Source organism: Nothobranchius furzeri, chromosome 6 (genome assembly GCF_043380555.1).
Source record: "Nothobranchius furzeri strain GRZ-AD chromosome 6, NfurGRZ-RIMD1, whole genome shotgun sequence".
Classification (NCBI taxonomy): Eukaryota; Metazoa; Chordata; class Actinopteri; order Cyprinodontiformes; family Nothobranchiidae; genus Nothobranchius; species Nothobranchius furzeri.
Genome location: NC_091746.1, coordinates 80,362,153 through 80,506,331, shown reverse-complemented (window position 1 = coordinate 80,506,331; position 144,179 = coordinate 80,362,153). Strand labels below are relative to the sequence as shown.

The following is a 144,179-nucleotide window of genomic DNA, read 5'->3' as shown; positions in this document are numbered from 1 at the left end:
TAAGAATCGTAATAAAAGCATTTAAAATAAACACCATACACAGTTGAGGAAACGTTGGTTTAAGTACCTGATATGAAGCGGTCGCTGCATAAGTGAAAACCTTTACTCTCTGGGTCCCACAGTTTCATTTTAGCCTGGTCACTAGCGCGTTTTATTACAATGATCCAACGTTTGCGGCGCTCCGGATCTTGGGGAATCCTGTAGAAGGCTCATTCCTTATGTCGTCCGTGTCTGTTCTGCATCCTGGGGCACAACAGCAATCTACCATATTTCTCGTTTGATTGAGTTTTCTGACAATAACAAATATTCCAGCTGCGGGCTTCTGCCTGCCAATATGGCGCTGTTTAGATTTGAACTGTTGCACGCCGGGAGAAGTGACGTCAACTCCCGGAGCTCTATAGATGGACTTCTGTCACAAACACATCTGGCACAGATGTACGACGGCACATTAGTACCACTCAGAAGAAAAAAGGTGTGTCAAGGTTAATGTTTGAAGATAATTGTTTTTTTTTTTTTATTATAAAATCCAGGTCTTAACTAATGAAGTTTGGGAGAAATACCGATCTCGGTTAGATTTATGAATTCATGTTTAAAATTTACAAAACTATAATTTACCCTTTTCATGTTCACTTAATAAAAATATTAATTTAAAAGAAAGATTTTAATTTTTTTGTCCACTGGTGCTGTTTTCCCCACAGTGAGAAACTGGTTGGTGTAGGGTGAGGTGCAAATGCTCTGTTGTGAATTAGACAGAGATGCTAACGTTTTAATGGTGCTGCTAACTGATCAGACGTTTATCGAATTGGGGTTTTTTGACTGAAGAAAGGAAGAATGAGAAACTGTGGGTTCATTTCAGCTGATATCAGCGTCACATTTTTCACTAACAGTGCAGCTGCATGTTTTCCCAGCTTCATGCAGTTATTGTTTAATCCTCCTCCTACAGGTGTTATATCCTGAAATGTTTCTGCGCCAAAAAAACAATCAAACGGAAAGCCATAAATGTTTTTTTTAAGGAAAAAGATAAGAAACAAGCAGCTCTTTCATTATTTTGCTTGCTTCAAATCTGATTACAAAAACCCTAAAATCACACCAGTCCTCACGTGTCGAGTGAGATGCAACAGCTATTACACAAATACGAGGTTAGATATTATGGTTCCTCCTGATCCTGCCAGATGGCAACTCATAATTAGAAAAAAAAGAGGGGGAGAGAAGATTGCATTAACACCTGTCTGCGCTACGTGAGGGAGACATCAGTCTAATAGTTTGCACCCCAAAAGAGAAGCTCCTGAAACCAGAGCTTCCTGAAGATGCTCTGAAGAAAAAGAAAAGATGGCGAGCGAAGAATCCGATTTCACAGAGTAATTATTCAAACAATTAGTCAGAAATGGGATCTCTCTCTTTGAGCAGGTCAGCTTGCTTTCTTCATGAGAGGAGCATCTGGGAGTAAAATGATGAATCCATTATCCTTTTTTTTTTTTTTTAGAAAAGCTAAAGCAAAGACTTTACATCTGTTCGTCTTTTTCCTGTTTAGTTTTTAATTTGACCTTTTCATCCCTCTTCTGACATCTTTCTGGTTTTCTTCCTCTTCTTGCTGCAGTTTGTTGATGCAGACCATGGACGTAATTTTGGGGGGGGGACAGGGGGGACATGTCCCCCCCACTTTTTCCAAAGTCAAGTTTTGACCCCTGCACTTTTTACCATCCAAAAACAACATTACGCTATATTAAATTGACACTGGTTGAGCTCTAGGACCAAGTGGAAAACAACCATTTGTGTTGAAGCCTGTTTCCCATTAGAGCATACTGTAAAGATACCCCCCCTCCATGTCCCCCCCACTTCTAAAGTGAAAATTACGTCCATGATGCAGACACAAAATTAATGTCAAAGCTCGCATCAAGTCAGCAAGAAAGCAAAACCAGCATATTTCCCAAAAGCAATCCCTTTAAAAGGGTGTACGTTCCCTGCAGGATGAGGAAATCTTCAATCCTCCGAGACAATTAAAAGCTTTCCAACACACCCTCTGGATTCTCTGAGAAAATAATCTACATTAAGCGAAAAGAGGAAGAGTTTTATTGGAACTCGTAAAAGCTGTCATTTGGAGACTCGAGCTTTTTCACCTGAAGGCTGAATTTGTTTGCTCCACCCTTTTCTTAGCAACTCTCACAAATCCCAGATGTCTGGATGGAATACATTTTTTAAGTCGAGTGTAAAATTGGACAACATTCAGCTTAGCTATCCTAAATGCACCGGAAGTGGTTTTATTGAATTTATTTTATTCTATTTTTTTCTGTCAGCTGAATTTCCACCTCTGACCCTAGCTTTGGCATTGGTGTACATTTTTTTAAATTTCACCGAGCTAATTGGGATTAATAAGACCTTGGGTGACGGTGTCTCAGAGGTTAGGAGTTTGCCCTGTAATCAGTGGGTTGCTGGTTCAAATCCCGGCTCCCGCAGTCATATTAGTCATTGCGTCCCTTGCAAGACACCTGACCCTCCTTAACAGCTGGTGGCAGTCTGAGCTGCTGGGGTCGGTGTTCCGCAGGGCAGCTGTGGCTACGTTGTAGCTCATCACCACCAGGGTGTGAATGACTGTAGTGTAAGAAAGGAGCTATACAAGAATGACGCGTTGCTTATATTTCGAGTTCGTTTTTCATGTGATACGCTTCCAGAAAACGTCAAACTCCGGAATTCAAATTGGGTCAGACAGGAAGTCAGGCACATAGCAGTGTAAAACATTCAAAGACTTTCAAAATAAAACTCACTTGCAGATTTTCTGTTATTTAACAAGTAAAAAAAAGGAAGTAATGTCCTGCAAAATCTCCGCAGCCGAGGTAACTGGAACAGAAAATAAACCACAGACCTTTTTAGATACATGCTGCAACCTATCACAGTTCAATTCAGTTTATTTATTTAGCACCAAATCACAACAAAAGGTGCCTCAAAGTACTTCACTAAGTAAACATTCAAATTGAGTTTAGTTCATTATGCCAGTTAGTTAAACATTTCCTATATAAGGAACCCAGCAGATTGCACTGAGTCACTGACTTGTGTCTGTGACTTTACAGCAATCCTCATTCTAAGAATGCATGTAGCGACAGTGGAGAGGAAAACTACACTTAGCCCTCTCAGGCTCAAAATAAGTTTGATAAAAGGACGAACAACTAAGTCCTTCAGGGGTACTTCTGCGTTAAAAAATGCTCATGAAATACGCATGTGGAGCAAATCTGCAACGCCTGCCCCCAGAGGGTTAAACAGGAAGAAACCTCCACCAGAACCTGGCTCAGTATGAGCAGCTATCTACCACGAGTCAGTGGGAGTTTGAGGAAAGATGGGGGTTTGCTTGTGGGAGCTTCCTAAATCACACGTGGTGTTTTCTGTGATTTTGTGACCTCGATGGACCAGCTGTGTGGAAAATCACTCCCATTTCACGTCTAAAACTCTCAGTTGGAAAAAGCTCGTGAGTTACACTCGTCTATTTCACACGTTGCTTACATGTCAGGTCAGTTGCATTCTGTGTGTACATGCACGCATGTTTGTTAATTTATACGTGGCCATGCGATGGACTGATTATGTGTTCAGGTGGAACAAAAATGGCTGAAGAGACTGAATGGATGAAAAATAGAATGAAACATGCAGCTATACAGACTTCCTCTGTGTTTGTTAGAAATGAATGAATGGTGAACATGAGCAGGACTTTTACAGGGTGGGAATAGATCCAGACACAAACACAGACACACACAGAGGAACCTGGATGCCGTGAATTGCTGGAGAGCCTGCTATGTGTTGCGTGACCTTTCCTGCTCTCAGATTCCTCCGACTGCAAGGCTGCTGCACTCTGCCCAGTGGTCAGGCGGGGGGTGGACTGGGTGACTGCAGAGGGCTCATGTTAGGAAATCTCTGGGTTGGCATTTCAAGTAGGTTACAGTTCATTCATTAAGGGAAGTTAGCACAGAAATGCTCAGAGCAAGGTCATCAACAAACAGTTTGAAGTAACTTCACTGAGAAACTGGAAACAGGAAGTACTTTTTATGATTATCTTTATGGAAAAAGTGTTATTTAATTAACCAAGGAGGATCAGTCAGCATTGGACAGAACAAAATGATTTTCTGTATTAAAATTTTAAAGAAAAACTTTCTAAACAATTGAACGCAGACCCACGTTGGCTCAGAGGCAGCAGCACGTTCTCTAAAGGGAGGGATGTAGGTTATTTTAGGCCTGGCTTTGCACCATATCTTCATGTGCACATCCTGGTCTACTGGGTGCAAAGTTGCATCATTTACCCAGACCTTGCATCAGATCAACCGTCGCCCTTGTAATGTTTAAACGTTTGTGTGTTTTGTTTTTCTCTCAAGCATTCTGATTGTTTCAGTAATCCACGTTCTGCCACTGTGTGTCTAATCCTGGTTTTGCAGCAGCTAAACCCTGACATTGATTCCTCCCTGTGAAGTCCTTTATTGAGCCATAAAACAAAGTCATACAACAGCTCCATGAGATAACAGTGAATAAATATGACACACCAGTTAATCCTTAATCCAAACCTCTCTCTCTATCTCTCCTTAGTCCCTCGAAACCACGGCCACAACACCGTTCTCGACTCCGACTTTGACATTGAGCTCGGCAACACGGCGGATGAACTCAACGATGATCCAGGTAAACGTGACTCTCTTTTCTGACACAGTTAGCAAAACATGGCAGACTTAATCACATGAGCGATGGACAAGCTGGTGACCACCTCCTGCAGCGCTATTGTGACGAGACTGGTAAAGTTTCTCACCACGAGGTGACGTGTCACATCTGGACGTGTCAGTTTAAATGATGACTCAGAAAGCACTGCCAAAACGTCTTGCTTCTCTCATTGTGTCTGCCCGACTGCTTTCGTGATGAATCGATTGGAGGCGCATTGGTTTTCTGCTCAACACTTAATGCAGAATTCCTCTCAATAACTACAGCAAGCTTTTGTGAAGAAAAAGGATTCTCCGACACGTTCGCTCGATACGACTTATTAATGCCAATTGAGCTAAAACAACAATGAAATGGCTTGCGTTTGGTTTCGTTTTGTTTATTGAACATACTTTACATAGAGAGCCAGGAGAAAATACACAGAAAATGAACAAAAAGTCGATTAGCTTTTGCTGGAAAGTCTTGTTTTAGGGAACAAAATGATGGATGCTACTCTTATCTGTGGAACTATTCATGCTGCAGTGCATATTTTAATGCCCCATTTGTTGTCTCAGCATCGCATTCAGGAGAAACAGTCACTCAAATAGGTAGTGACTGAATAATGACTTGATTGAAAACTTAGATACTTAATCATAGTGAATGGCAGATGTTATCAGTATTTCATTACAACTTTATCCAGTTTTAATATGTGAACTGAGAACCAACAGGAGAATATTCCAGGAGATTTTCACACATTTTGAGGCACTTCTCACTAGGCATGAGTACCTTTGACATTCGAATCGATACGGTACCAATTCTCGGTACCTACGAATCGATACCTGTACTTAACTGTACCAATGTTCTATACTTTTAAGTGTTTAATAATTGGTTAAATCACTTTTTAAATTAAATATGTATTATTTTCCCAATATATAACCATATTTGATAAATATCATGATAAATAACATACAACTGTTTGTATTTTATCATTGTAGTGTTGTACAAAAATCTTCAATATGAAAACCTTTAACAACAACTGTTGACGCATAAACAAACCCTGCTCATGTACTCCTAATCCTCTTCTATTCCCTCTGGAATAACTATGATGAGGAGAACGTGTATTATAAACTACAAATGAATCTAAAGCAAACTTCGATACCTTACAACAGTTTGTATTTTAATATTGTGGTGTTTCACAAACTAAACCCAGCTCCGTGTACTTCTTTTCCTCTCCTTTCCCCTCTGGACAAACTGTGTGATGGTGGGTCCTTGTAGTTTTATAAACTGTTAATTACACTGAAGCAACCATCTTTGCTGTAAACTAAATTTACTGTGTATCTTCATTCCTTTTGCTGTTCTTTTTCAAACTGTTCATTTTTCCTACTCGGAAGTTGGAATTTCCGAGAAGAAAGCGAACACACAAAAACTAAGCTATCAAGCTAGCGTTACCTTAAACAGTTTATTTGACTGCTGGAGCAGATTAAGATGCCTCATATTCAGGTCGTTGTCGCTGGTTTCATCGTCACCCAACAGCCCCTTAGTAAAGTGAAGCCAAACTTTAGAGCGCGTTCGCTTTCTTCTAGTCGGAATTTTGGCGTTCCGAGGAGAAAGCAAATGCACCATTAGCTGAATGGAAGCTAACATATCAGGCTAACGTTATCTTAATCATTTTATTGATCTACCGGCGCAGAGTTTACAGCTCGCCCACAGTGACTGACGACTTTACGCTCTTGCGCTGGAACGCAGCATGGGTACCGAAACAAGGCACAGTTTCGTGTGATGTGAATCGGTACTATGGAATTTGATCGGTGCCTTAAAAAGTACCAAGTTCTGTACTCATCCATACCTCTAGCATGTTTAGCTATGTTGTTGGTTTCCTAGAATAAAAAACATACAAGTTGTACCTTTTTGTAAAGGTGATAAATCAGGCCTTCCAATGATGTTAAACACTAAAACAGCTGATGTTTTTAAAGAGCAAGTCACCCCCTACCAGAACCTTAAGCCTAATTTATACTCCTCCGTTTACACACACTCAGCTTGAACAGAGAATTAGCAGCAAGCTTTCTAGTCTGGAGGATTTCTCCGCTTCTCCTTCACCAGAGGAAAGAAAGGAACAGAAGGAAAGTATTTTAGAGGAGGCGAGCGGCTCTGAGCCTTATCATTTTCTATCGGCTTGTGAGTTACCAAGGCTACCAGTATCTAGCAAGCTTAGATATCTAGTGGAGGTGTGGCCAAGATTCAGCTGCAGTGCAGTGTAGCCACGTGACATGGTACCGCTAACGCCACAAGGTACCACCCAGCCAATAGCAATGGCTGTTTCAAACTCAAATGTAGTGCAGAGTTTTAATGTGAAGAGAGCGGTTTTAGGCAGAATTTAAATTGTGCATAAGATGCACCAAAATGCCAAAAGAAACCACTAGACATGTCTGCAGCACTAAAAGACACTCTTTTATAGTTTACCAGCAACAAAAAGTTGATTTGGAGGTGACTTGTTCTTTAAAGAGTAGAAGTAATTGATTAAAATAACCCTTGTAAATTGTGGCAGGAGAATCTCGTCTCTGCTTTTTGCGGATGATGTGGTCCTCCTAGCTTCATCCAGCTCTGACCTTCAGCTCTTCCTGGGTAGGTTCGTGGCCGAGTGTGAAGCGGCTGGGATGAGGATCAGCACCTCCAATTCTGAGACCATGGTTCTTGACCGGAAAAGGGTGGCTTGCCAACTCCTGGTCGGGGGAGAGGTCCTACCTCAAGTGGAGGAGTTTAAATATCTCGGGGTCTTGTTCACGAGTGAGGGTAGGAGGGATCGGGAGATCGACAGGCAGATTGGTGCGGCGTCTGCAGTGATGCGGACGCTGAGCCGATCTGTCGTGGTGAAGAGGGAGCTGAGCCAGAAAGCCAGGCTCTCGATTTACCGGTCGATCTACGTCCTAATCCTCACCTATGGTCATGAGCTTTGGGTGATGACCGAAAGAACGAGATCGCGGATACAAGCGGCCGAAATGAGTTTCCTCCGTAGGGTGGCCGGGCTCAGCCTTAGAGATAGGGTGAGGAGCTCGGACATTCGGGAGGGACTCTGAGTAGAACGGCTGCTCCTCCGGATTGAAAGGAGCCAGTTGAGGTGGTTTGGGCATCTGGTCAGGATGCCTCCTGGACGCCTCCCTGGGGAGGTGTTTCGGGCATGTCCTGCCGGCAGGAGTCCCCCGGGTCGACCCAGGACACGTTGGAGAGGTTACATCTCCAATCTGATCCGGGAACGCCTTGGGGTCCTGCCGGAGGAGCTGGTGGAGGTGGCCGGGGAGAGGACGGTCTGGAGCTCCCTAGTTTGGATGCTGCCCCCGCGACCCGGATAAGCGGAGGAAGACGACGACGACGACCTTGTAAACTTTTTTAAGGCGTGTATTATAACAGGCTGGTTGTAAACAGAATATAACCCATTAAAACTATACATCTTATAAATCCTGCATGATCAGTGCTTCCTGCTGTACTGTTAATCCTCTCTGTGCACTGAAAACGGGAATCTGAGTACCGCTCAAAGTTTAGCTTGAAGTAAGAATCCCTTAGATGAAAACAATAAGAACTTCATTCTAACACAGCTGATTAAACCCAGAGTATTTCTGATTACGTCTGTAATTACTGATACACTTGCAGCAAAGAAATGTGAGTGCTGTTACTCTGGGTGATAGCAGACCCACATTACAGGGGTCAGAACTTACTTTTTAGATAAACTAAATGTTTGTTTTTTCTTATATTTTTAATTGTGGACTATTTGCAGCTTGATAAATGATTGAGGGACAATTATTGAAGAATATTTTCTATGTAGAGTCACACAGTGATAGTTTTATTATGTCACTTTTATTGCATCTTTAAAATATGAATTCAGATTTTAGATTAAATTTTTCCATGAAAGCATGAAATGTTTTCCTGAATTAAAAAGTTAATTTAATTAGAAAAACTTAAAATCTCTCATTTGATGTTGAAAGCGTACACATGCAGCTCGACAGCAGCTGCTGTATGTGTGTGTGCACACGCGTGTGTGTGTGTGAGTGTGTGCATGTGAGACCCTGCCACTTCACCTATAATATGTTGTTATTTTCAGATTCGGGGTACCTGAGCTGTTCCTTTGACTACGGACTGTGTGGGTGGATCAGAGACAAAGATGGAGACCTGCACTGGGAGACGACTCCTGATCCAACAGGTAAACAAAGAGAATATAGCAGCGGCATTATTTTATTAGAGTTTTAATGAATTCAATTTGGATATGCTCATTTATAGGTCACCATGAAAATTACATAAAGTAATTTGTCATCCTTTGCTCAACAAAGCAGTTCACTTGAGATGTGGATTACATGGCATATTATTTAAGCCTGTGGCTGATGTGCATTTTTTCTTTAGCTTCAGACAAGGAGGTGACATGGTGAATTATTGTTGAGAGGATACAAAAACTCGAATCAATGCTGTTTAAATGTTACTTGCTTTTATTCACGTGCAAGTTTCCAGACTTTAAAGGGACATTATGGAAGTTTGACAGCTAAAACATGTATAGAAATAATACATTTCTTCTTCATACATTCTCCTGCAATGCCCTGGTCCTGTAGAATGAGCCCTGGCATTTTTACTGTGATCGCCTGTTTTTCTGTAAAATCACAGAAAAGGAGAGTTGCTCGGGTCGAGCAGGCTGCTTCATGCGCGTTCACGCTCAGGCATCGCCCGTAGCATTTGCTATCAGTAGCTTTAGCAGCAGAGAGAGAGGTAGTGCCAACTCAGCGACTTTGTCGCTGTTCCTAACGCCTAGTGATGCACCTAGCTACATTTCTGAGGACCCTTAACTACTTTCTTCTAGATATTTCCTGCAGATTAGCAACACAATTGCCATTTTCGCTCTGAACCGTTCTTTGGTTTGACGTTGTTTCAGGTGTCATCAAGGATACAAAAGTTAAAGATACTTTGAATGTTACTGGTGTGTAGCTCACCTTGTAAGATGCCGGACTCTCATGCAGAAGATCTGGGTTTGATTCTGGGTGTGAACATAGTTTATTTAGAGATTCTTTTTTACATTAATGGTATATTTTTTTTTACAGTAAGATGCCCAAATTTTTATTTGACACTCGCCGAACGGCATTGAATTCACAGATAAAAAAGATGTGGGTTCAACTTTCATTTTGGAACAATGTTTCAAGCAAGGGAAGGGAATGATCTGAGCATGCAGGAGGACTGACCCATCATAAACCTTTGTCGGCTGTGCTGAAGAGAAAGGTGCAGAGCCTAATTATTTAATTAATTAGCTGCGTGTTCTCCTGTCCTCTGTCCTCCGGGTCACACACACACACAGAACTGTCTCAGCAGTTATTTTCGTCAAGGAGTGTGCACGTACAGCATGCGCGCCTCGTGCACGAGCCTACTATTGAAGCTGCCGTTACACTTTTGGCCTGAGGGGGCAATCGCGATCATAAAAATCCATAAGTCCGAAAAGTCCCTTTAAAAGTGCATTAGATGAGAATTAGATAAGACACCCTGTGGACAAAGTTTGGTACTGCAGTCCATTTTCAAACCACACAAGTCACTTTCTCATTCCCGTTCTGTGAGTTTCATGACTGTGTCTAGTTACAGATCAGCACCAGAGGACTAGATGACAAAGACGAGTCATACACAGTTGAAAGTGTATAACGTTGTACTGTAATATCAAGTTTTTGGTTATTGTAATAGTAGCATCAGATATTTGTAGAGTAGACTGTTTGTAATTCACCATTAGCATTGTTAGCTCAACGTTAGCCTGTAGCTTATTTTACCTGAAGTTAAAGTAAAACAAAAACACGTTGAGGCTTCTAAAGGTTGGTTTATGCTTGATGCGTCCGCGAGGTCCGCACGGCTCCGCGCGGAAAAGTTGCGTCATTGTGCATCATTTTAACAACCACGCCCCTCCACCGCGCCTCCGCACGGCCCAGAATTTCCGTGACGCGCACCTCGGAAAATTTCTAACCACGCGGACGGACGGACGCGGAAAAACATGGCGGACCGGCAAGAACTAGTATTGCAGAGGTTCTTAAATACAGACATTTGTATGATTCAGCTCTCAGAGATCACCGTGATCAACATGTTGTTAATAATTCTTGGAGAGAAATAGCTCGCACTGTCGGAAAAGACGAGAATGCTGTTAAAAATGCTGAAATGCCATGTTGTAAACAGTAATTTCTACTTCTACTATGGTGTAGTGTTGGATGCGTGCCGTAGAGCTCCATGCTGCCCCGTTCAGTTTGGGAGAATATTGGCTCACCGCAGAGACGAGCCGCATGAACCATAAACGCTGCGATTTGTGAAGCGCGTTCCATCCGCGAGCCACATCACCGCGCGGAAAGTGAATGCGTCAAGCATAAACCAAGCTTTAGGGGGTACAAGAAATAACTTCTGGGTCGCTCCTGTTTATTGGCTTCAGTTCTTCAAACAACTCTGGAGCTTTTTGTCTGCCGGTTTCGAATTACAAATGCCGGCGCAGCAGCTTCAGCTCAGCACAGACTCTGCAACCTCACAAACTCACAGACTGTAAACAGTAACAACGTTTAGCTTTTTTAAAAGGAGAAAAACTGACAACCCCCCTAGCCGGTTAAAAAGGAAAGCTGTTTCACTCTAACCCTAACAAGTGAATTTCCCCACTGTGGGATTAATAAAGTCTATTCTATTCTTCCTTCCAATGTGATGGACATATTAGACTGTTTTGTGACTATTTCACTGTAAAAATCTTAAGTATTGTACCTTTAATTGTTTTATGAAGAGCCAAACCATGCCCTTTTATTTGGAAATTAACGTGTGTTTTACCACACGATTTCTTTAGTTTGTTTTCTGAGAAATAATTTAAAATAAAATATAACTTGAAATTCCTAGCACAATTCCTGGATAGTTCAAATAGCAGCAGCTTGTTGAACGTCTGAGCCCATCCATGCATACGTTTTTTTGTGTAGTTGTTAATGTTTATCATCTCTTTGATAGACTGCCTGGGGCAAACATGTCCTTTAAAGGAATGTGCGAGAGCTCATGATTTATGCAAAAAGCCCCAGCGGCCCTCTGATTCTTAATGCAACCTCTGTAATTAACACCAGCCATAAATGACTGCCACATAAGCAAAATACGCACATCAGCATTAATCAGTTATCACCCTCAAGCTCTTTCACATTACATTTTAAAACGATGCCTCTGCTATTACTAATGCATAAATTAATAAAATAAATCCTTGTTTGCTCTGCCAGCTGGATAGTAAAGTTTAGGACAGTGTGGAATGAGTGTTTGTCAGCACAGGGGCAATAAATGCAGTTTAATTTTAAGGTGCCGACTAATTTTTCAAACAACACTCTAAAAGTCACCGATCAGTAGAAAATAAAAATACTTTATTTGAGCCAAAGGAGCATCTTATTGAGATCTAACCAAAGAAATGGAAATAAAAAGTAAGGCAAACAAAAATACAACTAAAACGTTTTGTTCATGGTGATGTTCTTGTTCTGTCTGTCAACTTTAGAAGACAGATTCCTTCTGACTGGTCAAAATATGTGAAGTTTATTTCCTTTCTTTTATGAGCAGATTTATGTCGGTGTGTGTGTTTGTGTGTGTGTGTGTGTGCGTGTGTGTGTGTGTGTGTGTGTGCGTGTGTGTGTGTGTGTGTGTGTGTGTGTGTGTGTGTGTGTGTGTGTGTGTGTGTGTGTGTGTGTGTGAGAGAGAGAGAGAGAGAGAGAGAGAGAGAAAGAAAGGTTGACCTTTTTCACGGTTTTGCTCCTTCTGTTTTTCCTCCCAATCTGTTAAATTGAATTATTTGGTTTTGCACAGATGACAACCCCTGCTTTCACACAAAACCTCAGCTAGCCTGTGGATAGTCTTTGCAGGGTTCTAGAGAGATCTTCAGGTGTGCGTTTAAGAATGCATTGAGCTCCCTATGCTCTTGATGCGCTTAGGTTGGTTTCACGCATGCACACAATTCTGGTATCAAGGTCCTGGTGGCTTATTATAGTGCAGTTTGGTACATTGCATTCTGCAAGTGTTAAGCTACAAACATCTGTCATCAACAGCTGCCACAGAGAAGATGCATTTCCCAAGAGAAGATTTGATATGGAGAGCAGGATTTATTATGACAAGTTATCAAACGGGGACCAAGACTTTCCCACTCATCATCTGGAAAATATTTTCAAGCAGTAGATTTAAAGAACACAGGCAAAGCTCCAACAGATTGATGACCTCGCCCGGCTTTCTAGGTCAGATTTTCACAGCATATGTCTGCATTCCTTCGTGGGGTTTTTTAGTTGCTTGCAGCTCAAGGCTACCAGGGCGTCAGATTCGGATAACAAGACTTTGTTTGGGTCAGGCTGAGATAATTTTCCTCTCTGCCTTCAGTCTTTAAACTGATCATTCCAGTCCTTCAGTGAAGCCAATTTTAGGTTTTTTAACCTATCCATACCGTCCGGTGACCCTCTCCGAGATGACATCCATTTTGCGCACTAATACCGGTATCGCAGCTAGAACATTGTCCAGCTTACGATTCACCTCGAGTAACGTCCCAGTCTGTGAGGTCTCCACACGGACGGTGCTTTCCGTGGGTGCGGGTCGCCCTCCAATCGCTCCCGTCTTCCCAAATTTCCAGAAAACCAGATATCCTCTCACTCCAATCAGGAGAAATCCAGTGATCATCAGACCAAATATCCACACGTCTTCGATGTCCTCAATGGACAGCTGGGAGAGGCACATGATCTTCCATTCCTTCCAGGAATCCAAAATATATTCCACCGGGTGTGTCCCCTGTGGACATGTGGGAGCCCCCTGCTCCATTCTCATTGTTGAAAAAATCTTATCAATCGCATTGAATGACCAGTTTATCAAATCCATAGTTAGTAAAAATAGATTTATTTCAGAAGAAATGCAGAGAAGCGCTCTGTGGGCAGACAGGACAAAGAGCCTTGGGAAAAAAAGATAAGGGAGTGAAAGAGGGAAGCGTCTGTTCTCCTCGAGTGCTGGAGGTGGCCAAATGGCTCCTTGGTTTGAAAATCAATACTCAATCACTGACAATTAGCTGCCTTTCATTTGTAAATGTAGCCATTATCTGTGCAGAGCACACAGACAATGGTCCATTGGAATGTGGAGGAATGTTGGGGAACTTGAAAATTTTCAGTCATTTAGGTTGACCTCATTTTGTTTGCCTCTTTAGCCCTGGTAGAAAATGACTCACAAGCCCTTTTTACAAGACACACTGTGCCGGCAAATCAGCGTAACATTACTGCAACAGTGTGTTTTATAAACACGGCGTTGTGCGAAGTTTGGTGGATTTGTTGCGCCTCGCTTGGTAGTAATATTGCAGTAATTGTCTGTCCTATAAACAGCGATTGTGCCTTGGCACAACAGAGGATGTCAAGTGACGTAGTAAACGTGTGGCGACCCCCGACCGGAAAGAGTATATAAGCCACGTAAACATGGGAAAGTTAGTAAACAACCAGCGGTCATGGCTAATTGGAGTGACAACGGGATCGGTGAACTTCTGTCTTTACGAGCAGAAGCAGAAGTAGCCAGACAATTCTCAGGAACTGTGACGGACAGCCACCTCTTTTGTTTGTCTAAAAATCTCAAGGAGCGTGGCTTCAGCAGAGACAGATAACAGATCACGTCAAAACTCAAAGGATTGAAGAAGTTTCACCTTTCAGTGTTTCTTTTTACATGCAATTGCAGCCAGGTAACCTGAAAAATACATTCTGTTCAGATTTAGCTGATCACCTGAAGCCTTTTCAAGAGTCTGGCTTGTTTTCAACACCTGAAAAGCAGCTTCAGCACAGCTGTTATGAACCTTCTTTTGGAACCTGGACAATCGAAGCCGGCATTGCATAACCTGCATTATTCCCCCAAAATTGTTCGAGTTGCAATACAAAACATTCACAAAAGGCTTGTGCATTTGAAGGTTTATTGTTCTAATAAAACCATAATGCTTTCTTGGATTGCCTGAGCATTTTGTGGCTCTTTTGTAAAAAGGGCTTCGGTTGAATCTGGTCAACTGAACTTGCCCACCCAAAATAATTTATGACTGACTTTGTGAAGACTTCAGATAAGCACACAAGTTGTGAATGCAACATAAGCTATAAAGGCTACAAACATAGTAACTGACAAAATAAAATCACGTTTTACAGATGCCTGTATGCTCTGTCATTATATCCTGCATGTAGCCTCTGACTGAAGACACTCTTGTTGAGCAGTCGAGTGTCTCTGGTTTTTCTCTAGCTGCCTCTTTACCTGACTGCTAGAAAAAAAAACAGGCAAGAGGGGGATGTGAGGGGAGCACCAGCATCTCCTGAAGGGATTTACAGAACAAAGGCGAATGTTCACAAGTGATTAAGAATGCTAGGTGAAAACAACGGTGCCAAATGGCGGCTCTCTGGTTGATCGAGGGGTGATGGAGCCAATTGGCAACTCTCTGGGCCCTGCATGTTACTGTGAAGCAGCCATTTATGCTGACTTCTGTTAATTGGATCCTCTTCTGCTTCTTTTCTGTTGTGGAGTTAAAAAAATTGGGCGTCCAAATAGCATCTCCTCTTTGTGCATGTGTCGGTTTCCTCTGAATTCCTCTTACAGTCCCTCAAGTTGATTGAAGAATCTAAATTGTCCCGTTAATGTGAGTGAGTGAGTGAGTGAGTGAGTGAGTGAGTGAGTGAGTGAGTGAGTGAGTTTAAGGATGTTTTTTTGTCTCTCTGTGTCCCTGTGATGGAGTGGCGACCTGTCCAGTGTCCTCCGCCTCTCACTCGATGAGTGCCGAAGTAAGGCCTGGTTCACACCAAAGGATAATCGTGCCTCCTTTTGACCCGATCCTCCCATCCAAATATTTTAAGGACACACTTGATTTCTGTAATTGCTTTGAAGGAGTGGTTCACAGAAAAATCATCTTTAAATTAATATTTCTAATAATTCGTCACTCTTTAGTTTTTCATGCAGGCTGAACATGAAATATTCTCCTACACCTATCTCCTGCATTAGCTTCTGATAGAAAATAGACGGTGAAACTCTAGGATTTACCATACCATACCACCTTTATTTATATAGCACTTTAAAAACACAGCCATACGGCCGACCAAAGTGCTGGGGAACTTGAAAAATTTCAGTCATTTAGGTTGACCTAATTTTGTTTGCCTCTTTAGCCCTGGTAGAGAAGCCTGACAGATCTACGTCACACTGTCACTTAACACTAATGGACCCACCCATCTTGACTTGCACTTGGGGAAGTTTGCTGTTGGTTTAGCATCCAGGAAACAGCAGAGAATGTCTCAACTAGTATAAGCTAGTATTAGCAACCCCACGATGTGGCAGAACGTCTTCAGGCTTGTGTCCTTTGTGGAGATAAAACATCAACGTTACAAGTCAAACTGAGTCAGTGGTAGTCTGGGGCGAGTTGTCCAAGTATCAGGAATTAAGACTCGAAATGCTGCTGTCCGAAGCTCTCCTCTGCTGTGGCTCATTCCTAGTTCCTGATAATGGTGCACCAGAGCTTTTTTCCCTTCCAGGTACGACTTAGAAGGCATTAATTTCTGTTAGAGACCACTGCAATTGTATCAAAACTAATGTAAGTAAGCGGGTAGGTTTTATCTTGGACACAGGCAACTGGTTCCTCAAATAAAAAAAGGTTGAGACCAGCTGATCTAGAGTCCAAATTATCCAAACAACATTTCACGTATGAAAAAATATTTTTGTTTGTTGTGCAATAACGTATGTTTTGAATGTAAGTCACAACAGGTTCATCTTTGCATTTTTATGATGAATTTTGTCTCCATAGGTGGACGATATCTAACGATTCCAGAGACAGGAAACAAGAGGACTGGTCGAGGGGCCCGACTTGTCCTCCCACTCACCCCACCCTGGAATGATGGCAACATGTGCCTGTCATTCAGACACAAGCTGGCTGGTCACCATGTGGGAATGCTTCAAGTGTTTGTGAAAAAGGGAAAGCAGTACAGTCCGGCGGTGTGGGGCCGAACAGGTGGGAACGGCTGGAGACACACTCAGATCACTCTGTGGGGCACAGGCCTGGAAAGCGTAAGTTCAAGTTGTGCTTTTATTTGTTAAAACTGATTGAATTATCATTTTAAAGGGGCATTATGGAAGTTTGACAGTCAAAACATGTATAGAAATAATAAATGTCTTCTTCATACATTCTCCTGCAATGCCCTGGTCCTGTAGAATGAGCCCTGGCATTTTTACTGTGATTGCCTGTTTTTCTGTAAAATCACAGGAAAAGAGAGATGCTCGGGTCGAGCAGGCTGCTTCATGCGCGTTCACGCTCAGGCATCGCCCATAGCATTTGCTATCCGTAGCTTTAGCAGCAGAGAGAGAGGCAGTGCCAACTCAGCGACTTTGTCGCTGTTCCTAACGCCTAGTGATGCACCTAGCTACATTTCTGAGGACCCTTCGCTACTTTCTGTAGAACTTTCTTCTAGATATTTCCTGCAAATTAGCAACAAAATAGCCATTTTCACTCCGAACCGTTCTTTGGTTTGACGTTGTTTCAGCTGTCATCAAGGATATAAAAGTTACAGTTACTGTGAATGCTACTATAGCTCACCTTGTAAGATGTCTGACTCTCGTGCAGAAGACCTGGGTTTGATTCTGGGTGGGAATATAGTTTATTTAGAGTTTCTTATTTACATTAATGATATATATTTATTACAGTAAGATGCCCAAATTTTCATTTGAGACTCGCCGAACGGCATTGAATTCACAGATAAAAAAGATGTGGGTTCAACTTTTATTTTGGAACAATTTTTCAAGCAAGGGAAGGGAATGATCTGAGCATGCAGGAGGACTGACCCATCATAAACCTTTGTCGGCTGTGCTGAAGAGAAAGGTACTGAACCACATTATTTAATTAATTAGCTGCGCGTTCTCCTGTCCTCTGTCCTCCGGGCCAAACACACACACAAGGGACTGTCTCAGCTGTTATTTTCGTTAAGGAGTGTGCACGTACAGCATGCGCGCCTCGTGCACGAGCCTACTATTGAAGCTGCCGTTACACTTTTGGCCTGAGGGGGCAATCGCGAGCATAAAAATTCAAAAGTCCATAAAGTCCCTTTAAGAAACAAATTCAGACACAATCTGTAAATTACCTTTGATTGTATACAAGCATGCAGCGGCGTTCCTACAGTGAAAACATCTCTTGCTGTTCCTCAGGTGATCCTGAAGGGGGAACGTGGGCGAGGCAGAAGTGGAGAGATGGTTGTGGACGACATGACCTTGAGAAAAGGCTCCTGCACAGAGGAGCACAATCTGAGGAGACTCTGACTGACTCAACAGAGATAGGCTGTAAAAAGGAAAAAAGATCCTAAAGAGAACTAACTCTGTCGTTAAACTCCCTTACTCTGCCTGGATCCTCACTCGTCCCTCATTCATCCCTCCGGCTTTCCTGTGAATGGTTTCCCAAAAACAGTGGATTTTTCTTTTTTAGACTTTCCACAAACAAGGAAAACTGAACCCCATCTGATGGGTGGACCCTGGCAGTGCATCCCGGTCCTCTCACCCCACTTGTCTTGATATTCTGCATGTACCAATTTGTCATGTAAACGTCTCTCACTTCACACAGACCATGCAGCCACACCGCTGAGAGGTCTTCATTCACTATTTTCTTTCTGGAGAAAGCACCATTCCTTCATGTCAGATTCAGTTTGTGCTTTAATTTGATCTTTCAGATAAAAGCTAATCACTTTGAAGAGCTAAATGTTGAAACATGTGGCCAAAGGCGGCATCAAGTGAATGTCTGAATAGAAACAACTTGTCAAATGTTTCTTTGTGGATTACAGATAAAGTAGAAGACAAGTCATATTTGTGAGGTTTGTCAAACTGGGTGTCGACAAGAGACCTGAACTATGAAGCAGGTTATCTTTACAAAACCTTAGTTTTACTAATAACGAAGATCTATTTCTGCAAACCTGGTTATCAACTTTGTAAGCCAATCCAGGTGTGCATATCTGAATGTGCATGAAAAGAAAAACAGTGGCATTAGCATCAAATGACCTATCGCAGCTAAAGAATAAAAAGAAACGTTGTAAAATACACAAATGGGACATCCGCACTAGCATCAGCTCCGCATGGTCTGGATAGCATAGAGAGTGTCCACATTAGCAAAGCCTGTCTTTTTTCAGGGTGCAACCGGACTGTTTTTCAGCCCTCTTCCCAAGGTGGTCTGCTTCAGGATGACCAGGGCCAACACACCCACAGCTGACTAATAGGCCGGCTCAAATTCACACCTCCCACTAGGGGAAGCCTCCGACTGGTGGGTAGAAACAGCCCACGTGGGCTTACAGCATGCACAATTCATTATCATGCTGATTACCTAGAGAGAACATCTCTGACTACTTTCCTTGCATTCCTAAGCAAGGACGTGTGTAAATAACTGGGCCAGGCAGGGGCTGGCTGGGGCTATAGGGAGCCTGAAGCCCCCTTCAGACAGGCCATGAAAAACGGAAATGTTCCGGACTCTGTCCGTAAGACCTTTGTGTCTGAATACAAACATCCGGATAACGTGTTCCGGAATTTTACCGGACGAAGCCCCTAGTAACAGGTCCGGACTTGTTACGGACAGGGTGGCTGCTTCAGACTGGTGAGGTAAAGTTCCGGACAATGGGGAGGGGGATGAGGAGGGGACCGGGGGACGCTGTGCGCAGCCCGCTGCTGTAGCATGCGGCGAACCACGGCAGCTCGCCTCCTATGGTACCGCCTAGACGTGCGACGGAGCGCTTCACACCGCTTCAGTGATTCCTTTAACCATTGAGCTTCATCATCCAGGTCTCTTATGCGTCTTCGTGTGCGCAGAATTATGCTTAAGCGCCTCGTGATTTTTATCTTGAGAGGCGCTGTAGAAACGATATTTTCTTCTTCTTCTTCTTAACATAAGTCCGATTCTCCCCCACCCCCATCCCACCCCCCGCCGCCGTCAGACATCTGGAACTTTTCCCTGCTGTGTGAACGCAGCCGAAAGGACAAGTTCCGGTACAAAAGTGTGTCTGAAAACACAGTTCCGGTTAAAAACCGGATTGAATTGTCCACAAATGTTCCAGAATGTCTGTCTGAAAAGGGCTTAAGTCACGCCCATCTACTTCCGGACCATGGGTCCCCAGAAGAACAAAAAAATTAATGCAAGTCAATGGGGCTAAAAACGCTAATTTCTAATTCTGCTTGTTTTGTGCCTTGGACACATTTTGATACCAAGAACACGCTTATTTTTGAATGGGGGAAAATGCTATTTTAGGTTTTGTGTGAAAATAAGTCCAGGACTACAAATGCGCTTCACAAAAGTGACGTTATCGAACCAGACACGGAGAAAACTGAGGGAAAAGGGCTGTAAGTTCAGCGATCTTCCCACAGGAGGAAAGAACCACCATAAATCTGGTCATTTGGTAAGGAGCAGCTACATTAGGGGAGAGGAGATTATGCGGTAACATCACATATGCAACTTGCCAATTTCTGGTGTGTAGACATGCTTATTATGAACTTTTAGAAGCTGATGAATCTCAAAGAATGTGAGTGGCGAGGTTGAAACACCCATCATTACTTTTCATTTAAATTGCTGTCCAGGACGTAAGGCAAAGCGGATGAGAAAATAGCGTTTTTAGCCCAGATGACTTGCATTCATTATTTTTGTTCTTCCGGGGTCAGGCTACCTATCCGGGCGGTGTGGAGCCAATCCTAATGGGGAAGGCCCAAAACAAAAGAAGAAGGTATTGTTTTAAAGTGGCACACTAAAAGGCCATGACTCATCTGCAAATAGCTAAGACATCAGGCTGTGATCTTTAGTATACACCAGGGTAGTTTCCAGCCAAAGGTGAAGCAACCACAACGAGAGCTGAATCTGAGGATATATTGTAGGTCTCAGATGGGAAAAAGTTGGAAGGATCTCTCAGGGTTGGGATTGAGTCCTTGTCCTAAGCAACACAAATCAAGTACTTAGGTGTTTTGTTTGTGACTGATAGGATGGAGCAAGACATGGGCTGATGGATCGGGGCTTTGTAGTAATGAGGGCTTTACTTCAGTAAATTTAAGCCTAATTTTAACTCCTCCATCTGCGTGGGTACAGAGACATGCAACGGAATTATGCGTCGGCGCAAGGGCCCTCCGATTGGCTCGCAGAGACACGCCCACATTTTTAAATATCCATCAAACATAATGGAGACTGCCAGCTTTTGATTGGTCAGGATGCCGCTTTCTTTAAATTTGTCAACAGCACTGCCGTTGTTCCCTCCAAAAAAAAAAAAACAATGTTTAACGGCAGACACAGAACAGACTGAAGAATGCCTCACGGAAAAAGTCTGAAAATATGTTTTCAACCGTGACTGAAGGAGTACAAAGATATGCAGCAAGCAATTTTATTCGTGGACGGAAAAGTCGGAAAACTTGGGTTTAGAGATGCCAGTCGCATTAAGAGTTGGAAGAGAATGAGATATGAAATCATCGTGCTTAAATTGCTCTGAAATACAACAAAGCAATGTAAACTAGAGTAAATATCCTATCATGGACCGGATACGTAACTGTAATGGTACGTGGCAGGAATAGCGCTATGCACGCTGTTGTCCTAGCGGGGAATTGTTTTTTAACACTGTCCAGGAGACGAAGAAGTCCAAAGTAAAATGTCTCGTGAATGAGTGTGTCTCTCCCTCGCGTAGCTCATGGAGAAGTAAAAATTAGGGTTTAAGGTCAAATATCCTGCATCGGTGAAGTCAGAGGACTCCAAAGCGCCTAAAGCTTGGTTTATGCTTGATGCATTCACTTTCCGCTTGGTGTTGCAGCTCGCGGGTGGAACGCGCTTCACAACTTGCAGCGTTTATGGTTCATGCGGCTTGTCTCTGCGGTGAGCCAATATTCTCCCAAACTGTAGGGGGCAGCATGGAGCTCTACGGCATGCATCCAACACTACACCATAGTAGAAGTAAAAATTACTGTTGTTTACAACATGGCATTCCAGCATTTTTTAACAGTGTCCTCGTCTTTTCCGACAGTGCGAGCTATTTCTCTCCAAGAATTACTCACAACATGCTGATCACGGTGATCTTTGAGAGCTGAATCATACAAATGTCTGTATTTACTAACCTCTGCCATACTAGTTCTTGCCGGTCCGCCATGTTTTTCCACGTCCGACCATCCGCGTGGTTAGAAAATTTCCTAGGTGCGCGATGCGGAAAGTTTGGGCCGTGTGGAGGCGCGGTGGAGGGGCACGATTGTTAAAATGACGCAATTTTTCCGCGCGGAGCCGTGCGGACTTCGCGAACGCGTCAAGCATAAACCAACCTTAACGCTGCAATCATTCTTTGAGCAGGTTAGCTTTAGTGTGAATGATGTTGGTGACACAAAGCTCGGGACGCTGAAAATTGCTGAATTACCTCACTAATACTATTCCTGCTTCGTAGTACAGGCCTCTATCTACTGCATAGACATCAGTGTATTTTCTAACATACATCTTTTTATGTGTTTTAGGTCAGATTGTGATTTTAAATAAAGTGCAAGCTGCATTCTCATGTTTTCAGATAAACCGCCTCATAGGTGACTGCACTCACATCTACATCACAGTCCAAGTTGTGTGTGCGTGTGTGTGTGTGTGTGTGTGCAAATATATCCAGCCAAAGGAGTCCATATCAGTAATCTGGAGGGAATTTTCCAAATGTTTATTTTTCCAGTGGCTGAAAACCCAATCAGAGTGGACTGAAAGCCAATGACAAAAGCATCATTTTTATAAACACTTGCATATGTAAGCAAACAGCCTACATTGTGTCGTGTACAACACAGGTTCTCTTTTTATTTGTTCCCCAAAAGCAAATGGCAATGATTTATTTCCCTAAGATGACTCAACTCTCTTCAGATACTCGAAGTGCGTAAAAAAAAAATGTTTGACCCACGTAAATCAACAGTTACTTTTTATTGTGCTTTGTTATATTAAGTGCATTTGTTACAGACAATACCAAGAACTTTATAAGCTGAATGGTATAAGTGTAAATGTAGTGGTGTGTACATACTCTATACAATGCCATATGGTGTGATTTCCATGTTATGTAAATTCATATCAGAATTTGAATTGGCTTTTTTAGTGGTTGGTGTTTGAACATTTAATTAAATAACAGATGGAAACCTTGTGTTGAAAGTGCAGAAAAAGTGTGTGTTCATGTGCATTATGCTCTTTCTCTTTATTTTTGCACAGCACATAGTTGCAAAGCGTGTATTAGTGCAATAAAAGGCACTGGTAAGAGCTTATTGTCATAATCTGTACTGTGTGCATTGACTCATTCAAGGTTTACCTCACCTCTTGACCAGTCAGTATGGGCTCTAGCCTCTTTTCATCTCACAAATGTTCAAGTAGGTACAGAAAATAGATGGTAGATATGTTTGGCTTGGATTATCAAGGACCAAATTCGTGCTTCATACAGCCCTCATGAATGACAGAAATATCATAGCATAATAAAATATATTTCCACCTTTATTGAATGTAAAGCATGTGGTTATGTGTGCCAATGCATTATAAAAGTTCTAGGGTTTTATTAATTATGTGAAATGAAGGGATTACTTCCTGAAAGTTTCATTAAAATCTGCTCAGTGGGATTGTGACAAACAGTTGATTTGATATGTGGAGCATTAGACCTGTACACAGTCACACCCTTTCTAAACCATCAAATAACTTGTGATGGCTGCAGGATGTGAAACAGCAGTACTTAGAACTAAATGTCATTTATAATAAGAATAGTGGAACATGCAGCAGTGAGGTCACATTTATATAGAATAGAATGGCCCTTTGTCATTTTAGTCCAAGATATAAACAAATTAATGGTGCTCTTACAGAGTCAAACATGAAACACCAGCAGTCAACACATTTAAAATATATATATTTCATTACAACTTTTAGTCATGAAAATAGTTGAAGGAGAAGACTTAAATTTTAAATAGCAGCCAGCCACTAGAGGGCGTTTTGATGCGTTTTGGCTTCAGTTTGTGCAATTCCCTCTCACCCAAGCCCCCACAATGCGGCTCAAAAATTGAGTCCAACCCGGAAGTACCAAAAATTGCAGTTCCACCCTCATCCACTAGGGGCTGGTGTCAGAAGCGAGCAAATCCTCATTGACTCCCATGTTAAAAATACCAATTTCACAGCAGAAATAAACATGTTTACAGCCTGGTACCAAAACATGTTTTTGGTTTAAATGATCTAGTTTACACTCATGACAACTCTGAGGGGGGTGAATTTTTTCTCACTCTTCTGTTTAAGTGTATTAAACGCCTAAAATTCTGTATAATTAATGAGCATCAGACCCACGTGACTGTAGAGCTAGCTCCGGGGAAAGGCCTCAGTAGAGCCTCGGTCTGGCCTGGAAACTGTTCCGGGATTTTGAGTCTCTGTGTGTGTGTATTCTTGTTTGGATATTATTTGTGCAATTGTTGGACAAAAGGACTTGCTGTGGCATTAATTGCACTAATAGAGCGTCCAAGGAGTCTCCACTTCATTTTTTTCGGTAAGTAAAATTGTATTTATGTATTTTAGGTCACTGCCGAGCTGAGCTTAGATTTTAACATGTACTGTTTAACCATGAAATTATATAAATATAACATGTTGATGGAGCTGGGTTCTGACAATCGGCTTGTGAAGCTCTCAGGAAACCGATGTTTTCCACTCGTTTCTCCTCTCCCCGCAGCTCGGCGCATCTCTGTCTGATCGCGGCTTCTGTGCGCTGCGCGGGCTGCTGGCTTGAGGAGCTCTGGATGGAAACCTTTCCACCTGGTCCTCCCCAGCGGCAGCTCTGCGCATCTCAGATCGCAGCGGCGCTTGTCTGCTGTGCGGCTGCTGGCTTGTGGAGCTCTCGGGAGACCGTTGGTTACGTATTGTAACCCCAGATTCTATGAGTCTAGTCGCAGCCCTTAAGCTAGCTGCTATTGGAAGGATGATCTCCGCATCAGCCAATCATGAAGAGCTTAAATGTACGCCCACCAATAGTGGGCCCCCTCGTGGTATATAACCGCAGTGACCCCACTGCTCACCTCCAATGGCTCTTATTCCCATCATAACCAGTGGGGCCAGTGGCTTAAGGGCTGCGACTAGACTCATAGAATCTGGGGTTACAATACGTAACCAACGTTCTATTTCGTCTAGTCTTAGCCCTTAAGCTAGCTGCTATTGGAATAAAGCGCAGCTGGATGGGTTTACGCCCCACTGGTTAACACAACCAATGGACACACCCAATCAAATCTCCTCTAGTGGGGGACGTTCAGCCTCAGACCAGGCCTAAAGACTGAGGCAGGCACGATAAGAGAGGGGCCCCCACTAAAAAACATCATCCACAAGAGGATAAAATCCATCTCAGCAAGGCCAATGAGGTGCCATAAGCATTCATTTAGCCTGCTGGGGTCCAAGCACTGAACGAGTGATGGAACCTGAAGACACATCTCGTAAATAATAACGAGTAAAGGAACAGGGTGAAGCCCATGAAGCAGCCTGACAAATGTCTTCCATTGACACACCACTGAGGAGCGCCATCGAAGAGGAAATCCCTCTGGCCGAGTGAGCCCTGAGTGCCTCAGGGGGATCCCGCCCTGATGATGTGTAAGCGAGGGAAATGGCGTCACACAGCCAGCGTGAAAGGCGCTGGGCCGACAGCGCCTGACCAAGGGAAGACTCCCTGTAGTGCACAAACAGGTTTTGTGAGCGACGAATCCCTGAAGTGCGTGACACATATCGTGCAAGCGCGCGCACCGGGCAGAGAAGGTGAGAAGCCGCCTCCTCCTCAGAATTATGGGGAGGAGGAAAAAGTCCAGCCAATGAAATTGACCTGGATTTGAAGGAAGCATTAATGCTTTTGGGCACAAAGGCTGGGTTGGGGCATAAAACAGCAGACCCGCCATCCTCCCGGATCCTGAGGCATGCGGGAGCCACTGAGAGGGCGGTTAGGTCACTCACTCTCTTAACTGATGCTAACGCCAGCAGCAATGCAGTTTTAAGCGACAGGAACTTGAGTGAGACCTGGTCCAAGGGTTCAAATGGAGCTTCAGATAAGCCGTGCAGAACCACCGCTAGATCCCATTGGGGAAAAAGCGGGCGGGACACAGGTCTGTTCCTTCTGACACCTTTTAGAAAATGTTTTGTAAGGGGATGATTGAAAACAGATCTATCTCCAAAACCCTGATGACATGATGAGATAGCTGCAGCATATGTCTTAACAGTGCTGAATGCGAGGCCCCTGTCCATCAGTATCTGCAGAAATGATAGGACATCCGCCAGCTGGCAGGAGAGCGCTTGAACATTCCGTTCTGCGCACCAGTTCTGGAAAGCTGCCCATTTAGCAGCGTAAGAGGCAATGGTAGAGGGCGCCCGCGCACTCTGAATCGTGGCCACCACATCATGCGGCAGCCCAGAAGCCTCTAAGCGTGACCGCTCAGCGGCCAGACCCACAGCCGTTGGCCTATTTCCGGAGGATGTTTGATTATCCCATCCGCCTGGAGAAGGGCGTCCGCCCTCCACGGGAGCCTCCACGGGGAGCCGGACACTAGCGCTTGCAGGTCCGGAAACCATGACACGGACACGCGCCTGGGAGCCACCAGAATCACCGAGAGCTGTTCCGACCGAATTCGGTCCAGGAGACGGGGAATCAGAGGGACTGGTGGAAACGCGTAAAGGAGCGTTCGAGGCCAGGGCTGGTGTGAGAAGGCGTCCGCCCCGAGCGGGGGTCCGTCCCGGGGACTCAGGGAAAACCACAGGCGACACTGAGCGTTTTCGCGAGCCGCGAACAGATCCACAGACGGTTCCCCGAACCTGATCCAGATCTGTGATATCAGTGCAGGATGTAGACGCCAGTCGGAGTCGCGGGGTCCCCCTCTCGACAGGATGTCTGCCGCTACATTCAGTACCCCCGGAATGTAGATGGCTCTGATGGACAGCAGGTGGATATGTGTCCAACACAGTAAATCTGTGGCGACACGCAACAGTGGGAGGGATCGAACTCCCCCTTGGCGATTTATGTAGGCTGCCGCTACCCGGTTGTCTGTGTGAACTTCGACATGACAGCCCTCGAGAAGGGCAGCGAAGTGTCTGATCACATTCCTCACTGTCATAAGCTCCAACACATTTATGTGCTCGTGCGTGTGGGAGGGCCAGCGATCTGCCACCGTGTGGGACAAGCACGTGCCCCCCCACCCCGACAGTGACGCATCCGTAAACACAGATTCGTGTGACGCAGGACGTCCGATGGGAACCCCGCGTGAGAGGATGCAGGGGTTCCCCCAGTGAGCGAGGTCCCCGCCCACTGAAGGGGGAATCCTCAACATACGTCTCTTCTGACGTATTGGGTGTACCCGGAGGCGGACGAACCAGCGTTGCAAGTGCCTCGTGCGCAGCAAACCTAGCGGCACTACTGAATGGGCTGCGGACATCATGCCCAGGAGTTTCATGACTAACCGGGCTCTCACGACCTTGCGGGGTTGAACACGGGAGATCACCGTGGAGAGATCTGCCGCTCTTGCAGGCGACAAACGTGCTCTCATTAGGGAGGCGTCCAACTCCACCCCGAGATACACAATCGACTGGGATGGAAGGATGGAGCTCTTTTCCCAGTTTATAGAAAACCCTAGGGTTGACAGATGCTCTGTCAACCTCCTGGTTTGCTGTGACGCCTCGTCCTCGGACCGAGCGCACAGGAGAAGATCGTCCAGGTAAAATAAGACCCTCATTCCCTCCGTGCACAGTGGCTGCAGCGCGGTCTCCAGACATTTGGAGAAAGTGCGCGGGGCTAGCGAGTAGCCGAAAGGGAGGCGATTGAACTGATATTGAACTCCCTTGAACGAAAAACGCAGAAACTTCCGGTGGTTTGGAACTACTGGTATGTGGAAGTATGCGTCTTTCAGGTCGATTGACGTGAACCAATCCCCGGGGCGCACATATTCCAGGACTTGTCTCATCGTTAACATGCGGAAATGCATTACTGCTATGGAGCAGTTGAACAGGGACAGGTCGAGAATCGGCCTCATTCCTCCCGACTTCTTCGGTACTACGAAGTAGCGGGAGTAGAAACCCGAGAGTTCTTGTCCGCGAGGGACTCGGGAAATAGCGTCTTTGGACAGAAGTTCCCGCAGCTCCAGCTCTAGCGCCTGAGACTGTACTTGCGATGTGAACGTCGTCTCCACGATCCCGTTGAAGGGAGGTGGAGTGGCCTGAAAATGAAGTGTGTGACCGCAATGAATGGTGTCCGAAATCCATTTGCTCATGATGCAAAGGCGGCGCCACTCGTGCGCGCGTTCCGACAGTGGACGCGTGTGCGCGGTCACGTGAACAACGTCTGAGGATTGTGCATGCGCCCTTACCGCCGTCGCCCGTACCAGAGAACTGGGGGCGACCCATGGAGGGCTGCGCTCGAAAGGGCAAGTGCGAAACAGCTGGAACAGGCTGGTCCACACCGCGGAGCGTGGAGTCCGAGAGTGAAGGACGAGTGGGAGCCGGGCCTGTGCACGGGGGCGACAGAGTGCTAGCGGATGGAGCCGCGCACTGTGCCGCCGCGCGTGGTCGAGACAGCGACATGACATCCCGCCCCACCCAACGGCGTGGGGAGAGCGGGACGAGTTGGGCCTGGCCGGATGCTGGGGCCAGAGCGCAAATGGAGCGCACCCTTACGGCTGGCCGTGTATTATGACTACCTGCAGGAACATGTGTGCGTGCAGCAGTGCTTGGTGTGGGGAACATGTGTGAAAACTCGGCAGAGGATTCTGCGGAGGACTGTAGGATTGAGCTCTTTGAGTGACGTTTTTTGGGTTTTATTTCAAAACCAACAACATCAGAACAATCAGTAACACACACATTCCCCCCAAAGAGTCACTTCCGTGGCTGCTTTCGGCGAGGCTCCTGCACCTGGGACTGCCAAGACGGCGTCTGCTGGCCCCGCCGGAACCGTTGTCCGCCATCTCGCTGGTCCCGCTGATGTGGAGCCGAAGCGGGAGGCCGGCTCCGTGGAGCGGGCGGTGCAGCTGGACGTCTGAAGCTTCCGCGCCGTTCGTCCCATCCTCTGGCTGAACGGCCGGAGTGCGAGGCTGACCGAGGGTGGACCAGGTCTCGCACCGTAGCCGATAGTTCGGCCGTCTTCTGAGCCCTCTCAATGACGCCCCTAAGATGGGGACCAAACAGAACATCGGTGGTGATGGGGCCATCCAGCATCTCCCTTTGCAGATGTTCCGGAATGGAGGGCAGGGCCTTCAGCCAGATCGCTCGCTGGATGAGGGTCTGCCAGGCAGCGATGCGAGCAGAACCGGTGAGCACAGCAGCACACAGATTGAGGATGGCATCAGCAGTCTTAGTTATGACGGCTTTCGACTCCTCGGGAGCTTCCAGCTCCTCCATCATCTTGGAGACGCCGAAGGCAAGAAGGGCGATGTTATTCCCTGCAGCGCCGGTCTGAAAGGCACACTGATGTGCGCGGTCGGTGAGCCGCGTCAGCAGCTGGTCATGTTTTGAAGCGGGAACAGCTCGCGGGCCAGCGAGGTGGTTCTTGGCGCCGAACAGCGAGGCCAAATCCGGCTCTAGTGGAGGAACGGACGGCCAGCCTTGGTCGGAAAACCCCTCGACCTTGGTGATGGGCGCATATGTGGAGACTGGCGCCTTGAGCTTGGCAGGCTCGGAGAAGGCGGCAGACCAGCAGCTCATAGCAGCAGGGAAGCGCGGCCAGACAGGGTCTGGACAGCGTGTCTGAGTTGCCCCGAAAATTCCCGCCAAATCATCCGCTTCAGGCAGGGCCGGTTCTGGCACAGCTAGCCCCTTGCGGGCTGCTGACGCAGAAATGATGGCGGGCAGCTCCTGGAGCAGTGCTCTTACTGCTGGCAGGGAGGAGCGAGAAGCCACTGGGGCAGAAGGACCCGCTGAGCGAAGCTCGTCGACCTCCGTTATGTCTAGGAGGGACGCCGCCTCATCGTAGTTTTTGCTGTCAGTGACGTCATCCAGCCGGTTGAAGCCAGCCGGCTCCTGACCGGCGTCGAAGAAAACCAAAGCCTTGTCCAGCGGGTAGGAGTCAGCCACCGGAAATTCTTCGTCGGCGGCGGGAGTGAAGTACTCGACCCGGCGAATCTTCTCCGCCACGGGCAGAGCGGCACAGAACGGGCACGAGGCCTGCGGGGTCAAGGCCAGGCCAGCGTGGTGAGCCCCGAGACAGACCTCACACTTAGCGTGCAGGTCGCCGCTGGAAATGGAGCCCGTCTGGCAGGTCGGGCAGGGTCTGGTGTCGCTGGACATGGCTGGTAAATCGTCTTCGGATAATTTGCTCTTTTGAGATAATATTTGCTCTTTAATAAAGCTCTCAAGCTTGGCATGAAGAGAAAAAGGGGGTGAGCAGTGGGGTCACTGCGGTTATATACCACGAGGGGGCCCACTATTGGTGGGCGTACATTTAAGCTCTTCATGATTGGCTGATGCGGAGATCATCCTTCCAATAGCAGCTAGCTTAAGGGCTAAGACTAGACGAAATAGAACTCTGTGTTCCACCCGGTTTTCAGCGGTCAGCCCGGCGTATCTCTGACTCAGACGCTCTGGTGTTGTGCACAGTTAACTCTGGTTGTAGCTAGGTTGCTACCTCCGTTAGCTTAGCTCCCACCTCCGCGTTAGCTTTGAGTTAGCTTCAGGTTAGCTTGTAGCTAGTTCGACCGGGTGTCGTCAGTTGATCTCAACCTTACAGCCCCACCCTCAGCTCCACCTCTCTTCCTTTTTGTGGAATTGTCTGGGCTTGATGGAACCTGTGACACGGTCAAAATGGCGGTGTTAAAAAATGTGTTATTGGAGCCTATGGAAACCCATTGTCCAATATTTATATGTCGATGCTCTCACCTTGTAGTTCTTAGGAACATGTTGACATTGTTTCAGATGTTTTTACTGACGGTTTTATTCTAAGGCTGTCTGGTCTGACTTCAATTTAGTTCCGTTTTTACCTCAAAACTGACTCTAGTTTAGTCAAATAGATTTTTTCCCCTCTAACCTGATGTGTTTTCATCTAAAGTATATCTTTTTCACGATTCATTCTGAAGATGCATTTCTGAGATCATGCGCACATTCACACTCACTTTGTATTGGGTCCACTGTATTAGGACCAGGTTTTGGTTCTAATAAGACCGATCGGTCTTCAGAAGATTAGTGAATATGGCCGTTTTGGTCGCTAAACAAGTACACACACACAGTGAGTGAGTGAGTGAGAGAGAGAGAGAGAGAAAGTGAGACATAGGTTATCTGGCATAAATATGATCCATCTTTACTTTTTTCACAACAGGAGCCAAAATAATTCCAATGAGGTGATCTGACTTGCTTTTTGGCCACATTTCTATTTCTGGATTATATTTTCACTACAAACTGTATCAGTTTTCGGTAACAGTAGGTTTTGTGAATAATGCCGCTATCAGTACAATCACTGTTTACTCTGTCATGTGTGTGTGTATGTGTGTGTGTGTGTGTGTATATATATATATATATATATATATATATACATATATATATATATATATATATATATATATATATATATATATATATATATATATATAATTTGTTTATTTATTTATAAGTCATTGATCAAACTATTGCACAGCCCATACGTGATAACAAATTATGAACATTTCTAATGTGAGGATTTTATAATGTGAGGTGGTGCTAAAGATTTATATCAATCAGAACAACCACAATCACAATGCCCTGACAATTTTCTGTGTCTTTAAACATCAATAAATTACTCAGTTGTGTTTTTATGTCACTAATATCATATATTATTTTTGGCTTTTTCTAGCCAGGAAGTGTGTTTTTACACCCTTACATACTTAACACTAAAAGTCAAAGATATCTACAGTGGTATTCAGTTTTTATTTCTCATTTCACTGGACACAAAAGCTCATTCGTTGATTGCAGTCAGTATCCACATGTTAATTTTTTTTATTGTCCTAAATTATCCGGTCTGACAGCAAACTAAACATGATGTTACAGAGCTGACGTCTTTGAAGACAAAATCTTTATGCAACATAAGTCGTTTGTTTCAAAAGAGCTTTCGTGGTATCGGTATGTGGTGTAACTTCTTCTTCTGGAGGTTTCTCACTGGTCACCTGGAAACATTCTGTGTGCTTACACTTCACAGAGACTCCAAGAAAGCTTTATTACCATCTTGAGATTCTTCATGAGAGGACTAGTAGTTATAGATAATAATGAGTACACACAAACACACGGGAGGTGACTTCTTGAACTCTTTAGAATACGTTTTTATCTTTGTGTCTATTTTGTCTTTGGAGTCTTCAATGCTGGGGGGTGTTTAAACTCCCCAACCCAAAGCCTTGGTGGGGAAGTTTCCTGTTATCTCTAGTCAAAGCCAAACTATTTAGAAAATATTTTTAATCAAACCGATCAACGTGACCTCATGTAAAAAAATTGAGAGCAGTTGATAAAACACACATCAGGAACATGCTGGACTTTGGCTCCACTACAACACCTAATATTATTTTGCATCAGAAAACTGATATTTTGTCCATTTGTCAGCTGAAACTCAGACTTCCTACTTGAATCAGTTTCATTTTCATTTCATTTCACTTTATTTATAAAACCCCTTCCACAACCATATAGGACACCCAAGGTGCTGGACATACAACAAACAGCAACAAGTACAAGTAAAACAGTATAAAACTGCCATAAAAACACTAAGCATAATAAAAAGGCCACATTACATGCAGGACAATGAAGCCCTGCTACGACATCTACTGTTGGAAAGACTATTCAAAAGGGACAGGAAGGTGACTGGCATGTGGTCAAAGCCTCTATGGCCTTGGAGCCAACACCGAGAACGCACAATCCCCCATGACTTGTACCTTGAACGTGTACCTTCCAACAGTTCCTGATCAGCTGAGCGGAAGGCTCTTGACGGAGCATGCCTGTTCAAAAGGCTAGCCAAGTAAGATGGAGCAGTTCCCTGAAGAGCCTCACACATCAGTGTTAGCACCTTGAATTTTGCCCTGAAGTGCAAGGGGAGCCAGTGCAGAAATCCCAGCACAGGAGTAATGTAATGTGCTCCTGGCCTGTCGAGAACCTAGCAGGTAAGTTTTGGACTAGTTGTGCAACAGCACATTACAGTAGTCCATTCTGGATAGGACCAAAGCATGAGTGACAGATTCCAGGCGAATTTTCAATAGCAGAGGCTTAACTCTGGCCAAGCTGTATTGGTTAAAAAAGCATGACCGCACAAAATAGTAAAATATGTTGGTGAAACCTGAGGCCAGAATTCATTTACACACCTATATTGGTATCAGTGCTGTTCACATTAGCAGCCAAAGGTCCTAGATCAACATCAGGGCTGACATTCTCAGCTGTGCGGTTGTTGCTTAATAACTGCTCATTATGATGTTGTGCTACTTTCATTTGCAGAAGTCTCTTAGCCACATTTCCAAACTCACTTTCACCACTGCAGGCCAAAGTTTCACAAGAAAGACCTCAAAGGAGCGGTTAAACGAAGCCTTTATATAACCCATTAGCATAAATGCTGATGTTTTATTTAGTAAGCTGAGCAATCCTTGGTTTAGTTTTTGGGTTAGGGTTATGTTATGACTGGTTTTTCTGGATTGAGAGGTGTTTTGTAGCACCTCTGAAACATCAGTTACTGCATTAAACATCCACGTCCTCATTGTTGAAACTAATGTTGTATCATCGTGTTGTTTCTCATGTGATTGAATAGCAAAAAGGTAATGTAGCATGAAAGAGCCAAGCAATATTTTTGACTTTCATATCAAGTATGTTGGATTACAATTAGCAGAAATAAACAGATTAAACATTCTTTGTGAGAAAGTTGTTTTGATGAACAATGATTTTCAGCAACAATTAACAGCCAGTTGTTTTTGTGATTTAGCCACTGGTAGTTATGGGACTGCCGAGGACACAGGTGAGGAATTAAATAATGTCGAATACCAAAAAAACTATTTAATCCAGAAAGGGGGAGACACAAGTGTAGGAAGAAAGTCTTGTGTGAGGGCAGAGTGCAGATGTGAAACTTTCTCTTCTTGCTGACTCTGTCATGAACTTCCGTTTGTCTGTGGAGCCAAACTTACCTCCTTATGTAACGTCCAGAAATGGTCAGTTTTCACCTACACATTGACCTACATGCCACCGGTCATCTACAGACATGAATCTGCCTCTGAGCGTCTCTTAATCTTCCAAGCTACAGGAAGAGATTCGACACTGCGTGTTTACACTCAGATTGTCAACATCATGCTCCCTTCTCAAGGTTCTTCTCTGCCAAGCCTGTCTGCTTATCTAGGCTGTCCTGCACAGAATAAAGGACTGAACCATTATAATAGTAAATAATCATATGGTTGAATGAACAATAATGGTTGATGAATAATAATAATGTTTTCATTAATCTGTGCTTAAATTAATAAGGTTGATTAAACTGTGCTTGAATTACTGAAGTTGAAATGAATATTATTATTACAATGAAAGATTGATATATGATAAGTAATGTTTGGTTTAACAAGTGAATCATTATCTACACTCAGACACAATGTCCATTAGAGATAAATTAAAGTTAAAGTAATTTCTGCACGTAGATCTTCTTACCCACAAATCAGAGCATTCTGTATCTGAAAGAGGCGTGATGTTCTGAGGTTTGTTGTTAACACTTCTTAACATGGCACGTCCCGATTGGCCAAGAAAATCATAATATGAGAATATTAAAACAGAGTCACTTGCGGAGTGAATCATCATTCCAGCATTCTGTGAGATTCAGCATTCTGTTAGTGAGCTAACTCTGACTGGCCATCGGAGGAAAACTCTCTAGTCACCGCGCCTCTTGACAAGCTTTCGACAAGCTAAAAGCTGCCTACAGCTGACACAGCAAAACGGTTCCTTCAGCTATTCAGGAACTGCTGTTCTAGACGCAAACGATTTCATCTAAATGTTGCGATCCGGGAGACGACTCTGGATCGACCTGGTCGTACTGCAGTCTTTTCTACGAACTTCGGTACCTTGGGGTCACCCGACCCCCACGACATCTCGGATCTGAAAGGGAGTCTAGATATGAAGTGTGTTTGATCCCTGGTAGAGCAAAGAATCCTATAATCTTCTGATTAAACATCCAAAGACCAAGCAGGTTGATATTCTATATTTATATAGCCTATGTTTTGCGGATTTTGTCCATATGACCTCTGCTGGGTGTCAACATGTTCAGATTGTTTTCCATACATTGCACATCTCCGTGTGGCTTGGATGAAAGAGATGAAAGGACAGATTGACTTAACTTTTACTTAACCTGAAGCAAGCGAACTAAAGAGTGAGTGGTTGACAAATAAATCAGACGCCAAACAGCAAAGAGCAGCTGGAAAAGAATTTTGTGGAAAAAAACATGGGATAAAATAAGAACAAAAACAGAGGCAGATTAAGCTGATTGGAAGATGGTCGTGGAACACGTGATGACCATAACAAATCAGAGAACTGGCTGGAACATCAGTCAGTAATTGGTTGATTTTCAGGGTTGTTACAACAAGCCATTCCATTGGAGGGCTGTGAGGGCAGTAACATGTAAATTAGCTTACATTTCTTTGCTGGTGGATTTTAGAAAGTAAACATTTGTAAACAGCAAAAATGAGTTTTTCAGTAAACAAAGTTTAAAAAAATATATCAAATATTTTTGATAGAAAAACAGTTTTAGCCATGAATGTGGAATAATGGTTAACTTAATTATTGTCAAAACTCCAAATACTAACAAAAACAAAAAATTGGAGGGCTGTGAGGGCAGGCTGTTGTAACATAGGGATTTAAGCCAGTGAAACCTAAACATTTTAAAAATATTCACTACAAATTAAATATGCAGTTATAGAAGCCACCAGATATCAGTTTTTATTTTTTAAATTGTTTTATTTGTAGTTTTATTTACACACTTTGTAAACAACAACAACAACAACACACACACACACACACACACACACACCTTCATCATCATCATCAGTCCCCTCTTGCACAACATGTACCTTTCTTTGTTGGTGGTTTTCTGAAAGGTAACAAAGGGTATATAGGACAGTATACAGGATATGATTTAAATGCAATCCTTGTCTATACTGATGTCACACAATGTCCATCCTCATTCAAGAATCTGAGTAGCAACTCCTCCTCAAACATTCCTGAATATTCAGAACTTGCCCTGCCTCCAACATGCCTCCATCTAAATAGGATAGGTTATCCAGAGTTATCTCTGTAGTTATGCTGCTATAGGCTTAGACTGCTGGAGGACACACTGACCACTTTTCACACTCTACCACTTTCTTCTACAATCTGCTCTTTAACTGTACTATTTCCTGCTGTTTCAGCTGTTTACTTTATTTTCTCTCTAAGTGTTTTTCTCCCCAGAAGAAGCTACAACGATGTTCTGCTGAGCTGTGGTGGCCTCATGGAGGGGGCCATCGTCTTAGCACACTGCTGCTAACCACTTAAACATTCTCCCTCTCCTAATAATAACTTTTTGCTTTACTTGACGTTGGATGTGCTACTACTAGTTTATCTGTTTAATTATAGATTCACTAGGATAAATACAATAAAGTTTATCTCTCACCAAATAGAATATTTACTAAGTAATCACGGTGTAACCATGGACACATTGCTTGGTGTGTGTGTGTGTGTGTGTGTTTGTTTGTTTGTTTGTTTGTTTGTGTGTGTGTGTGTGTGTGTGTGTGTGTGTGTGTGTGTGTGTGTGTCTGCTCTGTCTTCTCGATCCCCAGTGAATCATGGTGGATGGCTGCTTATACTGAGCCACGGTCCTCTGGAGGTTTCTTCCCGTTAAAAGGGAGTTTTCCTCTCCACCGTCGCTATATGCTTGCTTAGTATGAGGATTGCATCAAGTCATTGACACTAGTCTGGGTTCGATTCCAGCTCCCGCCAGGGGTATCCTGCTGTTGTGTCCTTGGGCAAGACACTTCACCCAACTTGCCTGTGTTAGTGGTGGTCAGAGGGGCCAACAGCGCCAAATGGCAGCCCCGCCTCTGTCAGACCTCCCCAGGGCGGCTGTGGCTACAAGTAGCTTACCATCACTAGCAGTGTGTGAATGTGAGAGTGTGTGAAAAGCGTCTTTGGGTGACAAGAAAAGCGCTATATATGTTCAATTCATTATTATTATTTATTTATTTTTTAATTAGAAAGACATTTTAGCTATAAACATGATTCAAGTACTGCAACTACTAATTGTTTATTTAATTATTGTCAAAACTCTAATAATAATAAAAACAAAGCATTAAAAGACCAAAATAAATTATATCTTTGAGTGATATTTTTCATGTGTGTTGAGGAAAACATTTTTAATTTTAACAAAATCCAGATTAGAATCACAATATGGTCAAGCTGAAAATCTAATTTGATGATAAATCTCTCTTGAATTTCATTCATTCTGGAACTGCAGTTATCACGTTGTAACAATGTAGCAGCAACGTTGTTATTCAAAGTGCCGAATAAGTTACAGAGAGGACATTTAACAGAAGTTGTAAAGCAACTTTTGGAGGACGTTGTAGTGTGACGTTTCAGCAATGCACCAACAATGTCCCCTGTGGAACATAGTAACCTAAGTTACTAGGGAAGGCTGTTGTTGGTTTATCCTCCAGCTAACAGCAGAGAATGTCTCAACTAGTAGAAGCTAACTGTTAGCATTAGCAACTCTACCACACGGCAGAACACCTCCAGTCTTGTGTTAGTTGTGGAGATAAAACATCAACATTAGCTTCGCAGAACAGAGTCAGTGGTAGAGTCATGTTGCTGTTAGCCAATCCAAGGCGAGATGACCAAATATCAGGAAATAAGACTCCAAATCCTGTTGTCTGAAACTCACCTCTGATGTGGCTCAGAGTTTGACTTACTTCATTCTTCAGACCACTGCATTGATTAAATAACAGTGTTGGGAGTAACACGTTACACAAGTAATTACAAGCTGTCATGTATTTTTTCTGTAATGCAGTAATGTAAGACATTACAGAAAAATAAATCGGTAATATTTTACCCGGTACATATCAGGAACACGCGTTAGAATGCCTTTTTAACCCGGAATAAAGGGGTGGGTTTTCTTCAGGGTTTTAATTATGCAGAGCCCGAAAAAAAAAGGAACAGTTTCCGTCTCCAGGACTTCTTTTGAGTGGAGGGTGAGAGAGAGACCGCTGATCGTTCATGCGCTCTCGGCTGCTTTCTGCACACACCGCACTCAGTAGCATTCTCCAAGTCACACCACCAAAAGAAAACAATAAACACGCAATTGTTCATTGTCACTGATATTCTCTGCTTCTTTCTCTTTTATTCGTGCCTGACGCACTCTGCCTCAGTGGAGTTCAGAACCTGTGGCCCCGGTGAGTTGGCCTCACTGCTGCGAGTGCGCATTTCGCTAATTTTGTGGCGGGCCGATCCCTGAAGTACTCAGGTAAAAAGTAGCTTGTGACGTAAAAAAGTAAGAAATTCAGGAAGCAGTTTTTCTGGAGAACTGAGAGGAGTTGCAGGAGGATAAAAGACAGACATGACAGGAAAATATATGCTGGCTTTGCTTTTGAAATTTCTCTCTTTCACTGGAAGCAAAAACAAATCAAGCAGAGGACTGGGATTCAGTCCTCATACAGAGCTGGTGTCTCTAAAGACAAGAATCTTTAAAGAATGTAACCCTCTCTGGCTCAAAACAAGTTTTGATAAAAGGGCGAACAACTATGTCCTTCAGGGGTACTTCTGAGTTAAAACGTGCTCATGAAATACGTATGTGGAGTAACCAGGTAGGTAGGTTTTAACGCTGCAGCGCCTGCCTCCAGAGGGTTAACTCATTTATTTCAAAAGAGCTTTTGTGACATCGGTGTGTGGTGTCATTTCTTCTGGAGGTTTCGGACTGGTCACCTGGAAACAGCCTCTGCACCTAAACTTCACAGAGAACTCTTTTAAACTGTGGTTTAAAACTAGCTGCTGTGGGTTCAGTTTCAGGACGGGTCTTTTTATCTACTCGTGTAAATCCAGTCGTTGTCTCTGGAGACCTGTGAGGCGGTCGGTTACTGCATTACACATCCAGGTATTTCTTCATTGCTGAAACTAATGTTGTATCATTGTGTTATTTCTCAGGTGAATCCAGCACAAGAGAGCCAGGTATGTTTCATTATGTTTCATTACAATTTGCAGAAGAAAAACCGATGACCTGCAGGCTGTGCTCAGGAACTATTTGGTGGTTTAAAACCCCAATTCAACCTGTTAAAGTTAAGTGTCAAGCAGGGAGGCGTTGGGTCCCATTTTAAAGTCTTTGGTACGACTCAACCAGATTTCAGCCCTGATCTCCCGGGCCAAGGGTGGACACTTTGGACCATTCCCATCTGTACCTGGTCGGCCCTGCCCGGACAGCATAGTTTGCTTACATATCTTGGTGGGCTGCCTTTTTTCAGGGTGCAACGAGACTGTTTTTCAGCCCTCTTTCTGAGGGGGTCTGCTTCAGGCTGACCAGGGCTAACACACCCACTGCTGACAGCAAATTCACACCTTCCATTAGAGCAAGCCTCTGATTGGTGGGTAGAATCAGCCCACATGGGCTTAAGGCATGCTCAATTCATTATCATGCTGATTACCTAGAAGCTGAAAATGTCTCTGACTGCATTCCTTGCATACCTAAGCAAGGATATGTGTGGAATCAACCGGGCCAGGCTGGGGCCGACTGGAGCTATCCGGGCAGGGCCGACCAGGTACAGATGGGAATGGCCCAGTACCACCAGGCCACTGAGAAGGTTTTGTTGAGCCAACTGTTATTCGATTAATCTTATGGTTTAGCCTCTGGTAGAGATGAGACTGCCAAGGACACAGGCGAGGAATAAAATTATGTCAAATACCAAAAACTGATTTAATCTAAAGGGGAGAAAAAACACACACACATTTTTAAGTGCAGGAAGAACGTCTCATGTGAGGGCAGAGTGCAGAAAACCACTAACAGACATGAAACTTTCCCTTCTTGTTGTCTCTGTCATGAACTTCCGTTTGTCTTTGGAGACAAACTTACTTCTGTTCCTTCCACCAACAAGCACGGCTCCATTTTAGTCACTGGTTTTAGGACAAATGTAGAATTTTCGTGTTAAATGGTAAATGGCCTGCATTTGATTTAGTGCCTTCCAGAGCCCTGGAACACTCCAAGGCACTTTAGAACACAATCAGTCATTCACCCATTCACAAACACATTCACACCCTGGTGGGGATGAACTACGATGTAGCCACAGCTGCTCTAGGGTGCAATGGCGCCACTGGTCCCTCCGACCACCATCAGCAGGCAAGGGGGTTAAGTGTATTGCCTAAGGACACAATGATAGTGACAAACTGAGCAGGGCTCGAACCTGCAACCTCCTGATTACGACACAAGCACTTAACTCCTGTGCCACCGTCACCCCCAAAAAGAGGTGCAATATGTAAAAATGAAGTAAGAATGACATCCTGTGGTCAAATTTGGTTTCTGCAACCTGCTTTTCTAAACAAAAGGTTGCAATCTTACTACTTTTTAGTGAGTTTAATGGCTGTTGCCAGTTATGGGTTAGCTCCAGAAGATGGTAGACAACGAGCGAATGCGAGTCATACATGATAAGTAGATGAAAATCAGAGGTGTGGACTTGAGTCACATGACTTGGACTCGAGTCACTATTTTAATGACTTCTGACTTGACTCGATAAAATCTATAAAGACTAACGACTCGGATTTGAATGCCAATGACTTGCGACTTGAATCGACTTGCATCTGTTGACTTGATGATGACTTGAGCATATTTGATACTTTAGCAGAAAAGTGGCACGACATGGACCAAAATCTTAACTAATTCTTCGCTCTGGGTTTGATCTTGTACTGCTACATGCTGCAGCACTTTGTTTATAATCAGTTTCAGTTGCACTTCCTGCTTGTTTGAGCAAATAAATGAAGCTTTAAGAAGCTTTATTTCTGGAATTTATTTATTATCATTGTCATTAAATTGAAGTTGGACAGATGAGTTGATTATGACTTGAAAATTCAAAGTTAAGGACTTGGACTTCCGCATCATTGACTTTGGACTCGACTTGGACTCGGTTGTCTTTGACTTGACTCAATACTTGACTGGAAAGACTTGTGACTTACTTGTGACTCGCAAAGCAGTGACTTGGTCACACCTCTGAAGAACATTGACATATCTGGTGTTAGCACTCCTGGGTGTTTTTCGGTAGTATGCCTCTGGCATTAGAGGAAGTGTGGCTGTTTGCCATCTTGCTGTTATTGTTCTGAACGACTCTATCATGGTTTTTTCTCTATTTAGATATTTGACCCACATACAAGATGACTCTCAAGAGACCAGGAGATGTATTAAAAAGTTTATTAGAGAGCGGAGGCAGGGATGGGCTGGTTCCGGAGCTAGAGATTGGATCACTGGAAGAAATAACACATGAAATGATGATCGGGACGGGGAGATATTTATGTAGATAGTGGGGAGAGTTCTTACTGAGATTTGGTTGTAGCGGAGCGTGGGAGAGGTGAGCCGGTACCGGGGCTGAGGGTAGATGTGGAGGTTCGGAGCAGTGAGGCGGGTTGTTGGAGGGTGAACAGGAGACGCACGGTAGGAGAACAGAGCCAGGGAGGATTCAGCCGTGGTTCAGGAGACCCGGGAGCTGCAGAGGCTGGTATGAGACTTCCACACAAAGGTGTAATCCAGAACGGGTTCTAGCAAAACGTCACACTTGACCCATTTTTCACTTCACATTCAACACCTGGTGTAAATGAGGGGTCACATAAGACTAACACTTCTGTTGGCATCATTTCATGTAGAGAAAACGAGAATGTGAAGACAACAATTAACACAGTTGCCTGGGAAGCTTCGATAAGTTTTTCAGGCCATGATGTTCTCTGTTGTCCCTCCTCCCATCCCCACACCCAGATGTTTTCATTTGTAATCAGCACACCTGTCCTCACTCAGTAATCCCCACTCAGAATATTTACTCCCTGATTTTTCTTTCTCAAGGTTTCAACACACCCTGTGTGTTTATCCTGCAGGCTTATGAGTTCCTCTTTTTCCTTTAGTCTTGGCGTTTGAAAGTATTAAGATCCTGAAACTTCTTTGCTGCATTTTTGGTCCCACACTTCATGATTTGTGATAACTATTCTTCTTTTCATCTTTTCTTTGTAACGCATTCGTTCAGATTGTAGTGATAAAATATCAGAAATGGCCAGCTTTCCAATCTAAACATACCAATGTGCCTTTAGGGAAGTTTCATCAACAAACCTATTCATTGGCATCACGAGGACACTCCTACAACCCTGTATATATACACAAACCAGAGCTGAGGTGATTCAAACAAGGTCGCTTTTCAGAGGAACTTTGGAACTTTCTTCAGCAGAGGTAAGGACTTCAAAAGGGCCTCAATGCTGCTAATTGTACCCACCATCCAATGCCTCAAATCACCGCTGCTGATCGTCTCCCTTCATTTACCAGGATCTATCACGAATGAAAATGATGAAATATGAAGTGACCGTGTTCACCTCTGATCGGGTCAGTGCCACCACCTTAAACAATGTCTTCATTAAGCTGGTGGGAACAGATGGAGAAAGTGAACGCAAGCTGCTCATAAGCCTGAGAGGAGCTTCAGCCTTCGTCAGAGGCGCTGTAAGTCTAAGATCATTTACAGCAACAGGATGTGAGAAACTCTTTAAAGTTTTTATTTCACAAACTCTAAACAATTTCAGTGTGACTGAATATTTTCTAAATTTTTATAGGAGGCAAGTTTTACTGTGTCCTGCCCCAGCTCGATTGGGAAACTGGTGATGATTGAGGTGGACAAACAGCCTCTCCCGCTGTTCCCAGCAGACTCCTGGTTTCCTGCCAAAGTGGAAGTCCGATCCCCCGAGGGAGACTCATTTACCTTTCCAATCTACCGCTGGATCACTGACAGTAAGACGTATCTCTTCAGAGAGGGAACAGGTCGGTGGAGCTGCACTTGACACCAGTTTCATCCCAGTGTTCCTCATCATCACTTCTAAATCTTCCTTTCTCCTCTTTTCCAGCTCTAAGAGTCTTTGAAGACCTCCACAGGCTTGGCCAGTATAGTCGAGAGCAGGAGCTTCTGCAGCGTCACAAAGACTATTGGTGAGAGTTGTCTACATTTTACCAACACTCACAATGATGTAAACCTCCTGCACTCTAAAAAAAAAAAAAGTAAGATTTGGACTTTATTGTAATAAAAGAACAAGAGACTAAATTATTTTTTCCCAGCTGGAACGTTTATGTAGAAGGAATTCCTCACTGCATGAAGTCAGACAGCCCGCAGTCGTTGCCATGTGAGGTCCGCTTTTCCTTCACCAAAGAGAAGGAGTTTCTCTTCACGGCATCAGCAGGGTGAGTTCCTGATAATTCTGCCTCATTCCTGCCTACTGGCTGTTTTACATGGAGGTGCAGCAAATAACAGCCGCAGAGATAAACCACAGCAGCCTACACCTGACTTTGAGAAGTTCCAGGATTAATACTTTGAGGTCTTGACCAGAGGTGGAAAGAGTACTAAAATGTCCTACTTAAGTAAGAGTACCAATAATTTGATAATTTTTTACTCAAGTAAAAGTAAAAAGTATCATAAATGTACTCAAAGTAAAAGTTACTTGGTTACATTTTTGTCAGCGTAAGGATGGCTACATCTAAGTAGTGCAAAATCACAATGCCAGATCACAGTTCGCTTGTGTGTGTGTGCGCGCAGACACACACACACACACACACACACACACACACACACACACACACACACACACACACACACACACTGCCGCATTTTAGAATCGTTTGAATGACTAACTGCTTTTGTAATACTTTAATCTCTTGTTCTGGAGAAAAATAAAGAAACCATCTAAATCATTTCACATCTGTGGCATCAAGAAGCATCTTCTGAGTTCAAACACAGGGATGGAGCACAATGTTTACAACTGAACAGTATCAGGATGTTTTAACTCCCAGAGGCCTGCAGGTCTTCTGTTTTATGAGCAAAGTGCTGAGAATCCGCTTATGAGCGCTAAACGTTATTTTGCCACTTCCGTGCGGAGCGGTAGAGAAACACGTTCCAAACACTGAACCGAGTCCAGCTACTGAACCGAGCAGAATTCTGATGTAACACCGGTGCGTGAAGGTGCGGGTTCCAACCCACAGGGAGGAGGTAATCACCAAGTGGATCACAGGGACCGAACTGATGTTTTTGAGCAAAAGTGCCGTAAAAATGGCTTTGTCCTCACAATCAATGGTGACCCCCCACCCACCCCCCCCACCCCCCCACACGGTTTAGACGTGGTGCCCATGCAAGTGTCTTTCTGTTCCGACGCTGCTACACGTAATAGTTTTAATTTATTAAGCCTATAATTTATTTTTACTCCGTAACGGATATGATTTAAAATGTAGCAAATTACAATTCTTTTTTAAAACCTACTCAAGTAAAAGTACAGATTTTGAAAACGACTTAAAGTATAATTACACAAAAAAGCTACTCAATTACAGTAATGTGAGTAAATGTAATTTGTTACTTTCCACCTCTGGCCTTGACCTTTTGTAGTTGTACTACAACATTTAAAAGGATATATTTCTCAGGTCTATTTAAACTTAAGGCTCCAAATGAAACATTATCAGCTGCTTGGGGACATCTAGATGATTTTAATTGTGGCTAATTTAAAATCTGTACAAAACAGTAAACTTTAAGTAAATATAATTTTTGTTTTCACACATTCAAACAACTTCTAACTTGTTTATACAACTTTGTCTTTTACCCTAAAAGGCTTTGTCAAATTTATCAACTAATCTTCTGAGATTTGTTTAACTTGCTCCTCCAGCAATTGCATGAACATACTCATGATGCATTGTGGGTATCTTGATCTGCACTAATTGTTTGAATGCTGTTAAGCATTCAAACTATTGTTTTCCTGTTTCTCTTTATTCTTCTTCTTCTTCTTCTTATTCTGCTTCCGTACACTTTTTGAACCGCTTCTTCTCCTTCAAATTTTGAGCTATTTCAACTATTTTATACCAAAACGTTCAGCTCGTTAAGCTCTTTCCGGCTATTACTTTTGGCATTGATATCTTTAAAATTTTTCGAGTTATTAAGCTTTTTCTGCAAAAAAATTCCCATTGAAATGAATGGGATTGGTCGATTTTCAGCAAATTCCTATCACCTTTTTGACCTAAAACTCTACTGGGTTCCTTTTAACTCAGAGACTTCATTCAAAGTTTAACAAACTCACAAGACTTTCCTGTTTAACATATTAAAGAGGCTTTTTGATATCTTTTACGCTTTTTCTAAAATCGCAGGTAGAAGTTGAGGTACGACTTGAAATTTTCAGAAAAATTCACAAAAGTTATAATGGGGAAAGATAGGAGCAGTGACCCTCCCTTGCTCCATTTCTGGCATTGTAGCAAGAGAACCGTAGGTCCGATTGAAATGAAACACACACTGGCTTACAGCTAACAAAAATACCTTCGTTTTGAGCTATAATCCATGACTGTACTCCAAACATTGTGGTCGTACGGTTAACTTGTTTGAGAAAATTCAAATTTAAAAAAATGTCTCTCCCCACTGTAAACTGAAGATTCCGCACTCTAACTTTTGAACTTCACATCTTCTGTGAACAACTCTTTACTACCCCCAGACCGTTTGGACTACCAAAACAAATTATAACCCAAAAAGTAGGAATTTTTGTCAGCTTTTCAGAATGGGTTTCATTTTCTCTGTAGGTGTTACCGTTCTTTAGCTACAAGCCTCAGAAGGAGGAGAGACCCAGATTCTGTCTCATTGAAACCCATGTTAAAGGAAGAGAGATTTTCTCCTGAGATCGGCTTCACACAGCTAAAAGTTTCTCGTCATAGCTTCTAGACAATTCATGGTAGGCACATACAAATCGGCACAGATGATCATCAAAGTCTTCTGCCACTCACGCTTTTTGAATTTTTCAAATCGGTGCAGTACTTTTCGAATGGTGATGAGAAGTTTGACAGGTCCAATTTCACTTCTGAAGGACAGATTTTAAGGCTTCTCTCATTAACAGGAGTACAGCTGCAGGCCTCCAACAGCCAAGGGGAAAAGGCGGGAAAACAGTGCTGCTCTCTGATTGGTTGAGAGTGTTCAACCATTTTCTGTCCAATCAGGATCCAGCACCCACACAAATGACACATCAAATCGACCAGTTTGGTCTCAGGAATCTTGTATTCAATTTTAAATGCGTTATCTGTTACCATGGCAACACAAGAAGCTACATATCACTTTAATCAAGTCTCATAGGAATGAATATTAAAAAGCTGAATGTTGAGCCAATAACAGACTCCTGTTTTTGATCTTTTTGAACCATTTGTACTTCAAACTAGAAACATGTTCAATTTGATTGACCGTCAGAAGATGGGAAAGTGCCCCGCTCCCTCCCAGCTCCCTGATTGGTTGAGAGAGGTCAATCATCTTCCGGCTAAATGGAATAACACACCCACGCATGTGAGGCATCAAATCGATTGGCTAGGCCTAAAGCCTGATTTATGCTTCTCCGTCTGCGTCAATGCGGAGACACGCAACGCCATTATCCGTCCTTGCGTAGGGCTCCGGCAGGCACGCAAGTACGTACGGAGTCGAGCCCACTTTTTCAAACATCCGTCGAACGAGACGGATTACGCAAGCTTGTGATTGGTCAGGACGCCGCTGTTGTTTACAGCGCCGCCATTGCACCCTCAAAAACATAAAGAGAGCCGAGAATAACTAGAGGCAGACACGGAGAAGCTTGACGAATACCTCACGAAAAAACTCTAAAAATGTGAACGTTTAATTCTCCCGTGATTGGAGGAGTGAAAAGATGTGCAGCAAGCGTTTTATTTGTGGACGGAAATGACAGGAAACGTGGGTTTAGAGGTGGGGAGCGCATGAAGCGGTGGGAGAATGAGAGACAAATATGTCCATGTTAAAAGTCTCTTATATACACAAAAAACACAATATAAACACACTATCTTGGACCGATACATGACAGGATACCACAGAACAGCTCTCCGCCCTCTGCTGTCCTGCCGGGCAATTGCTTTGCAACACTCTCCAGGAGACGGAGAAGTATGAGAGCAAAACGCTTCCGTCAATCCGTGCGTGTCTGTCCCTTGCGGAGCTGACGGAGAAGCATAAACCAGGCTCAAGGAATCCATCCATCCAACCAACCAACCAACCATCCATCCATCCATCCATCCATCCAGCCAACCAACCATCCATCCATCCATCCATCCAACCAACCATCCATCCATCCGTCCTATCCCTGCATCCATCCATCCATCCATCCAACCAACCAACCAACAATCCATCCAACCATCCATCCATCCATCCAACCGACCAACAGACCAACCATCCATTCATCCATCCATCCATCCTTCAATCCCTCCATCCCTCCATCCATCCAAGCAACCAACCAACTAACCAACAGACCAACCATCCATCCATCCATCCATCCATCCAACCAACCAACCAACCATCCATCCATCCATCCATCCATCCAACCAACCAACCAACCAACCAACCAACCAACCAACCATCCATCCAACCATCCATCCATCCATCCATCCATCCATCCCATCCATCCCAACCAACCAACCAACCAACCAACCATCCAACCATCCATCCATCCATCCATCCAACCGACCAACCATCCATCCATCCATCCATCCAACCAACCATCCAACCATCCATCCAACCAACCATCCAACCATCCATCCAACCAACCAACCAACCAACCAACCAACCCCATACACTTAAAACTAAAGTAGAAGCATAGCTGACATTTTAACGCTAGTCAGCTCATTTTAACAGTTTTGCTTAGTTTCAGCTTCAGCAATTAGTTTCTGAATTCAGCATATGATGCTTATTTCACAGTTCAGCTAAATGTAAAAATTAAACTGTTAAACTAGTCCTACTGAAATAACAGGTGTTTAGACATTTTAGCTGTCCAATTTTTTAAACAGTTTTCACAGATTTGTTTTCTGCTATTTAGGATTAGTTTTCTTGATTCTTCACTTACTTTTTGTGCTTTTTTTCTGCTTCTTTGTGCTTTTTGCTTTCACATCTTTCACTACGTTCAGCTCATTTAACAGTTTAGCTTAGTTTCAGCTTACTTCAGCTATTCAACAACTTCAGCAATCCGTTTCTGAATTCGGCTTATGCTACTCATTTCACAGTTCAACTAAAAATTAAACTGTTAAACTAGTCCTACTCAAACAACAAGTGTTTAGACCTTTTTGCTGTCCAGATTTTTAAATAATGTTCAGATTTCAGTTTTCTGCTGTTTAGGATTGATTTGTCCGGTCTTCACTTTTTGTGCTTTATTTACATTTTGGTGCTTTTTGCTTCTAAATCTTTCAAAACATTCAGCTCGTTTTAACAGTTTTGCTTAGTTTCAGCTTCAGCAATTAGTTTCTGAATTCAGCATATGATGCTAATTTCACAGTTCAGCTAAATGTAAAAATTAAACTGTTGAACTAGTCCTACTAAAATAGCAGGTGTTTAGACATTTTACCTGTCCAATTCTTTTAAACAGTGTTCACAGATTTGAGTTTTCTGCTATTTAGAATTAGTTTTTTTGATTCTTCACTTACTTTTTGTGCTTTTTTTTTTTTTTTTTGCTTCTTTGTGCTTTTTGCTTTCACATCTTTCACTACGTTCAGCTCATTTAACAGTTTAGCTTAGTTTCAGCTTACTTCAGCTATTCAACAACTTCAGCAATCTGTTTCTGAATTCGGCTTATGCTACTCATTTCACAGTTCAACAAAAAATTAAACTGTTAAACTAGTCCTACTCAAACAACAAGTGTTTAGACCTTTTTGCTGTCCAGATTTTTAAATAATGTTCAGATTTCAGTTTTCTGCTGTTTAGGATTGATTTGTCCGGTCTTCACTTTTTGTGCTTTATTTACATTTTGGTGCTTTTTGCTTCTAAATCTTTCAAAACATTCAGCTCATTTTAACAGTTTTGCTTAGTTTCAGCTTCAGCAATTAGTTTCTGAATTCAGCATATGATGCTAATTTCACAGTTCAGCTAAATGTAAAAATTAAACTGTTGAACTAGTCCTACTACAATAACAGGTGTTTAGACATTTTACCTGTCCAATTCTTTTAGACAGTGTTCACGGATTTGAGTTTTCTGCTGTTTAGAATTAGTTTTTTTGATTCTTCACTTACTTTTTGTGCTTTTTTTTTGCTTCTTTGTGCTTTTTGCTTTCACATCTTTCACTACGTTCAGCTCATTTAACAGTTTAGCTTAGTTTCAGCTTACTTCAGCTATTCAACAACTTCAGCAATCCGTTTCTGAATTCGGCTTATGCTACTCATTTCACAGTTCAACTAAAAATTAAACTGTTAAACTAGTCCTACTCAAACAACAAGTGTTTACACCTTTTTGCTTCCAGATTTTTAAATACTGTTCAGATTTCAGTTTTCTGCTGTTTAGGATTGATTTGTCCGGTCTTCACTTTTTGTGCTTTATTTACATTTTGGTGCTTTTTGCTTCTAAATCTTTCAAAACATTCAGCTCATTTTAACAGTTTTGCTTAGTTTCAGCTTCAGCAATTAGTTTCTGAATTCAGCATATGATGCTAATTTCACAGTTCAGCTAAATGTAAAAATTAAACTGTTGAACTAGTCCTACTAAAATAACAGGTGTTTAGACATTTTACCTGTCCAATTCTTTTAGACAGTGTTCACAGATTTGAGTTTTCTGCTATTTAGAATTAGTTTTTTTGATTCTTCACTTACTTTTTGTGCTTTTTTTTTTTTTTTTGCTTCTTTGTGCTTTTTGCTTTCACATCTTTCACTACGTTCAGCTCATTTAACAGTTTAGCTTAGTTTCAGCTTACTTCAGCTATTCAACAACTTCAGCAATCTGTTTCTGAATTCGGCTTATGCTACTCATTTCACAGTTCAACAAAAAATTAAACTGTTAAACTAGTCCTACTCAAACAACAAGTGTTTAGACCTTTTTGCTGTCCAGATTTTTAAATAATGTTCAGATTTCAGTTTTCTGCTGTTTAGGATTGATTTGTCCGGTCTTCACTTTTTGTGCTTTATTTACATTTTGGTGCTTTTTGCTTCTAAATCTTTCAAAACATTCAGCTCATTTTAACAGTTTTGCTTAGTTTCAGCTTCAGCAATTAGTTTCTGAATTCAGCATATGATGCTAATTTCACAGTTCAGCTAAATGTAAAAATTAAACTGTTGAACTAGTCCTACTACAATAACAGGTGTTTAGACATTTTACCTGTCCAATTCTTTTAGACAGTGTTCACGGATTTGAGTTTTCTGCTGTTTAGAATTAGTTTTTTTGATTCTTCACTTACTTTTTGTGCTTTTTTTTTGCTTCTTTGTGCTTTTTGCTTTCACATCTTTCACTACGTTCAGCTCATTTAACAGTTTAGCTTAGTTTCAGCTTACTTCAGCTATTCAACAACTTCAGCAATCCGTTTCTGAATTCGGCTTATGCTACTCATTTCACAGTTCAACTAAAAATTAAACTGTTAAACTAGTCCTACTCAAACAACAAGTGTTTACACCTTTTTGCTTCCAGATTTTTAAATACTGTTCAGATTTCAGTTTTCTGCTGTTTAGGATTGATTTGTCCGGTCTTCACTTTTTGTGCTTTATTTACATTTTGGTGCTTTTTGCTTCTAAATCTTTCAAAACATTCAGCTCATTTTAACAGTTTTGCTTAGTTTCAGCTTCAGCAATTAGTTTCTGAATTCAGCATATGATGCTAATTTCACAGTTCAGCTAAATGTAAAAATTAAACTGTTGAACTAGTCCTACTAAAATAACAGGTGTTTAGACATTTTACCTGTCCAATTCTTTTAGACAGTGTTCACAGATTTGAGTTTTCTGCTATTTAGAATTAGTTTTTTTGATTCTTCACTTACTTTTTGTGCTTTTTTTTGCTTCTTTGTGCTTTTTGCTTTCACATCTTTCACTACGTTCAGCTCATTTAACAGTTTAGCTTAGTTTCAGCTTACTTCAGCTATTCAACAACTTCAGCAATCCGTTTCTGAATTCGGCTTATGCTACTCATTTCACAGTTCAACAAAAAATTAAACTGTTAAACTAGTCCTACTCAAACAACAAGTGTTTAGACCTTTTTGCTTCCAGATTTTTAAATACTGTTCAGATTTCAGTTTTCTGCTGTTTAGGATTGATTTGTCCGGTCTTCACTTTTTGTGCTTTATTTACATTTTGGTGCTTTTTGCTTCTAAATCTTTCAAAACATTCAGCTCATTTTAACAGTTTTGCTTAGTTTCAGCTTCAGCAAATAGTTTCTGAATTCAGCATTTGATGCTAATTTCACAGTTCAGCTAAATGTAAAAATTAAACTGTTGAACTAGTCCTACTACAATAGCAGGTGTTTAGACATTTTACCTGTCCAATTCTTTTAGACAGTGTTCACGGATTTGAGTTTTCTGCTGTTTAGAATTAGTTTTTTTGATTCTTCACTTACTTTTTGTGCTTTTTTTTTTGCTTCTTTGTGCTTTTTGCTTTCACATCTTCCACTACGTTCAGCTCATTTAACAGTTTAGCTTAGTTTCAGCTTACTTCAGCTATTCAACAACTTCAGCAATCCGTTTCTGAATTCGGCTTATGCTACTCATTTCACAGTTCAACTAAAAATTAAACTGTTAAACTAGTCCTACTCAAACAACAAGTGTTTAGACCTTTTTGCTTCCAGATTTTTAAATACTGTTCAGATTTCAGTTTTCTGCTGTTTAGGATTGATTTGTCCGGTCTTCACTTTTTGTGCTTTATTTACATTTTGGTGCTTTTTGCTTCTAAATCTTTCAAAACATTCAGCTCATTTTAACAGTTTTGCTTAGTTTCAGCTTCAGCAATTAGTTTCTGAATTCAGCATATGATGCTAATTTCACAGTTCAGCTAAATGTAAAAATTAAACTGTTGAACTAGTCCTACTACAATAGCAGGTGTTTAGACATTTTACCTGTCCAATTTTTTAAACAGTTTTCACAGATTTGTTTTCTGCTATTTAGAATTAGTTTTCTTGATTCTTCACTTACTTTTTGTGCTTTTTTTCTGCTTCTTTGTGCTTTTTGCTTTCACATCTTTCACTACGTTCAGCTCATTTAACAGTTTAGCTTAGTTTCAGCTTACTTCAGCTATTCAACAACTTCAGCAATCCGTTTCTGAATTCGGCTTATGCTACTCATTTCACAGTTCAACTAAAAATTAAACTGTTAAACTAGTCCTACTCAAACAACAAGTGTTTAGACCTTTTTGCTGTCCAGATTTTTAAATAATGTTCAGATTTCAGTTTTCTGCTGTTTAGGATTGATTTGTCCGGTCTTCACTTTTTGTGCTTTATTTACATTTTGGTGCTTTTTGCTTCTAAATCTTTCAAAACATTCAGCTCGTTTTAACAGTTTTGCTTAGTTTCAGCTTCAGCAATTAGTTTCTGAATTCAGCATATGATGCTAATTTCACAGTTCAGCTAAATGTAAAAATTAAACTGTTGAACTAGTCCTACTAAAATAGCAGGTGTTTAGACATTTTACCTGTCCAATTCTTTTAAACAGTGTTCACAGATTTGAGTTTTCTGCTATTTAGAATTAGTTTTTTTGATTCTTCACTTACTTTTTGTGCTTTTTTTTTTTTGCTTCTTTGTGCTTTTTGCTTTCACATCTTTCACTACGTTCAGCTCATTTAACAGTTTAGCTTAGTTTCAGCTTACTTCAGCTATTCAACAACTTCAGCAATCCGTTTCTGAATTCGGCTTATGCTACTCATTTCACAGTTCAACTAAAAATTAAACTGTTAAAATAGTCCTACTCAAACAACAAGTGTTTAGACCTTTTTGCTGTCCAGATTTTTAAATAATGTTCAGATTTCAGTTTTCTGCTGTTTAGGATTGATTTGTCCGGTCTTCACTTTTTGTGCTTTATTTACATTTTGGTGCTTTTTGCTTCTAAATCTTTCAAAACATTCAGCTCATTTTAACAGTTTTGCTTAGTTTCAGCTTCAGCAATTAGTTTCTGAATTCAGCATATGATGCTAATTTCACAGTTCAGCTAAATGTAAAAATTAAACTGTTGAACTAGTCCTACTACAATAACAGGTGTTTAGACATTTTACCTGTCCAATTCTTTTAGACAGTGTTCACGGATTTGAGTTTTCTGCTATTTAGAATTAGTTTTTTTGATTCTTCACTTACTTTTTGTGCTTTTTTTTTTGCTTCTTTGTGCTTTTTGCTTTCACATCTTTCACTACGTTCAGCTCATTTAACAGTTTAGCTTAGTTTCAGCTTACTTCAGCTATTCAACAACTTCAGCAATCCGTTTCTGAATTCGGCTTATGCTACTCATTTCACAGTTCAACTAAAAATTAAACTGTTAAACTAGTCCTACTCAAACAACAAGTGTTTACACCTTTTTGCTTCCAGATTTTTAAATACTGTTCAGATTTCAGTTTTCTGCTGTTTAGGATTGATTTGTCCGGTCTTCACTTTTTGTGCTTTATTTACATTTTGGTGCTTTTTGCTTCTAAATCTTTCAAAACATTCAGCTCATTTTAACAGTTTTGCTTAGTTTCAGCTTCAGCAATTAGTTTCTGAATTCAGCATATGATGCTAATTTCACAGTTCAGCTAAATGTAAAAATTAAACTGTTGAACTAGTCCTACTAAAATAACAGGTGTTTAGACATTTTACCTGTCCAATTCTTTTAGACAGTGTTCACAGATTTGAGTTTTCTGCTATTTAGAATTAGTTTTTTTGATTCTTCACTTACTTTTTGTGCTTTTTTTTGCTTCTTTGTGCTTTTTGCTTTCACATCTTTCACTACGTTCAGCTCATTTAACAGTTTAGCTTAGTTTCAGCTTACTTCAGCTATTCAACAACTTCAGCAATCCGTTTCTGAATTCGGCTTATGCTACTCATTTCACAGTTCAACAAAAAATTAAACTGTTAAACTAGTCCTACTCAAACAACAAGTGTTTAGACCTTTTTGCTTCCAGATTTTTAAATACTGTTCAGATTTCAGTTTTCTGCTGTTTAGGATTGATTTGTCCGGTCTTCACTTTTTGTGCTTTATTTACATTTTGGTGCTTTTTGCTTCTAAATCTTTCAAAACATTCAGCTCATTTTAACAGTTTTGCTTAGTTTCAGCTTCAGCAAATAGTTTCTGAATTCAGCATTTGATGCTAATTTCACAGTTCAGCTAAATGTAAAAATTAAACTGTTGAACTAGTCCTACTACAATAACAGGTGTTTAGACATTTTACCTGTCCAATTCTTTTAGACAGTGTTCACAGATTTGAGTTTTCTGCTATTTAGAATTAGTTTTTTTGATTCTTCACTTACTTTTTGTGCTTTTTTTTGCTTCTTTGTGCTTTTTGCTTTCACATCTTTCACTACGTTCAACTCATTTAACAGTTTAGCTTAGTTTCAGCTTACTTCAGCTATTCAACAACTTCAGCAATCAGTTACCAAATTTAGCATATACTGCTAATTTCACAGTTCAGCTAAATGTAAAAATTAAACTGTTGAACTAGTCCTACTAAAATAACAGGTGTTTAGACATTTTACCTGTCCAATTCTTTTAAACAGTGTTCACAGATTTGAGTTTTCTGCTATTTAGAATTAGTTTTTTTGATTCTTCACTTAATTTTTGTGCTTTTTTTTGCTTCTTTGTGCTTTTTGCTTTCACATCTTTCACTACGTTCAGCTCATTTAACAGTTTAGCTTAGTTTCAGCTTACTTCAGCTATTCAACAACTTCAGCAATCCGTTTCTGAATTCGGCTTATGCTACTCATTTCACAGTTCAACTAAAAATGAAACTGTTAAACTAGTCCTACTCAAACAACAAGTGTTTAGACCTTTTTGCTGTCCAGATTTTTAAATAATGTTCAGATTTCAGTTTTCTGCTGTTTAGGATTGATTTGTCCGGTCTTCACTTTTTGTGCTTTATTTACATTTTGGTGCTTTTTGCTTCTAAATCTTTCAAAACATTCAGCTCATTTTAACAGTTTTGCTTAGTTTCAGCTTCAGCAATTAGTTTCTGAATTCAGCATTTGATGCTAATTTCACAGTCCAGCTAAATGTAAAAATTAAACTGTTTAACTAGTCCTACTAAAATAACAGGTGTTTAGACATTTTACCTGTCCAATTTTTTTAGACAGTGTTCACAGATTTGAGTTTTCTGCTATTTAGAATTAGTTTTCCTGATTCTTCACTTACTTTTTGTGCTTTTTTGCTTCTTTGTGCTTTTTGCTTTCACATCTTTCACTACATTCAGCTCATTTAACAGTTTAGCTTAGTTTCAGCTTACTTCAGCTATTCAACAACTTCAGCAATCAGTTACCAAATTTAGCATATACTGCTAATTTCACAGTTCAGCTAAATGTAAAAATTAAACTGTTAAACTAGTCCTACTGAAATAACAAGTGTTTACACATTTTAGCTGTCCAATTTTTTTAAACAGTGTTCACAAATTTGAGTTTTCTGCTATTTAGGATTAGTTTTCTTGATTCTTCACTTACTTTTTGTGCTTTTTTGCTTCTTTGTGCTTTTTATTTTCACATCTTTCACTACATTCAGCTCATTCAACAGTTTAGCTTAGTTTCAGCTTACTTCAGCTATTCAACAACTTCAGCAATCAGTTACCAAATTTAGCATATACTGCTAATTTCACAGTTCAGCTAAATGTAACAATTAAACTGTTAAACTAGTCCTACTAAAATAACAGGTGTTTACACATTTTAGCTGTCCAATTTTTTTAAACAGTGTTCACAGATTTGAGTTTTCTGCTATTTAGGATTAGTTTTCTTGATTCTTCACTTACTTTATGTGCTTTTTTTCTTCTTTGTGCTTTTTGCTTTCACATCTTTCACTACATTCAGCTCATTTAACAGTTTAGCTTAGTTTCAGCTTACTTCAGCTGTTCAACAACTTCAGCAATCAGTTAGCAAATTTAGCATATACTGCTAATTTCACAGTTCAGCTAAATGTAAAGATTAAACAGTTAAACTTGTCCAACTGATATAACAGGTGTTTAGACATTTAAGCTGTCCAGATTTTTATACAATGTTCACAGATTAAAGTTTTTTTTTTTTTTTTTTTGCTATTTAGCATTATTTTTCTCTATTCTTCACTTACTTTTTGTGCTTTATTTGCTTGGTGGTGCTTTTTGCTTCTACATCTTTCAAGACATTCAGCTCATTTTGACAGTTTTGCTTTGTTTCAGCTTCAGTTAAGCTGTTCAGCAGCTTCAGTTCAGCTGTTCAGCAGCTTCAGCTTACAGTTTCAGCTATCCAGCATTCAAACAGCATTTGTGCAATAAATGCAATTTTTCTAGTTTTGATCTGTTATTTAATGATGAAATAGATTTCATGCGTTTTATCCTGTAGGCTGACTGAGCTGAAACTGAAGGGTCTGGCTGATAGCAAAAAGAGCTGGACTCATCTTGATGACATCAACAGGGTGTTCTGCTGCAAAAAGACCAGCATGTCCGGTACTGTAACCTGGCTAACTGTATAATGTGAAGTACACAAATAAGCCATGGCATTAAGGTCATTGGCTATTGGTTCCACTTGTGTATGATTTACATTTTTTAACAGGGATCTACGGAGATCAAAGTTTTCATCTTTAAGTGAAATAATTTATTTGAAACATGAAGCCAAATTCCTTCTGTTTCACTATTTGTCTCCATGTGCAGTTGCAGCACAAGAGTTAAATTACACTTGTGTTTCTACAGAGTATGTCCAAGAACACTGGAAGGAGGATGCTTTTTTTGGCTTCCAGTTTCTGAACGGTGTCAATCCCATAATGATCAGACGCTGCACAGCCCTGCCCAGTAACTTCCCTGTGACCGACAGCATGGTCTTCCCTGATGGTCAGGCTAGTCTAGCTGAGGAAATGCAGGTGAGTTTCTGTTATGAATTGTATAAGTGTTTATAAAATGTCAAATTCTTATTTTTTAAACATTCCAACAGAAAGGCCACATTTTCTTGTGCGACTACAAGAACATGGACGGAGTTCAGGCGAACATCGTCAACGGGAAACAGCAGTACTTGATGGCTCCGCTCGTCCTGCTCCAAAAGACGCCAGATGACAAAATGATGCCGATTGCAATTCAAGTGAGACTGGGTTTCTGGGTTTCTGGAACTTTACTGCAAACCATAAGATTTAAATTTGTCAGTTACAAGAAAAGATCCACAAAAGTGAACGTGTCTAGGCTGTTGAAGCTGCTAGACAAGACTGTTAAGCCTCATGCAGAGTCGGACTATCGTACTAAAAAATAAAACCTGCTCTTAGAAAAATCTGTATGAAAAGCAAACTGTCATCAAAAGAACCTTTTCAGTTTCATATCCAGCCCGTAATTAAAAATGTGTTGTCAGCAAAAGCGCTCTTCACATAAAACTGTACATCTGTTGTAGCTGAAGCAGCAGCCGGCAGCAGACAACCCGATCTTCTTACCGACTGATTCCGAGTATGACTGGTTGCTGGCGAAGATTTTTGTGAGGAGTGCAGATTTCAGTGAGCATCAACTCAACGTTCACCTGATGCGCACTCACCTGCTGGCTGAGGTTTTTGCCGTGTCACTGCTGCGTAACCTGCCCATGGTGCATCCTCTGTACAAGGTAAGTGTCCCCAGAGCATGAACTTCTCAGTCTTCTGAAACTGCAGCAACATCCAGAAAAAAACCTGAAAGCTACTCTTGTGTTTCTAACACTTCTCTCTTTCTCATCAGCTTCTCCTCCCTCACACTCGCTACACGCTGCAGATCAACTTCTTGGCTCGATTGAGACTAATATCAAAGGAAGGTGTTTTCACTCTGGTATGATGATGCATTTGACGTCTTGTATCTTTTCATCTGTTTCTTTTTAACATTTGCTACATTTCTTTAGTTTTCATCTTCTGGTGGAGAGGGTATGATGACCATCCTGAGGAGATCACTGTCCTCTGTGACGTACAGGTCTCTCTGTATACCTGAGGACATTAAGGACCGTGGGCTGGAAGCCATACCAAACTTCTACTACAGAGATGATGGACTCAGACTCTGGGATGTTATCCACCGGTAAAGTTCCTATTCGGACCTTTTCTAAATCTCATTGAAATGTTCACATTTTGTATTATGTTTGTCAATATGATGCATGTCTAAATCTTAGAAAATTTTACACAAAAATTGGCTAAATAATTTGTTTTTGGTGCTTGATTCCTTTAAACCAAACTGCTTTTGAACTCTTAAGATGCCTTGTAATGTTTTATTTGCAACTTTTAAATTTTCTACATGGAACCAAGTGCTCTAGAAAACCGTTAACAGTTTTAGACCTTAAACTTTTCTCAAAAAAGCTTTAATTTTGGGTTCACTTTAGGATATATAGGATATATTTCAAGTTGTTTTCACTGATGTATTTGTACTATGCCAAGAATACAGGCCAGGTACATAGAATTATACAGAGTCACTTTATTTGTCATTGAACCAGTGTCCCAGTACAATGAAACAAGGTTTCAGTATAACCTTTCCATGAGCAGGCATACAGCATATAACACACGTGAACAAGAACAGGCTGACTGTGGGTATGCAGTCACTACAGCACTCCGATAAAAGAAACTGGATATAAGGGGGAGGAACGAGATGAGAGAAACATCCCCAACAGAGGACAGAGCTGGGGTACAAGAAAATCACCTCAAACTTAAATACACACATATTAAGGTAGTCGCTACTTAATTGAACGTGTGGGAGGGGCAGGCATTTCTCATACAAGAGTAGGTAGCTACCCAATGTGGTCTTCAGCCTCCACTGCCCAGGAGTTGGAAGAGTTCAGGGGAGGAGGAGCACATTGAAACCATGGGAGGGTGTGTGGGTGTCTGTGAAATGTTGTGTACTGGTGCATGTGTGTTGCGTCAGTATTGAGTCAATGATCTTTCTCCCAGTTCAGTCAAGTGTCCGTCGTCTAGGATGTAATAAAGACTTCTTGCAAACTGATGTTTACAGGCCCATGTATGAAACTGGTGTGGGAGGGAGCAGAGTATCTATTTGTATCCATCTCCATGGGGGTTTGAAATTCTTCAGCCTTCAAGGCCGACATTGGGGAGCCAAATTCAGATAACAGCAATTGGATTGGAACAGTCCAGAGATTTTTTCCCCCTCTGCCTTATGTCCTCCTGCGGTCTTGAGGCGACTCCAGGGAACTCCAAACGGACCAATCAGGGGATCCATTTCCACCAAGCCGAGCCAAGCGGTTTTCCATTTCGCTTGCAAGTTCTGAAACCACAGCCATTTTTTCTGCTCAGAGCAACCAGCTTATGATCCAGCTTGTGTAAAGCATGAGTCAGATTTACAGCACAACACATCCCTTCATTGAGCTCAAAACTTGGCAATTGCTCCCAACAACTTCAGAATATTCCAATACACCAGGAACCCACCTGCTCCAAACAGCAAAAACCCGTTTATCATGAATCTAATTACATAATTATCTTCTACGTCCTTCATGGACAGCAACTTACAATCTACCACTCACTTAAAGGGGCATTATGGAAGTTTGACAGTTATTTTCGTTAAGGAGTGTGCACGTACAGCATGCACACCTCGTGCACGAGCCTACTATTGAAGCTGCCGTTATGCTTTTGGCCTGAGGGGGCAATCGCGAGCATAAAAATTCAAAACTCCGTAAAGCCCCTTTAAGTAATCCATTACGTATTCAACCATGTGCTTTCTGTCGGGGCAGAAAGGCTCTCCCTTACCCTTACCAAACGTTAAGTCAATTTTATCAGTTGTCTTTAGAGACCATCTGACCAGATCCATGGTTAAAAAAATCCAGAGACTAATGAAGAGGAGCGCTCCAGACAGACAGGATGGAGAGCAGCAGGCAGGACAGGGTTGGAAAAGTGTGCACTTGCTTTGAGAACAGGAAGTGATGAGGCATACATTGGGAAAAGATGTATTTTTAGGAATGAAGTCGATAAATTTTTTGACAATTTTTTTTTTTTTTTTTTTTTTGCTATAGGTTTGTGCAGAGAGTCCTTGGCTATTATTACAAGAATGATCTTGAAGTTCAGAAGGACTCTGAGTTACAGACGTGGATTTTAGAGATTTTTGAACATGGATTCCTATCCAAAAGGAACACGGGTAGGTTTGAACCATTTGATGCATAATGAAGTGCATTTTAGTAACTCCTTATAAAGATTGCACTGAGCTCAATTTAAAGAGGACTTAAACTAGAGATGTTTGAACAAAAAGTTAAATATTCTTATTGCCTGACATGAATGGAAAAATAAATAAATTTGTCCGATGTTTATGAAACAAAACTGAACTTTACCTGGATCCAGATTCTGTCTGCATAATTGTGTAAACAAAAACCTGACTTTGGGCCACCTAATTGTTGGAAGGTCTTAACTTTATTTATCAGGCATTCCTGAAAGATTTACCACAGTGGCCGAACTAATCAAGTTTGTTACCATGGTGATCTTCACTGGCTCTGCCCAGCATGCAGCTGTCAACTCTGGACAGGTGAGTTTTTTTGTTGACCGTATATAACCAGTACTGGTCTGAATCACATCCTTTAGCTGAACAAACACTACGCTGCTGTGACGTGATGCATTCCCATACACACAATCTATATGTTGCCACTCAACTATCCCTCTTTATAGATTATTTCATAGCGGTCTAGGGCACTAGCAGCATAAATGAACACAGCACATTCTTTTTCTGCAGTACGACTTTGGAGGCTGGATGCCAAACACTCCCATCTCCCTGCAACTTCCTCCACCAACCACTAAGGGACAGACAACTGAGGCCACCATGCTGAACACACTCCCAGATGTCAATGTAACCGTTCAGGGCATGGCCACTCTGTGGCTGCTCAGCCAGCAGTCCACTGACTTTGTGAGTGTGAAAACAAAATTAACGTGTGTGTGTGTGTGTGTGTGTGTTGTTTGACAGGGAAATGTTGGCGTGCCTTATTAGGGCAGCTATAACATTTTCTGCAGCTGTGGAGTTCAAAGTCTGTTTGAACATTTAAAGTGAAGTGGAGGGAAATCTGAGTGTGTGTGATCTCACCAGGTCCCTCTTGGCCAGTACCCTGAGGACCACTTCACTGAGGAGTCTCCACAGAGGATGGTGAAGGGCTTTCAAAAGGAGCTTGAGGTGTTGAGTGCAGCCATCAAAGACAGAAACGAACATCTGGAGGTGCCGTACGTGTACCTGGATCCGGTGGAGGTGGAGAACAGTGTGGCCATTTGAGTTTTCAGTAGTGTGAAACAGATGTTTGTGAACAATGGCTTAAACTAAATATATTGCATATTAAAACTTATCATCCCAATTGTGTTTTTTCCATTATTGAATGAAATGCATTAATGCTCAGAGGGACCTTGAGAAAGGAACATGAAGTCTTGACAATCTGAGTGTGAATGGTGTCGAATCTTCCTGCAACTTTGAAGATTAACAGACACACAAAGGCAGATTCATGTCTGCAGCTGACCGATGGCATGTAGGTCAGTCTGTAGACGTCAAATGATCATTTCTGGACTTTACACAGTAGTCGCCAATACACAATGAGTAACAAGCCTACTTTATTGGCCAATAAGGCATGTACTGGTTGTAATGACAAATCAGTTTAAATGAAATAACTTTTACTTTTGACTTGCAATAAAATTCCCTAAATGCTCAAGGATAAAACTTGATGGCTTCCAACCCGTTATTCGTTCTAACGAGGGCTGCAGTACTTCGTGGACGATTCTCACTCGGCCACAACAGCTTTGTTCCTCATGTTGGTCTCCAGTCTAGTCACGGTAAAGCTTGGTTTATGCTTGACACATTCACTTTCCACGCGGTGATGCGGCTCGCGGATGGAACGCGCTTCACAACTCGCAGCGTTTATGGTTCATGCGGCTTGTCTCTGAGGTGAGCCAATATTCTCCCAAACTGTAGGGGGCAGCATGGAGCTCTACGGCATGCATCCAACACTACACCATAGAAGTAGAAATTACTGTTTACAACATGGCATTCCAGCATTTTTAACAGTGTTCTCGTCTTTTCCGACAGTGCGAGTTATTTCTCTCCAAGAATTATTAACAACATGTTGATCACGGTGATCTCTGAGAGCTGAATCATACAAATGTCTGTATTTACTAACCTCTGCCATACTAGTTCTTGCCGTTCCGCCATGTTTTTCCGCGTTCGTCCGTCCGCGTGGTTAGAAATTTTCCGAGGTGCGCGTTGCAGAAATTCTGGGCCGTGTGGAGGGGCGTGGTTGTTAAAATGACGCAACTTTTCCACGCGGAGCCGTGCGGACCTCGCGGACGCGTCAAGCATAAACCAGCCTTTAGCTGTTCGATGATCTATTTCTCAGGAGCTGTTGAAAGTGAAGCAAGCACAAACTGGGAAGCCAGGCCACCAGGAAACATCCCAGTGCTCCTGGTGGCCACAACTGGTCTGGAGTCCCAGTTCTCATTCCATTTAAATGGTTTCTGGAAGTAAAACCTCTATTTGAAATAACCAGTTAATTCTGAATGGGAAGAATAAACTACTCGGGTATTAAAGCAGAGGAGGCCAGAGAAAAGGCAGTTCAATGGTGCTCAGAAATGAGTTATAAAGGAAAATCAACTCTTATAACTTCAACATTCAAATGGAATCAGATGATTTTATTGAAAGAAAAAAAAAGGCTAACTGCTAATCTATCTGCACAGCTAACCCAGTTAAAATAAACAACCACTCACACACAAAGCCGCAGAGTTCAACCTGCCTCTGGCCCTTTAACACAAGAAGTCCCAAGAATTTCAACATCCCCCCTGAAGCGGGGTCAAAAGACCCTTAGGGTTAGGGTTAGTCCACATTGATGACTCAGATAGCTCCAATTAGCATCCCTTCATTTGTAAATGTGGCCATTGCCAGAGGAATCAGCAGGGGGGAGGAGAGATGAATTCACACAAAAGTCACATGATGTTGTGCTGCATTATCAAGGTCATTTTGCCAAATGTGAGAGGACTAGAAACATGAGACATGAAAACATGAGAAAAATTTTCACTTTTGAAACATGAGTGACCTGTTTGGGTTTAACACTTCCCACCTACCTGAACCTTCCCAGGACCAGCCACACATCCCACTGAGAACTAACCACTCCGGACTGATTTCTCTAATTGAGTTATGTGCAAAAACAAAGATGCTTAACAACAACGTCAGAAAAGTGACATTAAATCAAATCAGTTAAAACCAAAAATCTTCCTCTGCTCACTTTTAATAATCTGACTCTGGATAACAGCTGAGGAGGTCCCATCATCTATTTTTCAGACAGCCACCGTATTCTCCACCTCAGCTGGATCCAGGCATGTATACGGCACCTCCAGCTTGCTGTTTCTGACCTGGATGGCGGTACTCAACACCAAATCTCCTTGGAACTCTTGTATCACCGTAAGAGCAACTTCCTCTGAAGTTGTCCTCAGGATACTGGCCAAGAGAGACCTGACGAGATAAATAACAGATGCATTCTAATATTCATCATCCATAACTGTTAATGCTAATGTTTCATTGCACCAGCATGTCAGTGTGCTATACTTCACACCATGTCAATGAAAAATCGAATGTAGGTTTATCGGACTGCTTGCTCAGCAGCCACAAGGTGTCCATGACCAAAACTGTTGTGTTGCTACCATGGAGGCCTGCGTAGCTTCTCCCTTGGTGGCTGGTGGGGGGAGTTGCAGGGAGAGGGGATTGTTTGGCATCCAGCCGCCGTAGTCAAACTGAAGAATAAACCATTTAGAAATAATCATTTTATTTAACGCTGAAAACAAACCAAGAAGCTGGACAAAACTAGGCGTACTGAATAAAAACCTGTATATTATAAAGACTCACACGTCCAGAGTTGACAGCAGCATGCTGAGTGGACCAATGAAGATCACCATGGTAACCAACTTTGCCAGCTCTGCCGCAGTGGTACATCTCTTTGGGATTCCTGATGATTGGAAAGAAAGTTTTGGTAATTTATCAAGGAACTGTTTTAAGGGAGTATCCTTTGGGTACTCCTGCTGTGAGCATTGCCCCAGGTCATGGTTAGGGTGACATTTTGGCCTCAGGGGATCTTATGGGCTTTACACATTAGCGTCGGCACAATCAGGGTTTGGTCAGGCTGGATGGCGTGAGTTCGGTCTTGAACGGGTGGTGTGGTGTTCACATACAAATCCGAGGGACTTCTCAGGAATGTGGAAATCCTCGAGCCTGTGGGCGCAGGAAAGTCTGCGGTGTCCGCCATTATAAGGTAAACAAGTGCGGACATGAGCTGTGTTGCTTTTGTTAAAGTTAAAAGTCCCATCAGTTGTCACACACACTGATGTGAGAGGGAAATTTGTTCTCCGCATTCGACCCGTCCTCTGGGGGAGCGGTGAGCTGCAGACAAGGCTGCGCTCGGGAACCATTTGGTGGTTTAACCTCCCAATCCAACCCCTTAATGCTGAGTGTCAAGCAGGGAGGCATTGGGTCCCATTTTTCAAAGTGGAGACTCTGAACCACATTATTTTATTAATTTGCTGTGTGTGTCCTCATAATCTTGTGCCACACAAACACACACACACGGATTTCTCCCCTGAGCAGCTGTCTGCTTGACAGGGCAAGGGCTCCGATGTGGAGAACAGGCGCGCAAGCACGCACGCACGCACACACGCACGCACACACACACACAGAGCTATTCTCTTCTCTCATTCCCACACTGATCGGCAGCTTCGGAACGGCAGCTCCGCGCCAGCCAATCTGTCCGTAGTGTCGCCTCATTCCCAGTCTGACTGCTGGGGAGAAGGTCTGAGAAAAAGAGTCGCCTCGGCACCGAAAACGCAAATCTGACCTGTGTGTGAAATCAAATTCTGGTGCTGTTCGGTACCTTTTGGGGCCGTGCCGACGCTAATGTGTAAGCGCCATTAGTGAAAACAGGCTGCCTACCCCAGGAAATGTGGACCGGGGCACGTTGCTGGAGTCTACTCAGGGGGTGCTTGTCAATCCTTGGCTCTTGTATCTCAGCTGGCCTCAGCCCAAAGTTTCCACAGGTCGCCCATTTCCACGTGGTACCTGAAAGCAGGCGAAAGCCTGAGCGTGCCGATTCCCATCGGCTTTATTGGAACGTGGGGTGTCTCCTCACCGCTGACATAAGGAGTTGGAGCTTGTGTGTGAAGCTGACTGATCCCAACTAGAAGAAGTACTCAAGCTGGTCATTTACATAAAACTGCAGCCCGGATGACCTAACCGTAACCATTCTGCCCTCTTGAGCCATGACCGCCCCAATATGCCACTCAACTACTCAGACAGCTTTTTATAGATTAATAATTTACAAATCTTGACAGATAGCTGCTGGTTAATTAATGCAAAACTGCACATACATACTCAATTGAAAAAGGTTTTCACATGTTTCGTGCACAAATCCGAGGTACTACCTGCAGGAGCTTACCAATAGTCTTTAGCACGCTGCTTAAGCTCTTGCTCCCGACTAAACCTGCCAAGAGGAGCGTTGTCCTCAAACAACCTCAGAGCTGAAAAGTAAAAAACAATCAGTGTGCTTCCTGGTTATTAACAGAATATTCTGTTTAAATCAACATGCGACAAATCCTATTTTCAGCCTTGTCTACTATTTCTAAAAGTATTAGGGCGCAAGACTAGCTTTGGTTTCAGGACATCAAGAACCATACTAAGGCTAATACCTTTAAGCTATTAAACAAACAAAATGTTCTTGCAATACAAAGTTATCCAGAAACAAAACTAAACAAAAAGAAAACCACTATTGTTTACTCTGTACACTCATACTAGACAACAAGTCTAGAACAAGTCGTTTCACAACATCTCTTTATTTTTGTTTAGTCTTTTCCAGTTACTCTGTGTGTCAGTCAGCAGTTTGGTCTTTCAGTCTTTTTTTTAAATATTTTTAATTACAAATATTATGATTTCTGGACCCTAATTTTTAATTGCTGGATCTAAATGGTCCATAGAGAGAATACAGGATGTTGGATGAACACATTTACAACAGACCTGTTCCCTCCCTGAAGACATGCACCTCACGTCAGTGATCCAGCGGAAGACGGGAAAGCTGTAAGTTTCTCCTTCAGGGAACTTGACTTCCACTTCAGTTCAGTTCAGTTTTAGTTTATTTGTCATATGCAAGTTAGCACAGGGTCAACATTGCAATGAAACGTGTATGACGAGCAGCGGTCTCTCAGCAACATGATACAGGAGAAAATATAATAAAATATAATAAAAATATAATAAAATAAAGCAAAAAAATATAGTAAGGAGCAAAATATTAGAGAGACATGGTAAAAGGGAAAAGATGACTAAATATATATGTGTCAATAAAGAAAATCCTGAAAAGAAATTTGACGGGAGGGCAGATGGGATATTGCACAGGAATGAGCTGCAGAAAATTACAGTATTGCACTTTAGATATAAATTACAGTATTGCACTTTAGATATAAATTACAGTATTGCAGGATATAAATTATGCAGGATATAGATTACAGTGTTGCACTTTGGATATAAATTACAATAACAATAAAGTGAAGTGACCAGTACGGATTAAATATAGTACTTGTGAAGCTGCAGGGTAGCTTCTGAGTCCTGTGTTGTGTGTTTAGGTGTTGTGGTTGAGGTGTCGTATGGCTTGATGATAGAAACTGTTTTTAAGTCTTGTAGTCCGAGCAGACAGACTCCTGTAACGTCTGCCAGATGGTAACAAGGAGAACAGCTGATGTGCCGGGTGGCTGTGGTCCTTGATGATGCTGTGTGCTTTCCGGAGGCATCGTTGGAGATAAATGTCCTGAATGGCAGGAAGCCTCATGCCAGTGATGTGCTCTGCTGCTTTCACCACCCTCTGTAGTGATTTACGGCTGCTGGCAGAGCAGCTTCCGTACCACACTGTGATGCAGCTCGTCAGCAACTTCAGGAGGGAAACCAGTTGTCTTGTGGAAAAATGAGAAGTGGCTGTTTGTCCAGCTCTATTAGCAGTGTTTTTCCAATGGAGTCATTGCAGGTCAGAGCGAAAGTTGTCTCCTGGAGAAACGACAAGGACGATAAGTGTCTTTAACAAACTAAAGCATCTCACGAATCAGCTTAAAATCACTATGAAAGTGGCTCGAATGAAGCATTATTAGAAACTTTTCTTTCACATTTTAAAACCAAATAAAGAAAAAGACATAACAAAAATGCTTCATCCTTGTTTCCCTTCAGTAAAGAGTGCCATTACTATGTTATTGATGGAGATTGTGAACTTACCGCTCCTTTAATAAAGGATGAAATCGCCGCAACCGAAGTCCTCTTGCCCCATCTGTCCTCACCAACTTAATGTGGACAATATTTAAAGAAACAATGTGTAGTTTTTACCATTAATTTCTGTAAATACCCATCAAAATGTTGTTGAAAATGAATGAAATGATGCCCAGTTGTTGAAAAATGTTGGTGGCTTCATAACATATAACCATAAAAAATCGGGTCTAAAATATATGGGAGCGGGTCTAACTCTCTGGGCGACGCCATATTAGATGCCATGTTTCTTTCTACGGGGGCCTATGAGGACAAACTGCATTTACTTACTTACACTTTCACCATTCATAAATGTTGTTGTTTTACACATTTACCTATTCACTTGTTGCCAGTGATGAAAGGGATACTTGTTATTTTGCTAAAATTTGCATTCCCTAGGGCTTTTTGACCCTAATGGGCATTCGTTGGTAAGGTCTTACTCCAACACAAAGATACTGCTTGCCTGCAACGATTTAGGCATCTACTGCCCTCGTCGCCAGAAAAAATACACACCGTCACTTTAAAGTAGTGAACACACACAGTTAGTTCAGATGTAACCATATTCACTCCTAAACATGGATCACATCTGATGGTGGGAAGAGAGAACTGTGTTATCAGCACAGGTTGAGATGAAGGCAAACCAAATTACTGGTATGAAAGAGACGGGCCAAATTAAAATGTTTCATACGTTGGTTAAAAAGACCAAGACGCTTTCCTGGAGACCTGCTGTATCTCTGCATCACACCTTCACGGTTTCTCCTTTATCCACTGTGTGCTGTGAAAGAATCACAACAGTTATGGTGGCAAATGACAGAATTGATCAACTTCTCATTTTAAATGTCAAAGCGCAAAGATGCAGTATGCATATTGCAAAATCACAAAAGTCACAAAGTATTTTTCACAGAAAGCAATTTTTATAACATTTTTGTCACTTTAGAGCACTTGTAACACAAATTATTTAAAAAATTTTTTTATAAAAGAATCATCATCCAATAAAACACACAAAAATAGAACAGCTATAAGAATTTTGACACTTTTTATAATACAGTGATTTATTTTGTTCAATCATATTTTCTCAATATTTGGTACATTTCAATTAAATTCCATTTATTTATGTAGCGCCAAATCACAAGACACATCAGAAAATAAGCATTCCAATTGAACCAACTTATCGTGCATTGAGTTCAGTTCATTTTGCCAATTAGTCAAAAGTTTAATGATCAGTTTTCTGACCTTGTCCTTTTTTATTGCTATAACTGAGGGACAGAATCAGATTGGAGTCAGGTGGGCTATAACCTGCGGATTTCTTTGTCTAAGATACAAACATGAAGTGTTCACCTTGATCAGCAGTGCAGGAAATTGGGAAGAGAGAGAGCTGAAGACATAAATCACTTCACATACTCCAACAGAGTACTTGCTGATTATTGTCAATGAGAAGTTTACTGATCTAACTGCAGATTGCTTTAAACTGTTAAAATGGATTAAATGATCATAGAAAAGATGCTAAATTCTAAATCCTTGACACCATTGCACCCACATAGAATATATAGAATAGACGTTATTGATCCCACAGTGGGGAAATTCTCTTGATACAGCAGCACGCACACAAAGGCAAAGGTCAAAATTGTATCTGGCAAACAAAAAGCTTCATAAAGATTCACTAAATCAGTTACCATTCAGAAAAGGGAGTGCAAATGGAGGAAAAGTAACCTTCCAGGTCACTAATGGCGTTTTCACATCTGGCCCAGTCCAGCCTGGCCTTGGTAGCGTCGGCCCTGCCCCACATAGGTTTTATTCACACAGCCTTCTCAGGAACTCGGAAATCTCCAAACACGTGGACGGGACAAAAGATGCACAGAGAAGTTTGTGGTGTCCTCCTTATGTTAGTCAACAAAGGCAACCATGAGCATTGCTTCTTTTGGAGACTCAAGCACACTGCTTCCTGCTCTCTCTCCCAGTTAAAGTGCTATATGTGCTCTTAGCAGTCTGCCCTCGCGCTGGAGTGGCAGCTCCAAACTGCTGTCACAGGAGATGTTAACTCCCCAGCATCCAGAATGATGATGAATCACACATGCGGGAAGTGCCTGCTGGCCGATTCTACCCACCTATCGGAGACTCTTCCTAAAGGTAGGCATGAATTTCAGCTGGCCAATCAGTTGCCAGTCAATGTGTTGGGTCAATTAAGCCAAAAGTAGACCACCGATGGAACAGGTCTGAAAAAAATGGTCGGTTGAGCATGGAAACGCACAGGCTACCCAGATGTGAACACAATATACCCAACTAGGGCTAGTCCGTACCGACCCAGATGTGAAAGTGCTTTACGAGACCTTCAGAACGCAGCTTCACACTTACAATTCTGAATTCAATAAGGCGAGACAAGCCTTTTTCCTCAAAGTTATTAGTGATAACTAATCCCAACACACTAACCATCCTTTCATATCCCAATCTAAGCCTAATCCCTTTTCAATGAGAAAATCATGAACATCAAACTGGCAATTCATTCCTCCATGTTAACCAGCACAACCAGACCACAGCTACAGCTACAGCAACAATGTGAGGCAGCCTTCCTGGGGTTGTTTTACTTCTGGGGGATCTCTGGTTGTCTGGGGATTGGATCGCCTCCATGTTTTCCATGGGTCCTGGGTGGCAGGTCTGTGGCCCCTTACACTCACTACTGGACACTCCTATGGAGAAACCATACTTACATACACAAGCGCGTGTACACACACAGGTGCTCTCATGGTGCTCTCACAAGTATAGACTCAGGTGTTTTGTGACACATTTCCTTGGGCTGTGGTTGGCACTAATGCACCAAGAATTAATTATTCCCATGGGCTTTTCAGCAAACATCATTACTGTTGTATTTTTGTGTGTCCCTTTTTTTTCTCTTCCTGCAGGTCTAGAAGCAGAATTGTTTATTTTTCTGAACACTTTCGCCCTCACCTCTTCCTTTCCTGTCCTCTCCCTCTCTCTTTCATTTCTATCTCTGTGCTCGTTGGGATTAAAAATAACAGTCTTTCCTATAAGGTTTTTATATCAGGCAATGCATTATAGCTGAATCTATATCACTTCACCTTTGAGAGTAAAACTTGAAGGCTTGTTTTTGCCACTCAGACATCAATTCCAATTGTTTTCCAGCCGGACACAACACAGGGAAAAAAAGTTAATCTATATTATTCTTTTACATCCTCTAATACTGAAGAAGCTCTTCTGGAGAAAGGCTGCATCCCATCTCATCTCAGAATAACAACACAGTGACAGAATCTTGTCACTAATTTACACTTTTGGGGATAAATTCCAAAACATCTTGAGCATTTTCACCCAAAGCATCAAAGGAAAATGGCCCAATAACAAAATTATAATCTGATGTGTTGCTTTTCCGCAGAAACATATCAAATCACATTCGACAAATAATTAAGGGAATAATGTTTAAAAGCCTGAAAAGTATCCCAAACCAGTAATAAAATATTGCCTGTTCAACAGGAAAACATACAAATACTAATAACATAAAAAAGACCGTCTGTTTTTGTTTAATTGATTCCCACAAACTTTTTTTTTACAGAGGATTTCACCAGAAACACAAAAGTTTAAAAAACTATTTCATTATTGTGTTAATAAACAACAAAAAGGAAATCAAAGTGACACATATGATATTGAATAAATAACACAATGATGTTATTTGTTTATTGACATCTTTCTGTTACATAATTATCATTTTTCACAGTATGTCCTTGTTAGGATGAAACCGTGGAACAGGATTAGATCTGAGGGGACGGGACAGTCAGGAGTCCAGTGGGATTCAGCCTGCTGATCCCTCCATCTAGGATGCAAACACGTGACATATTCACCTTGACCAGATGTGCAGCAAACTGGCAAGAAAGAGAAAAAGATGAGAGAAACTCAAAATATCTTCTGCTGCATGGAGGAATGTTATATAACGGAGTCAGGAATCAGGAATTTTCTTGGCTATGTTGTTTTAATATTAATATCACATAGATGTGTTTTTCAAAGATGCAACAAAACTACAGTCTTGTACTAACTGTACAAGAATACTCAGATTAAAGGTTAAATCCATCCATCTCCAGGTGTTTTAAGACCAGAGAGGATGTATAGTAAAGACCAAATAAACTGCATTTCTCTATTTCACCATTAACTTCCTTTTAATTTGGACTTTTCCTTCCTTTCCCACCCACTTTTTATCCATGTGTTGTACATCGCCATGATGACATGGGCAGTGTGTGGGCTAAAAAAAGCAGCCACAACTTTAAGAGAAACAACATTATACCTTCAGAGAAGTTAACGTACTTATAAAGGCCTGCTTAAAAAGTTGATACAATTGGCTTTTTATAAATATTGTTTCAAAAACACATTTCCCTAAAAGGTTCAAAAATGGAATCCACATACAACATTTGAAATATTTCTAACTTGTTTCTTTTGTTAAAGACTAAGTTCACTTGTTTCAATACATATGCAGTGGTCTCTAGAACAAATTAATGCCTTGTGAGTCATCTCTGTGGGGGAAAAGCTCTGGCACTCCTGTTTCAGGAACTCGAAGTGAGCCACAGCTGAGCTGAGCTGAACACGGCAGGTTTTGGTCTCGTGTTTCCTGATATTCAGACATCTTGCCTCCGATTGGCTAACAGCAACACAACTCTACTACCGACTCTGTTTACTTTACAATGTTTTATCTCCACAAATAACACATGCCTGGAGGAGTTCTGCCATGTTGTGGAGTTGCTAATGCTAACAGTTAGCTTCTGCTAGCCCAAGCACGCTCTGCTCTCTCCTGGACGCTAAATCATTAACAATCTTCCCCGTCGTGAGGCAAGATAGGTGAGTCCATGAATGTGAAGTGACAGTGTGATGTAGATCCGTGTGGCTTTTATAATCCGAGCATTTCCCCATCTATTTTCCAATGGTCCCTAAAGCAGGAAACAGGAGTAGAAGACTATTTTCACATTTATCCTGCATGTGAAACTAACAGTTCCTGAAGCTGCTGAATTTCCCGACAGTTATTAAACTCAACTTAAGCGAATGTATTCCAAAGAGAGCAGAAAAGAAAAGTTTTTAATGAGAGGTTGAAAAGTTTGTTGTTGATAATCTTCAAAAGGAACAAACTTATTTTTGTTTTCTAAAATCTCAGAGGATTCTACAGCTTCTTCATCTGACAGAAATGGAGCATCCATGATTTTTATTATACTTTTACAAAAACTAAAAATAAGTGGCTTATGATGATATAAAAATTTTGTCCTGTTGGGTTAATTATTTCCTGTTTTCCCATTCAAAGCATTTAATTCTAATCCTCCTCAATTACCCCTATATTAAATTACAACTAACTGCTGTCTGAAATAATTCAATAAATAACAAAAATATTGAAATATGAAGTAGTTTTTTAATGAGGTCATGCGTTTTACCTAACATTTATTATGAAGTAATATTTCTCAGTGCATCTAGAGAAAATTGTGACAATGAGTTTGTGTGAGGGTCAGCTTTCTCACCATGACGGCGCTCTTCACAGCATGGCTGATGATCACAATGACGCGCCCTCTGTAGTTCTGGAGGACTCCTGATGCCGGACACTGCACCAGCTCTCCATCAGAGTTAAACACACTGTTGAAGGGAACGTTGACGCTGCCTGAAACATGACCTCTACTAAAGCTGGAGGCGATGGTGTTAAGGAGGATGGCGGTAAACAGGTACAGAAAATATGTGCAGTATAATGAAAAAGTATACAGGTGCATATTGATAATCAGAATATTGTGAAAAAGTTCTATAGTTTTAGTCTTTCATTTATTTTGGTAATTTTGGTGTTTTTAGTATAGAAAATTGGTTTTAAGTACCTAAACAGATAAATCTAGAGTTATCCAACAAATAATTTCCTTTAATCTACTTTTTGTGACCAAAGTCACCCCAAACAGAGCTTTGCCTAAGCTTCTACAGAGGTGAACAAGGGTTGTTAAATCCCTGCCATGAAAAAAGCATTTTCCTATTCTCCTGCAGGTCTCTCTACCCACTAATCCTGACTAATGAACGACTGACTTCTTAGTCCCTGTTCTACTGGGATAAATGCTTGAGACTCCCTTTTGCTGCAAACTTATGAGTAGCTATAACCGGCAAAATGTGTTCAGATTGTGACAAAAATATGAAATTTGAGATTTTTTATTTGTTTAAACAAGGAATTACCAAAAACCAAGGAACCAAACAAATATAATTTCCAGAAAAAGAGACTTTAAGTCGTCATGCGAGGTTCTGAGCAGTTCAAGTGGTGAATGCACGTACAAAGTTTATACATAAAGGGCTCCAGACTAACCTGTTGCACTGGTACTCCTAACTATTTTAGCACCAGTGCAAAAGTTATGGGCACCCACATACTTAACCACATCACAGTCGACATTTCAGTTTTATAGGTTCACTTTTTCAAACCACTGTCCATATAGACAATATTGACTTTTAAATGATTAACTAATAAAATAGTAAACATAGTTTTTTTTATTTGTAGCAGAATTGTGCAAGACAGGGAACTTAATGAAAAAGTGTTTAATTTGCTTCAATTAGCTCAAATTGAAACTTAAATACACCCCAAGATAAAGAAAATGTAATAAACTCTAAATTATAAGCGCTAATGTTTTAAGAGCTGAACATCTCAAGAACATCTTAAACTGAACACTTCATGGCTAAATGTCTGATGGATCATCCTCCATTGTAGCCACACGCCCCTTAGATTGACAACTTCAGTACTTTTTTCTCATTTTCACTGATTAGAATATTAAATATGATAAATACAGTATCAAGACTTGAGGTATGTTATTGAAATAGATTTGTAAACAAGACATAACTTATGGGCACACTCAATCTCAATGTCGAGTGTGCCCTTAAGCTAGCAGAGGTGGGTACCTTACATTTACTCAATTACAATTACTGAGGTAAGCTTACGATATGATATGGTGTGGTATCATATGGAATGGTATGGTCAGTGTTGAGAAAATTTGTTTAAAAAAACGAACTAGTTTGAAGTTCAGTTCATACATTTTAAAACAAACTAGTTTGTTTCTTAGTTCATAATTACAAAAATTTGAACTAAGTTCACTGTTCAAAGAACGAACTAGTTCAAAATGACTTTTTCCCTATATATATATATATATATATATATATATAGTGTAGAATAAAATGCCTTTATTGTCACTATACAGATGTAAAGTGAGATACAGAGCATCTCCTACACAGTGGAAAAAACATACTGGGGAGGGGGGGTACAGTTCTGCAGCGCTATGTACATATGGACAGTATATATATATATATATATATATATATATATATATATATATATATATATATATACATACGTATATATATACATACATATACGTATACATATATATATATATATATATATATATATATATATATATATACATACATATATATATATATATATATATATATATATGTATGTATATATATATAAACTTATTAAATAATTTTCCAATAGTTGGCACCCAAGTCCACACTCATACCCAGCTGCAGTTTTTACCCTACAATATATTCTCAGTAACATGAGGAAAATATAATTTGAACAGTTTTTTTAAATTGGAAATTATTAAACAATCTTAGGAAGCAGGCTGAGGTAGCAAACTCAAAGTGCAATATTAAAAGTGCAAAACATTAAAAAAGGTATAATCTTTCAGTTAAGTCCCTTTTCAATTTTTCTGAATGAACTTTGACTTGTTTATCTAAAGAAAATGAAAAGTTCAAGAACTTGAGTCATAAAGTGCTTGAATAAGTATAAAAAAAAGTGGGCAAAGTTTGCACAACAATGTTAGATTTTTCCCACCTGGATCATCACAAACCTTTTCAAAAATCTCTTTCATGTGGCCATATGAAAATCTTGGGCTAACCATTGATGCAAACGTATTGCTATTCCCGCTGCATTCGCTGGAATTTTCCTCCATGCTTCGCGATTTGATGACGTATGAGTGGTGCGACTCCATGACTTCCATCCTCCACACAGCATAGACATAAAAGTGTAGACACCACACCAACCACTACTGCCTGTCTGGCCGCATTTGCAGGTTCTACTTTCTATAAACTCTATGGTTAATAGAATGTTTTAGCTAGGCTTTAGCTCCGGAAAAGCTCCGTGGAGATCTGGAGCTAGAACGGCGAAAGAACGCGTTCATAAACCCATTCACGCAAGCCAAAACGAACAAACTCACTTTTACGTTCGTCAGGCAAAATACGAACAAGTTTAGTTCACGTTCACAAAAATAAAAAATAAAAAACAAACAAATTCATGAACGATCGTTCAATGAACGCATTCGGCCACAACACTGTGTATGGTATCAAATTTAATGGTATGGTATGGTTTGGTATCATATGGAATGGTATGGTATGGTATGGTATGGTTTGGTATCGTATGGAATGGTATAGTATGGTACGGTATGGTTTGGTATCGTATGGAATGGTATAGTATGGTACGGTATGGTTTGGTATCGTATGGAATGGTATAGTATGGTACGGTATGGTTTGGTATCGTATGGAATGGTATAGTATGGTACGGTATGGTTTGGTATCGTATGGAATGGAATGGTATGGTATGGTATGGTTTGGTATCGTATGGAATGGTATAGTATGGTACGGTATGGTTTGGTATCGTATGGAATGGAATGGTATGGTATGGTATGGTTTGGTATCGTATGGAATGGTATAGTATGGTACGGTATGGTTTGGTATCGTATGGAATGGAATGGTATGGTATGGTATGGTTTGGTATCGTATGGAATGGTATAGTATGGTATGGTATGGTTTGGTATCGTATGGAATGGAATGGTATGGTATGGTATGGTTTGGTATCGTATGGAATGGTATAGTATGGTACGGTATGGTTTGGTATCGTATGGAATGGTATAGTATGGTATGGTATGGTTTGGTATCGTATGGAATGGTATGGTATGGTATGGTTTGGTATCGTATGGAAAGGTATGGTATGGTACGGTATGGTTTGGTATCGTATGGAATGGTATGGTATGGTATGGTATGGTTTGGTATCGTATGGAATGGTATGGTATGGTATGGTTTTAGGGATGAGTACCGAATTCGGTACTTTTTAAGGTACCGACCGAATTCCATAGAACCGACCGAACACTGATTCACGTCATTTCAAACGGTGCCTCGTTTCGGTACTGCCAAGACAGTTGCGCATGCGCAAGAGCGTTATGTCGCCGGTCCCTGCGAGCCCGTTGTAAACAGAGCAAGCATGGTAGAAAGAACGCACGCTAAAGCTTGGGTCCACTTCACTAAATGTGATGGGTAACTGGGTGATGAAACTAGCGACAGACAACGATCTAAGTGAGACATCCTCATCTTAATCTGCTCCAGTAGGTAAATAAAATGTTTAAGATAACGTTACCTTGATTTGTTAGCTTCCGTTTCGCTAATGGTGCGTTCGCTTTCTCCTCGGAACTCCGAATTTCCGACTAGAAGAACATGAACGCGCTCTAAAGTTTGGCTTTACTTTACTAAATGCGACGGGTGATTGGGTGAAGGTAAAACCAGTGACAACGATCTAAGTTTGAGGCATCATCGTTTTAATCTGCTCCAGCAGCTAAATAAACTGTTAAAGATAACGTTAGCTTGATATGTTAGCTTCCATTGCCACCATTGTTATCAGCTAATGGTGCGTTCGCTTTCTCCTCGGAAATTCTAACTTCCCAGTAGGAAAAATCAAATGAAAAAGGACGGCAAAAGGAATGAAGATACACAGTAAATTTAGTTCACAGTAAAGATGTTTGCTTCAGTTTAACTATCAGCTTATAAAACTACAAGGACGATGTTAAAATACAAACTTGTATGTTATTTATCGTGATATTTATCAAATATGGTTATATATTGAGAAAAATATATATTTAATTATAAAAGAGAATTAAAATAATAAACACTGAAAAGTATCGAAAATTGGTACCGTTAAGTACCGGTATCGACTCGTAGGTACCGGGAATTAGTACCGGATCGATTCAAATGTCAAAGGTACCCATCCCTATATGGTTTGGTATCGTATGGAATGGTATGGTATGGTACGGTATGGTTTGGTATCGTATGGAATGGTATAGTATGGTACGGTATGGTTTGGTATCGTATGGAATGGTATGGTATGGTACGGTATGGTTTGGTATCGTATGGAATGGTATAGTATGGTACGGTATGGTTTGGTATCGTATGGAATGGTATAGTATGGTGGCCTAACGGTTTGTAGAAATGCTCTTTACTTGTACTTTATTTTACCTTCATGCTTTGTCCTCCAGGTCTGAGAATGGCCATGAGTTATAACACCATGATCTCTGCATGGCAGTATGAGAGCCTTTGTGGAGAACGGTGTCCTGACTACTTTAACTGGCTACATCTGTGAAGGTTAGAATCAAAGAGAAGCCTAGAGAGGCTTGAGGAAACAGGACCCAACAGTCATGCTGCTGAACTGCTCTGAGCTTGAGCTATCATCCCGGACTGTCAAAGACTTGTGTGACGGTCATTCTTTATACATGTTTCAACTAAAGCAAACAGCCCAATTGAAGGGCAGGGTGTGAAACAGCTAAAAGACAAAAAGTGACTGGTAGTTAATTTAACAGACATGTTAAGGATACTCCTCCATACTGCGGATGTCAACAGCAATGATCTTTGGCTTGCCGCCCTTGTTTCTTTTGGAGGGTCCGGCAACCGAGAGTTCACAGAGGTCGATGAGGTCTTCAGCTGAGATCCTGGGAGAAAATTCAGCTTTCAGGTCGGCCAGAGCGAGGGGCTCCCGAGACTACAAGAGATGAGGTGCAAGAAGGTGAGGCACATAAAGAAATATCTACAATAGAATTACTGAATATATTCAAAATAACAAACTAATCGTGAGGAGCCGTAGAGTCTGAATATTTTATAATAAACAGAAAATACCTGAAGGATCTCCATGTGAAACCATTCTTTTAAATCGTTCTAAAACATGGTACCAAGTTAAAAATGAAAAACCACATCAGAACTAGAGGGCTTAAATGAATCCTGTCTGTAATATTGACAGAGGACCATGATTTTATGCCAGTTTACTCTTGAACCCCAAATAGGTTTAATAAAAAAGCCAGAGGCGAGCAGCTGGGCGTAGAGCTCTGCAGTGGTGGATGAATTTTAAACCACCCAGACAACCTGGAAATGTGTTAAATTTAACATGCAATAAAAGCAATAACAATTAAAGCCTGATATAGCTAAAAAGAATGTGGTTATTAAGCAGTCTGGTATCTCTGTCAAACACGATGTTAACATTTTCAGTCGCCTTTCAGCAAACCGTAATCAGGAAAAAGACATTTAATTATTTTTTCTTGAAACTCTTGTTGTTTTATATTTTAATACACGTCCTCAGATATAAACCTAAAAGTTATATTTAAAGTTAAAAAGAAAAAGGTAAAAATAAAAAAAACTTCGTAGAGCTTACAGCTCAAACCACCCCCCACCCCACATTTTCTACTTTTCAGAGTGGTCATGCAATCCACAGTCACGGACTTGCTGTGCATTCTACTTCTATAAAGTGAAATAATTCAGTACTGTGGCTTCTTAAATTAGAAGTGGGTGCCTCACTAAGGTGACTCTAGTAGCACAAAGCATCGTGATGGAATATGAAGCCTCCCACAGGCAGATTACGGAACGAACGATATGTCCTGCCACGAAGGAAGCTGCTGCTTTCCAAAAGCAATCATGGAAGGCCAAAGGAGAGCCCTTTCACTGTGAAAACCTTTTTTTTTTTGGATAAACTCTGAGCTGTCTGTCAGGAGCATGCAGCACCACATATGGCTTAAAAACGACATGCCAGAATAAACATCATTATCATAAAACTGAAATAGAATTTGTTCACGTGTGTGTGTTTATGTGGTTACCTATGTGTGCAGGTCTAAACTGTTTATGTGAATCGCTAAGTGTTTGTGAAAGTGGATTTGTCACCAAGAGCGTTGTTTTGTTTTTAAATGTTGTGTATGACCAAAGCCCAGGTCCCATCTGCGCCACACCAACAAGCCAACCCAGAGCCCAGGTCCTACCCGCACCAGAGTCTGGGGCCCCGCATGCCCCAGCAGCAGAAGGACACAAATAAATCAACCCAGAGGACAGACTTGAGCCCAGGGAAGAGGGGTGGGGGCAGCCAGAGGACATCAGGGCATCAGCCCCCAGCCAAAGGGAACCCATTTGAGGCCACCAAGCCTGGAGCTCCCAGCCCAATGTCGCCCCTACCAATACAGGCCAGGCCCAGATCAAGGCAACCCCAAGCGCCCACCCCAATGCCCCGTGAGGGACAGCCAGCATGTGACAACCAAGCCAACCCGGCCCCACTCCCAGTGAGCGATCTCCAACCTCCAGTCCACACACACACACACACACACGCACACGCACACACCATGGCACACACACACACACACACACACACACACACACACACACACACACACACACACACACACACACACACACACAACTATAAATGTGGACAATACCACTGAACAATAATTGAAGTGTAAGTGAATAACATTCACTGCGCAACAGGAGGAATTTCCCACATCCTTCTTGCTATAGAGTAAAACTGCTCTGGCATGTTATGGCACCCGGATCAACCATTCTGTCTGCTTCAGCTGCCAGGACAGGACAGGTTAAGAAAAAAATCGTAAACCTGAAATAAACAACAGCAACAAGTCAGGCCAGGCTGAAATGGCAAGATGCTGCTGACTTTTGATACGATTCTTCCTCCAACAATTTTAGGAATGCGTCCGATTGCCGAAGGATAATCCTATCAGCTATTCCTGCTTTGTTAGGTGTGTTAGGAGTACTCTGGTCTTCTTGGAAACCCGTTGGGAACGCTCCAATCAGAAATCGGGGAGATTTAACACGTTGGATTGTCATGACCCAGTATCGCAGAATGCGTAGTGTGCCCCAAGGACAAATCGGCATGCATCCCGTTGAATGTGATGTCAGAAAGTGAAGTGGAGGAAGCGCGGTTCGCAGAGAGGGGATTACGTATCCAATGGCGATCTCAAGTGGTTTTATGAGCTTTAGGAATGTTTTGAGTGAAAACAGGTTGCATGTAGTGTGTTATATTTGCAATGAGGCTGCACACCACACAAACGGCTTTATTTGTTATTTATGTTATCATCACGTGTGTTTAGAAAATTTCTGAACTAATTTTGAAGTTGCACTGTAAGAAACTGTAAGAACCGGGCCTTTTTTGATTCGTTTGCTGCCTGCTTGGACAGCTGCGCCCGTCATGATCTTGTGCATAAATCTCAAAGTAAATTCCCAAGGGGATCTAAAAAAAAAAATCATCATTAGGGGCTCAGATTTGAACACAATACAGTATCTCGGTTAGCAAAGGCATTCCACTAATATAACTGAACAGAATCAGATCAGCCAGGAGAAACAGCAAGCTCCATCCACGACTGGAAAGAAGACGTTGGGGGCTATTGTTGCTAAAAGGAGTTCTGTAAATCAAAGGCTTTGGTTGCACCTCCAACCAAAACCCTGAAGATGCTGAAATAAAAATGCAGCTGTTATTCCCTTGAAGTGGAAGTGTGTAGTTTCCTGGTGCTAGTGGTCAGTGCATACACTTCAGGTTAGTTTTACACCATATCGCCGAGTGTCGCTAGTTTGAAAAAACATTATGGTAAATGTTGTTACCTGTAGAGCAGAGAGCATGCAACCACTGGTGCTTTCCGGATCTCCTCGAGATCCTGCGCCTGCCGATGACATCATCATAATACAGCAATACCACTCAGCCAAAATATATTGCGTCTCTTTTTCCTTTCTGTTCTTTCACATAGGTTTTGGAAAGAGTTTAGCAGTTTTTAAATTAAATGAATGTTTCTTACTGCCTAAATGTTTTTGAATGTGGTAATGCAACTTCCATAAGTCGTACATCCTGCCAGTCATCTAGTGTGGCATCATCGACAGGCGCAGGACCCCGAGCCGGCCAGAAGGAAACATGGCCTCTAAAATGTTGTCCCCCAAAGACGTTACACCCACTTCCTTTGGGTCTAGACCCGATTTTTAAGGTTATATGGTAAAAAGCCGCCAATAAATTTTCTGCAACTGGACATAATTTTATTCATTTTCAACAATATTGATGGATATTTCCAGATAGATTTCCTCTTTAAAGAAATGGTTTAGCCATTTTACAGTAGGTTCATGTGTAAAAATGATACACACACACACACACACACACACACACACTTATGCATGTCCTATTTACAGACAGAAATATATGCAGCTTTTCTTGGTAAGACTGATGAAGCTCTGCATGGTTATTTAAATGTCAGAATGAGCGGCGCGTGACAGCCGAGGATGGCCACTTTTGGATTAATAAAGTATCTTTGAATTGAATTGAGTTTCGCTGGCCTGACAGTGATGAGTCTAAACCCAGCCACAAAGAAGCGGACACAAATCTTCTGTAGTTTGTGTTTGTGGGTGCTACAGCGTTAATGTCGAAGGTTACCCCACAAAAAAAGAAAATAAAAGATTACCTACAACTCAGTGTGTTGAATATTTATAGGTGTTGTGATGCTTGGATACAATAACCTCTGTAAAAGGGATTCTCTGGATCTGTAGAAGCGAGGAAATATTCAAACGCTTGAACAAATATTCTGTGGAGTCAGAGCATAATCTCCGAAACAGAACTCCAAAATATCTGTCCAGTATCCTTTCACACAGGTAGAGGGAAAAAGACAAGAAACACTGGGGTCATGGCCGCTTAGGAAAATGCTGACAACAAATACTCCAAACCACAAGACACACTAATTTCCTCACAGCGGAGGAGTAAAAAAATATCCTGTCTGCCCTTTTATAATCTTGCCCACCCAGCAGTTCTCAGTATTAAATAAAACATGATTTTCTTTTCTAAAAAGCAGAAAACATGCATTGCAAGATGAATTTCACTTCCACGTTTGTAGACAAAATCCATCCATCCATTTTCAACCGATTATCCGAAGTCAGGTCGCAGGGGCAGCAGCCTAAGTCGAAAAGCCCAGATTTCCCACTCCGCAGCTACTTGTGCAAGCTCCTCCGCGGGGATCCCAGGGTGTTCCCTGACCAGCCAAGAGACATAGTCCCTCCAGCGTGTCCTGAGTCTTCCCTTGGGTCTCCTCCCAGTTGGACGTGCCCAGAAAACTTCACCAGGAAGGCATCCAGGAGGCATCCTGACCAGATGCCTGAGCCACCTCAACTGGCTCCTCTCAATGTGGAGAAGCAGTGGATCTACTCTAAGCCCAGGGCTGCACGATTTTAGCAAAAGACTGAATTGCAATTTTTCTAGCAGAAATTACAATTTTGATTCAATTAATAATTTTCTGCAAACAAAGGTCCGACATTAGCCTGCCAAGCCATCCTGTAGATTAGGTGAAAAGATGGTCTAGATTCTAATCTAGTAAAACAAATCATTCACATTAATATTTACTATTTAATCATACAATAAAAACAGTTAAAGCTATTAATATTTTCTCCCATTATGATCTTTATTTTTTTATTTTTTATGTGTTTGTGAAGCAACTTGTGCTTGGGATTTTAGGTTGGAGGGAGGGATATGGGTCTCATGTAGGGTTGTCACGGTGTGAAAATTTAACTTCACGGTTATTGTGACCAAAATTATCACGGTTTTCGGTATTATCGCGGTATTTTTTTTAAACGTGTTACATTTTCAGACAACTAAATAAACCCTTTATATCAGGAAAATATTGTCCTCAGTTTGTGTCTAAATTTTGCCTAAAATGTGTTGTTTTGTAATTATGTTGTTTATTTGTTTACATTTTTCCCCTTTAGTCTTTAAAATACCAATATTTGCCCATAACTTCTTATTGTTTGTCAGTTTGATGTCATCATTTAAAAATATTAGATCAGATGATACTCAGTACTCGAGTAGCCTTCTAATCAGATACTTTTTTACCCTTACTTGAGTAATAAACCCTATATCAGGAAAATATCGTCCTCGGTTTGTGTCCTTCCAGTGAGCTTTGCAGATGTGGGAAAATGTCATCAGGCAGTAATCGTTGTTAAATTCATAATTATTCTCGGAGAGAGACCAACTCTTATCTGCCCCTGGGAGCCCCATAATGCATAGCGTCATTTCCATATGGGGGTGTCCGCGACACGGTTTATATGCAGGTAGCGGCGCTGCGGCTGCTTTATATAGCGACTCGTTGCATTCTCCCTCAACCCAAATCCTCGGATCACGCATTTTAGCTAAAACGCTAAAGCTAACTTGCCTTGCGTTGACTGTAGGTGATGGTCACACAGATGTGTCATGAGATTTGAAGCGTTGCTGCCTTTCACAGACACTTTTTCTACACGTGCTGCAAACAGGATAGCCGCCTTCTATCAACTGTCTCTCGACATTCTTCAAATATCCAAAAGATGCCCGTACTTCCCACTTTGTCTTTGAGGGATAATAAATGTCCTGAGCACTGCCGTCTCCTCCTTTGGCCATTATTTCAGCTTTAGCTTCAAGAAAGTTTTGGTTGTAAACAACAAAGCGCGCATGTGCCGCCGGCAACTTCAGCAGATGATACGGTGGCTGGTAAGGGTCACCACGCCTACACCGCAGCCACGGTAAACCCACCGAGATAGACAGTTATTATTATTGTCAACTTTTTTTTACCGGGGTTTACCGCTACACCGGTTACCGTGACAACCCTACCTGATCGGTCTGCTTTGATCTATTTTGAAAACTCCGATCAAAACCGATAGGGGGCTATCGGCCGATTGGGATCAAATGCCGATCCATCGGTGCATCCCTAGTTGCTAATGCTAAAGGTTAGCTTCTGCTAGCCTGCTGTTTCCAGAACGCTAAAACAACAGCCTTACCTGTCACAAGCCAAGATGGGTAAGTCCAAGCAACCACTTGACGAAGAGTGGTCAAGCGTTACAAGTCCTAGCGTTTCAACGTCTATTTTCTATCAGAAGCTAATGCAGGAGATGGGTGTATGAGACCACTTTCATGTTCAGCCTGCATTAAAAAATGATTATAATCAGAAATAATTAATAAAGATTTATTTTTTCAGTGTTCCACACCTTTAACAGTTCCTATACAGTTCTTATGGTCTAAACAGTCAATAAAAAGCCGGGGGCTGAATGCTGACATAGTGGTTTATTATTGTCTAACAGAAGATTTCTGGCTGGAAACTTGACTGAGACCTCTCTCAGTGGATGTACTCCCACTGTTTGCTTAGGTTTTCTCTCATTTCCTCCAACAGATGGAAAACCTGTACAGTTTAATTGTGCCTGTGCCTATTGTTGCCCATAGCAGCATTCTTGTGCCAGAATATAAAATGATAAGGGTAAAAAAGGGTCAGTTTAAAAGAGCAGTTATCATACCTTAAAATGGTGCAACAGTGCAAACATGCTTACTTTAAGATTAAAGCACCTTTATTTCTTAGAGACAAATGCAACCTTAATGTGATTATGTATAAACCTGTTGTAACATAAATAAACCTTCCATATTTGTATTTGATTAGTGGGATTCTTGTCCCACAGGAATTAGGACCAGTCCAATCTTGTTGTGTTAATTAAATATTGTGGTTCTGGTACTGCTAGTTTTGCTGGAGGTCTCTTATTGGTAAAAGGGAGTCATTCCTTCCCACCCTTTGCTTGTTCACAATAGGGAGCCTATCGCCGGGGACACACCGGCCGCCGAAGTGCCACAAAATGGGGACCGCCTTCATTCGGCGCCCTTGTTATCCTATTCTATATACTACATGGGCCACCGAAGCGCCGCGCGCAGGCGCTCCAGCCCGCGCCGTGCAGCGATCGTTTTGGCGTCTGCTCTATTTTTTTCGCAAGCCGCGTGTGAACCGCGTCAATTCTGGCAGGAAGACAAACCTAGACATAAGAGGCAGGCCAGTAAATTTAACAAAATAAAGCATTTCAAAATACAATTCTGCGATAGTCAAATGTGTTCGTAAACAGACACTGCATAAAAACCACACAAACACACACACACACACAGCGAACTTGTGTGTGTGTGTGTGTGACCACGTGAAGGGGGTGTGGTTTTGGATGTCTTTCAACCGGAGCAAACAGGACAGAGAGGCAGAAAGTCATAGACCAGCTATTAACAACTGGTTCACACCATAGGTTCACGTACAAACACACACACAAACAGCAAGGGGGAGGGGGGTGTAGAGGAAAAGAGCAGAGAAAAGGCAGAGAGGAAATGGAGGACACCAAGTGGTTAAAAGAAAAACTACGAGGCGCGCCTCGACCGGAGCGGAGAAACAAGCGTCTGGTCTGAACTGAGGAGCAGCGAACAGCAGCTGAATTTCGTGAGCGCTTCACCTCCCGGCGCTTCCCCGGCCTAATTCTTCTCCCTTTCCAGTCGGCTCATGGTGTGTGCTCCGACCACGCCAGTCACGTACTTTGAGATTTATCCGCTTGTAAAAATTCGTAATTCCTATGACTACAAATCAGACGTTGGCCCGTCACCACAGAATCTCTACTTCCCACATGGCAATATTTATGGTGGTTCGTTCCTCCAAATGGAAGGATGACCCGCACTTGTATAGCGTCCAAAGCGCTTTACACTACAATGTATCATTCATCTATTCACACACACATTGACACACTGGTGGTGATGAGCTACGATGTAGCCACAGCTGCTCTGGGTCGCACTGACAGAGGCGAGGCTGCCGAGCACAGGCGCCACCGGTCCCTCCGACCACCACCAGCAGGCAACGTGGGTTAAGTGTCTTGCCCAAGGACACAACAGCAGCATTCTCTGCCCGGAGCCGGGATCGAACCTGCAACCTTCCGATTACTGGACAACCCGCTCAACCTGTTGAGCTACTGATCCCCCAGAATCTGAAGTTCCCTAAACTTAAAGCCATTTGTCCTCTGCTATTCTCCGGGTCTGGTTCGATGACATCAATTTGATGATGAAAATTTGTTGTCCTGGACATATTTTCACACAAAACCTAAGATTACTTTTGCCCCCGTTTGAAAATAAGTGCTTTCTTGGCATAAGAATGTGTCTTTAAAATTCACGGACATCATATGTGAAATCCATGGCACATATCAAACAGGATTAGAAAATAGTTTTTATAGCCCCGTTGACTTGTATTCGTTTTTTCGAGAACCTGTGGTCCAGAAGTAGATGGGTGTGACTAAAGCTTGGTTTATGCTTGATGCGTTCACTTTCCGCGCGGTGATGCGGCTCGCGGATGGAACGCGCTTCACAACTCGCAGCGTTTATGGTTCGTGCGGCTTGTCTCTGCGGTGAGCCAATATTCTCCCAAACTGAACGGGGCAGCATGGAGCTCTACGGCATGCATCCAACACTACACCATAGTAGAAGTAGAAATTACTGTTTACAACATGGCATTCCAGCATTTTTAACAGCGTCCTCGTCTTTTCCGACAGTGCGAGCTATTTCTCTCCAAGAATTATTAACAACATGTTGATCACGGTGATCTCTGAGAGCTGAATCATACAAATGTCTGTATTTACGAACCTCTGCCGTACTAGTTCTTGCCAGTCCGCCATGTTTTTCCACGTTCGACCGTCCACGTGGTTAGAAATTTTCCTAGGTGCGCGTTGCGGAAATTTTGGGCCGTGCGGAGACGCGGTGGAGGGGCGTGGTTGTTAAAATGACGCAATTTCGCCGCGCGGACCTCGTGGACGCGTCAAGCATAAACCAACCTTTAGGCTCCCTATGTGAGGCTGAATCAAAGTAAAAATTTGACTAAATCTGCTGGTTTTATTAGACACAAAAACTTATTTTGTATTCTGAATGTATTATGATTGGAGTGAATTTGTGTCAAATGTGATTTGGGTAGAAGTTGCGGTTGGGGTCCACAAGGAAAAAAAGGTGGGAACCACTCTACTACAGGATAGTAATTTTCCAGAAGATGATCAGCTCATGGAGTTGAGTCCTTGCTATGATACATGTAAACTGCATAGCGAAAACACACATAAATGTGATTAAAACTATAGATTTGCATTTAATCATATACTTTGTTTACATCAGAGAAGAAATGCTTGATTTTTTTTCCTCTTAGGTTTCTGGGTCCAGACAGGCTGGATAGCAGCTGTTGAGTTGGATAAATATCTGCTGAGAATCTGCTGACAGCGGCTTCTGGAATGTTGCAGGAGAGACAGATGCAACAAACGCTGTAAACAGCACGCATCCATTCAGCTATACATGGTTTTGGAGTGTATTTGTTCTTTCAGACTAAAGCCAATGATAGGTTTAGAGTTTTCAAATGCAAATGCCCATGTTCTTAAATAAAAGCAATGCATGTTTGTGCAATTTAACTTTCAGGGACTCTTCTTCATAAGAAAATCTAAACGGGTTCCGTTTCTGGTTTTTTCATGCGTCTTACGTCTGCTGTCACTCAGAGTGGCACTTTAACACGGCACACTTAAGAGGAGGTGAGACGCACATAAACTCATCCACACATCACTGCCAACACTCATACAAATGAGTCTCGGCTGAATGGGAAAGATTACAGCTTTGACACGCGGCAAATGGATCTGACAGGAGTGCTCGCGAGCTTTGGGGATGTGATGAATTCAGGTGTGAAAGGAAAACTGTGGCGCAGTGGTTAGAGCTGTTGCCTTGCAGCAAGAAGGTCCTGGGTTCGCTTCCCAGCCTGGGATCTTTCTGCATGGAGTTAGCATGTTCTCCCCGTGCATGCGTGGGTTCTCTCCGAGTACTCCGGCTTCCTCCCACAGTCCAAAAACATGACTGTTAGATTAATTGGCCTGTCTAAATTGTCCTTAGGTGTCCTGAGTGTGTGTGTGTGTGCATGATTGTTTGTCCTGTGTGTCTCTGTGTTGCCCTGCAATTGACTGGCTCTCTGTCCAGGGTGTACCCAGTCTGATTGCCCATTGACCGCTGGAGATCGGCACCAGCCACCCCCACCCCCCCGGGCAGCCCTTCATGGACAAGGCGGGTTCAGATAATGAATGGATGGAGGAAAACTGGGGCTGAGCCACAAAAAAACACAAACACAAAGGGTCTGAGTGACAAAAAGACATCAAGAAACATGCCTCAGAGACAGCCAGCACTCTGGTTTGTACACTCTGAAACAGATGTTTAATGTGTTTATTTCATTATTTTTCTTTCTTTTCATTGATATGTATACTACTAAGCTAAAGGGAACCAGAGCTGCACAGACCTGAAGCCAGTTAAGTGCTTAAAATTGCTGTTCCACCTTAATCCTCTAGGGGCTGACACCAGAAACGAGCAAATTTCCATTGACTCGTGTCAAAATAAAGATATTTACAGCCTGGTTCAAAAAAACATTTTAGGCTTAATAGGCCTAGTTTACAGTGACGACAACTCTGAGGGGGTTAAAGAATTAGATTTGACTGACAGGTAGCATGAGCGTCCGAGCTAGCGGTTGCGGCTAGCTTCGGACTCAAGTTAATAGATGTTCGGCCATTTCAACCCTCTGAACTTTACTTGTGTCGTCTGTGTGTTCAGATGTTATTCTTGGAATTTTTTGAAGAAAAACGGTAAGCTGTGGTATTAAAGTCAAAGTCCCACTAGTCATCACACACTGGTGAAATTACATCTCCGCATTTGAACCATCCCCATGGGGAGAGGAGAGCTGCAGCTGCACTCGGGAACTATTTGGTGGTTTAACCCCCGATCCAACCCCTTAAAGCTGAGTGTCAAGCAAGGAGGCATTGGGTCCAATTTTTTAAGTCTTTGGTGTGACTCGACCGGGATTATGAACCCCGATCTCCCGGTCCCAGAGCGGACATTCTACCACCAGGCCACTGAGTAAGAATTTAGTGCGCTGACCTGTAGAGGGATGTTGATTATAAATCTAGTTAGTTATGCTGATGACATGGTGCTGTTGATAGAATTTAAATTACAAAGTGAAAAGACAAGTTTGATCATCTGTGAGAAATTAATTCATAAATGAAAACACAAACACTTAAACCAAAAGCTAAATATCTGCTACAAACTAAAGAATAAAATACCCAAATCCACCTTAAACAATAAGAAACGTGAGTTAAATGTTCCACTTTCAAGTCATTTGTTAATCTTGACTTGTGCCATTGTTTAAAACTCACCAGGTCTGTTTTGGCCATATCCTGGTAGTCAGACGAGAAGTATGTGGCTGCCTTCCCAAAGCTGTCGTCCGCAGAGGCTTTGGGCGGCTGAGCATGCTGCCGGTACGTAGCACTCTTTGGAGTCCAGCAGAACAGGTTGATGGATTCACGGACACAGCGCTCAATGTCAATTTCTGTGCAACAGAAGAGTCAAGGGACAGATATAAAAATCGGACCTGCAAACACAAGCTATTTTGTTCCCAACCTGTGAGCAAAGTCACGGATGATAAAATCCTATCGTCCATTCTTTAATGCAGTTATAGAAAAATAACAGTGGACAGTAAACAAATACTAGCCTGCAATCTGTCAGTGACATTATTAAAAATAAAATAAAGACGTTTATTCAACCAAAAGACAAATTAATCATCTGTTTTATTCAAATCTAGCAAATTTTCTAGAACCATTAACGCTCCAGGTAAAACAAACACTTTCTTTGTGAATAATCAACAGATCTTTAAGAAGGTGAATAAACAAAAAATACAAATAAAATCTCTCTTTTCACTCAGACATGAAGCTTGAGACAATAAAACGAAGTGTGGAAGGTTTAATTGTAGAAGTGGGCAACTTGACCTTGGCATTTTGCTGCCATTATTAGTCTTAAGTATTCAGCAGCGCCAGCTGCTCTTTAAGGTAATCACTGCCACGGTAATCATTTAGCCACAGCCTCTTTCCCCAACTCTTGAATTAAAAGCTATAAATCTATTTTCAGAGCCAAACAAACATTTCTTTTTGCTAAATTCCTTCAACGCACCCATCTTTCTCCGTTTCTTTTGCTGAGAATACGGAGGATTAGGGAGCAGGGTCTCACTGGATTAGCAAGGATTTGGATAAATTAGGAATTCTTTCTCTCTGACGGTTTGCCTTTCCATGGCCAGCGAGCCAGTCTGGCTAATAAGCGTATTTTGGTGCGACCTGCACCTGGACCAGAATCAGGAGAAGATGTATAGAAGATTTATCATGGCCCCCTCCTTTCTTTTTGCTCCATCAATGTGTCAAGGTTAAGGGGGTTGGGGGCGCTCTAGGGATATGACCTGACACATTTAGTTACAAGGTTCACTCTGGTGAAAAACACACCGGTGGCCTGATATTCCTCCTCACCGACAGGCTTGCAGAAGTTCAAGGAAACACATTTCCCCTCCCACGGGCCATGAATGCTGCATGCATCACTCCTGCTAAAAGAGGCAGAAATGAGGAAGAGGAGATTGATGGCAGCTTTTACAATCTCTGGGCTCAGCTGGGCCTTCCAAGTCAGCCAATTTTGTTAACAGCCAATCCTTCAATTTTTCACCAAAAATTAGAAGGTTGTATCTACATAAATATGCTGAGTGTGCTGCAACAAAACAGCAGGATTACTCAACTCAGCTCCTGGATGTCTGCTTGCAGGACGACGACAAAAATTAAAGCCGGTTGTCAAATAAAGAAAGAAAGTCTAATTCAGCATTGAACCTTTTCAAATGGTTTTATCCTTCTTCTTAATAATATATGCAAAACTTGAGTTGGTGGCTAGAAGCCAACATTTAAACAAACTCTCCTCCATAGAAATGTGTCCTGTAACAAGATCGTACCTTTTTTTTCTGAGTTTTGCATAATTTCATACCAAAATTCTATCTTGCTGGTCTGTTCCATATAATTTGGTCCTAACATTGAGTGGTTTACTCATTTAATCAATACATTTGCAGTGGTCTCTAGTAGGAATTAATGCTTTGTAGGTGGTTCTCCAGGAGAATAATATATGGATGCACCATTTCCCGGACCTAAAATTTGCCCACATCACAGCTGAGCTTCAGACAGCAGGCCTTTGAGCAGGGGTGTCAAATATGCGGCCCGCGGGCCGGATCCGGCCCTCAAGCAGGTTAAATCCGGCCCGCGAGTTGGTTGTGTAAACTTTATTTTCATACTTTACAATGTAGAGTGAAAATAAACGTATCTTTGTGAGCAAGTTTCCTCTGTAATGAGTATAAATAAAACAAAGCTGCGCTCAAGGCTCACACAAGAACTTGAATCCCATCCTGAAGTTGGCCGCCACTCAGGATGTGACTTCTGATATTGATGTGCTGGTGAAAGCTAAAAGATGTAAAGTAAAATGAGTCAAATATACTTTAAGTGCTGCATGAAACTGATCTAGCCATGTGATCTGTAAGCTCTTTGAATCACTAAGGAATGTTGTTTTATTTATTGATTTTTTATTTTTTTCAAATTTTCAAGTACACTTAAGGTGTTGCACTATTTTGGATACACTGTCCTCAGGCTCCAGCCTTGTTTTATATTGATTGTATTAAAACAAAGAAAACAATCTGAAGTTGTTTTTAATTTACCGGTCCGGCCCACTTGGGACTAGATTTCCCTCAATGTGGCCCCTGAGCTAAAATGAGTTTGACACCCCTGCCTTTGAGTCTTATTTCCTGTCCTATGTGGACATCTCACCTCAGACTGGATAACAGCAGTGTGAGTCTATCACTGACTTGCAACGTGAATGTTTGATCTCTACAGATAACACAAACCTGGAGACGCTTCTGCTGTGTCAAATTAAACTGATAAAACATTGATTTACTTTCTTTCTTTCATCTTCTTCATGCAACCGCCATAAATTCCTGTGTCTTCCTACAGCACTCAAGAAAGACAACATACATCAATAACAGCACAGGAAAAGTCCAGCGTGTTGTGTAAAAACTGCTACTTTTAGCATATCCGACATAGGTCCAACATGTTGCTACCATACGTACAGTGTGAGCACATGACTCGTGAGATTTGCGAGGAAGTCGTACAGTTTGAGTTGAAGCTGAACACTTCGAGTGAAAAAAAAAATCACACAGTGTCTGCCCGGCTTTAAGGAAGCTATCCATCTCAAACGTGAAAAACCTACTTTAAATAGGGTCGAATCTAATTTTTAAGCTAATTTAGTCTAGAGCCGTTTTTACAAAACAATGCCGTCAATTTTCTGCAACGCGGTGGCGGCATCAGAGAGCCTTAGGTCATTTATAAGTGGTCAGACCGTGGCAGTGGCACAATGGTATTCTTTTTATAAAACATTAGGCGATGGCGGCATAAAGGGGGTATGGGGGCGGTCTCTGCGGACTTCCGTTTATCTTGGACATAACTTGTTTTTTTTTTTGTTTGTTTTTTTTAAACATTATGTTTATTGAAGTTTATAATACAGAACACTCAAGAATAATGGTACAGTTAACATGATATTTATATTAAAGAACATAGTCCCCAAAATAAACAAATATACATTAAAAAGAAACAACAGGATAATAAACAACAAAATAAATAAATAAATAAATAAAATAAATAAAAAAATATCAGCACCAAGTATCACTTTCCAGATTAATTCACTTCATAATGTCTCAGAAACCCCATATTTCTTCAAAATCTACCCCCTTTCCTCTGACAATATAAGTAAGTCATTCCAATACAATACATGATGCCATCTCCTTGACCCACATATGGCTTGAGGGTACATCCATTTTCTTCCAATACAAAGATATTAGGCGCCTCGCTTGCAGGAGTCCAAAATCAATTAACTTTAGCTGTCTGATGCTAAAGTCACAATTCTTTGGATATATACCCAACACACACAATTTTGCTTCAACAGGTATACTTGCTCCAACAATCTTAGATAAAGTTTGTGTGATTGATACCCAGTATTGTTGTAATTTTGGACAGCTCCATACACAGTGAAGCAGAGCGCCCATAACTTGTTTTTATTGCGATTGAAGATCGTAAAGTTTATTTTAACAAGTCGCCTCTAAAGGTGTCTGTCCCCATAAGTCCCTGTTCAGCCTCTGATGATCTGAGCTCCAGCTCTAACAGAGAGACGCTCATGGAGCGCTGTGGCACTCCTGCCGTTTCAGCTGATTTTGTTCAAAAAGCAAAACTTACGACCCGTGTTTACTTTTGATTTCAATACATTTGAGCCGGAGCTTGGCTTTAACTCCTCACGTCATAATGACACCGCCCTCTGTTGCGCCAAAGCAATAACCGCAATATCGATACCAAGCGAGGCGGAACGAATGCCGCAAATTTCGCGCAACGTCATGCCAGCATGGCGCGTTTATAGGACACACCATTGCGGTAAGATTACGCTGATTTGCCGACACGGTGCGTCTTGTAAAAAGGGCTTAGGTCACACCTTCCTGCATCTAATCAGGTGGTTCCTAACCTGGGGGTCCCGACCCCACAAGGGGGCGCCAAAGCCTCTCAGTGGGTCACCAGGACCTCTCCACTTTAAGGGGTTAGAACTTCATTTATTACTTGTTTATAGCCTACATTTTGCTCACATTTTTTTCATGAGTGAAAAGTTTACTGATATTAAGACAGGAAATAATTAGTACAGAAAAAGTAACACACTTTTAAGAACATTTTGCTCAGCTCACTGTTTTATTTTCAAGTGTCAAAAGTTCATTAATGATAGGACTGGTTGATTTATCACAGCCTTTACAGTAAATAATCTAGTACAAACAGTAATATACACATTTAAGTACATTTTGCTCAGTGTATTTTTTATGTGTCAAGCGTTTATTGAAAGGAATGATTGATTTATCAGTGTTTACAAGAAACAATGTGTTCAGAAAAGTAAAACAAGCTGTCAAGCACATTATGCTCTGTTTGGTTTTGTTAATGACTTTGTTCTGTACTGGAGGCTACTATTACTGTTATCTATTGAATCAAAGCATATTAAAATATACTTGAACAATTTTATCATTTCTTAATAACGTTTGTACTGGAAGAGAGAATGGGAGGGGGTCGTCAGAAATTTTACTGGTAAAAAAACGGGGTCCCTTGGGAAAAAGGTTGGGAACCACTGATCTAATCAATACGACCCTCTCTCATAAGAGGCTAACAATTCATGAGGAGGTGGAGAGGAGGGGGAATCAGAGTAGTTTCTGCTCTTTAAATAACAATAGACAGCTACAGCTTACAAGCTTGACTCTCCCATACTCCAGTCAGACTTGACAAACATGTCTTGTTCACACAGAATAAATATAAATCCATATCTCCGAAAAGATTCTAAAGAGGTGTTAGATTTACTAATCTACGGTATTTGGCAGAGATTTTGTTACAAGATGAGAATTTAAGTTTGATTCAACTTTACCTCATTCATACAACCCTGCCAGGAACCTTAAGTTATGAATGCAATGCCATCACAAGCAGTTTCAGTAACTTATACCATTTTCTTTTTCTTTTCTTCAAGCTAAAATTTTACAACTGGACTCCATCAGTCCCCATTGTGTCTCATTGACGTTGTTACTAATGTACCATGAAGGCGACTGCAGGCACGTTATCAATAAACACACGGTTCCCGTCGGCCAGACAGCCGCGGTCATCCAACACGAATCGATGCAGCCGACAAACATGGGAGAACTGTATAGATTAGACAGAGCAACAATTAATGGAAGTCACAAAGTAGGAATCACTTTCCAACAAACGGAGGGTAGTGATCAGCTGGCTCCAAGGTGAAAAGCTGCAAAATTACGTTCTCCTTTTAAACCCTAGAGTTTTGTTTCTGTTGTTTATCTGGAGAATTTTGTATCTAAAATTATAGGGACAGTTCAAATAAATCCAACTGCCAGAGAAAATTCAAACCATCAAACTCGTTAATCACTTCCTTTCATATTGGAAGTCTCCTCCTCTTTGGAATACTTAACTACAGGATGGAGCGTTACGTGTAATGAACTTGTCACTGAGAATTACTGTCAGTGACTCCATTTACTGCCTCTATTGCACCTAGCAGCAAGATGGTGTCTTTGTGTGTGTGTGTGTGTGTGTGTGTGTGTGTGTGTGTGTGTGTGTGTGTGTGTGTGTGTGTGTGTGTGAATCCATTACGAGTCACTTTTATACATAAATCTGACAGCTGCAGATGAGAGGAGTGCAGGTGGGTGTGGGGACTTTTTTCTAAAGTTTCATATGTGTACTGATTGGCAATCCTAGGAAAAACATTGAGTCATATTAATCTACTTCTTGGTATATTACTATCTGTAAGCAAATATGTGTTTAAATAACTTAATTAAAACACTGTACTTACACATTTACGTGTGTAGCAGCAATAAAAATGGATTAGATTTATACAGCGCTTTGAAAAGCACGAAGGCTTTACAGAGAATCCAGGAAGTTTTACTCAGAACTGCTTGACTCTAAATACATAAAGGGAAGTGATGTTAAATGACTACGTTAATAGGACTTAGTTTAAAGACAAAGTTCACTCGTTTTTCAACACATTTGCAGTGGCCTCTAGTATAAATAAATGCTTTATGAGTCCATTACTGTGGGCCAAAAGCTCTAGCACTCCTGTTTCAGGAAGTAGAAACGAGCCAGAGGAGAACTGAGCAGAACACGGCAGGAGTCTTTACTTCCTGATATTTGGACATCTCGCCTCTGATTAGCTAACAGCATCTCAACTCTACAACTGACTGTTTGCTTTGCAACGTTGACATTTTATCTCCACAAATAACACAAGCCTGATAGAGTTCTGCCATGTTGTGGAGTTGCTAATGCTAACAGTTAGCTTCTATGTGTTGAGACGTGCTCTGCTCTCTCCTGGATGCTAAATCAACAACAGCTTTCCCTGTCATGAGGTAAGATGGGTGAGTCCATGAATGTTAATTTTCAGTGTGACATACATCTGTCAGGCTTTTCTAAGCCGAGCGTTTCTCCATCTTTTTTCTATCGGCGGCTAACGCAGGGTACAGCGGTAGAAGACGTTTTTCATGTTCAGCCCACATGTGAAACTCACAGTAAACAAAAACAACAAATAAAAAGTGGTTTCTCATTCAACTTGGTCCTCAAGATTAATCTTGAAGGATAACCGTTGCATTGTAAATAATTTGAAAAGAATCAGTCTAATTAAAGATTACATATTTTCCACCAAACATTCTCATTAAGATCATGTTTTCTTTTGCCAACATATGAATTCTGTACAAATGTTAATGACATTTGTGGGCTTTTCAAAATACACGTTTACACAATCTACAGTTGATTGATTAATAAGGCTCCGTTTAAACATAAAGTCTAATAATTAAACTAACACAAATCAATATTTTTTTGTTCAAAGTACTGTGTATTTTACTTTGTTAGTGTCTTCTTTCAGGTTATTTTGTGCTAAGCCTCTAAGCTGTTTACTAAACACTACAGATCTCTGACTGGTCATGTGACTGAGTAGCACATGGTTCCCTTTTTTAACTGACCCACTGTGCTTTGCGAAAATGGCACTTTTGTAAAACAGTGGCCAACTGTAATGAGAATGAGAAAGATTAACTGTAACAAAGTTTATGACAGGATTTTTATGACGGCAGTTTGCATGATCAGATGAATTATAATTACTTATAAAGTCACCAGGCTTGTCTCCTGAAGTTGATCCAGCTGTTGGATTGAAGAAGACTAGTGGAGGCTGGCCTGATGTCAAAAAAAGGAAGCAAGAAAGTCACCTCTCTAAGTTTATCATCAAGGACAAGCTGATATACTGTAAAAGGTCTCGGGTATTTGAGGACAAGGGGACAGTCTCCTTGCAGAGTGCTCAGGACATCAAGAAAAACAATTATCCTGATTGTCCACACACCATGGGCAGCGCCAGGCGGCAGCTAGGGATTGCTAAAGCAATGGAAAGATTGACCCATGCAACAAAGAATCAGTTGAATTATTAAATGAAAAACTAGTTATACCTGCACATTTTTATTGAATTTGACTTACATTTAAAAAAAAGGATTTTACTGTTTTGAAATGAGTATAACTAAAGTTGCTTAGAGCCACTGTAGAAGGTCCAAAGAGCCTGAGTTATCTTGGAACTGTAAAATAATATGAAAGCTTTAGCTGTTTAAGTAGAATTCAAATAGACATTACATACATAATGATAACAATAATAACTCCATGTATATTTAACAGTGATATTGAAAGGCAGAATAAAAACTTTCACTTATTCCTGTACTTTACTTTGGAATGTCATGTTGTCCCACATTTGGTAAGTTTGGATACGGTCACCTTACAAGGACCTTGACAGAATGTATTTGTTTTCTTCTGTAATGCTCAAACAATAGATGGTGTTTTGTTTTTTCTCTGGCTTCGAACACGTCGGTTCCGGGTTTACAAATGTGATACATGTGGGGCCTCCTCCGAAACGAATTACTATGAGCTTCAGCTGCGTGAAGACATTTTCTCTGACTGACTGCAGAAAGAATCAGGTGTAGATCCCAAATCAAAAGATATCAACCGTGTGTGTGTGTGTGTGTGTGCGCGCGTGTGTGTGTGTCCGTCCCAGTTATGGTTCACCAAAGGTGTTAAAGAATTTTTTTAAAGTTGTGTTACTAAATTTGGAAATGGTATCCACTCAGAATGAGGATAACTGGACTGTGTTTGATCAACGACACTTGAATATATAGCACTGAAATAAATAAATAAATATGAATCAACAACTTTATATGGAACAGAAAAAGTAAAATGTTGTTTTTTGTTGACTAATAAGTAGGGATGTTCAATATCATCGACCAAAATAGGCATCAAAATGATCGTTATCAGTTTTCACTCTTTTAATGACAACTTTCACATATCGTGCACATATAATACAACAAACTCCTCAGCTACATCTACTCTCACTCAAAATGCTCCAATACGACAGACCAGCTTTTTAGATAGTTGTGTTTGCTTAACAGAACCAGTCTTAACTTCAATTGAAGCAATTGTCATTATTGGCACCAATAATATTTACAGTTTAAGTCTGAATGATAGGAGCAGGGTCCAAAATTAATTTTTTTACTTACCAGCCAAGTTGGCTGATAGATAAAAATCTACCGGCCAAGCATATTTTTTACCGGCCATAATTCTAAATGATTTAGATCTACCTAAAGCATGTTACTCTATATTATGTTGATTCCAAACAGAGTGCCAAAATAATTAAAACATCAATTAATAAGAAAAGCAACTCTTTTGTCATTTTTACTATTTATTTATTTTTAGAGATGTTTTTATGAACTCTTTCATTGAAATCTAGTCAGACTCCTTGTTTTCTCTGTCCATGAAGTCTGGCCTCCTGCCTCTGACACCGTCTTTGTGCCAAAGCATTACAGCCTCATTTGGTCCTAGTCCTTGATCTCTGGAGAACACAGCTGCACCATGAGAATATCTGAAAGTGTGTCAGGGCTAGGGTTGTCACGGTAACCGGTGTAGCAGTAAACCCCGGTAAAAAAGTTGACAATAATAATAACCGTCTTGTTTAAAAAAAAATATTATCTCGGTGGATTACCGTGACTGCGGTGTAGGCGCGGTGACCCTTACCAGCCACCGTATCATCCGAAGTTGCCGGCGGCACATGCGCACTTTGTTGTTTACGACCAAAACTTTCTTTAAAGAGCAAGTCACCCCCAAATAAACTTGTTTTGCTGATAAACTAAATAAACGAGTGTCTAATCGTACTGCAGACACGTGTCGTCAATAATTTGGCACTTCAGTGCATCTTAGTTAAAATTTAAATATTCTGCCTAAAACTGGCAGTGTTGTGCCGATGTCAGGTAAAAACTCTGCACTGTATTTTAATTTAAATCTGCCACCGCTATTGGCTAAGAAGTATGCTATGATGTAAACTGGTACATTATGATGTCACAATGCTGTCGTGAGCCTGAGTGTGTGTGTATTTGTTAGCGGCTCCGCCCTCTCGGTCTGCCAGTCAACAGCATGTGTTGCATTTTTCAAACATGAAGTGGGAGTGGAGTTAGACTCTGGTAGGGGTTGACTTGCTCTTTAAGCTAAAGCTGAAATAATGGCAGGATGAGACGGCAGCACTCGGGACATTTATTATCCCTCAAAGAAGACAAAGCCGGAAGTATGGGCATTTTTTGGATATTTGAAGAATGCTGAGGGACAGTTGTCTGTGAAAGGCAGCAACGCTACGTGGCCATCATAATGTAGCCTGTCTCACGACTCCGCCATCTCCAGTTCGCCACTTTTCACAAAGTCTTCTGGTTGCCACTGGTCCTGGTGGTTTTTCTTCCAGTTCGACGAGTTTTCTTTTGGAAGGCTGGCTGGCTCCAGTTAAAAACCGCCACATTTCACCGCTAGTTTTAACACGAAGCTAACTGCTAACTTGATAAACTGATTGAATGGGATAGGCGGAAATGACGTTGGATGCGGCGTTCACGTTTCGCGTACGTTTGTGTACGTTGCATGCAGGCGGGAGAAGTATCAGAAATCCATGGAAGATGACTGATAAACATAACTCATTTGGTGCAAATATTTACTCGCCAGGTGGCAGGTAGAGCTCAAAAATGTACTCGCCAAATGGAGCAATTTGCTCGCATTTGGCGAGTGGCGAGTGTTAATTTCGGACCCTGGATAGGAGATATTTGATGTCAGCCATGTGAAACGATTAAAATGTTCTTTTTCATGAGGAGGGCCCCTTTACATGTTAATATTGGTTTATATCAGTATACGTTAGGGTTCGGCAACAAATGAAATATTTCTCGTTATCAAAATTTCTGACTAAGCAACTTCGTTTTTCCCATGTCAATACATTTGATAATTTAAAAAATGAAAATATATGTGTAGGTTGGAGACGTTCCAAGTCCCTTTAAGGAGTTCTACCACCTCAAGTCACATTACAACGTGACTCAATGTAATACATGTGACAGCCCGATCTAGAGGACCATTTTTTTCCTGCGCATTCAGTTATCGTCTATTTATCGTGATCGAGGTGAAATCCTTAAAACACTGTGATACTGATTTTAGGTCATATCGACCAGCCCTCATCAGCATATCGGATATCTGTAAAATAAAAAGCTGACATCGAACATCCCTACAAATTAGGGTTGCAGGGATTAACCGATTTGACTATGAACTGATTGTGACAACAGCACCTTTAAAAAACAACAGCACAACCCACACATACAAAAACTCAAGTAAAACTTAACATGCGCATGCAGCAGAAGCACAACCAGTGGCAACAACCATCAGGACTGCTCCATTTCCACCTAGGAAGCAGTTGAATCTTCCTGTGTGGGAATACATCTAATATATCTAAAATATTCCCAATACTACCAATAAGCATTTTTATGAACTAAAGACGTTGGTGTCAATACTGAACTGAATTGGAATCTGCATTTATTTATCCTGTCATTATTTCTTATTCCTTAAACCCTACGGCCAGGAACATTGGAGTGGACATCTGTTGACATGAACATCTCCACAGTCACAGTCGTTTGACTGAAACAGGGCTGCATGTCCAAAGTAGGTAGACCATTATAGTCCAGAGGTGATAAATAACGAGCTAAACTGGGCAATGCTTTAACAGCTTTGTCTATAACAAGTTGTTTAAACACTCCTGTGTCGGGACCAGACAGGAGCTCTTCCAGTCCTGGGCTTTCTTTAGCCCACAATCCCATCTTGTTATAGTTTAGGACGAGAGCCAAACACTACACCAGGTTTACACAAGTTGGAAAAAGAAACTGACAAAGATATACAGGAGGCAATTCAAAAACAAATCTGACCATAGGAACTGACTGAAGCGCTCAGCCAACATATTTTATCCTTATAAGGTAAACTAGGACTCCTTCCTCCCTCTGACCCTCTAGCTCTAACCACTGCGCCACCGCGCAGCCCATCTTCTATTGACCCATTTTGCCAAAGGAAAGGAAGTTGCCTAATAATTATGCACACCTGATATAGGGTGTTGATGTCATTAGACCACACCCCTTCTTATTACAGAGATGCACATCACCTAATATGCTTAATTGGCAGTAGGCTTTCGAGCCTATACAGCTTGGAGTAAGACAACATGCATGAAGAGGATGATGTAGACAAGATACTTATTGGCCTAATAATTCTGCACTCCCTGTATTTATATAGTGCCTTCACATGGCCCAAGGACCAAACGCAGCGCTGCACAGCAGAAGTAAACATAAAAAAAATAAAAATTAAAACATTTAAAACCATTTAAAAACCAACAAAAACATGCAGATAAAATCTAGGTGGGGCAGCAAAAAAGTGCAAAGCCATCCGATTAACGCGGCTCTTCTTGAATAAAAGCTAAAGAAAAAAGTGTGTTTTCAGCTGGCTCTTAAACTTGGCGAGCGTGGTGGCCTGTTTAACACATGTAGGTAGCTCATTCCAGAGCTCGGCCTCAGCACCGAGAAAGCACGACCCCCTCGAGATTGTAGTCTGTGTTTAGGAACGACCAGCAGTCCTTGTTGAGCTGCCCGAAGGTTTCTTGCGGGAACATAAGGATGGATCAGATCCGCCAGATAACGTGGAGCCAACTCGTCCTGATAAGTCTCGGGACAGTAAAATAGTAGCAATAATTGTGTGCCTCATTTGAGGTCTTTTTTACGTATTTATACTATACAAGTATAATTTGCTTTGGTTGCTTTGACCTAATCAGTTAATAAATTCTTACTGGATTAAAAGCGTTCAATTATATTTAATAGTAAGGATTCTTTACATACCACTGAGTGGTAGGGCGTTATGCCAAGTGGAGATGTATGAACCAGTGAAGCAAGCAGCTAACAGAACAAACTAGCAAAAGCTGGAGGAAGAGAAAAGGCAGCAGATATTGGCTGCTGTCCTCACCTGGCAGGTCAGAGAAGAGCAGGATGCATTCATTGAAGCCGTTAGCCAGGAGACGGTCTCTGAGCTGCTGCAATATGGCAACGCCAATACAAAAAGGGAACGAGGAATTACCCAGCAGCAACGTGTCCCAGAGGTGGAAGATTTTATGCAGTGGGAAAACATCTGCATGGCAGGAAGAAAATAGACACAATTGGAAAAAATAAATAAAATGTGTCCAAATAACCAGATTTACACAACAGGATGCTGCAGGTCTGTCTATGGAAAGCACACAATGAGAAATGGAGAATAACTTAATATACAAAGGTGATCATTTACATTTACTTAGCACGTTTACTTAACAGACCTGGAATAAAATTGGAATCCAACAAAAACAGGCGGTATGTTGGAGAGATTGTCTGGAAGCTAATTTAACGTGGGAGGCAGCTGGGAAAACGTTTTTTAGGTGGGATGTGTGGTAGAAAAACATGACAGGAGGAACATCAGCAAGGTTTAGAAAAAAAAAGAACCTTCAGAAGATTATTTCAGACTATATAAGACTGTATCCTGATATTACGTCCCTCTACAGTTATTATTTCAATCACATCACCATCAGCCGCCTCACATGCCCCCCTCTCTGCTGACATGCAAACACAAAATCCAGAGCTGTGCTTCCGTTTAAACAGCCCAGGGTTTGTTTGGGTTTGAATGCAACACAAGATGTGTGTGAAAGTAGAATGTGGTGCGGAGGGCTGACACAATCCCTCAGAGGCTCTCCAACACATTAGCAGGCAGCTAACTAGGCCCATGAGTGTGAGTGACACTCATCTTATATGATAAGTGTGAATGGAAGGTAGACCTCCAGCCTTGTATCGCCATGGATCGGGGGCATTAGCAGTCAGAAGAGCACACCTGAATACTTACTTACTCACAAGATGCTTTAGCGGGAGGTAAAAGGCTGACAAACAGCACCCCCCACCTCACCCCCTCCAAATCTGGAATGGTGTGTGTGAGAGTGTGTTTGTGTGATTAGGTGCAAAGTGTGGGGTTCAGATAAGATAATTGCATCGAGTGCGCTGACACCGATGTGGCTCGATTAATGGAAAGCAGAACTGTGTGAGTCGCCAGACTAATACTTTTTTAAAGAAACCCTCTCACTTAATGAGTTTCCCTCTTTCATTTGTGTTCATATTTTTATTGTTGTTATTATACAAACAGTTTTAGGAGATCACCTCATATAAAAACGAACTGCAGGTTTATAAAAACCTTAAGAGAAAATCAACTTTAGAAAACAGAAACTGTTAAGATTCATGCAGAAATGTACGTTTATCACTCATATTTCAGATTCAAATGAGTTTTATCTTGACCGTTTATCTGTAATCTGACCTGCCTAAGGGGTTGTTGTTTATTTTGTTTTTTCCAGCAGGTGTATTTTATATAAATGATAAAACCAGTTTACCTTGAGGCATGTTAAAGTCTCCCAGTAAAGCACAGGAAACACTTCAGATAGATCTGAAAGTCTAAACATGTCAGATGTTGGGCTGGGTTGTTTGTGGGTAGTTTTATTACCCGCTAGAGCTGCTCTCTGGAAGACTAAAGTCAGCAAACACAGAGACCGCAGAGAAAAGGTCCTACTCACTCGAGATGGAACTTAAACTGAAGTCTGAAAGGTTCTAGCCTTAATAATAAAGAATTCAAACGATGCACCTGAGCTGTAACTATGGTAACGCAAGATTCCATGGCTTTACCATAGTGACAGTCTATCATAGGTGACAGACAGCGCTCCATAGGGAGCCTAAGTCACGCCCATCTACTTCCGGACCACGGGTCCCCAGAAGAACAAAAAAATGAATGCAAGTCAACGTGGCTAAAGATGCTATTTTCTAATTCTGCTTGTTATGTGCCATGGATTTCACATATGATGTCCGTGAAGATGCATTTTAATACCAAGAGCGTGCTTATTTTCGAAAGGGGGGGGGGAGACGTTATTTTAAATTTTGTGTAATAAGTCCAGGACTACAAATGCGCTTTATGAAAGTGACATCATCGAAGCAGACACGGAGAAAAACAGGGAAAATGGCAGAGATTCTGTGGTGACGTCATATATGCAACGTGCCAATGTCGGATTTGTAGTCATGCTAGCATCGAACATTTACAAGCTGATAAATTTCAAAGTACGTGACTGACGTGATTGAAACACTCATCATTGGATTACATTTGAATCAAAGTAAAACATATGTGTGATCCAGGACGTAAGGCAAAGCGGATTAGAAAATAGTTTTTAGCCCCGTTGACTTGCATTCAAGTTTTCATTCTTCCGGGGACCCGTGAGCCGACCGGGAAGAGAGGAGACCTAGGCCCCCTACTGTAGTGAAATATTTGGCACGTTACAGGTTTGAGATGCACTTTTTTGATCTTTGTTAGGAGAGTCGGTACTCCGTTTACTTTTGTGCTCCCATAAATTGAGATGATTTATGTTTGAATCTGCTGATGAGAGGGCACTTGAATGTAATTTTTTCCATACTCAGAAATTTGAGATATTCTCATATTTATTTTCTAAGTTGATAAATGAGTACTCAGGATTACTCATGTAACTTTCTACACATACTTGAAAAGTATTTGACCGTATTACTTTCAAAGCCACTGTTGGGTAACTACAGATTTGTTATATTTTACAAGGTAAGCAAAAATAAATGTTGCCTTTTGGTCAAAAGATTGCTTCTGTTTACAGTTTTAGAATCACTTTATTTTACATTGTTAATTTGCATTTTTGGAGCACAACCAGTTTAAAGTCAAATTAAAATGTCCCATAGCTTTAACTAACTTGTACAACAAAGTAGTTCATCCTGGAGCTGACACTCTTTGTTAATACTGATTGTGAACCGATTTAAATTGAGAATAGAGAATCGATTCTGAATCGAATCGGCACCCCAAAAATCGGAATCGAATCAAATCGTGAGTTGCTCCAAGATTCACATCGTTGGATGTGAATCCAACCCCCAAAAATGTTCTAATTACTATTTTCACCAATTAATTTATTTACAGCAACTTCACATAAAATCAACAGTTTTAAATATTTTTATGGTTGACGGGTTGTTCCTGTCATGGTTTTACAGCTCATCACTGTTAAATGCATGGTTATTTTTTCCAGTGTAACCTGGAATAAACAAAACTGTGCTATGAAACTCTTTAGTTCAGAGATTATGTCGTTGCAACATTGTAGAGCTGGGCAATATATAGAAAATTTATCGTTATCACAATTTCTGACTCTTATTGAGATAATTTTTCCCAAGTCAATACATCTGATAATAAAAAAAATGAAAAAATGTGTGTAGGCTGGCAACATTCATGTCCCTTTAAGAAGCTGTACCACCTTGCATCACGTAAAAATGTGACTCAACGTGATACATGTGACAGCCCCATCTAGAGGACTACTTTTGTTCTGCACATCCCTGTAGTTATTGTCCATTTATTGTTATCGAGGTGAAATCCTCAATATATCGTGGTATTGATTTTAGGCCATATCACCAAGTCCTACAACATTATTATTTCTACAAAGTTGCATCTACCAGCTCAGATTTCAAACTACTTGTTTATGTTGAGATTTCAAACATGTTGGTTCAAAACAAAATGTCTCCCCATTACGGACATGTGGGGCATAAATACCATAGTAAACCCTTTAGCTTTCATCAAATACGACGACATATTCTGGGAGAAATTGTTCCTGTATTCCTGCTGGAAGACATGAGTAAATATAACATGTTAGCCGAGTAATTAGTCAGTAAAAAGTAAAGTCTAGTTTGCAATGAAAAGATGAGAAGACTGGAGTGGAGCTGCATCAGATCGACTCTCCATCATCCTGCTGACTAAATTAGGACCTTCTACTTATCAGTTCTGCATGTTTTTTCATTAATGAACAAAAGAAAGAAAATTCACTATGCCATGTTATTTTTAATGATTAGAAAAAACATAGTTGTTTATAGTGGTCCAAGAAAAGGGTAGATGTAAAGATTAAAGCAGGGGTGCCCAATCCTTGTCCCGGAGGGCCGGTATCCTGCATGTTTCAGTTTGAATTCTGTTTCAACACACCTGATTTCAATCAGCAGCTAATTAACAGGCAACCACAAAACCTGCTGGATGCCGGCCCTCCAGGACCAGGACTGGGCACCCCCTGGATTAAAGGATCCTGGGGAAGGATTTGTAGGAAAAAGAAAATAAGAAGTAAGAATGACACCCTGTGGTCAAATGTGGTTACTGCAGTCCATGTATCAAAACAAAGTTGTCTCTGAGCAGCTACGGATCAGCTCCAGAAGATTCTAGATGACAAGTGAAGGCGAGTCGGACACAGTAGTGAGTAGATAAATATAGTTCACTGTAATATTGAGTTGTTGTTAATAGAAAAAAGTAGCTTCAGATATTTTTAGAGTGAACAATTTTTTCTCATTTATCGTTAGTATTCATTTATCATTTACTAAGATGAGTGAAAAAAATGTATCGACAAAAATCGAACGGTGTTTAAGAGAGAATTAAAAATGACCACAGTATTTATGAGAACTTTAAAATAAAATCTGTCTACATGGTCTAAGTGTTGTACGCGTTCAAAATAAAGACAACAAAACCATACTTACGTGTAAACATAGTAAGGAACCAGGGAATAGCATAAAGCTGTGAGGAAAAAAGAAATCAGACAAGAAACACAGTTAGTTCAAGTGACATTCGTTAGAATTTACAAAAGCCATAAGGCAGGGGTGTCCAAAGCGAGGCCCGAGGACCATTTGCGGCCCTCTGAGTGATTTTGCGTGGCCCTCACAGGCGTTTGTAGAATTGTGGAATTAAGTCTCCCCAGGAGGCTGTTGATATCAATTCATACATTTTGATATTTTATGTTCAAATTTTACTTATATACATACACACTAGATATTTTTTGTGGCCCGAGAGGAATTTTAACTTCATGATTTTGGCCCTCATCTTGAAAAGTTTGGACATCTCTGCCATAAGGTTTTATATTTTAAATTCTGGTGATACTAGATGTTTTCTGACACGCCTGCTCTCTTTTTGTGCGAACAATGATATGGCAGATGACTCTCCTCTGTCTGCTCCTTCCTGTGCTAGTCCAGTTCTCAGGAGTTGGTGAATAATTCACACTAAAATCGTGTTACAAACACCACAGGGCTTTGAGAATCAGAAGCTTTCGATCTTGCAATACAAGTCATTTTTTCATGTATATTCTATGCTTTTCAAGGTTTGAGTCTCATGTTGTTGAAGACAAAAGTCAAAACACGTCTGTTTTGTGTCCAATTCATAGACTTGAGTCTCCATCTCTGTCCTCCACAGTAATTTACATAAAATGTGGGTGACTTTTCTTTTAAATGAATCCATAATACCTCTTTTAAATGTGAGAAACTCCGCCTCCACAGAGACGCTGCTTGGTTGTTGGCTCTGTTTCAAACACTTATGTGAGGGCTTTGTGAATAAAACTGATGTGCAAAACCCTAATTTGCACCCTCAAAAGAAACTGAATCCCTTGTGAATTCAGGATTTGGAGTGTAAATTACATCATTCATCTGTTAATTGGTTTTAACTGGGGAGATTTCTGTTCATGATAGAAGCATTTCACATGACTGCAGATCTTAGATGATGGAAAACAAACTGAAACTGAGCGATTTGCTTCGGTTCTTAATCAAAGATCACATCAGTCAATTTATACCTCCTTTTTCCTTCCTTTCTTGTGCATTTGAAAACTAAAGGACACAGTATTTCCACCATTAACAAACTGGCTGCTATCGCTGTGTTTCCCTCCAGCAGCCAAGAGGTCTGAAAGAGGGAAACTGCGGCTTATCTCACCATCATTAGACGGCTAACTGCGAGGGGGCCTGTGACTGTACGTCAGACCTCGTGTTCCCAACACAGATGAGCTAGAAAGTCGCTTAACTCCCAGCATCATCCTCAGTCAGCAGTAGAGCCGTGAGTGCAGCCAGACTGCATTAACGCAAACCACACTCTGGAGAGCAGATGAGGCCAAATTGAACGTGGCCTGAATTAAAGCCACCGGCTGCATGTAATTGTAGTCACTGCCGGTTGCGTTTACTAGAAAACAGACTACGGACAGTTGAATTGTTTTTTTTTAATCACTTATACATTATTTGTGCCTGCACTACCTTCAGTAGAATATCTCATATATTTTATGTAATTTAAAATAATTTTTAGGCTTATGCTTTTATTCATTCAGTGCAATGAAGATTCAGTTATGTTGACAAAAGAAGAGATTGAAGAGCAAGTAACGCCTAGACTAACTTTTTTTGGCTGATAACATGTATAGACGAGTGTCTAATGGTGCTGTGCACATGTGTAATCATTGGTGCGGCAGTTTAGTGCAACTTACTTTAAATTTAATATTTCAGCCCAAAACCATAATTATATCTCCATCTTAAGGGACTTTACAGACTTTTGAATTTTTATGCTCACGACTGCCCCCTCAGGCCAAAAGCGTAACGGCAGCTTCAATAGTAGGCTCGTGCACGAGGTGCGCATGCTGTACGTGCACACCCCTTAACGAAAATAACAGCTGAGACAGTCGTGTGTGTGTGTGTGTGTGTGTGTGTGTGTGTGTGTGTGTGTGTGTGTGTGTGTGTGTGTGTGTGTGTGTGTGTGTGTGTGTGTGTGTGTGTGTGTGTGTGGCCCGGAGGCGTTGGCAACGAATTGCGTCATCGATTCGTTGTGTCGCACAACTCTTCCAAAAGCGCCCTTCCCGCCCGCCGTTGCGTGCAGACCAGAGCAAGTCAGATCAGTGCAAGGGAGAGCCGGTACCGGCAGATCAGCGCGAGAGAGAGCCTGCAGACTTGCGCTGCTGCGAACCGGTTCCGCATTGTTGCACAGCGATCCAGGCAGCTGCTTCCAGCGCACGGTCCATTCTCAAAGTGGCGCAACCAAAAAACTATAATTAGCACACGATCATTCTTGTCTGCACATGTTCTCTATTTTCTGTCTTATTTGTGCCTGAAGCGCGCTACTGCGGAGCTCATCACCTGTGCTGTGGTGATGTCACCTCACGCAGCATCGAAAACGCGCTCTGCGCTTTTCGGTCAGGAGATCCCTTTGATCTGCTCAAAAGTAACTGATGAGGTGAAAAGGTAAGAATCCAGGCAACAGATTTTCTGGAGAATTATGAGGAGATGCAGGAAGATGAGAGACAGACAGGACAGGAAAATAGTTCAATAAAAACAAGAAAACAAAGTAAAATGTAGGTAGATTTATCTCCACTACACGTTTTTACCTGTATAAAACAATAAGTTATACACATGTCATATTTATACATCTGATACTATTCAGATCACCTTCAAAACTCAGTCACACACCCAGGGCCGTTTCAAGACATTTTGGGGGCCAAGTCAAAATGCCCCCCCCCACCCCCCCCCCCCCATAACTGGGCTCCCCAGAAGCCTCTGTGTAATTCATGCCCTCTCCAGTAGAGTTAGTTATACGGTGTTTATAAAAGCCCCTCAGACATTACTGACATGTTCTAATATTATCAGATGAAAAACTAAATTATCAGACATGCTGTCTCATCTGCTTCTTTTGTAAACTTGCAAAAAGTAACAAAACCATTTGAAAGTCACTATTTGTGGATTCTCTGAAAGTTTCCGTGGAGTGTGTGACAACTTATTTTTTCATTGATCCTATCGTCTAATCTCCCAGCTGAAACAAGCATCCTTAATAATCTGTGCACAGGAAGCTTACCGATGCTGTAGTAAAACAAAAGGTATAATAATTTATTATTAATAAAACCTTGTTGCAGCACTAAAGCAGAAAAATGAGATTTTGCATTAAATATGCAAAATATTTACATATGAATTGTTTTAGAGCCCTTTTATTGGCAGAATCTGATATTAATTTAGTTCTTACAAAAAATGGGTCCCAACATGGTTTGTGTGGCGTTGCCATAGTGTGACGTCATAGGCACAGATCCCCTGTCCTCTTGTTTGGAAATGGAAATATGGTCACCCTACATTAAACAAACTGTCCACCCGGACTTTTGCACTGCACAGAGACGCTTCGCTGCCTATGACTGAACGTCAGTTGAGAGTCAGTCTCATGCAGACTGACCAATGAAGAGAGGGCCTCAAGTTAAGACCCTCTCCTCATTGGTCAGTCCACACGAGGTGGGTCAAAGGTTACTCTGGGCGGGTTACGTGTTGTCAGGCATTCAAGTACTGAGTATATTTACTGCATATTACAGTAAAATATTCTGTATGTGACCACATTATGGTGATCCTCGGGTCGTGATGATGGAGCCCTTGAATATTGTTGCCCAGGGTACAACAAAGTGTTAATCTGGCCCTGGTTCCGCCGTCACATTCCCGCAGAAACTGGTTGATCACACCGGGGCCAAACTACTAGCATGTGGTTTTACAACCACAATGTCCTCGGAAGCAAAAACGCTTTTAAAAGGGAGGGAGGAGTCCTAACTGTTGCTGCAGGCGTGTTGTGTGAGAGTGCAGTTATATACTGGTTTATATAGTTTTGGGTTCAGTTGCTTTCATGTGGCCTAATGTGAGTCTATTTGGGATCATTGGAATGATCAGCAGCATTTCTTGATGTGACTTTATGGCAGTTGCCCAGGGCATCATCACAAGGAGGATGGCATTCATTTACTTTTGTTTTATTTGGTATTTTTTCAGTCATTTTTGGAAATAGTGATCAATTTTGATTAATTCACAGCCTATGTTTAATTACATTTAAAATAAATGTCAACAGATGAGATCAAACAAAACAGATGAGAATTGCCCTTAAGCTGTTTAACTTGGACCAAGCATTTTAGGTCACAGATAGATGTAGCTTAGGGTATCTGCCTATACACCTTATAAGACAATTTAGGTGATGGCATGTTGTTTTTCTGCTATTGAACTGTTTTCTAATAATGTTGTGTTAAATAAAGTGAAGGAAGGAGAGAAATAACGTTTCCCTAGCAGTTTTTAAAAATTTCCCCATTTAATCCGATTAATCGATTAATCGTGTCGAGACCCCATCCGATTAATCGATTATCCAAATAATCGTTTGTTGCAGCCCTAAACCCACCTCTTTTTTATCTGTGAATTCAATGCCGTTCAGCGAGTCTCAAATATAAATGTAGGCATCTTACTGTAAAAAAATATACCATAAATGTAAAAAAGAAACTCTAAATATACTACGTTCACATCCAGAATAGAACCCAGGTCTTCTGCACAAGAGTCAGACGTCTTACAAGGTGAGCTAAATCAACAGTGACATCTTTAGTATCTGTAACATTTATATCCTTGATGACAGCTGAAACAACGTTCAAAGATTGGTTTGGAGTGAAAATGGCTATTTTGTTGCTAATTTGCAGGAAATATCTAGAAGAAAGTTCTACAGAAATTAGCTAAGGGTCCTCAGAAATGTAGCTAGGTTTGTCACTAGGCGTTAGGAACAGCGACAAAGTCGCTGAGTTGGCACTACCTCTCTCTCTGCTGTTAAAGCTACGGATAGCAAATGCTATGGGCGATGCCTGAGCGTGAACGCGCATGAAGCAGCCAGCTCGACCCGAGCAGCTCTCTTTTTCTGTGATTTTACAGAAAAGCAGGCAATCACAGTAAAAATGCCAGGGCTCATTCTACAGGACCAGGGCATTGCAGGAGAATGTATGAAGAAGAAATGTATTATTTCTATACATGTTTTGGCTGTCAAACTTCCATAATGTCCCTTTAAGGTTAAAAACTCTGCTCCACCTTTATGTAGAACCAGCTGTGGCTGATGGCTACGCTGAAAAGTGTGATGTTGTCAGCAAATTACTACGTGGCTGCACTGCACTGGTCTCCAGGTGAGGCAGCCGCACCTCCATCTGGCTCAGACACTCACCTGCCATTATGAAACGTTGGCATTCGGAGCCACTCGCCTTTTTGAAAAAAATGCCCTCCTCCCCCTTTTCATCTGATGATCGCATTTAACAGGAAATCCTCCAGAATGCTGCAGAATCTGTGTCTGCTTATCTCCTGAGGGGTAAGTCTTGTGCGAGTGTGTGCGTTGTACACGCGCTCGTTAACAACTCGTTGTTAGACTTAGAAACTCCAACAACACAAGTTGAGGGGGGTGCGGTCTATCACTGCCTCAGTGCCATTCTCTCGGCCCGCCAGGCGATGCCTCTTTCAGAAGTGTTTTCCTAACAGGAAGTGTGGATGAAATACGTCTCCACCCATGCATTGACTCCCACTTTAATTATAGCATCTAATTGGAATACATGCGGCATTAAAGGTGTGGTTCACTGAAAAAACATTTTTAATGATTATTTCTGATTATAATCGGTCACTCTGAGATTTTCATGCAGGCTGAGCATGAAAATTGTCTCCTTCACGTATCTCCTGCATTAGCTTATGATAGAAAATAGACGGTAAAAATCTAGGAATTGAAAGGCCTGACGCATCTATGTCACTCATGGACTCACCGATCTTTACTCACGACGGGGAAGGCTGTTGTTGTTTTAGTGTCCAGGACTCATGAGACAACATCCTGACTTGTAGAAACTATGTTAGCATTAGCAACTCCGCCGCACCCCCCACCCCCCAACCCGGTCTCACAGCAATCGGGGCAAGCTGCATGTGTGTTTAACGCGCCGCACGCGCACATTTAGCTGTTTTTAGTTGCTCAGGAGCCCGCAGGTACGGTGTGTGTGTCACTCACTCTGGTTACTCCAACAGGGAGACGGCTCCGAGAGCTGTCTTTAGCGACTGACACATCACTATATCATTCCCTTTCCTAATGTCCTGAAGAACGGTCCGGAGCGCAGGCGGAGTGTTTAGCTAACCTGCAGCAGGAAACGTCGACGACAGTTATCCAGAAAGTAGCTAAGGGTTACCAGAGATGTTTCTGAGGTGTTCGCTAGGTACTTTTAAGATTTAAAAAGTCAAGAAGGGGGTCTGAAAAGCTGCTAGAAATAGCATCAAAGTCGCTAAGTTGGCAACGGAGCGCTTCATTTGTAACAGGGCAGCTCAAGTGGGAGGAGCAAATAATCGGCTTGTTTTATTTTTATAATCGTTCAAAACATTTCATTCGGAATATATTTCTATGTCGATGTTCAGAATACGACACCTGATAGTCTGAAAAAAATAATACCTAACTTGGAAAAAATAATACCTCTGAGTCCAAATTTAACACTTTTAATGGCCTTAAATTTGACTATTTTTATTTATCACTTTTTAATACTTTTTAAAACCCCGCGGACACCCTGCAGAAGCTTCTGCAGGCTTGTGTTATTTGTGGAGATGAAACATCTACGCTGCAAGTCAGTGGTAGAGTCGTGTTTCTTTTATCCAGTCTGAGGCGAGATGTCCAAATATCAGGAAATAAGACTCCAAATCCCACAGTCTGCTGCCACTTTGCGCAGCAGCAGACTTGTCCGTGCTTATATAAGCAATTGTGCGCTTCTTTTTGTCCCGAGTATGACTTGCAAGGCATTCATTCCTACCAGAGACCATTGCAAATGTACTGATTAAACACGTTTCCCACACCTTTAAGAAAGATACTTCCAGTTATCATGACCTAACAATGAAAAAAAGAGTTTGATTTGAAAGCCAAGCCAAGAATATTCCGCACGAGTTTAAGCCATCAGACAAAACACTGAAGGAGCAAAGAACTGATCTGCTCAAGATAAAGACTTCATCTAAAAACAGCAATATCATCTACAATCAACGTTTTTTAAAAAGCTTCTTGTAATTTCTGAAAACTCAGAACCACATCCGAGATTCTGACGCATGAAGTCCAGACATCTCTGGCTCCATTTTTCCTCCGGGTGACGTCTTAAAGGTCACTCCACAGATGACACGCATTCATCAGCGCACAACTGAAACTGCGGACGGGCAGCGCAGGCTTTAACCTTGCGACTGAGCAGAGCAGAGAAGAAAAAGAGCAGGAGGAAGTGACACAGTCAAAGAAACAAGAAGTTATTAAGTCTGCCTAGCAGATATTAGCTGCTGTATAAATTATCTGGCATAAGACTTCAGGGGGGACTTGACCGTGACCACAAATTGTAGAAATGGAGGTTGTCAAACAAAAAAAGCGTTGCTGACAATGAAACTTCACACGCTGAAATGTATGGGTGGTCATTGTGCTCTGTCCCCTGGCAAGGAGCCAGAAAATAAGACAAAAAATTGCTATTGTCTTTGAATTCACGTTAAAGTTATACTCCTGCTAAAAGACAAGTGCTGCCCGTCTGTCAGAACCCTTTTGTCCTCGGTAACTTACATCCGGGATGAAACCGATCTCATTTAGATGGTTGCTCAGCTCTGGGTCGTGAAAGGCAATCATTTGGGAGAAAACGGTCAAGTATTCTGAAAGGAAAGAGGGGAAAGAAATATCAAGAGTTGAAAAAAGTAAGGAGAGCAAATAAGATCAATAATTAAAGAGCATATAATTCACTAATGAAGTAGAGTTTTACAACATTATCGTCTTACACCTATGTCACACTGGAAGCATCAGCGTTGCGGAACGTTTACTCACGAGCTTCGATGTGGTTCATACACACGGGAGAGTCTTGGCCGCGTAACGGCTTCCTCGCTGTGCTTCTCGTTTGACTTGCATGATCATAAAATCCCTCAAGGCTTCCGCCATCCTCCTCGCTCGACTCACAAGATCACAGGATCCCAAGAGACTTCAAAGGTTACAGTTCCACCATTAAACCAAATAGAAGGAAATCACGTTTGATGTCATATATGATGTCGTTTCTCTCTCCTGCCAGGATTAAAGCCATGGAAAACACACGGCTGCACTTCTCGAATGATGCTGGGGTAAATAAGTTGTTAGGTCACATGTAAGCTAAATATATATGAAATTGCATTGCTGCAATACTTTTATTTTGAACATCACCACGGATTTTACACTAACGCCGTGTGTGATTTCCTGTCTAGCCCTATCTGTGGAAACTGGCGTGTCCCAGAAGTGGCTTGCGGCAAAAAAAGAACCCGATCCGATTTTTGGCGGCACAGCGCAGTGTGGCGTGCTGCTTCCGGGATGCGCCTGAAAACTGCAGCGTAGCGGCTGGTTTGAAACACCCCATTGACTATAGTGGATTCTACTTAAAGCAATGCTGTTCCACGCCGCTGATGCTTCCAGTGTGAAATAGGGGTAAGGTTGAGAAATGGAGAAATTCATCGCCAAATCTGACCAAAACTAGCCAGTTGTGTGTTTGCTAACGCCACCTAGCTGTGGCATCCATCTAATGAGGACTTTTGCAAAGTTTCATGAAAAATAAATCTTTTAAAGTGGTTATTAGCTATTCTGCCAACAGAAAAGTGGCGTTTCCTTCGACAATTAATGCTAAATTTTAAGCAAAGACCAAACACGGTGAGTGACATCAGGAGTGTGTGCTGGGGAAGAAGTTTAGCAGCTGCAAAACCAGTTTGTAGCCCAATATCAGTAAATCTGATGGAGTTTTGTGTTTGTTAATGTGTATTAGCTAAAGTAAGCGTTTTGAATTAGACTGACTCAAAAGGTTCATCATGTGGAGATGAATGTTTCCAGAGAATTCCTTTAAAATCAATTCAGTGGTACTTGACACACACACATGCCTGCGTTTACCCATTTAAGTAGGTCTTCCTTTTAAAAGCCAAACTGTTCACCTCTGACTGTTGATCTATAACAAGACTTGAAAAGCGAACTCCTGTAATCGGTGACCGAACCTCCCTTCTTCCAACTAAACATCGACAAAAGGAACTCTGGCCACACGAGTGTATCAGCCACCTCTCCAGGGCAGCTGATCGTGGAAACATATGATAATAGCCGCACTCCCAACGGAGTTTGGGAGGTGTGCCGTGCAGCTGTTTATCAGTCACGCAGAAATTGATTGTGACATTTCTCTGTGGGCATTTGCGGTTTCATTTGTTTTCTCTAGCTCTAAATGATGTGGCTCAGCTGTAAACTCCATTAAGACCGACTGAAATTAGTTTTTCACACCTTAGGAGCAGCATCGAGCCCAAATTTAATCAGCATTAAGCTGACAGCCGGATGCTCGGTGGCAGCCCATGATAATTTGTTTTTGAATTTAAAGTCTCTTGCCGCGCTTAATAGTTGTTGCTCAACTTTCAGTGACTGTTAAAGTTTAAAAATGATGGCTAGTAACAGTGGAGGTAATGTAGAAACGTGATGCTGCTTCAAATTTAAAGTACAATTAATAGAAAGTAAAACAAATGTGTGGAACTAGGATTGGGACAATATTACATAACTTGTACCAAGATTTGTAACCTGTAACACGTTTTGTAACTGTAACTTTCATTTTGTAACTTGCAGAAAAAAATCAATGTACACGTTTCAAATCACAACTCTCAAAACACAAGTCTACAAGTACAAAACATTTTGTCCCAATTCTAGCTTCCTTCTCAAAGAACCAATGACAGGCTTTATCTGACCAGCAAAAAATGAGTCTTGGATTCCTCTCGAAGATAATTCCTGTTGGAAGCAAGCTAGAATTGGGACAAAATGTGTAAGTACATGCGTGTACTTACACATGCGTGTACACACACACACATGTGTAAGTACATGCGTGTACTTACACATGTGTGTGTGTGTACACACATGTGCCCAGTATTTAATCATTTTTTACACATGAACCCACTTTCAGTACTTGTAGACTTGGGTTTTGTAACTGTAGACTGAGATTTGTGTTTTGAAAGTTGTGATTTGAAACTTGTACATTGCTGTTTTCTGCAAGTTACAAAATGAGAGTTTCATGTCACGTACCAAAGTTACATGCTAAAAAAACCAAAGTTACGTGTTACAAAACAAAAGTTACATTTTACAAAACAAAAGTCATTGTTACAAAACATGTTACAAGTTACAAAACTTGGTACAAGTTAAATGTAATATTGTCCCAATTCTAGTTCCATACAAATGCAGCTCAGTGTTCATGACAATAAATATCTATACTTGTGTGCTTTTTAACATTGAATGTGCTACTACTAGTTCGTGTGTGTGTGTGTGTGTGTACTCGCATGTGCCCAGTATTTAATCATTTTTTACACATGAACCCACTTTAAAATGGTGAAAATATTCCTTAAAGTTAATAAGTGTCTTCTCAAACTTACAGTGAATTGTGACAGAAGGCTGCTCATACTGAGCCAGGATATGTTGGAGGTTACTTCCTGTTAAAAGGGAGTTTTCCTCTCCACTGTTGCTACACGCTTGCTTATTATGAGAAAGCATTGTAAAGTCTCTGACACAAGTCAGTGACACGATGCAGGATTTCCTTACATAGGGAACTTTGAACTAAATGGCATAGTAAAGTGAACTCAGTGCACTAATTAGCTGGTTCAACTGGAATGTTTACTTTGGGAAGTGCCTTGAGACAACGCTTGCTGTGATTTGGCGCTGCATAAGTAAACTCGATTGAACTGAAGTGTAACTCACCTTGGATGACATGAGAGTTGTCCTTCAGGAAAAAGTTGTACAAGTACTTAGGGATGAATGCAGACATGCAGGCGTACGCTAAGGCTATATGCAACATAAAGATAAAACAAAATACATTAGTAATGAATAAAACTGAAAAAAGTAATCAGCTCTAAAAAGTAATCCTTACCCTCATTATTAAAGTTCAAATACAGGAATGGTGCACAAAGTGAATCCAAACCTTAAAAAGAGAAGAAATAAATTCTTTTGAAGTAAAACTGATCAACTTGATGTAGAAGAAGACGATGCTTTCTAAACGTAGCATCACCACCATCTAGTGTCCAGTTACACATGCAGGAGAGAAAAGAGAAGAGAGACGGTGAGCGACTGACCCTGCCAGTAGACCAGGTCAGGGTGGGAGACCACCCAGGCTTTCAGCACACGCCTAAACTTAATGTGGCCTTCAGGAGACGACAGCAACTCATCATACTGGTGGCAGCGAGGGATGTCCACCTCAATCTGTGCACAAAGACACACACAATGTCCGCATGAAGTAAATAATTGATCACATCAAACCAAAATGCCACAGACTCTACCTGTCTGTCAGTTGGAATGGGGGTATCCTTATCTATGCTGTCATACTTGGCTTGAATGTCACCCTGAGCATAAAAAACACAGATGAGACAAAAAAAAAACACAAATGAAATTTTTTATTTATTTTTTGTACCTCAATGCCGAGAAGAGCAGCCCACGCCAGTCCTCTCACAAGAGGAGGAATATCCACTCTGGCCTCTTTACACACAAGGTTCTTCTTGTATGGGTAAGCCTAAAAAAACACATTTCATCTAAAATTATCTTTTTTTTAATTATAATAACATTTATTCTGAAAGAATTTCCAGGCTCTGACACCCGTGGGAACTTTTTCTGACTGGGAATTACAAAAAAAAAAAGCTCCTGATACACACAAATCTGTATGCAACCCTGACCTTGAGCAGCCTGTCAAAGAGGATGATGCGGATGAGCTGGTACTCGGTGTCCCTCTCGCGGATGATGAGTGGCAGCATGACGGTGGCCGACAGCTCGTTGCTGCTGTTGGACTGCGGCAAACCCGACTGTCTGGAGGAGGAAGAAAGGGAAAAGGGATGTGATGTTAGTCACACCAAAAAAAAAAAAAAGTAAAAAAAAAAAAAAAATGACAGGGTGATGTGAAAAATAGTGACAGGGAGGAAGACATGACACAAGCAGGTTGAGGATGGAGAAGGCTTACTGGTCTTCCAGGAGGGGGAAGTAAGCTTCTCCAGCTACATCCTTCAGTCTCTGGAAAAAACATGTTTTTAGTTTTCTGTTTTAACACCGTAAAATATTCAAGCTATATATATAAATATGTGTGTGTGTGTGTGTGTGTGTGTGTGTGTGTGTGTGTGCGTGCGTGCGTGTGCATGAACATAAATATGTGCTAAATGTGATTTGTGTTACAGTAAAAGCAGTAATGGTGACAGGAAGGAAACACTTGTTTTTGTTTTAAAAAATTGTTATATAAAGAAAGTTGTCAAGCACATAACTTCACCAGGGAATGAGACACTGGACTTGTATTTCATTAATACACGTTGTAGGAGCCAATATTGTTATGGTTTAGATTATCTTATGGTCTAAGTTTATTTTGATAATGTTTTATGTACATTTCAGTTTATTGCACTATGGTTTGTATTTCCTTTGACCACTGGTGGCACTGCGGAGCCTATAAAGGTGTTGAGGTGGCAGTGCATTGGCGTTTTCTGGGTGACGGAAGGTCACACTGTTTTTACCACTTCGTTTGGTTTCATATGCCACATCTAATTTGCCGTTATAATTTTCATCATTTACATAAACCTGGACAAGAAATAGCCATTGTGGACCCAGCTTGTGATCGTCATCACATTCAATAAATGGGACAATAAACCCAAACCCGCTTTCTGCCTGGACAATATTGTTGAAGCGAGTCATTGCCTCCACCCGCACCCGAGGGTGACTAAAAGTGGGACTTGATAGTCACTACACACGTGCTATTTCATATAATATATACAGAATGTAACAATATATGTAATATATACATGCACGCTCTCTACATTAGGGCTGTGCAATATTAGGAAAACCTGCGAAGCACGAGAGCAGTGATTAATACTGAAATGACGATATGACTTGCAATAAATAAATACTTAACTCAAGAACAAAAAACATCTAAACAAAGAAATAATAATGACTTCAAATATCATAAAGATGGGAAAAACAAAAACTGTGATTAAAAGATGTGAGGAAAGGGAAAATGAAAATAAACAAGAAAAGGCAATCAGTGGATCCTGGGGAAAGCAGAACGAAGCTAACTGCTTACCGCCCAGGGGGCGGGCATCAACCTCCTCGATTGGCCAAATGGGTGAAGGGCTCTATTTGATTTGTCAAAAACGTCATGCTTCTGTATGATTGACAAAATGCATTATGTGTATCAAACCTTTGAGCTGACCATTCCTTGCGTTTTTTTCTGTTCTTTGCAATATGTGTATTGTGAATGCCATTATCACAATGATGACACATACTGCAATGTATTGTGCATCTGCACTCTATACTCTACCTAACTTAAGTCTACATTTCTACTAGATGAACACGTGTCACAAAAAAACTTCACACATAGCTAGAACTGGGTATTGATTCAAATTTCAAGAATCGATTCGATTCCGATTCTAAAAAGTTGGAATTGATTATCCTGATCTGATCTAATTTAATCTGTTCCAATACAATATTGATCTGGATCAATGCGATTAAAAATGTTGTTTTTTAGCTGTTACCTTAAAAGTGTGGGAAACTTGTTTATTCAATACATCTCTAGTAGGAGTGAATGCCTTGTAACCCGTACTCAGGGCAAAAAAAGCCCAGAATTGCTTGGATCAACACAGACAAGTCTGCTGCCGCAGAGTGGCTTCAGATGGAAGGATTTGGAGTCTTGTTTTCTGATATTTGGACATCTCACCTCCAATTGGATAACAGCAACACAACTCTACCACTTTCTTTCAACGTGGATGTTTTATCTCCACAAATAAGCCTGAAGGAGTTTCTTTGTGTGGTGGTGGAGTTGCTAATGCTAACGGTTAGCTTTTGCAGTCAAGCTGTTGTCTGCGGTTTCCTGGATGCTAAAACAACAACAGCATTCCCCGTCGCAAGTCAAGAAGGGCGAGTCCACAAATGTTAAGTGACAGTGTGACGTAGATCTGTCCTAGAATCCTAGATTTTCACCGTCTATTGTCTATCAGAAGCTAATGCAGGAGATGGGTGTAGGAGACTATTTTCGTGTTCACACAGCGTGAAAAACTCACAGTGACCCATTATAATCAGAAATAATCATTCAAAATGTTTTTTTTCAGTGACTTGCACCTTTAATAATATACCTGGACTTTAAAGAGGGACTGCACACCATCAGAAAATGTAACTCCACCCCTAGTCAAGATTTGAAAAATGCTATGAAAGTGGGCGTTGCCAGAAGGCACAGAGTAGCATGGCCAAGTGTGGGGAGTTTCCATCCTGGGAGGGAGGGGGAGTGGGAGGAGACTGTACCGATGACGTGAAATTGTACCAGCCCCAGTCAATCACAAGTTTAAAATGCAGTAGCTGCTGTTCTGCCACAGGGGGCAGCACTAAGACATTTTTAAGGTTACACAAATATGTCAAAAAATGCACAGAAACAGACAGATTGCATTCGTAAAGACCCAATTATACAGTTAATTAGCAAAAAATAATTATTTTGGAGTCTAGTTACTCTTTAATGATGCAACACTGGTTGAGTTACAGTTAACTCATTCGCTGCCAGCCGTTTCCTGGTGATGATTTGGTCGTCATTGGCAGTGAACGGTTGGATTTAAAATGACGACTTTAGTCGTTATTGGCAGTGAATGAGTTAACCACAGACACTAAACCCTTTCAGATCCAAACTTTAAAATGGCCATCTGGACTTTTCCTTCCTATTTTAGCTGTAAACTAACTATGTAAACTATTAAATCCGTTTTTTGACTTATAAACAGATATTTGTCGACACAGAACTACACATAGCATCATATGGCTCACTTCTTTAACTGTAAATCCATCAATTACACAATGCTAACACTATAAAAGCAAGCATTTGTGATTATGCATGCTTGCGCATGACTCAGATAATATGTGAAATAATGTTAAACAGATGTTGGAGCAACATCTGCTGCTATTTTTACAGAAGAATTTTCTTAGTTTAACAACATCATTCAAATATTATCCAGCCCATAATACAACTAAGACTTGCTACCAATTAAAACCTTCCTACACCCTCTAGCTGCAGTCGTAAACTATAACAAATTGCCTATTTTACTACAGTTTTGCAGCTATCAGTAGAATTATGCTTAACGGCTTTACATTTCGGAGTTGGCACAGCGACAGCGTCACTGTGGTGTCATCAAGCAAGAAACTTCGATCCCGGCCCTGGCCGAATGACTCCCCGTCCTCCAGGACAAAACTAAAAACACATAAATACAAAAGCATTACCAAAACACGATGAACGCAGAGTGCTGTGTGGTGGTGGTGGTGTGAGATCTACTTGGGCAAGGTGCAGACTGGAGGTTTGGACCGTATGATTTCCTTGTTGGTAAGCTCCTTCTCCAAGTCTCCACCAGCAAGGCACCACAGATGGTAGACCTCGTCTATGCCCCTCTCTGACAAGTAGTCATCATTTTCATCTAATAAAGAAGACAGAGGGGAGAGAATAAAAACATGCTACAGCACAAACAGTATGATGGGTTAGGTAATTATTATTAAACAGAACTGAAATAAAATGTTTTACTAGATAAAAGCTCATGGAACAAGATAAAAAAAATACGACAAAGATCTCATAGCTGTCATTAAAAATAAAACAATTATCTAAAACATCACTTTATTTTGTTTTGAGGCTTTTTTCAGAATTATTTATTATTTTATTGCAAAAATTATACAAATCTGAGCTATTTTATGAAATTTTTATTGAAAAAGTGCTGGAAACAAATGTGTGGCAATGAGGCATTTTTAATCAATATTCTGAATTATTTAGTTCCTACTATTAATGCAGGTTTGACTGATTAAAACGACGTCATGAGAATAACGCATTTTTCCAGCTAAAATAGAGTTTTTCGTGTCTCTGCACATTTGTCTGAGTGAAGCTGAAGGAGACCTTTACAAAGATCAGCGATGTCATCTGGGAGCTGGAGGTTTGCACAGCGGAGAGAGGAGGAGAACAAGCTGACGGGCTTCTGGAAAGGCGTATAGAGGCAGGAAATGCCGTGGAACAGCGGGTCTCCCAGCAGCCCTGCAGGGGTCGGTCTGGAGGACAAACGCGTAGCGGTCAGGATGGAAGCCTTAAAACGTGCCTTTGAGCTGCAGTTTGTATTTGTTGCATTACACAACGTTGTAACGTTCTCCATTTAAAATTTAGACAATTCTATTTGATTTCTATACCGCTGAATTGTTTCATGAGTTCATTAAAAACAATAAAAAACACTAAAAACCATAAAATCTTATGCAGAAATGTCCAGATTTACCTTTTGGATGGAAGAAATGTCAAACATTTCTTTAATAACTCCAGAACATTCTCAGGCAGCTCCTGCAAATATCCCATAATAACAATAATAATAATTGCATTTTCCTTCTTGCTGCAGAAAGATAATACTGCAAAGTTTTTAAGCTTTTGATAATTTCAGCACAATTACAAAATGTTTACATTCAGATTTAAATGTTTGTGACTAAATAAAAAGAAATAATTAAATCAATTAAAGCAGATTGCTCTGACTCAATAGACCTTAAATGTGAAACAACTCTGTGTGTAAATTATTTTCAGTAAAACATTCATTCTGGAAACAAATCAGGATAAAAATAAATCAGAACTCAGAAAACTTTAGAGATCATGAAGACATTTCCTTTGGTGGAAAATAGGAAATAACAACTGAACAAGTGTAATGGGACCAAGTGTTACAGCGAGACTATCTACTGATAAGTACTGTTGCTGAATATTAAAGGTTGAATATGGAACATGGACACTCTGGCGAACTCTGGTGTTCAGAGGTGGTATTGCAACAACATGACTAATTGAAGTGCCGTTGGGGTGTTGGTTCACTGCTGACAGTGTTGGGAAAGTTTGTTTAAAAAACAAACTAGTTCATAGTTCTTTTTTTTTCTCTTATATATATAAAACTTATGAAATAATTTTCCAATAGTCCACACTCATACCCAGCAGCAGTTTTTACCCTACAGTATATTCTCAATAACATGAGGAAAACATTATTTGAACAGTTTTTTTAATGAGAAATTATTAAACAATCTTAGGATACAGGCTGAGGTTGCAAACTCAAAGTGCAATATTTAAAGTGCAAAACATTAAAAAATGTATAATTTTTCAGTTAAGTCCCTTTATGATTTTTCTGAATGTGCGTTGACTCCAGCACACAGCATAGACGTAGAAGTGTAGACGCCGCACCAACCGCCACTGCCTATGTTTGGCCGCATTTGCGGGTTCCACTTTTTATCTACGGCTAACAGGATGTTTTAGCTAGGCTTTAGCTCCGGAAAAGCTCTGTGGAGATCTGGAGCTAGAACGGTGAAAGAACGTGTTCATAAACTCGTTCATGCACGCCAGAACGAACGCACTCACTTTTACGTTCGTCAGGCCAAATACGAATGAGTTCAGTTCACGTTCACGAAAAAAACGAACAAATTCACGAACGATCGTTCAATGAACGCATTCGGGCACAAAACTGACTGCTGGCACATTCCAGCACGATGTTCAGAGACAAATCGTACAGGATAAGGACTAATTTCTACTAAAAAGTTTATTTTACAACAGTATGTACCATTAGAACATCTTCTGGACTCAGAATCAGCTGCTTGTCTTGTCAAGACCGCCATTTTACACAGTCCCAACCTTGCCTTGCTGAGTGGAGTTTTTAGCGCTACAGTGCCCTCTAGTGGCTGGTGGATGTAAACATAAACACAGCGTCGTGCCCGACAGAATAAAATTTTATTATTTACCTTTTTATATATAGCTTTAAAAGGAGAAACGGTACATTCTGCACACCTCTGAACGGAGGAATTATTTTTTTAAATATAGCTTTTAATTAAAATGTTCCATATTCTAAGTTTAACTATTGAGTAAAAAAGTAATAAATTATATTACTACTTTATTAGTGGTAGTTAGTAATACCATTTATAGTCATTTTTGCAAGAATCTACCTAAATAAAAACGAACAGGGAGCTATTAGGATTATTGGGAATATTAAATCACAATTGTGATTATAATCCTAAAAGTAGTTGATTAACCTAAAAAAACATGAGATAAATAAGCCTTCACTCATTTCTTGTTCAATAAGTTATTAAATATTTATTACGTTCAGTGAAAGAATTAATTCTAAAACTAAATAGTTTGAAAGTGACATAAAATTTATTTTCTTTGATTTTGGTCTAAATTGAAATTTTACATGAAATATAAAATGAATTGGTGTCTAAGTGATAACGAATTTACCTTAATAATGTCCAAACAGCCATGTTCCTCTGCAAGAACTGTGACGATGTCATCCATACAACCTAAGAGGAAACAAAAGTCACACCTTCAGCTCGACTCCGCTCACGAGCATTTGGCTCCACTCTGTTCGAGTCACTCACCCAGGGTTAAGATGAATTTCAGTTTCTCACTGATTTCTATATTCTGCAGCAGTCTCCTTCGCTGCAATCGATTCACAAAAATAAGAGCTTAAGGTCAAATGTGTTTTCACACGATGCGAATTCAGGAAAATCCCAACCGCTTCAAAATGTTGAATAAATGTATGAGAACGTTCATGAGGGGCTCTTACAGCACACAGTTCAAAGAGTAAGATGCCAAGAGACCAGACGTCGCTCTTGGGTCCCGAGGGCAGAGGAGCTTCATCGTGGGATGGGTCACTGGGGTGGAAGGAGCCCTGGGCGATCACCTCAGGAGCAAGGTAAGATGGGTAGCTGGGGTCAAAACGGCAGAGCAAAAACAGATATCACTCGTCAGACTGCAAATAGCACTTTTTAGAGTTTGGTTGGAGTAAAACCAGAGAAATGTAAGCTAAACACACAGATAACCAAGATAAATAATGACAAAAGGTTCTACCCAATAGGAAAATCCACATCTGCCCCGTGATCCGTCATGTGATAGAGGCCGAACTTTGCCAGGTTCACGTTTCCCTTCAAAGACAAAACTCACCTTAATGGCAATTTTACATTTAAATAAGCACTTACTTTTTTTTTAAATTGTTTATGGGTAACAAATAAAATGTTGTAAATGTTTCTAAATAATTAAAACACACATTTAAAGTGACAATATGTCGTTTTTACCATTAATTTTTGGAAATATCCATCAAAATGTTTTAAATTTTATTTACCGTAAATCCTCTAATACAGGCCGGTATTCAATTAAAGGCCGGGTCTCCAATTCTGGCCAGTGTCGAAGTCAGCGGAGGCAAATAATGGCCGGTCTCTTATTGTGGCCGGGTGGAATGTGGTAACAAGCAAGTACGAGCGTCCCAGCGGCAGGGTTATAGTTCCCAAATCAACCAGCAGGAGGCAGTTGAAGTTCACGCAGACCATTTTTAGGCTTTTTCTTCGACACTTTGTAACGCTACAGACACGATCCTCTATCACGCTCCTACCACACAGAGTCACGGTGTCAGTTAACCATGCTAATTCAACCCGCTCCACAGAACACACATCACCTTCCCTGTGGCTTACATAACACTCACACAACACGCAAATCAGCACATAGGAACTAGCAGAACGATAGGAAACACATATAACACATTACCCAGAATGCACCTGGCTTACAACCCCAGCCAGGTCATTACACTATCAAGTTCAAAGAGAACGTGCTGATTATGCTGCAGAACACTCTGGAGAGCAGCAGTAGGGGGTGTATGAACTACAGTAATCCCTCGTTTATCGCGGTAGATGCGTTCCAGACCTGGCCGCGATAGGTGAAAATCCGCGAAGTAGGGACTCCCAGCATGCCCCTCGCGGGGATTCCCTCCACGTCGCACCTACGTCACAAACCGCGGCTATTAACGGAAGTCACCTTTAGAGCTCAGTCATCGTTTCTTCAGATTCACGATCAGAGTTTCCAACCTACCAATCAATCCAACGAACTATCAGCTCATAGTAAGTTATCTTACTTACTTCTGGAAAGCCCGGCATTTCCGTGTCACTTCGTTGACGCTCGAACGCTCGGGGGTTTCCTAGAGCACCGACGCTATCACTTCCGCGTCTGTGAAACCACGCTCCCTATTGAATTATCGTATGATCACATTCTCCGTGATCAGCAACGCGGTGTGCCGGACCGTAGGTACTGACACGCGATCGTTCATGTCGGTTCATTTCCTTTAATGTTTTCTGTCTTTTATTTGCGCCTGATGTGTATCGCTGCTGTGGAGCGGGGCGCTTCACCTTGTCCTCCGACACACAGATCACAGCAGGGAGCGCTCAGCTGTTTTCGCGGTCGGTAGATCTGCCTCCTGAGCACGGCCACAGTAACAATCAGGTGTCGCCACCTCAAAAACTAATTTAACACGCGATCGTTCATGTCAGTTCATTTCCTTTAATGTTTTCTGTCTTTTATTTGCGCCTGATGTGTTTCGCTGCATGCTGTGGAGCGGGGCGCTGCGCGCATCACCTTGTCCTCCGACGCACCGATCACTGATACAGCCGCCAAACAGCGAGCGCTCCGCTGTTTTAGCGGTCGGTAGATCTTTTAGAACTGCAGTTCAAAGGTAACTCATGAGGTGAATATATATGAACCCAGGTAGCAGTTTTTCTTTAGGATTGAGAGGAGACGCAGGAAGATAATAAACAGACAGGACAGAAAAATAGTCAAATAAAAACAAGTTAGTTTTTGTACCTGGTGGTTGCAACAAACAGACACCATTGAAGGTCATCAGAAGTGAGGAACAGAAAGTGAAATAATTATTTTAATGTTTAGAGCAGCAGGAACTCTGAGAGGCTGCAGGCGCATCAGTGAGTTTGCGGCCGCTGCGCAGGGGGAGGGGGGAGAGGGCTGCGCAGGGGGAGGGGGGAGAGGGCTGAAGCAGAAACTACCGTTGTTAAAAGAAATGTGTTTAACTTTGAAAATGTGGGCGCACTTTTAATTGTCAAAAACTCCAGCGAACCATTAGTTCATTTTGCTCAAATAGAAATAGAGGCCTGCCTCTAATACTGGCCCTCCTTCCAATAAAGGCCTGGAGCTTGATGAGCTTGAGTCAAATACAGGCCCGGGCCTGTATTAGAGGATTTACGGTATTTAACCTTTATTTTCCCAGGAAAAAAAGTCCCATTGAGACTTAAAACCTCTTTTTCTTGGGAGTCCTGCATGTTGTTGAAAATGAATGAAATGAAGCCCAGTTGTTGTAAAATATTAGCAGCTTCGTAATATATAACCATAAAAATGAGGTCTAAAACACATGGGAGCGGGTCTAAGTCTCTGGGCGACTCCATATTAGATGCCATGTTTCCTTATACGGGAGCCCATGAGGACAAAATGCATTTACTGATTAGTAACAAATGGTTACTAAACTTTCATCACTCTTAAATGTTGTTATTTTACACATTTACTTCTTTATTTTTTGTGATGAAAGGGAGTCTTGTGCTTGTTATTTAGCTAAAGTTCGCACTCCCCAGGGCTTTTTGACCCTAATGGGCATCCGTTGGTAAGGTCTTACTCCAACACAAAAATACTGCTTGCCTGCATCGATTTATGTATCTACTGCTCCCTATCACCAGGAAAAATACACACTGTCACTTTAAATTAGATTGTGTGAAACACTGAAATAGAATATTCTGTTAAAAAAGAATATTTGCTCTTTTTATTTGACACCAGTAGCACATGTTTTAAAGAACTAGACAGTGTTGGCTTGCTTTTAGCACCCCCTACTGTCCCTTTGTGAAACTGCAAGCCTAACTTATCTCCTTGCTGTGCGCTCGTCTTTTTAACACCTTAATCTAACAGCTGAGACATCTCCCCAGCCTTTCTTAGTGTCTACAGGAGTGATTAATCACTAAATTAAACAAATCAAATGTGTTCATGATCTAAAATATGCAGGAAACGTGCTGGAAGCAGACTGCAGCACCAGGTATGTCAGCTCCGTTTTTCCCAGCAGAGCAGCCCGCCAGTCTGAAGTTGCAAGTGGAGCACTCTGCCACAAGGGGCATTAGGGGCTGGGTGGCCTTTTGTTAACTCTGAAAGGGTCATTTTAGCACATACTAGCCAAGAAAATGATTTAAAAATAGGAAAAAGTTGCAAATTCTCCATTTGAAACGAAGGCTAAATGAAATTGATCCGCCACCTCTCACTAAACAAAACACACCTAAATATTTCTGAGACCAAGGGTCAGAGTTATAGAATTCTCCAGAATGTCTCAACGGATGTCAGACCGTAAAAGTCGCAGTAAAACAGTGATGCTCCTTATAACAACAACAATATAATAATAATAATAATAATAATAATAATAATAATAATAATAATAATAATAATAGCCGATAGGTTCCTTCCTTCTTTTAAATTTCTAAAAATCGAAAGTGCAAAGTTTCCATCGTTATTTCACATAGAGAAATATGTAGTAGCGAATGTAAAGTACTTTAGAAATTAAAAGCTTCATTTTGCCGCTTTTGTCTCACATTCATAATAATAATATCAATATGTGTTAATTCAGAACAGAAAAGTTGTTCTAAAAGGTTTAAAATTTGGTCTAAATGTTTTTTCTAAACGTAAAGATGAAATACTAACAACTACATCAAATTTAGAAAAACGTAATTATATTTAAATGTCTAGATTTGAATCTAAATGTAAAATGATGAAGATCATTAACATCTTAAAGATGCCCTAGTTTTAAATATAACTTATCAAAATAATTTTTATTACAGAAAACATTTTAAACAAGATTCAAATACCTTTGTCTTGTATTTAATGTTATATTTGTATATTATATCCAGAGGAAAATAATGTTGTTTGAGATGCTGCAGTCTGAGGGAGCGTGTACCTTGCAGTCCAGGAGCACGTTTTGCGTGCTGAGAGCTCTGTGCACCAAACCTTGTTTGTTCATAAACTCCAGACCTTCTAGAACCTCATAGGCGATTTGGAGCACCTTCTCTGGGCTGAAACCAAACCAGACCTTCATGTCATTAATGATGTGGTCATGCAAAATAAAAGATACATTCATTAACTTATTTATGCTCTCAAAACTATTCATGGCGTGTTTTGCAACATGCAAAAAACAGCCAGTAGCTGACAAGGTTGGTACAGACTGCATGCATGTACTTTGTCCCACATGTAAAGAATTACAACAGAAACAGACCTAATTTTGATTAATAATAGTTAAAGTGATGAAAAATAATGCACAATTAAAATGATTGCATTACCTTGCTGTTTGTCCTTGTTTGAAATCACCTAAGTTACTGGCATAATGCTCAGCAACAACAATCAGCCGTTCTGTGGAGTAAAATTAAGAAAAATTGATTTGTCAATAATCTGTATTAACACATATTTGATGATATAACTCATTCTAATCTGAATTTGGATCAGTTTTAGGACAGAAACTTCCCTGTGAACTAACGCAGGACTAGAATGGCAAAAGGAAACCAAAATGTTCTGGGTTAATAAAAGAAATCTTCACTAAACCTGAGAGAGAAGTGTGTATATCATCATCATCATCATCATCCTTCGTCTCTATTTCAGGTTCTTTTAAACTCACTCATCAGAATTAGTTTTGAGTTAAACTACAACACAGAAGATGTATTATATAAAAAGGACGTGATTGACAAACAAAAGCAGCAACAAACAAGATAACAGTCATACCATGTTTTCCTCTGGAAATGTCTACATATTGGCAGAGTCTGGGGTGAGTGATGGTCTTGAGGATCTGGAAACGTCCGAGGATTTTGATGGAATTTGGGGTGAGAGGGAGGCCATTGCTCCCACAAACATCATGAGGGAGAGGTGAAGCGAAGAAGGTAGAAGCCCCCAGCTGGGCATCTTTTAAGAGCTTCATTACGGTTCTGTAAAACGCTGACACCCCCCCAAAAATAAAGAGTAAAACATTTTTATCGACACGTTGTATCTTCAGAAGAGTGGATGTATCCGTGATATTGGACCAATTTACTATGACAATACAGACATTTTATGAGAAAAAAAAGTCCCCGTGAAGTGACGCTGTAATTAAATAAAATGCCACAGCTTCCTCTTTCGTTTCACACAGAGTAATGTTAAGTGCTTTACCTTAATGGCTGTGTCATCTGGTGCTTAATAAGAAGGCTGTGCGGTCATATCTTTAAAAATTGACTTGAAACTCTGACTTAGCTTAAGAAAATAATTATTTTCTAGCTTCTGCGTTGTGATGGGAACTGCTGGATGAACGTGACCAGTGACGATGTATTTGTGCGACAACTCAATGACAGCACTCTCTAAAATAAAACGTTTAAACAAAGATATCATCTTTTAAATGTAAAAATATGCAGTAATTTCATTTTGGGGTTTGTAACTGTGTCTTTCAGTATCTTTATTTTGAACTTCTATAAAATATACGTCTTAATATAATCAGGCATATCAGTTGACTCCTACATTCTGAGCAACATTCTCCGATATACAAGCACGTAAATGTGACAACCGGATGGATACTTGAGGCTCTGCTTCTTATCCAAATGCTATAATAGTCTATCCAACCGGACCTCCTGTCTGCGACTAGCCGCTAGCTGCCTGAGGCTAGCATAGCACCTGTCAAGCTTTGCTCCCCTGAAACAACGTGTTCTGTTCATGTAAGTTTTAAAAAGGTGTGTGACGTGTTTTAATGCTGTCAGCAACTTTTTATTTTATAGTAAGTTGTTATAAATGTTTAACTTAGTTGTAGTGATATTAAAAGCTAATGGAAAGTCAGTGTTTTCCTTGATAAGAAAAGGCAAAAATGGTTAGCTTTATGATTTAACTGACGCAGCCTTAACTAAATTAGCATAAAGGGCAACCCTCCCCAGGGTGCACAGATTTTTAAACTATATAACAAGGCAATCTATTTCAGTGTCGAATGTATGATTAACATCTTAGAAAAACGACAAATGTACAGTATACTGTGTAAAGTCTTTAATGTACATTATTTACCTTCGTTTTAATAGTAGTATATAGTTATTTATTTAGTATATATTTATTAATTTGGCCAGAATATCCTGCTTCTCCATCTTGACAAAATTAGGACTATGTAGCCTATTACTTTTATATAAAGTATGATAAATGACTACTGGTTTGCATTTAGCAAAGAAGCTTGTTTTATTAAACGTGTGAATAATACTTAATTTAGCATGTTTAAGGATGAAAGTGAAGCAGACACAACATTGGATTACCTTTATGTAAAAGTGTATGTAATTATTCTTGTTTTACACATCTCAGAGCAACAGTATTCACATTTTCAGCGTCAGAAATCAGTTTTTTTTTATTCTTTAGAAGACTGTTTTATTTTATTTTATTTTTTAATTAAAGCTGTGATATACTCTGGTCATTTATTCCTGCTAAAGCTAATTAGATCAAACAGCTGGTAAATGTAACTTTCCAGTAAAGCTCATCTTTTGATCTTTTTTTTTTTCATTTTTGAGAAATTAATGGTTTTTTGGCAAGTTTTAAAAAATTGTGGATAGACTTTATTTTATTTAATTTTTTTCATAAGTACCTCTGATTCTGAAGGCTGACCCTCATATTTAAATCCAAAGCATGCAGCACCTGCTAATGCCTTCAGGTGGTGCTGGCACGCCATACTTCCTTTTTTTGGAAGACCGTATGATAAAGGCCTGATAAGTACATTATATTCCCTTTGTAGGAGTACAAGAAAGCTAAATCTGTCAGAATGTTTTGCACCTGTACACGCTGAGGACAGCATACTTGTAACTAAGTCTATGGTAAATGTATATCACCTTCTTAGAGTTCTACAGCCACCAAGGCGCTTCACAACACAATCAGTCATCCACCCATGCACACACACACACACACTTTGATACTCTGGTGATGATGAGCTACAATGTAGTCACAGCTGCCCTGGGGCGCACCGACGGAGGCAAGACCACCCTCCGATCACCACCAGCAGGCAAGGCTGTGCCCAAGCCCAGTGGGAATTAAATTGCAAAACAAATCAAACTTGTAATGAATTTTATACATTGATGACAATTAAATTAAACAGACTGAAAGCTGGTGAAAGACTGCAGACTTACATTGTTTTTACGCTGCGGAGCACGCCTCATACTCATCCATTTATCTGCAGTTGTCGGCGTGAGATCAGCAGTTTTGCGAGCCGCCGTAGTTATTACTCCACCACAAGTGCTTTTCAGATCAATTCAGTTTATTAAAAAACAATGCTTTGATCCTTGATTTTATCAACTCCAGCTCCAGTGCGTTTCTAATTTCCTCATTCCTCGATGTTTGCATTCATTGTTTTTATCCTCAGCCAGATTTTTTTTCAGCGCCTCCTTGTACTATCTGTAAAGATCTATTTTTTTTTTTTTTTTTTGTCTCCAGCCTTGTAAAAATCCTTCTTTCCCTTCCCGTTTTGAAGATTCTCTTGAGTGGAACATTATAAAGGAACATTAGTTTTAAACTCCCGTCCAGCTATGGATAAAATCTCCACTTACTACAGAGAAAGACAAATATAATTCAAGACTTTTTTATGAGGTCTGTAAACGCCAGAGTTGAGCTGAAATGTTCAAACTTTCCTGGAATCATCAAGTTCTCATCTATTTTTTTTTTATCAACAGGTTTCTCTCTTACTATGTTTCTTGTGATTGTTGGAGAAATCCATTTGTTCTATGATTAACTTTCCAACATCATTACATGAAACTTGATTATGGTTCTTAACAATAACCCCAACAACCTGTCACAGATCTTTTTTGCTGTGTTGAATATAATGTTACACTGATTTTCAGCTTCATGCTGAGATATGTCTGGACAAAAACAGTACACCCATGATGCCTCCAGTCCCACACAGTGGACCCATAACACGCACCAGCATCATAGAATTATAGTCCTTCTGTTTTTGTTGAGACTAGTTGACTGAACTCTGTGGTCACTGGGAGTTTGTGGTGACGTTGGACTGGAATACAGACTTTTTAAAAGTTTTCTTTGACTTTAAACTTCAGAAAACATTTCAAAAATGTATTTAAAGCTGGTAATAAGATGTGTTGATTATCAAAAATTATCCAAACCTATTTTGTTTTCTGGTAAAATGCATAGATTTTTAGGTAGTTCAACCCAAATGCTTAGAGAAACATTTAAAGGTGCAATAACTTGAGTTCTGCAGAGAAATTCTAATGTCTCAACCATGCAGGAAGTAAGGTGACATTAAAACAGATTTCCTTCTCAGCCAGCTGGGGGGTTGTCAGGTTTTCTTCTTTTATCAAAGGTCAAAGAGGGACGTAGTCTTTGTTTACAATCTGCCACGCTTCCATACTTCCTGGTTCCAGAGCCAATCATTTAGGCCTAGTCCACACGTAGCCGGGTTTTTTTTTTAAAAACGAATATCCGCCCCTCCAGAAACTTGCATCCACACCACCTCGTTTTAAAAAGAAACTGTCCACACGTACCCGGATAAATACGTTGTTAAGGACATGCCAGACCTGTAGGCAGCAGTACTTCCCCCGTTCTTAACCGCGTCCTTCGTCTGTGGTCTTCCACAAGGAGCAGTAATTCCGCTTGCAAAAACCAACAAGCAAAAAGCGCTTGGACAATTGATAAAGCGAGCGCAGCTCTGAGGGCATCCATGCTGTCGGCCAGTGTAAACACAGGTCGCACACGTGATGTGATGTCAGTATTTTTTTTTTGTCGCGGAAAGTGACGTTGCGGACCTTAAAACTCCGGTTTTGTCTGTCCACACGCAGACACCCAAAACGGAGAAAACGCAGATCTTCACTTTGGCCTGAGTTTTTAAAAAGATCCGTTTTCGTGTGACAAAACTCCGTTTTCGTGTGGATGACAGGCCAAAACATAGAAAAATATCTACGTTTTGGCAGACCCCCAGCTACGTGTGGACAGGGCCTAAGTCTTACCAAATCAACCCTGGCCTGCAAAAAGCAGCAAAGAAACAATGTTAGCCAGTAACAGGAGCGACCTAGAAGTTATTTCTTGTACCTCTAAGAAGCCATGGCATCTTTTCTTTTTACTCTAATATTGGGTAAAGAAAGCTAGTGGCTAACAATGCTAACAGTGAATAAGAATAAAAAAAATAACTCAAGGTACTTTTTTCAATTACCACCAACTCAATATTACAGCAAAAAGTATTAATCTACTTATCAGCGAGTGACTCGTCTCCGCTCGTCATCTAGAATCTTCTGACACTAACAGTTGCTCAGAGCAGACTTGTTTGTTTTGATATTTGGACTGCAGTACCCACATTTGACCACAGGATGTCATTCTTCATGTACATTTAGAGGACCAGGATTGGACTCCATAAAAGAAGACAAACTGCGATATCTTTAGGAACAAATTGTTTGGTTAACTTGATTGATGAATTAGTGAAAAAAAATGGTGTCTCCTTAATTCATGTACCTTTAGGATTGTTTTGGCTTCTATTTAAACAACTAAATGTCTGGACTTTTGTTTTGTTGTCTGTTAGGTTTTTAGCTCGCTCGTTGATTAAAATGTCGAGTCACAATCCTTTGTTGAGGCTCGAGCAGCGAGCGGCTGAGGCTGATCGGCTCATCGAGGACCTCAAACAGCAAGTCCAGCTGCTAAAGGAGAAAACCAGTAAGTGTTTGCAGATGACATCATACTTAGATTTATTTAATAGATTGATACCACTCTTAATTGAATTGAAATAAATAGCAAATGTTATGAGTTAAATAATGCATTTAAAAAGCTCTCACTTTTATTTCTATTATTTACAGTAAAACATATTTTGTTTGGTGACACATATTTGCTTGGTTGTAGTTCTCCAGGCCTGTGTCCGAGAGGAGAAGAAACTTTTGGTGGAAAACGCCAAATTAAAGAATGACATCGAGGATCTGAAAAAGCAGCTGCTGGAAAAAGAAAAGAGGAGAGGAGGTACGTCTCTGTTTCAGATCCATGCATGATTTTGTTGTCCAGTTATAAAAGTGATTTATTTGGTCAGTCTTGTGATTAAAATCACCTTCTGCGTTATGTCTTCAGCCCATTAAAACCAGCTTGTGACCCATGTGATTGGAGAATCCCCATTAGGCTGATGGGGATACCATGTGCATTTGTTATTGTGAGTCAAGGCGTTGATGCTCAGGGGCGAACAGCTCAGATCTTTTAATGTTTTCCAGAATGGAGCTGCAGGAATAAATGGGGCTTGGAAGAAATAAGTAATTTAACCTCGCAGTAAGTGGAAATGTTTTAAAATGTGTTCCAATACATTTGAGACGATCTTCCTCCACTTTTCTGTCTTTAGCTCATCTTTATGTGGGGTAAAAAATCCTTATCAAGTATAGATAAATATGAAAGAACTTGCTTTTTTGGAGATGACCTCAATAAATCGACCCAACTGGCCATTTCTGGCCATTTGAGTTAATCATTTTTTTTTGGGAAGTTGTTGGTTTTCATCACATCCTGACTGAAATCTTTATTGACCACGACTGCATAACGTTGGCCTTTATTTGAGGCATAAGATATTTATGTGTTTGACGCTGAAGGTTGTTTCTGATCTCTGGTTTATTGGTGTAGCAGTCTCTTATGGGGGTCTGGTATGGATCCGTTGGCCTCGTTAAAGTTATTGCATTACAAACTCAACAGTTGCTGTCACCATGGACACACATCATTCAAAGATGCACGTATTTGCAGCAATCGGTGGCCTAAGTGCTGCAATGTACTTGCTTTTATTTATGCTTATGCATTTTTATCATGGCCGCCTCGCATAACTTGAGTCTGTTTGAAGTGTCGTTTGTTCGTGTCCTCATTGGCGAGCTGCAATACTCGAGCAACCAGTAGGGGGAGTTGGCAAAACTAACGAGACACATTTGCCATTGTCACGCTTCTCTGGTTTAGATGTATTTTATACTATCAGTGATACCGCTGTTGTTTATTTTTCTGTCGTGATCTCAAAAGTAACCAGCCACTGATGGCATTTTTTTTTTTGTTTATACCTTACAAATCCGGCACTTTATCGGGTCTGAGTTCTGTACGGTGCCCCCTAGTGTGATCCTCCAGTACTACGTCCAGTGCAGCGGCAAGTATGTGAACAAGACGCAGCCTGCTGCCAGCGTTAAAAAGCAAGTAGACTGCTAACATAAGTCTCCGCCCCTTTGGTGCGGCTCATGGGTCCCCTGAACAAAAAGAGTGTAAGTGGACACCCTGAATCTCACATATGTTGAACTCCAATTTAAATGATAAATAATTGTTTGTTTCGTAATATGAGATTCATTAGCTTGTAAAAATTCGTAATTAAACTGACTACACATCAGAAATCGCATGTAAGACCCCACCAGAATCTCAACTCCTCTAGCAGCATCTTGTTTTTTTCCTGTGTGTGTGCCCACCCCAGCCACTTTAGAGACTTAACTTACGTTGTTACTGGAAATTCAGCACCCTTCATAGTAAAAACAATCACTGTGTGTTTTTTTGTTTTGTTTTATTGTATCATTTGCAATGCTGTCTTAGAGAAAATGTTTGTGTTAATTGGAATTTTAGAAAAGGAGACTCGGTGGGAATGTTAGGAGTTTAAGGTTGTTGCCTGCTGTTTTAAAGTAAACTGTAAAGGTTCTGCTCTCGGGTCTTAACATAGAATTAAGATAATTAAAAGCATTATGGCGAAGATGGTGTGCCTACAAACCGATGTTTGTCAGGCTCGGGCTCAAGGTTTTGTAGGGATTCAAACATCGGGCGCCTTAAATGAGGGGTCATTTGTCTCAAAAGGCTTATTGTAGAACGCTGTTCTTTGCTTTATGGCTCCATTTTCTCGTTTCCATCAACCCGGGCGCTGTGTCATTTAGCCATCCAAACTGTTTGCATCAGGGGAGCAGTCCTCCCACTGGGTGTGTAAATAAAGCTGCTTCTGTATCATTTTGTTGTGTTACGATGGCGCAACCACCACTGCGTGTGAGAAGGGACAACAAAGGAGTAGTGTACTTCTGTACATGCAGCAGCAATGCTCTCATCTGACCTTTACTTCACACTGAAGTTAGAGTTTAAGGAGCATGTGCAAACATCTGATGGAACATCTTATTTCCCCTGTAGTGCTGGATGTTGCTATGCCATCGGATGACTCCAGTGTTGATCTGGATGCAAAGCCCACCCTCCCCAAACCTTCTGATGCACCTCCTGCTGCTTCACCACCTCCTGCTGCTGCTCCTGTCCAGAGCAAAGACGAGCCCAAAAAGAAGAAGCAAGAGAAAAAAGGTGCACGAAAAGATGAATGAAATGTTACAGGATAGCATTTTGAGCAGTGGGCTCGATCTTTTATGCATTTTTCTGTAGCTTAAAACATTCTTGCACGTTAAATATAATAATAAAACAAAAATACAAGAAAAAACACTATTTCACCTATCTGAAAGGGATCAAAAGTGGTACAAACGTACTCAATCCTCTCCATAATGGATTGAAAATAACTGAAATGGATTTCCTCTTCTTCTGATGTAATCAAGTAGGGATGTGTATTGGTGAAATTCTGGCGATACAATACTTATCATGATACAGGGAGACGATACGATATATCACGATATATTGCGATACATTCAGCCGGACAATATTAGTGATTTTTTTAGACTAAAATTATTGTAGGAAAATTCAATAAATGGTCCAAACTGATACTTTAACATGATTAACATGAGGTATCTGAACCATAATAGAGGGATTTACATTTCACTGGTGGAAACAAACTCCATTGCACACTACTGCTGACTAGGGGGCGGCATTTGATTTGCACCAAAAGAAAAGAAAATACACAAATGTTTGCACGTAAATTCTTCCAAAAAAATCGATACACAGCTTTTGAACATCGATATATCGCAGAAAAAAAAATCGCAATATATTGATATATCGATATTTTCATACATTCCTATAATCAAGGTAATTTTTGTTTAATCCTATTCTATGTAAGTCATAGGAAAGGCTGTCGGATCGACCCGAGCGTCAAACCAACAAATGTGTCTGAAAAATTGGAGTTTGTTTCACAAAAATTTCTGATTACAAAAGAAGTTATTAGTGTTTTGTTTGTTTACTCTTGAGAAAATAAAAGCAGTGCTGCACATGACCCTGCAGGACTGGGCATGCCAGATGTTTTTAAAGTCCTGCTTTAATACTTAGACAGTTGTTTAGTTGAATAATGTTCTGTGACGATTGAAAGCCATTTTCTTCTTGTTTTTTATTTGACCACATGAGTCACATTCCACCGTTAGGCCAGCCATTCATTGCCATGCTTTGTGTTGAGTCATTTGAGGAAATGGGGTCTGATTTCTTCTAGATGTCCTTCATTGTTCCAAGTTGGAATCACATTTTTCAGCTTTTAAACATAATTTGTCTGATTATGTTCATAAGTATTAAAAACATTTTTAAAATGCCTCCATTCATCAGCGATATCTCAGGAACACGATGAAAACATATTTTCAGATTTTTAGTGCATGAAATGAGAAAATTCAGTGAGCCAGGTAAAACGTTTATTAAAGCAGCAATCTGGAGTTTTCCCCCTTGTATGATTTTTTTTTCTTTCTTTTAGAAATCTGTAAAAGGGATTGTCTGAATCTTTGCCGTCCCGATGAGCCCCATGCAATTTGAATTGAGATCAGTTTAGCATTAGCCAATAGCATTCATCCACTTACATACGCATGTCAATCACAGAGCATTTGTGGACGTACCTAGACAGATGACGAGCTGGCAAAATTTCTTATGGACAAGTAGGTCCAAAAATTATATAATGTATAATATACATCAACAGCAAAACAGGAGAATAATAGTTGTAAAACAGAATGCAGAAGTAGGGGGAGGGGCTTAAGGTGCAGTGTATTTTCCCGCCTCTAGATGGAGCCCTCTGAGAAAACTGATTACTGCTTTAACTCAGACTGCCTTAAAATGTTTGTTTTAATTGGTTCTTGTTCACTTTACCTGTTCTTTATTCTTGATATGAGGAGGTGAAAAAGCAGAAAAGAAGCAGGCAGCGCCGAGCCAAGAGGAAGCCAAGGTGGACGTGTCTCGTTTGGACCTGCGTGTAGGTCGTATAATCACGGCCGAGAAGCATCCAGATGCCGATAGTCTGTATGTAGAGCAGGTGGATGTGGGGGAGGCAGCTCCCAGGACAGTGGTCAGCGGACTGGTCAAACACATCCCCCTGGAGCAGGTACACTCATTTCAAAGATTCTGCAGGAAATTTGTCAACTCATTAAATGACTCCAGACGAAACACAAATTCCCTTTAGCCTTTTTTTTTTTTCAGTGAGAGTGACTAAAGGCTGCTCAGCTTCATTTAGTGCTCTCAGACTGGAGTTAGACCGCTGAACTGGTGCGTCTGTATCAGTCTGTTAATCTCTGAGTCAATAAATCTACCATTAAATTCTCATTTGGCAGTCGGGTTTTAGAAATGCTGCTTATTATGAGTCTGTCAAGGGAACAGGGCTGAAAAGTGTCAGAGGTGCACCACTGGCTTTATGTCTGCATGGTGGAGTGTGAATAAATTGCAGAAAACTGGGTCTTAGACATGATAATAACAGAGTAGCTACCACAGCTGCCCACAGATGGAAAACAAAAACCACCATCAAGCCTCGTGGAAAGCAACATGATTGATTTTATTTTCTGCATTTGAAATGGTGGGATTTCAGAGCTTTTCGAGTCTGAAAGTCAAATAATTTCGTTTTCTATTTTGGTTTTTGAAATGCGGATCTTCTGTTTTCCACAGAGGATGAAATAAGTTTTTTTTTAAATAGCTAACTGGGTTTCGCATCCTTAATGCAGATGCAGAACCGCATGGCGATCCTGCTGTGTAACCTGAAGCCGGCCAAGATGAGAGGAGTGGTGTCCCAGGCCATGGTCATGTGTGCGAGCTCCCCAGACAAGGTGGAAATCCTCGACCCTCCAGGTGGATCGGTACCGGGGGACCGCGTTTCCGTCCAAGGCTTCCCAGGTATCTACCAATCAATGGGTTGAGGGTTATGGGTTGGTCAACCTAAAGCTGTAGCCCCCATCATGTGACTGTTTTAACAAAATGCCTCTGCCTTTGATTAATGACTGTGACATTGAAGCTTTTTCCCTTCCAGAAACAACATCAGTAGTTTAAACACTCGTTTGTCTGAAGACACCAATCCCTGATGGGTCTACTCGCCCATCTCAGAGCTCTCGTTAGAGGATTCCTCTGCTCCGTTTGCTGATGGCTAAATGGGCTGTGACTGCTGTGTTTACTGGCTAATGAACACTCAATGTTGGGACTGTAACCTAAACTTTTTTGAAGTTGTTGGGGAAATGAGTTTTCCTAATCGTCCAGTTACGACCAACCAGCATAAATTAGTTTCAAAACAAGCGTTTCAGCTCTACTTCCTCCTTATTAAGACAAGAAGCAGACCATAAAGGAATCTTTTTTTTTTTTTTTCAGAAGGAAATATGTGGAAACAAATATTTTTTTGGGAATGAAAAATCAGATTCAGAGAGAAAAATAAACACAGGTCTTTGTGTTAATCCTCTGAGAGCAATAACTCTAGTTTTCTCTAAAGCTGTGGAGAAGATGGTGAAATGAAACAGGCTCTCTGGGTTAAACCCCCAAAGCTCAGCAGCATCTAATTCAATTAAATTCAATTCTAATTCAAAACTACTTTATTAATCCCAGAGGGAAATGCAGTTGTTTCTGCACACACAATTTGGAGATCAGACATACATACATACATAGACACATGACAAGAATTGGTGACTGTGGTCATTCGCAACACAAGTCGCGCTACCGTTATTGATCAAGATGGTTTATATGAGGATAGAGTCGGGGAGGGGAAAAAAGGCACTTCAGAGTTACCTTCGACAGAGAGGATAGCTTTGCTATGCAAAAAACGCCTCAGACAGATGTGCACACAGACTTCAGACGATGCACAACATAAGTGTCCACTAGGTGGGGAGATAGGGTTCGGACTCTCTTCACTTCAGAGCGTGCAGCCGCATGGAGCAGCGCTCATCACCTCCGTTTGGACAGGGGAGGGAGATAATGGGTTAGAGGGCACATTGACTCCTAGATACGGTTCCACGGCCTTCACCAGTCACAGTCCCGCCCTGGCTGGGATATGGAGAAAGGGTTTCCATAGCAATGGCAGCATTCCACATTTCTTCTGAGGGGGGAGTTTTCACTTCAGCCTCACAGGCGCCAAGGGCACCAGATTCGGATAAGAATTGTTTTGGGTACAGACAGAGATAATTTCCTCTCTGCCTCCAGTTCCAATAATGGCGTAATCAATCTATTCCAATCCGTGCTGATCCGTCAACTCTCTCCTTGATGGAATCCACCTTCTGTGCCAGAGCCTGAATCTCAGCCAAAGTTCCAAGCTTACGACTCATCTCGACTATTTGATGAGTTTGTGAGTTCACAGCGCAATGTATTCCATCCCTGAGCTCCAGGATTAAGCCAGTATTCCTCGAAAGCGCGTTAATTTTCCGGTTTGCCAGGTAACCACTCAGGCCAAAAAGCAAGAAACATGACACCAACACCACAAATATCCAGACATCTTCAGAATCCTCTACAGACAGTTGAGAGAGGCAGATCAGGTTCCACTGTTTCCAGGAGTCCATGATATACCCAGCTGGCTCTGTCCCAGAGGGGCGTCCGGGAGCCCCTTCTCCCGTTCTCATTGTTGAAAAAATTTTGTCAAATCGCGTTGAGAGACCAACTGACCAGATCCATGTTTAATAATTTCCAGTTTCCAGAAAAAATGCAGAAAACGCAGTACACATGCATACAGGACAGAGACCCTTGGGAGGAGGAGGGAAGGAGAAGAGAAAAAAGCGTCTGTACGAGCCGGAAGAAGAGCAAAGTTTTGATCCCTCACATTAGCTTCAGCGGTTAGTTGTGTAAAAACTCGGGTCGTTTCACAATATGCACACTTTTCTGAGCTTGTGTACTCGCATACTTGTGAAACGTCACCGATGTTGGCCCGAGTACTGTTCCAATCCTGTCTGTACCATGGCAGCATCCTTCTGTAGACTTGGGCCAGCAAAGTCTCGGTTTGTCTGTCTGTGACTGTATTTCAGCACCTCTGTGTATTTCTCTCATTTACTATCTGAAAAAAATAAGTTTTTTAAAATAAATCCACTCTGGCTGTTTCTGTCCTTAACTTTTCTATGTTGGGCTTTAATCCACTTGTTTCGACACCATTCCGATGTCCACTCTGATCCTTCTCGGCTGCAATTAGCTGAGAAAAAGAAACTTCCTTACCAATCCTTCTAGCTCCTCCTGAATATGGACTCACACGATGACGGTGAGAAATGTATGGAGCTCTGAAGGTGACCAAAACTTGCCGCTACTTGCTGGTATTTTTTCACATCCATGTCGAACTAATGAAAATACAAACAACGGAACTCTGTCTGTTTTTCTTGTTGCTGACGTATTCCTGTCAACCAGTCAGTGGACAGTGTTGTTGCTCTGCCCTAGCCGTACCGCTCCAGACATTTCAGACCTACAACAGAAGGGGGGAGGGGGGGTAAAAAGTCCCATGACTGGCACGGTCCAGGCAGGTTGTCTGTTCCAGTTTTACAACTGGAACAGAAAAATTAGCGATCCAATCCTTCCCATTCCTTGCCAAAATGGTCGTAGTAAATGAGATAAATGAAACGTAAAGTTGTCCAAATGCTGCCAATCAAGGATCTCAAGCTTCTGAGGTAAACTGTTACAGGTTGTGTAGAAATTCAGCCCCTGGACAAAATCCAGCCAGACCAATGTTTTTCATTTCATAAATGCTAGGCTACTGAACTGAACTGAACCATCGTGACATGAGAACCACACCTTCTTGTTTTCCTCGAATGTTTGTGATTCTGAAAAGTTTTGATGTTTTTAATTACAGCTAAGATCAAACAGACGGTTTAAAGAGCTTATGTTCTGATAAAACAAGACAGGAAATCAAATTGCTCACAATTCATATGGAGCTCATCAAATTATATTTGATCCTATAAATCACAAATGTAACATTGGTTATTTGTTCACTGTTTGTATTGGTTTCAGATTCTTGCACGTTATTTTTATGTATCAAATTTGAAATGTACTGTAAATATTTGTCTAGCACTTGACTTAATCCGTGTACCAAAGCATTTTCTGGCTGGGTCGTGCAAGGACACGGCACATCGGATTGTGGAGTCCGGGATCCACAAAGCTGGGATTAGTGATAAAAGAGCTCTTTCTGATGGAGATTTGATGTTTGCAGGTGAACCAGACAAGGAGTTGAACCCCAAAAAGAAGGTGTGGGAGCAGGTTCAGCCTGAGCTGCGCACGGATGACCAGTGTGTTGCAACATACAAGGGTGCTGCCTTTGAAGTCTTTGGGAAGGGAGTGTGCAAAGCCCAAACCATGAGCAACAGTGGAATCAAGTGAAATACCAGAGCTGCTTGAAATAGCTCCGTGTTTACTCTGCAGCCGTCTCCAGTGATGACCACAGATGGTGTTGAGTACTGGGAAGGTGATGAATGATAGTAAATACTTTTAAGATGTTCAATAAAGGATTTTGATTAGCCATACTTTTTTCTTTTTTCCCCGTAAGCGGTTCCCAAGAATCTGTCTTGTGACTGTCTGCTCTAAACTGGATTCAGTCGTGGTCTATAAACCGTAATCAGCACAGCTTCCTTCATGCTTTTAGTCCGTGAGTTTGTGTCTTCTCCTGAGACACACCAGCTTGATTGTGTTTTGATTCTGAGGTTGTAACTCTAAAGGACATGCTGAACTGGACTCAGACTTCCCAATAAAAGTACAAAGTTCTAGACTCGGGTTATTTAGGTAGCTCACAGTCCTCAGGTTTCCAAACACCAATCATCGTGGACTTAATGTATTCTGAGTATAAAACACTGTGCAGTTTAATAGCAGAAATGGTCATCAGTAGCTTTTTATAGCCAGAGTCTGTTCTGCAGTGTTCTTCTCGTTTTTAGGTCTTTGCTTTTGTTTACAGGTCAGTTCACCAGGTGGAAAATAAGACATTTTTAAATTAAAAATGGCCAATTTTAAAGCACTTTTAAATCAGATTAAGTGTTGAGGTACAGTTTTAGGTTTATTGAATTCTCATAAAAATTCACAATTTATGTAATTCTGAGTAAATTTTGTCTTAGAATTTTTGA

The 144,179-nt window shown here is 41.1% G+C and overlaps 4 protein-coding genes and 1 long non-coding RNA gene across 13 annotated transcripts in view; 3 read left to right on the top strand and 2 right to left on the bottom strand.

Moving 5' to 3' along the window:
• The window catches only part of npnta (nephronectin a), a 95,388-nt gene extending 77,221 nt beyond the window's left edge, over positions 1 to 18,167 (top strand). For all 5 annotated transcript variants that reach the window (XM_054744820.2, XM_015943707.3, XM_015943706.3 and 2 more), the window contains 4 exons: positions 4,561 to 4,650; positions 8,753 to 8,851; positions 16,436 to 16,695; positions 17,827 to 18,167. In XM_054744820.2, the coding sequence (XP_054600795.2) occupies positions 4,561 to 4,650; positions 8,753 to 8,851; positions 16,436 to 16,695; positions 17,827 to 17,937 (560 nt within the window). In that variant the 3' untranslated portion in view covers positions 17,938 to 18,167. The remainder of the gene's footprint in view (positions 1 to 4,560; positions 4,651 to 8,752; positions 8,852 to 16,435; positions 16,696 to 17,826) is intronic.
• Positions 18,168 to 38,547: 20,380 nt separating this feature from the next.
• On the top strand, positions 38,548 to 60,936 carry LOC107375272 (polyunsaturated fatty acid lipoxygenase ALOX15B). 2 transcript variants are annotated; one of them, XM_054744816.2, is made up of 16 exons: positions 38,548 to 38,678; positions 41,858 to 41,993; positions 42,087 to 42,257; positions 42,368 to 42,572; positions 42,656 to 42,737; positions 42,864 to 42,986; positions 56,020 to 56,123; positions 56,367 to 56,533; positions 56,605 to 56,748; positions 57,049 to 57,252; positions 57,363 to 57,449; positions 57,520 to 57,689; positions 59,623 to 59,744; positions 60,025 to 60,125; positions 60,330 to 60,500; positions 60,678 to 60,936. In XM_054744816.2, exons 3-16 carry the CDS (start codon positions 42,099 to 42,101, stop codon positions 60,855 to 60,857), a joined length of 2,019 nt encoding a protein of 672 aa, XP_054600791.2. In that variant the 5' UTR covers positions 38,548 to 38,678; positions 41,858 to 41,993; positions 42,087 to 42,098; the 3' UTR covers positions 60,858 to 60,936. The 2 variants fall into 2 exon arrangements, with proteins under 2 accessions (XP_054600791.2, XP_054600792.2); XM_054744817.2 differs by lacking the exon at positions 38,548 to 38,678 and adding an exon at positions 38,735 to 38,752.
• A 5,564-nt stretch (positions 60,937 to 66,500) lies between these two features.
• On the bottom strand, positions 66,501 to 67,697 carry LOC139070398 (uncharacterized). Its single transcript, XR_011520925.1, has 3 exons — positions 67,573 to 67,697; positions 66,858 to 66,922; positions 66,501 to 66,635 (listed from the first exon to the last, which is right to left on the bottom strand). It is a non-coding gene; the product is annotated as an uncharacterized lncRNA (long non-coding RNA).
• Positions 67,698 to 70,532: 2,835 nt separating this feature from the next.
• On the bottom strand, positions 70,533 to 130,351 carry tbck (TBC1 domain containing kinase). Of its 2 annotated transcripts, none has more exons than XM_015943704.3 (26): positions 130,201 to 130,351; positions 129,781 to 129,990; positions 129,345 to 129,414; positions 128,966 to 129,080; positions 125,056 to 125,129; positions 124,772 to 124,913; positions 124,584 to 124,644; positions 124,444 to 124,505; positions 122,471 to 122,532; positions 122,104 to 122,252; positions 121,498 to 121,636; positions 121,317 to 121,416; positions 118,174 to 118,223; positions 117,893 to 118,022; positions 117,634 to 117,732; positions 117,503 to 117,565; positions 117,299 to 117,425; positions 117,097 to 117,147; positions 116,928 to 117,011; positions 113,772 to 113,857; positions 106,148 to 106,184; positions 101,544 to 101,705; positions 88,959 to 89,131; positions 77,519 to 77,682; positions 72,383 to 72,542; positions 70,533 to 70,753 (listed from the first exon to the last, which is right to left on the bottom strand). In XM_015943704.3, exons 2-26 carry the CDS (start codon positions 129,971 to 129,973, stop codon positions 70,643 to 70,645), a joined length of 2,664 nt encoding a protein of 887 aa, XP_015799190.1. In that variant the 5' UTR covers positions 129,974 to 129,990; positions 130,201 to 130,351; the 3' UTR covers positions 70,533 to 70,642. The 2 variants fall into 2 exon arrangements, with proteins under 2 accessions (XP_015799190.1, XP_054600790.1); XM_054744815.2 differs by having other exon boundaries at positions 122,110 to 122,252.
• Positions 130,352 to 130,597: 246 nt separating this feature from the next.
• aimp1a (aminoacyl tRNA synthetase complex interacting multifunctional protein 1a) lies at positions 130,598 to 143,584 on the top strand. Of its 3 annotated transcripts, none has more exons than XM_015943702.3 (7): positions 130,598 to 130,736; positions 134,564 to 134,694; positions 134,878 to 134,991; positions 137,140 to 137,301; positions 139,029 to 139,234; positions 139,845 to 140,013; positions 143,279 to 143,584. In XM_015943702.3, coding segments are annotated over exons 1-7 (951 nt in total). In that variant the 5' UTR covers positions 130,598 to 130,734; the 3' UTR covers positions 143,446 to 143,584. The 3 variants fall into 3 exon arrangements, with proteins under 3 accessions (XP_015799188.3, XP_015799187.3, XP_015799189.3); XM_015943701.3 differs by having other exon boundaries at positions 139,026 to 139,234; XM_015943703.3 differs by having other exon boundaries at positions 130,626 to 130,751; positions 139,026 to 139,234.
• The last annotated feature ends 595 nt before the right edge of the window (positions 143,585 to 144,179 follow it).

Excerpts from the sequence above, each read along its gene's own strand:
- tbck (XM_015943704.3), bottom strand. The coding sequence starts at position 129,973 with ATGAAGCTCTTAAAAGATGCCCAGCTGGGGGCTTCTACCTTCTTCGCT. Across the intron at positions 121,637-122,103 it reads CATCGCTGATCTTTGTAAAG|ATGAAAATGATGACTACTTG; the intron begins GTCTCCTTCAGC and ends CTTCTTTATTAG. Across the intron at positions 118,224-121,316 it reads CGCTGTGCCAACTCCGAAAT|AGACTGAAGGATGTAGCTGG; the intron begins GTAAAGCCGTTA and ends TGTTTTTTCCAG.
- LOC107375272 (XM_054744816.2), top strand. The coding sequence starts at position 42,099 with ATGAAAATGATGAAATATGAAGTGACCGTGTTCACCTCTGATCGGGTC. Across the intron at positions 42,258-42,367 it reads CAGCCTTCGTCAGAGGCGCT|GAGGCAAGTTTTACTGTGTC; the intron begins GTAAGTCTAAGA and ends AAATTTTTATAG. Across the intron at positions 42,573-42,655 it reads TCTCTTCAGAGAGGGAACAG|CTCTAAGAGTCTTTGAAGAC; the intron begins GTCGGTGGAGCT and ends CCTCTTTTCCAG.
- aimp1a (XM_015943701.3), top strand. Across the intron at positions 139,235-139,844 it reads AACACATCCCCCTGGAGCAG|ATGCAGAACCGCATGGCGAT; the intron begins GTACACTCATTT and ends TCCTTAATGCAG. Across the intron at positions 140,014-143,278 it reads TTCCGTCCAAGGCTTCCCAG|GTGAACCAGACAAGGAGTTG; the intron begins GTATCTACCAAT and ends TGATGTTTGCAG.